At 41.5% G+C, this 144,179-nt stretch overlaps 2 protein-coding genes across 4 annotated transcripts in view; one reads left to right on the top strand and one right to left on the bottom strand.

Annotated features, from left to right (window-relative positions):
- Nucleotides 1-64,470, top strand: part of TRAM2 (translocation associated membrane protein 2) — a 67,912-nt gene extending 3,442 nt beyond the window's left edge. Inside the window, exons 2-11 of one of the 2 annotated variants that reach the window (XM_063097339.1) lie at nucleotides 34,618-34,681; nucleotides 51,404-51,513; nucleotides 52,021-52,137; nucleotides 58,248-58,306; nucleotides 59,172-59,256; nucleotides 59,877-59,947; nucleotides 61,351-61,455; nucleotides 61,733-61,876; nucleotides 62,787-62,883; nucleotides 64,177-64,470. In XM_063097339.1, the coding sequence (XP_062953409.1) occupies nucleotides 34,618-34,681; nucleotides 51,404-51,513; nucleotides 52,021-52,137; nucleotides 58,248-58,306; nucleotides 59,172-59,256; nucleotides 59,877-59,947; nucleotides 61,351-61,455; nucleotides 61,733-61,876; nucleotides 62,787-62,883; nucleotides 64,177-64,200 (876 nt within the window). In that variant the 3' untranslated portion in view covers nucleotides 64,201-64,470. Of the gene's footprint in view, nucleotides 1-34,617; nucleotides 34,682-51,403; nucleotides 51,514-52,020; nucleotides 52,138-58,247; nucleotides 58,307-59,171; nucleotides 59,257-59,876; nucleotides 59,948-61,350; nucleotides 61,456-61,732; nucleotides 61,877-62,719; nucleotides 62,884-64,176 lie in introns of both variants that reach the window. The other variant, XM_063097337.1, reaches the window with a different exon arrangement.
- A 9,462-nt stretch (nucleotides 64,471-73,932) lies between these two features.
- Nucleotides 73,933-137,076, bottom strand: EFHC1 (EF-hand domain containing 1). 2 transcript variants are annotated; one of them, XM_063097334.1, is made up of 12 exons: nucleotides 137,008-137,076; nucleotides 136,495-136,611; nucleotides 133,159-133,380; nucleotides 120,862-121,149; nucleotides 114,726-114,875; nucleotides 113,364-113,556; nucleotides 103,529-103,749; nucleotides 92,417-92,557; nucleotides 86,033-86,246; nucleotides 85,484-85,631; nucleotides 75,553-75,763; nucleotides 73,933-74,091 (listed from the first exon to the last, which is right to left on the bottom strand). In XM_063097334.1, exons 2-12 carry the CDS (start codon nucleotides 136,555-136,557, stop codon nucleotides 74,020-74,022), a joined length of 1,923 nt encoding a protein of 640 aa, XP_062953404.1. In that variant the 5' UTR covers nucleotides 136,558-136,611; nucleotides 137,008-137,076; the 3' UTR covers nucleotides 73,933-74,019. The 2 variants fall into 2 exon arrangements, with proteins under 2 accessions (XP_062953404.1, XP_062953403.1); XM_063097333.1 differs by lacking the exon at nucleotides 137,008-137,076 and having other exon boundaries at nucleotides 136,495-136,671.
- Nucleotides 137,077-144,179: the final 7,103 nt, after the last annotated feature.

Genomic DNA, 144,179 nt, shown 5'->3' with positions numbered 1-144,179 from the left:
CACTTGGCTCAAAAAATGTCAGGAATGTGGAACTTTATTTTTCCCCCTCCTTCCTTTCCAGCTTTCTTAACTCCGCTTTCGGGAGAGGTGGCTTAAGGGGGAGTTTTCTACTGGACAGTTTGGTCCTTCAGTCCTTTCTAAGGTGGAGTGTGGCCTGACTGTCTTCAGGGTGTAGACCAGTTGGGGTGTGTGTCAGATTTGAAAGTAACCTTCCCCCTCCCCTTTCCCTTCGCCTTCCAGTGTCCCATTCTGTGCCACGTTTCAAACCGAAACAGGCAGGGAAGAGGAAAACTCTTTCATTAGCGAATGGAGAATGAGAAGAAGGGGGCACATGGAAGAGTGGAAGCAATTTATATACTACCTTCAAAATGTCATTTCGAGACAGAAACTTTTTTTTTAAGCTTGTTTGCAGGCTCTGCAGCTGTAAAGAAATGTTGCTAAAATTCTGGGCCTGTCATTTGTAGGTTTGGTTTCTTTTTGGTCTGTGATGACTTAAGGGTTTAGGACCCAGAGGAATTTTAGGGTAGTGGCTGGTTTTTGCTTTTTAGTTGTTTTGGAGGGAGATGTGGCAGATCTATTTTCTTCCCTGTGCCTGCCCCCATGATTGGCTTGTCAGGAGGAAATGTTTGCAGCATACACAGCAGGAGCCCGTTGTGTCACAGCCTGTTAGTAGGTGGGTTCTTCTGTAGCAGTTCAAATCCTCCCAGACACACCTGTAGGCATCATGACCTGAAATGAGGCTGCTGGTTGTGTCTCTTAATATTAGCATTGTAAAACAATTCTGTTTATTGTATTAATAAAAAGAGGTATGTAAATGGCACAGACATATGTCTGTGGATATGTCATCTTTTTTTGAGTAACTACTTTTTTTTTGGTGGCTGGCTGGTAACGGGATCTGAACCCTTTGACCTTGGTGTTATAATCCCGTGCTGTAACCAACTGAGCCAACCAGCCAGCCGTGTTAAGTAACTTCTAATGCACTTTTGAAGAAGTTCCTTTGCCAGCTTTTATGGTTCCTGACTTTTATGCATCTGACTCTTAGGCTCTGACGCAGTACTTCAGTGAATGGTGTTCTAGAGAAATTAGAGGAAACAGAGAGGTCACTTATTCTCTTGGGTGCCCTTGTTCTGTGGTTGGATTTCTACATGCATGGTTTAGTGACTTAAGCAACAGAGCAGAAATTTGGGGCTAGATTTTCTCCAGTCAAGCCTCCAGTGTATCCCTATCCTATGGGATGTAGGGGCACACTGGTTATTCCTATTTCTTCCCTTGGCAAAACGTGATATCCAGAAAGGTGGCATTGATCAGTTAGTGAGTTTTTAACCCAAACTGCAGGGTGAAGACTAATATTTATACCCAGCACTGTGCCTAGTACATGGGTAATCGATGGTCTGAACAGCCACGCTGATGACTGTTCTTATTGGCTTAATTGTTGAGTCTTTGAGTCCACCTTCTACCCTCACCCAGCTCAGTGGGCACCCTGGCTATATCTCATTTTAGAGATGACACGTTTGGAGATGGAGATCTTTCCCCCACTAGTTCTGCAGTGCTAGTTATCTATTCTTTAGACAGGCTGATAGCTCTACCCTCAGTCCCTCTTTTCCCTCGGGAGCCCTGTGGTATGGTGCTCCACAGAGAACATCTGTTTTCTCTTCAACATCCATCTTATTAGAGCATGGACCATGGGTACTGGAGGGTCTTAGGGCTACCACTGTCCACTTTGTGGAGAAGTAAAAGCTAGGAGGAGACTGCCCTGCAAGTTAAATAGGTGTCACTTTTCTCTTGCTTGTTCTGTTGTCTGAATCCTCAGTCACTCATTTCTTGGGGGCACTGTCCGGACCGGTCACAACAGAGCCTTAGTACTGACTGTTTGTAGAATAACATGTGTTGCTATGGTGAAAGCTTCACTCTGGCAGGCATGAGCTCCTTTTTGATCTGCTTTGCTGTGGCAGGGGCCCCAGAAATCACTGTGTGGCATAGCCAGTGTACCTCTCATTCCCACCCTGATAAATGACAAAGCCAGAGGGTTGATAAGAGCGGATTAGAGTTCCCAAACTACAGAAGTGCTTTCTAATCAGTGAGAGTGCTATTAGTAGGCTTCGGTGGGAAACTTTACTGATAGTATCTCTTAACCTTTTTTATCCAGCTCTCTGTATCTGGTATCCATTGGTACCTAATGGTTAAAGAAAGGGGAGGGGAAAAAAAAAAGGAAAAGAAAACAGTAAAACTACTAACACAGTTCCTGAACAGCCCTTCTTGTTTCATGAGCAGACCTTATCTTTTACACATTCTATTACTTTGCCTTGATTTATCTCCACTGTCTCAAATGTCCCACAGTAGAGGAGGACCAAACCTTACTTAGTCATAGCTGGTTAACGTTTTCAGTTAACTGTGTGGTTTAAAGAGCTTTGCAAGTGACGCTTCTAGACAGTGTAGGTTCACACGGCTTTCCTTGCTTTTCAGTAGAGGAAAGGAAGTTGGATTGTGAGTGAGGGGCTCTGAGGCCCCTGGAGCCCTCTGGTGAGTTTGTGGGAGCCCACGGTTAGGAGAGGGGCTGCTCTGTGGCTTTCCACCTAAGCCACGTTGCCTCTTGATGAGTTCCCTCATTTGTCTGGAGGGGTTGGCAGCACTTCACATCCGTGAAATGCTTTACTAGCCTCACCCTGTAATCGGGATGGTTTATGGGGGTTGTCATACCCATCCAGAGCTGGGCTTCTAGAGGAAAGACTTGGCCAAGGACCATGCACTCTGAGTTAGAGTTGGAGCCAAAATAAGAATTCAGCAATGTCTGGCTCACATTTAGAGCTCAGCCCTGATGCTTCCACCAATGGGGCGTCCATAGAATGTACCCACAGGCTGCTTTATTTTTGTCTGAGTGGAATCTGTTTATTACCTGGAAATAATGTCTATGGGTTGTTGTTCCACTTGGAGGCTTTTCTGCCTAGAACAGTCATTGAAATTTGCATCTCACCGAAAGAGACTACAGAGAATGACCTGAATATGTGTGACATGACATGTGAACATAGGCAAATGGGCAGATGCTTTACCTACTGTTAAAGTTATTGCCTGCTACTTACCTACCTTCTGTGTAAGAAAAAGTGCCTGGCTATTATATTTTCACTGTCTTTATCAAGTTAATTTAGTGGCCATAGCTCAAGGGCACATATTTTCTTTGTATTTTAAAAGTTTAAGACCTTAAAGGGAGGGGCTGGCTGGTTAGCTCAGTTGGTTAGAGTGCAGTGTTGTAACATCAGGGTCAAGGGTTTGGATCCCCATACTGGCCAGCCGCCAAAAAAAAAGACTTTAGAGGGAAACCTAAGAAGTTGTCTGCTGTGTTTACAGAAGAGGAAAATAAGGCCCCTAGAGGTTGGGAGATGTACCCAGGACAGTAGAGTGAATTTTTGGCAAAACTGGGGTTTGAACCCATGTCTTCTGACTCATCTCTGGTGCGTCTTCTATACTTCTGCCCCCTGGAATTCTAGACTCTACTTTGAATGCCAATGTATGTGTAGAAGTCTTGAAATTGATAAATCTTTCTTAAGAGTGCTATGTTCATTTATTTGGCAGCTGTTTATTGAGTGCCTGAGTACCTGCTGTGTGCCTGTGTTGAGTTCTGAGAATGCAAGATGAATAAGGTGGGGTCCCTGTCCTCACAGAGGTATAATGTGTAGCTTAAAGCTGATACACTGTGGATAGGAGTCAGGTCTAGAACTTGATGTGAGTTGCAGGTGCAATCCCAGATTGTTGGGCCTCAACCTCAAGCCATTTCTATTGGTGGAAGGGGTGGTTTATTAAATTAAGATCTAACACCATAGGTGTAAGGTTGTCAGTATTCAGAAGAGAAGAGTGGTGGTCGCTCCAAGATATCCTGTGAGGCACAGCTGGTACTCTGATACGGACGTTACTGCTTAACGGCAGTATGTGCATGCTGCTATAACAAAAATACTGTAGATTTGGTAGCTTAAACAACCAGCGCTTATTCTCACAGTTCTGAAGGCTGGACGATTCCAAGATCAAGGTGCTGTCAGATTCGGTGTCTGGTTAGGGTCTACTTCCTGGCTCATAAATTGCCGTTTCTTCTTCACACGGCAGAAAGGAGAGAGAGACATATCTCTGGGGTCTGTTTTATCAGGGCACTAATCCCATTCATGAGGGCCTTACCCCTATGATCACTTCCCAAAGGCCCCACCTTCTAATATCATCACATTAGGGGTTAGGATTTTAACATAGGAATTTGTGGAGAGGGGGACACAAACATTCAGTCCATAACAGGCGTGTGTGTGTGTGCGCGCGCGCGCGCACGTGCATGCACATACAAATGCAATTTCTAGTACTGAGAGGCTTTTATTGATTGAAACCATGGCTGGGGCTAGGAGAACTCTCATATGGTTTCTTAAGACTCTGAACAGCAAACCCCAGCATGATCTGTAATGTTCCTTTTGGGTTGGTGGAGGTGATGATCATACCAGGGGTGGGAAGAACATAATCGTCTGAGCCTCAGTTACCCTGCCTTTGAAATAGGAAGAAGACCTCTTAATAAAGCTTCTGAATTTTGCAAGGACAGAGTATTGCTAGTTTAATGAGTGTGTTCCTTCATCTCTATTATAAAGGTGTAAATACTCCCTTGGGGGAGTATTTAATTTTTTTTTTTTAAACAGAATTTTTAAAAGAGGCTGTTGTGTGACCCACCAGCATTATGAAGACTTCTGTGGGTACTGGGGAGGGAGAAGGTTATACCTGCCTCAGGACAAAGGGGAGAGATGGAATTTATATAGTTATGTCCCTGCTTCCTCTTTTGACCTCCACCCTTTGCTTTGAGGAATGGCCAGGACCATGCTAGTTAGTCAACAAGTGTTGATGGCCCGGTCAGTATGCCTGGGGCAGTGCTGGAATCTGCGAAAAGATAGCTTCAAGATTCAGTGAGAACATGGGTTAGGGTTAGAAGTGCTAGGGACGTATCATCAGCTCCTTTTCCTGAAGGTTAAGAGCAGTCTGGGGCAATCCTAGGATAAACAAACCTTCCCTTCAGCAATTCCTGGAGTCCTGCAGGAAATCGCAAGGCCTGCTTCACAATGCCTGGTTTCCGGCTTAGAAGAATTCCTCAGAACTTGGAGCAGAATTGAAGTTTTTGGGCCCAGTGCTTCTGGAGTTTAGAGTGTGTTTTTAGTTTGTAGTCTGACTTTGTACTCGACCAACTTTTGGCCTCACTGGGCAAGGAATAACTTGTTTGTATGGATTTTGTGACTATGTCTGGAAGAGGGATGTTGAAGTAGAAAGGAATGGGTGATAGTTGATTTTTTAAAAAATAGCAGCTTGGTCTCTTGTGTGACCTTGAAAGCTTGAACATGTACTCTTCTTCCAGAGTCCTCGGGGCATGAGGTGTGGCGGTGCCCTGGCGTGGCAGGCCTGCCGCAGTGGGGCATGTGATGGAAGGGAAGAGGACTGGGGCCTGGATTCTTCTGTCCAATAGCTGGGTGGCCCGTGCTTTGTGGGAGAGTTGACTGCCCTGTGGTTCAGTCATGCCTTCTTAACATGGGCATGTAAAACAACATGGGCTGGGAAGTGTGTAGAAGACCTGCGTTACCGTCAGAAACAGGGAGGAGAGAGAGGGAGGCACCTTCTCCCAACTACACAGATTTAGGAGTAGAAACTAGAGAAAAGTTGTGCCTCCATTAGGTTAGTGGGCTCAACTTCTAGTCTTGGTTTCATTTCTTATTTGAGAAATCAGGTTCTAGCTTAAATTTGGATTTGACATGTAATACAACTTAACTGAGCCCGTGGTGGGGAGGTAGAGAATCCATATAATAGACAGGAATTGTTGGCTGGGCTGGGCTGGGGGAGGAATGGACTTGGCTTTGTGACTTTGATGCCAGAGGCCTTGTGGCCTCTCCACAGCTGACCAGGGGACTTGGGAAGAGCAAGAGGTGGTCCCTGACCTGGGCAGAGTGGCTTATGCTCTCTGCTCTGTCAAGTGAGGTTTTGTTGGTTTTTATTACACCAGTCCTCTGAAGGCAGTCTGGGACCCTAGGCTTGAGAGAGAATTTTCATATGGATAATATGCTCATCCCACATACACATCCGTGGCTTGTTTGCTTTCAGATCAATAGGGTGAACCTAGTCTCTGAACCTGACCTATGATCTGCCATCTCTCCAACCCCACACCTGAAAGAGTGCCCTAAAGGCTTTACTCAGCCAATTAATACTATTGTGTCTACAAGTCCCACTTCATCTCCTTGGCCTTTTCATTTCCTCTGACCAAAAGTGGCATGCTTTCTTCCTTACAATGATGGGGAGTGAATTAACAACAATACAGGAGCAGAGAAGATGTTGTGTGGAGATACATCAGCACGTGATTACGTACTTCAGAGGCCTACTTTTAAGTAGGATTTATCCATTATAGTTAATACTTGAAATATCAAAATTTTTGCTCACCACAAGTAGCGCACACCTGTGCTGTCCAATATGGTAGCCACTGGCCACATTTAGCTATTTCAATGTAAATTCATGAAAATAAAATGAAATTAAAAATTTAGTTTCTCAGTTACACTAGCCACTTTTCAAGTGCTCAGTAGCATGGATATAGAACATTTTGATTATCACAGAAATTTCTACTGGACAGTGCTGGTCTATACATTGCTTTATGGGTTTGTTTTTTGATTTTGTTTTTGTAGTAACAAATACTAAGGGATCCTATGGTGTAGTTCTGTTAGGAAACCATTAGAGGCCAGGATCACAGTGGTTAAGGTAATGGCCATAGAGTCAGACCGTCTGAGGTTGAATTCTGTTTTGCATTAGGATCCTAGCAGTGCCATCCAGCTGAATTATTTAACCTCTCTGTGCCTCAGTTTTCTCATCAGTAAAACGGGGATAATAAAATTTCATAGAGTTGTTGGGAGGATTGGAAACATTAATGCAAAAACAGCACTTAGGAGAGGGCTTGGTACAGAATAATAGCCCAATACATGGTACTTATTGTTATTGTTACATTCAGAAAGTGTTGGAGTGATACCTCTACTGTGTGGAACCTCTCTTTGTGGCTGCCTCATTCTTTTGTTACATAGCCCAGAAACAGGATGCAGGTTGGAATAGCTGATGATGGCCCTAAACCTGTTCCCTGATGCCATGTACTCTACACCCAGGCTAGTGCTTCAGGCCCTTGTTTGAAGCCCACCTACACTTACTTTACATACAGTTATATAAAGCTTGGTTATCTGTTTCCCAGACTCATAGGAGAAGAAAGAAAATGGGAGAGGTGGCTGGGGTAGGTAGACGGGGTAGCTAGCAACTGTGAGAGTTATCTGTTATTAAATAGTTAGAGGTCATAAGAAATTTAAAAAAAAGAAACACCATGAATACCTGGTATTATTTAGTATATGAGCAAACAGCTTCAGTAGACTTTGAGGTTATTATGATAGAATAGTACAGTATAATACTTGATCATAATGATTATCCTGTAGTTCCATGAAAAAGTAAAGGGTATCCAGTATACTCATATAGATTTTCAGAAAGATATCTATCAATGATGATTAATGTTAAATCTTCAAATCTAAATCCATGGTAATATGGAAAATTTATTCAGAATGATTCCTCCCCAGAAATTTCTGAGGAGCCACAGTTTTATAGTCCTGAAATAAAAAGCAAAGTCGATCTGCTGTATAGTACACTTTATTACCCATAAAATGTGAAAGAAACATTTTTGGCATTCTTATCACGCAGCCTGGGAAATATCCTCATTCAACACTATTCAGCCACCCAGCCATTTGATTGTTGTTGTTGTTTTCAGTCATTCAGCAAATACACCTACTCTGCAAGACACTGAAACCTGAAATGGAAGCCAGCTAACATATTTGTCGACACAGCTTGCTCTATGGTGTTCATTTTGGGGCCTTCAGAAAGAAGAGAGTGTGATGCTTTTTGGCCACTCTTCTCTGACTTTCTTGGGTCTATATAACTCCAGGCCTGACAGTTTTGGCCCTGCCAGATTGTCACTGACCACTTACCACACGTTTAGCCTGTAGCTACAGTGTAGCCAAGAGTAACCTGACCAATGTTGCTGGCATCTTAGTCTCACTGGTCTGGTCAGTCGTTGTTCACATGGCCCAAGGGATGTGAGTCAGGACTGAGCTAGTTCTAACCTCCTGCCCCCTCATTCTGCAGATGTTGATTAAACATTGCTTTTGTATAAGCCATCGTTCTAGATGCTGGGAACACAGAGGAAAAGGATACATTGCCTAATCACAAGGAACTTACCCTCTGTCTATAAGGGTGATAGACGGAAGAGGATAAGTGCAGTGACTTGATGGTGGGAGCTACAGTTGGGCTGCCATATTGGTCTTCTGTGGCTAGCACACAGTGGTGTTCAGTATGCAGTGCTCTACTAGAGGGGGTGCTTGGGGAACATAGAGGAGGGGCTCATAGCTCAGAATAGGGGTAGGTGGATGCTAAGTAAGGCCAGGGACAGAAGATGTGAGAGGGCGCGAGGCAGAGCGATGAAGAGAGGGTGGGGCTGATGCTGTATCATAGGATGCTGTGGAGGTGGGGCATAGGGTGGGAGGGAGGGACAAGTGGTGAAGTGAGGCCAGATCACGGAGGGCCTTGAAGGCCATGCCACAGAGTTCAGACTTTATCCTGGAGGTAATGGGGAGCCTTTGAAGAGTTTTAGAGAGGATAAGTTTAGGGAGGATGAGTTTAGGGATGTGATGAGATTTTTCTGGAGACTTCACGGAGAGGGGCTTAAAGGGTCAGATTAGAGACAGGGCATCTGGTCAAGAGACTGTGGCACTGGTCCATGTGAAAACTTCCACCCAGGGATATTTCAATGTGGAGCCCCTGTCAGGAAGTAACCCGCAAGAAGCAGGAGGGACCCACACAAACTGAACTCTGTCTGGTGTTGATTCAGAGACTTTAGACACCGTAGGGTCTCTCCCAGCTCTTCTTCCCATACCTTCTGTGTGACACAGGCAGGCAGGAAGCCAGCTATGTGGGATGGGCAAGGACAGCTGAAGCTGGGAGAGAGAAATAGCTTTTCCCTAGACTTTATCATCACCCCTACGCGTGCATTGATGCTAGTGCTGTCCTTGAACATGAATATCGTCCTGTTTTACTGTCTTATGTTGCCTTTACATGACTTTATGTCCTTTGGACTTATTAAAAAGGTATTTGCTTGTATCTAATGTGATTTCTAATTTTTTAAAAGGTAGGGCCTCAGCAAGGTAGAACATCTTTTCCCTCCACGTTTTTTGATTTTTTTATTTTTAGCTAAATAAGCCATGAAGAGTTTTGCATACAAGTGCCATGGAAAACCTAAGGAAGCTGGTTTAGTTCCAGTGTTCAGTGGGCGTAGAGTGAGTGGGAACTTGCTTTGTGGAGGCTTTTCTAGGGAATGTTGGGGGTGGGGAGGACATGGTGTGTTTGGTGGACAGAGGAGTGTAGGCGTGGCCTGTAGGTAGCATTCATTCAAAAAAGTTATTGAGTACTCACTGTATGCGGGAGTTTACCTGTATTTTGCACCTGGGAGTAACAGGTGGGGCTGTCAGTGAATCATTTTTTGAAGTGTGTTTGACAGTAGGAGAACTAGCTGATCCGTCATGTGCCATCTATTTCTTTTTTTTTTTTTTTTTTTTTAAAAGATGACCGGTAAGGGGATCTTAACCCTTGACTTGGTGTGGTCAGCACCACGCTCACCCAGTGAGCGAACCGGCCATCCGTATATGGGATCCGAACCCGGGGCCTTGGTGTTATCAGCACCGCACTCTTTGTGTTATCAGCACCGCACTCTCCCGAGTGAGCCACGGCCGGCCCATGTGCCATCTATTTCTAAACTTTTGCCAGACCCTTAGAAACAGATGCAGTAAGATTTTGCCCTTGTCCGATTTCCAGCACCATGGTTAAATCTGGGAAGCCTTCTTACCAAGTCCTTTTGGTGATACCCACAATTTTATTAGCTGCCCCACCTGATCTTCGTGCATGGCTGTAGTTGACAAAGTCTCCAGAAGTGGGAAATGAAACGAGTGGATATACGGGAACAGAAACCCACAGCCATTGTCTGTTCACTGAGTCCATGGGTTTTACCTCCTGAATTGCTCCCAAGTCTCCTCTCATGCTTCATGCTCTTTGGCCTTAGCTCAGAGGCCTGGCATCCCTCATCTCTCAGCTGCTGTGGGCCCGAATGTGGCCCCAGCCTCTCGGCTCCTCTGGTGCCTCCTTCACACAGCTGGACTGGATTATCCTCAGACTCAGAGCTGAGCATGGGACTCCCTTCTGAACACCTGCCGGGCACCCACCTGAGGCTGGGTGCGAGCTTGGCTTCCAGTCTTTTGCCTGGAGTTCTTGTGCCTCCTGCAGGCCTCCCCCTGCCCCTCATCACAGGGCTGTCTACCTGCACTTCCTGATATGCTCTCCTCCTCATGCTTCTCTGCTTTTTTTCATGCACCTTCTCCCCCAAGTCTTCCTGTTTCCCTTTTCGTTCTGCTAACTCCCATTTCTCCTCGAATGCCTACCACAGGTATGCAGAAGCAGCCCCTGCTCTGGACACTTTCCTGGCCCATCTTCCCTAGTAGAGCTAATTCCTCCTTTCTGCCCTCCTTGGTATTTTTCTTGTTTATTCAATCAGCCAGACCTGGGCTGAGCATTTGCTGTCTGCCAAGCACTGTTCTTGGGGCTAGGGATGCAAAGATAGAAAGGCGAAGGTTCTGTTGCCACAGAGCCGAGAGTCCTCAGGGAGGCAGGCATGTTATCGCTGCTCTTGTGTGTACAAGGCACAGTGTGCACATCAGGGAGGGGAGCATTAACGCCCCTAGGAGGGTTAGGGACAGTTTAGTTTGAAAAGGAGAAGTTTGGGCTGGGCCTTGAGGTCAGAGGGGCTTTGGCCATGAAGATGTGCTGGGGATAGGCTGTTCCAGGCAGAGACAGGGCATGGGGGGTGTGGTGAGGGGCTCTATATTGCCTAAGTTGGGGGGGGGTTGGTAAGGGAGGAAGCGGCAGAAGATGAACCTGGACTGGCAGGCAGAGTTCATTAAGGCCATGGAGGTCTTTGTTCAGAAGTTTGGATTTGGTCCTCAGCTTAGGTAATAGGGAGCCACTGAAGATTTCTGAGGATGGGAGTGACTTGATCAGACTTGTACTAGGAAGCTCATGGGTAGTAGGGCCAGCCATGGCCTCTTATACTTGCTCTGAGGAAGGAAGGAGTTGTTTCACATTTTCTCAGCATCCCTAGCACCTCTGTACCTAATGTGTATTTGGTGTGAATTATCAGGGGTGATCCTGTGTACATACAGAATAGTGTGTGTCTTGAATTGCCTTTCTACTGCTGGTGCCCTTTTGAAACTTTTCTATCCACACCATCTCTTCTGGGTTCTCAGGTAACCAGTAAGAGATGCTTGCAAGTGCATTAGGAGTGCTGGCTGCTTTAGCATGTGCATACAGATAGAGAACCTACAATCTTAGCCTTTTAAAGTTAAAAAAAATTTGGGGGGGAATAGGTATTATTTGATGATGAATTCCCATGGCTGAGAAATAAAAAACGTATAAAAAGGAATACGTGGAGAAATGTCCCTTTCCACTCATATGTTCTCATCCAGCTCCTCCTCCTTTGCTCCCACGTAACCACTTTTATTCATTTTTGTGTGTCTGTCTTGTCAGGTTTATTTATGCAAATACAAGCAGCTATAAATATGTAAGATATCTATATCTATACATATACATATACATGTCTGTCCCCTTTCTTACACAAAATGAAGCATATTATCTACACTGTTTTGCACTTTGCCTTTTCAATTAACAAAACATCTGGGAGATCTTTCCATGTCAGTGCACAGAAAATTTCCTCATTCAATGTATAAGGTTGCATAGTCTTCCATTGTGCAGGTTCACCGTAATACATTTAATCAGTTCCCTTGTGATGGACACTTGGGTTATTTCCTGTCTTTTGTTCTTATAAACAATGCTGCAGTGATTATCTAGGTACATATGTCATTTTGTAACTATACAGGCATATCTTGTAGGATATTTTCCCAGAAGTGGGATGATTGGGTCAAAGTGTAATTGCGTTTGTATTTTTGATAGATATCGACAAATTGTCATTATCCTTTAAAATGCAGTGTTCAAATCAATGAATCAGTTAGCCATAGGCTATTTACTATGTATCCATGAAAATGTACAGTTATGTACTAAAAGCTCTACCAGTGCCTGCAGTGATCTTTTCTACTGTTGTATTCTCAGCATCTGGCACAGTGTGTGGTATGTAACAGGAATCAAATACTTGCTGGAGTCTTAAAATTACACTGTTTGGCACGTTTGGATAATGGGGCTCTTTCCTGTTGATTATCTTTCAGCCTCTCCATGATGTTTCTCTTGTCTCATGCCATTCATACTGGTTCTTCCCTCAGGACACTTTCCCTCTTTTCGTGCGGCCAACTTTTCGTAGTTCCTCAGACCACAGCGCTTGTTTTCTAGAAAGCCCTCTTTTACCCCTGGACGGTGCATTCACTCCTGCCTCAGCTTGCTGAGCCCCCTGTGCTTCCCGTGTCATAGTTCTGAGGGCCCCCACCTCTGTCAGCTTGGCTGTGAGCTCCTTGAGGGCAGGAGGGCTTATTTACCATAGGATATCTAGTATTCAGTGTAGCACTTGGCATTCTGCTGGTTCTCATGAGATATCTTTTCAGTAAATAAGTGGTAAAGTAGACTTACCAATTGATAACACCTTTACAGAGAACTTTTCTGCATTTTTAATTGAGATATAATTTATATATTATAATATTTGCCATTTTAAAGCGGTTTTTAGTATATTCACCATGTTTTGCAAAATCATCATTATCTAATTTCTGAACATTTCCATCATCCCCAAAGAAACTTGGTAGCATTCATTTCCCATCACTTCTCCCCACCCTGGCAACCACTAATCTACTTTCTCTGGATTTGCCTATTCCGGACACTTATGTAAATGGAATCATACAATATGCGGCCTTTTGTGACTGGCTCCTTTCGCTTAGCATAATGTTTTCAAGGTTCATCCACCCATGTTGTAGCATGAATCAGTACTTCATTCCTCTTTATGACTGAATTATATTCCATTGCATGAAGATACCATGTTTGCTTATCCATTCATCAGCTGATGGACATTTGGGTTGTTTTCACCTTTTGGCAATTATGAGTAATGCTGCTGTGAACATTCATGTACAAATTTTTGTATAGATATCATGTTTTCAGTTCTTTTGGGTATATACCTAGGAGTGGAATTGCTGGATTATTAAATAATTTTAATTCAGGCAAGGAGCTGGCATTGGAACTATATTGATCAGTTTATCTTTTTGATCTGAGAGTTACATATCAGGGCGAATGTTACCAATATTGCTCATTACTCTGGCTTCACACAGCAGTGCTGCTTATCAAGAGGTATATTTGATAGACTGTAGGCCAATAATTGTGGCTCAGAGGCAAATGTTGTCAGAGTTCATATGGCAGAGTTTAGTGAATGCTTATCATATGCACTGTGCTAACTCTATGGAGATGCCAAAACACACGGATATACAGTTCATGTCCTAATGTCAGATTCATTTGAAACAGCTACATATCCATCTATACTGAACCAATTAGGGAAATTATGGTATAGCCATACCATGGAATACTAGAGGATGAGGTCATGTATTGACATGGACTGATGTCAGAAAAAAATAAGTTACAGATCATTATGTGTAAGATGAGCCCATTTTAATAAAAACCTTATGTTTATATATGCACAGGCAAAACCTGGCATGATCATGGCAGACTGTCAACATTGACTATATCTCTAGGAGGTAGGTTATAGAAGACTTTAGCTTTCAACTTTATATGTTGCTCTTTTTAAAAATTTCTCACAGTAGGTGTATATAGATTTTAAATTCATTTAACTTCCCACAGTTCTATTTTGGGAAAAAAGGAACTTGAGATAACAGTTATATCTGTAACACTAGATATTGATGTAGGATATAATATTACATATTGGCATATGACTAAATGCCAGTACATTCATGGCAAACATAGTAATCTTAGAAACTGTGTAAGCCCAGAGGTGAGAGAGCTTTTAGCAAATCTTCATGAAAGAAGAACGGTACTTGGCTTGGGTGTTAATGGATGGGTCATATTTATGTGGCACCTCACAGTTTATAGAGTTGAAGGTAACAAATGTGCACTGTGTATTGAGTGCTTACTTTGTGCCGAGCACTTTACCTGTATTCTCTCATTCAGATCTCACCATTACCCCATGAGGTAGATGCTATGATTGCTCCCATTTTATAGGTGAGTGGACTGAGGTTTAGAAAGCCTAAATAACCTGACCAGAGACTCCCATTGCTTATAAATGCCAGAGCCAGAACTCAAAGCCTGTGTGTCAGACTTCACAGCCTGAGCGCTGTGCTCCATTTTATTTATTTATTTATAAAACATGACTGGTAAGGGGATCTTAACCCTTGACTTGGTGTTGTCAGCACCACGCTCTCCCAAGTTAGCTAACCAGCCACCCCTATATAGGGATCCGAACCCGTGGCCTTGGTGTTATCAGCACCACACTCTCCCAAGTGAGCTACGGGCAGGCACCCTGTGCTCCATTTTAAAGAGAAGAATACTGAGGCCTAGAGAACTCAAGTCACTTGCCTGAGATCACACAGCTAGTAAGTTGGGGAACCAGGATCTGAACTCAGGGTAATCCCAGTAATCCATCATGCCTGTTACACTGTTGCTTCCTGATATGGGTTCCAGGCTGTTGAAATCCCTGCAGTGTTAGTGGGAGGCTGGGATGTTCTGGTCAGAAAGGTGTGCGAAGCTCCTCCTGCCGTGCCCCCTTTCTTGGAGACTCGCATGGCATATGTACTTATTAAAAAGTACCGTCCAACATTTCTTGGACCTGCATGACCATCTCTTTTCAACTAGTATGTAGTAACATCCCACAGATCTCACTTAATGAAATGCCACCTTCCCATCCTATAAGGAAGGATGTGTGAAGAGGGCACAGGATCATGAACAGCTTTCTGTCTCTTTCACTTTCCCTCTTTTAATAAATAAGAGTGCAGCTCTGAGATCTGTTGTTGGAAGCATGTGAGGAGTGTATTTGTTGGAATTAGTGGAGTGTAATTTCTTAGGTGGGTTTGGGGCCACATCTCTAGCTGCTAACACATTTTATTGAATCTTCCTGCTTTAGGACAAATGGAAGAACCTAATGGGAGGGTCATATTTGCCCCCTCTTTGCAACTTTCTGTTTCAGTACCTCATGATTCACTGTTGGTAACAGTTAATTAATCCTCCCATACTTAAGCTCAAATTATTCAACCCACACTCAACCAAATTTTATACAGTGTGTATTAGAAGCATCTGGTGCCATACCTTTTTTTTCTTTTGGTTGTAATATATGCCGTTATTGTGTTTTTAAAAGATTGTGATAAAATACACATAACATTAAGTCTACCACCTTAACCATTTTTAAGTGTAGTTAAGTCGTGTTAAGCACATTCCCATTGTGCAGCAAATCTCCAGAACTCTTTTCAATTCATTCCACCAACATTTTTTGAACACCTACTTGGAGATGACTAAGATATAGTCCCTGCTCTGTCTGGTGGGGAAGATGAATAGGAAAACCAGTGGTTACAGTTCAGTATGACCAGAGTGGTGAGGTGCTCCTTACAGGATTGGGTCCCCGTACCTCAGGATGGGACCACGTTACCACCCAGTGCTTCAGGACTCCTCTTCTGGCTTCCTGTTTGGCTACTTGCTGATTGTGTTTATCGCCCCACTATGCCCCAGAGGAATTGTGCCACCTCTGCTCTCCAGAGTGCTGGGGAGACGAAGTTGGCAGATTTTGCCTGTGCAATAGCCATACTCTGTAGCTGGGCCCATGTGGCCTTGGGCAGGGGCAGGGCACTACTGCCAAAACCAGAACTTCACCAAACCCCAAATCAATGGTTTGCCCAAATACAGTGTCCTAGACCTTCCACGCATCATGTTTAAGCTAAATACACTGTCCTTCAGCTTGCAAGCTCAGCTTCCTCCAGGAATGACTTCTGTGATTATTCCTAAGTGCCTTTTCTCCATTCATGTCAAAAAAATGACCATGGTGATGTGGCTGAAGTTCCAGACTGGGGGCATGTGTAAAACTAAACAGACTGGAGAGGACTGGCTCCGGGCTGCATTTGGTTTTTGTGCATTTCCATGGAGACCTCTTGAAAGTGAAAGAGAGTCGTGGCATTCTTGTACAGTACGTAGAGCTCCTTATAGAGAAGCAGCTTTATTATGATTATTGACTCACAGGCAAGAAAATACACTGCAGGCTTGAGGCTCAATTGCCTTCGCCATCTGGATGTGCACCGTGATTCTCCATTTCACATCGCCACATTGTGTAGCACTTATATATGTAGTGACATGTATACAGTGTGAGTGCAGGCTTTGAATTCAAATGGTCTGATTCATTACCAGCTCTTTCACTTACCTAGATAACTTTGACTAAGTTAGTTAACTATGCCCTAGTTTTCAGTAAAGTGGGAGTGAAAATATTTGTACCTACCTCAATGAGCTTTTGGAAGAATCAAATGAGCTAAATAATGGATATATAGCATTTTCGCAGAGCCTGATATACAGGAAGGATTCACTTGATGTTAGTTGTACATAGTACCTGAATATTAATGAATGAATTCCGTGGATATTGCTACAGTCATTAAGCAACCGTTTTCTGTGCCTCTGATTTTTGTATTATAGGGTACATGCAGTCTATACATCATGGTGCATCCATTTCTCACCAGACCCACCTTTACAATCAAACATTGCTGCCTGGGCCGTCAAGACTGTTAGGAAATGTACAGGTGGAGCCAGTGTGCTGAGGGCTTCTTTTTGGTGGCCTCTGAGCCCTCTCTTCTCTCGAGCCCATGTGCCTGAACACACAGCCCATGGCTCTGCCCATGAATGCCCTCCCACAGATTCTGCAAGCTCCAGAATTACCCCCTCACCTTTTCCTTTCCTCAAAGACCATATGGCTTTAGTACTGCTGTCTGTCTTTCCCACTGGGAAGAAAATCGTGAGGTTAAATTCAATGGTTATCAGCTGCTTGAAATATTTTACACTGAGGCGTGACCTAACTATCATGACATTTTCCAACATAATGGGGATTTTGCATTTTACAGGTTATTTTTGTTGAAGGAATTTATTTGCTGTTTAAATATCACTTTTATAAACAGATTTCCTGAAGCTCTTTCACTTAACATGATTTTATTTCTGCTGTGTTTTTATGCCTGGATACTATGGCTTTTCATGGTTTTCATGGTTGTAATAAAAATGCAGACTGAAATCTGATTTTTTTTCCCACTCAATAGTATATCCAAATATTTTGAGATGTTAGCATTTTTAAAAATGAGGTTGGTCCTAAATGCCTACCAGTAATTAGGGTTAGATCAATTTAAAATGGTGACATAACTGTACACAATGTCATAGAATGATTTCCAAAACGTATGGTTTTGTGTGTGTGTGTGTGCTTTTAAAGCAGATTATAGAATGCCGTATTGGTGTTGGCCTTTTTTCTGTAAAAATTTGGATTTGTCTTATTTTTTAGAAAGATATCTATAAGGATGATCACCAAAATAGTATCAGTGGTTTTCTCTGGTGTTAGAATTTCCAGTAATTTTAATTGTTTTCTCCATGCTTGTATCTGTCTACTCATATGGATGTATTTGTTCCAACAAAATGTGTATTATTTTGACAATCAGAAGAAGACACATTAAAGCTGCTTCATTTTGGAAATGGTAAGGTGGAATGTTTGGATTGCTTGGAGTCTGAGAAAGGTGTGTGGAGAGAGGCAGGAGAGAAGCTGGAGTGGGGTGGAGGTGGGAGAGTGGGGAAAGGGCAGGAGGAGGGGGCTAATCTGCAGAGCAGCGAGGGGTGTTGGAAAGAGAAGCCCCTGCCCTCAGTCTTAGAGATGGCATTCCCACCTGCTGTAAAGAAAAGCTTCTCAGAAGGCTTCTGAAGAGTGGCTCAGAGGGTAAAAACAGAGGTATTTAAAACCATTCAGAGAAGCCTGCATAAAAGCATCGAGACAAACTCAAATCAAGATCGACTAGAAGCGGAAATGAAACTTCACAGTTCCAGACACTAACTGCACATCTCACATAAATGAAGTGGCCTGTGGAGAACATTTAGCTTTTAAAAACAGCAATTGGACATTTAAAGTTTGAACCCTAACACAGCAGCTTGTTGCTGCCTGATTGTGGGGCCATGGAAATGGGCCACACAGTCTGCTTTTGGGTAAGATCTGTTCACTTTGATTTCCAGTGGGCTTCTGCACCCCTTCCCTTTCTAGGGGTGTAGTAAGCAAACAGGTTGGAGGGGCAGAGCAGGTGGTAAAGTACAGGGGGTTCTGCGAGGCTATAGGACTTGATTGCCTTGAAGAATCTTTGGACAGAGATAGCCTTTTGCTCAGGTCTGCTAGACTAGGGCTGATGGTACTACTTCCTGCCCTAGGTGTGCATATACCTGCTGTCCAGTGGAAGATGGAGCTATTGGTGGTGGTTACCTTATCGATACATATTTGTTAAATCCGGTTTATGTAGGGGGGGCAGGAGAATGGAGAGCACTTAGCCCTGGGGCTTCCCATCTAGAAGATACTCAGAAAATGGTAAATGACCAAGCAATAATTAAAAAAAAAAAAGAAAAACGACTAGTTGTTATTTATTGAATACCTGTGATGTGCTAGGCCTCGTGCTAGATTTGACCTTCTCATTCCACTAATCCCCTCACCAATCTTCTTCAATAGATTCTATCTCTGTCTACACTGAGCAAGCTGAACACCTCTGTTTCAGAGTTAGTGAGGGCATAATTGGGATTTTAACACAGGTCTTCCTGAATTCAAAATCCAGGCCATTGTACTCTGCTACGCCTCAACTAGGAGGTACAGACAGATGTGAGGGAAGGAAGCAGCCATGGGGGCTGATGGTTGAATGGGGGAGAAGGCTTCCAGAGGAGGTGAGGCCAGAGCTGGCCCTCAAAGGAAAGTCAAGGCAGAGGAGCAAATGGAAGGCAGAACAGCAGGCTGGCTTTCCAGGCAAGAAAAGGCATTCAGAGAGTCAAAGAAAGCAGTTCACAGGTATAACTCTACAAAAGGGTTCCTGGGCCCGATAGGCTTAGGAAATGCTAGGCTAAACATGTTTCTTTACTGCAGGACTTGTCAGAGCCTTTACTATAGTGCTAATGAGTATTGTATATCTGTGCCAAACATTTATGACCTTGGCGAGTATTTCATGGAATAATATTTTCAGAACATCCTTTAGGACACCCAGGGCTGTCGTACTGAGTTTGTTTGGGGAGTTGTGATAATTAAGGGTGGAGAGGTAAGGAGGTTCAGGAATGCTAGATTAAGGAGTTAGACATTATCCTTTAAGCAGTGAGGGAGCCATGGAAGGGGCTGTCTCGAGCGTGTGTGTGTGTGTGTGTGTGTGTGTGTGTGTGTGTGTGTGTGTGTTTATATATATATGTGTGTGTATACATGTCTGGCTGTTGTAGCTAGGATGGTGGGAGGGGAGGAAGAGTAGTTGAGTCCTGAGGCAGAGAATCCAGTTAGAAGCTTCTTCTACAGGCTTCCCAGAGATGAGAGTGTGAAGCTCTTTAGTAGCACTGGGAGTGGAAATAATGGATTTAATAAATAGTAAAGGAAGAAGCCAACAGGGGCTATAAGGGAAGGAGGGGAGTCCTTGACTATAACCTGAAGAAGGACAAGTATAGAGATGTCTCCTAGGCAGCAGCTTTGGCATGTCGGTTGGGAGTTAATGATTTAGGTAAAGACTCAGGACTGTCCCCCAGGAGAAAGATCTGAGCAGGAAGAGTAGATTTAAGTGTCACTGGAATAGAGGTAGCCCCTGTGGCAGGGATTTCCCTCTTGGCAAGAAGAGCCAAGGCTTGAACCCCCAGCCTGGAGATGAATCCATGTCCCAGAAGTGTATGGAAGAGTCTGTGGAAGCAAAGGGACTTCAGAGAACATCCTTTAAAGGATGAGAACAGAGGCCTGGTGAGTGAGAGGGGAGTACCCTGAGGCTGCCCATCTACTGGGAGGCTGAGCTGCTGGAGAACAGGTCTCCTGCTTCCTTGCTGGGCCCTTTCCCTCTGCTGTGCCGTGCTGCCTGCTTCCTCTTCTCGGTAAATATATATAGCCATTTGTGGTTTCGATATCTGCAGGTGCTTCAGTAGGGCTGCAGGTGGCCTTACCGCAGGTGTGGCCACCAAATACCCACCAGGACTTATGATTTCACTCTGTTCTTGTCCAGTGGTCTGTGACCTCTGAATCCTTGATCTCTGGGCTTTGCATTGGGGGACGCTGAAGTCTGTCTCTTTAAGGCTGAAAGCCAGGGTGGCTGCCTCGGACTGCTGGCTATCTGTGCCCTCCCCTCGATCCTGGCTTCAGTCTGGAGCCAAATGTGGCCCAGGGCCTGCTTGTCAGCACGTGGCTTGGGTTTCCGTGTTAACGTTCCCAAATTGGGATCGCAGAGGATCAAGTGTCCCTGTTGTCTGATCATGCTGAGCCTTCTCAGCAGCCAGCTGCGAACCTTTCAAAGGACTGTGTGTGATTGGTTTGGGAGATGATGCGGGGGACTGAGACAGGGACAAAGAAGTCAGTTTTTAAAAGGAAAAAAATAAATGAACATAACAGCCTTGGAACATTGGACGGGGCGTGGTGGTTGGACATATTGAAACTCCTTCCTCTTTGGTTCATATTTTTCCACTTTCAGAGCCCCCTTTGGCCAATGCCTTACTGACCCCTGCAGACCCTCTCTAAGTACAGCCTCTGTCTTATATCCCCTCCCTCGTTTGCATTCCTTTAATCTGACCCATCTCCAGGTCACCAGCTGGAAGAGACTCAGCAGATTCCAAACCCCAGCTGGTGCCAGAGTGTTTACATGGGCGGGCGGGGAAGTTTGGCAGACAACTTGCCCCCAAGCTACTCAGCTGTAGGAAAAGGTAGAAAGACATCCCAGAGATAAGTGGCCTGTTTGTTTGCAGACTTTCCCTCCTCCCTCAGTCACCCTATCCCTCATGCCCACCCTCGCTCCAATTGCTGCTCTATACTGAAAAAATAAAAGAGAAAAGAATCCCTTTGTGAAACAGAGGTAAATGGCTAGGGACTCCCTGCGTAATCCCTTCCATCCAAGCAACCCTTTATGTAGCACTCAGAGCACATAAAGTAAAGATCCTTTGACTTCCAGAGGGGAGCAGATCAGATATTATTTAAAAGACATTATTCGTCAGTATAAAGCCAGTCCCTATTTATAATGGGTGTCATTTTCCAAAATAATAATAAAAGCTATGTGGTTGAGTGTTCCCAAAGCCAGAACTAGGATTTGTCACTGCATCCTGAGGTCAGTGGTGTCCTCCATGTCCTGCATTCACCCCTTCCTTCCTCAGTCAAGGCCTCCCTGAAATGCTTAGATGGGAGGTTGCTGATCCACAGTGGTGGTTGTCTTGATCATTTCGTGAGAAGCCAGTCCCAACATGTCCTGCAAAGAATACTGTTTCTGATGCTGGTTATCAACACCGTTGGTTATTTGGAACTTGGTTGAACCTTAAAGAGTGGCTGTTTGTCTGCCTCCCACTGATTTCATGAGGGATAGTACCAGCATGTGTGCATGGAAGAGAATTTTGCTGATTTAAAATGGTCCTGTTGCCGGTGGTTTTCGTTGACAAGGCTAATTATTATCATGTGGTGTTAGTATTAAGCCTTTTATTTGAGGAAAGTAGCTACATAAGTCAGGGTCCCAACAGGAAACAGATGGGCTAATTAAGGAATGGTTACTGAAGGCACCATTAAGGGCTTGGACTGGATCAGGGGAAACAGATAAGGGAGTAAAGCACTCACTCCAGGGGTTTCAAAAGTGGAGAGATACTGCTAAACCTGAGGGATTGGGATGGAGTGGATGTAGAACTAAGATGGAAGGGAGAGAAAGAGGGAATACCGGTGAGAGCTATGGTTGGAGGAGAGGGGCTGGACCTTTGGTAGAGGATTGCAGTCACTACCAGAGTTACCCAGCAGGGAGGGAGCCAGGTGATGAATACCCTCCTTATGCCCTCTGATCTCCTGCAGATTCAACCTGAAGCGCATTGATGTACTCCATGAAGGCCAAGCTCTCTGCTATGGGACACAGAGCAGGGTGGAGAATTATCCAGCCCCACAGCACTTGTAGATTCTGTTCTACCTCCTATTTGAATGCTACCTCATATATTGATGACAGGCAATCAAATTGGAAAGGATGGCAAAGCTAAACTGATGTTCCTGAAATACTACAATCTCTGACGTGATTTTTGGACATACATTTCCGGATTGTAATAAGCCAAATAGTGTAACACATCTGCTTTAAACTACTTATTACCTTGATTTCTGTTGAGACCAGAATTGCCCTTGCTTCTTAACGTGGCAGCACATTAAATGCCTCCACTTCCATCTTTTGCGGCTGGTTCAGATAATACTTAAGTACCACTTAAACCCACTTCCTTCTCTTACTCCAGTGCTTTGCATACTCAGCCCTCAGGGACTAAGAGGAGTTTCCAGTGTAGCATAAATCAGATTCTAAAATCGACTAGCCTTTGAATATCTTTAGCCAACAGGAAATTGCTTCCTAGACAATTTCACGTGGAGGAGCTGGGAGTCACTTGTCTATTAGAGAACTGATAAAAATTAGGAAATTATGAAATACGGGACAGTTTTCAGAGTTTTGTGACTGGAAAGAAAGTTCAAAATTTTATGTTACAATGTTTCCTCCTTTACTTTGAGGGAATCAATTGTTTATCTTGGCTTGAATCATTTTGGGAAGCAAGGTTTTCACATGCACACAGTGCTGGAATAAATGATGTCTGTATGGTTAGGGCAATTGTCGGAATCCTGCCGACATAGCCAATTGTATTGCTAAGGGCTAAGGCCGACAGACCCTTCACACCTGTTGTACAGACTGGGTCAACAGACCCCTCACACACAGGTCCATGAGCTAGATAGTTGGGAAAGATTGCAGGAGCCATTGGCAGAGGACATGAGCTCAGTCCTCAGCTTCCTCAGCAGCAGCAGCAGGGTCTCCCAGAGTGTCCCGGCAGCCCTGGCAGCAACAGCTTCCAGCAGCAGTAGTAGCCTCCCCATGGGGGTACCCTGGAAGGGGGTGCACTGTGGCTCAGAGCCAATTGTCCTTTATACTTAAGCCAATAACCCAGGACACGTGGGTGCGAGTCAGACAACCTAGGGACACCTGGGTGCGCATACACAATTACATTAGACAATAACCAAGAAACACCTGGGCACAGGTTCATATTTACATCAGATGCTCAGCAAGATTCTGAACCCCCAAGGGACCCTGACCATTTATCTTTACTTTGCCTACAGATGTCCCATTGATGAACTCTGGAGTAAAAAGACAGTCAACTTTTGGGCCTAGCAGCTTTTGGAAGAAAGGAAGGGAGGAAGGGAGGAAGGAAGGAAGGGAGGAAAGCTTTAAGGGATCTGAGGCTTGGATTTCCTTTCCTCTTCCCACTTTAGATTAGCTTGTTTGGATCATATGGGACACTGAGATCTGAAGTTGGACCACACAGTGGACAGTCCCCCAAAGCTGCCATGGGTACATTAAGCTAAACTGTTCTATGTCCAGGCCTCTTCTTGTACTTTCTCAGCACTGCGATGATTCTGTTCTAACCCTCACCTCTCTCCTCTACTTACTACTCTCTGTACAACTTTCTGGCTCAGCTCACCCCTCCCGGAAGTCTTCCCAGAGCAGATCCATAAATCTCCTCCAAACCCAGAGCACTAATAGATATTTATTGAGTACCTCCTTTGTGCCAAGGACACTGGGGGTGCAAAGAGAAATGAAGACGTGGTCTCTGCCTTAGGGAAAAGAGCCTTTGCTTGTCCTTTGTCTAACCCATCCTGATCTGTGACATCTTTTCCTAAAACTAACTCTTTATGCATCAAAGCCTCATTTGAGCCCTAGATTTTAGGCACATTTAGGTAGTAGGGCATTAAGAATCCAGACATCACAGTTAGGTGGACCTTGGGTTTCAATCCCACTTCTGGGGCTTATTAGCTGTATGCCCTCGGGCAAGTTTCTTAAGCTTTCTGATCCTCACTTTCTTTGTATGTTGGGGAGAGAGTGAAAAATTCTTAAGCCTCTGGAGCATTAAAAGAAATCATTTCTGCATGTATTCAGAGCAGTTCCTAGCACGTGGTAGGAGATCAGTAAATAGTAGTAACGTAGTTTCTTCTAGAGTTGGAGGTTAAATTAGTTGATCTCTGTTTGGTGGTCAGCACAGTGCATGACATTTCATCAGATCTCGCACGTTACACGTGATAGTTGCTCCTCACAGGGTTGTAGAGGATTACTTCAGGTAATCATTTTGGTCTCTGAGCCTTTGAGGGAAGGAAGGGGGTCTTGTAATTTTTTGCATCTCATGTAGCGTTGTGCCTTGCCCAGATCTTGTGTTCAAGAAATATTTTGCAATTGAAGACTGAAAGCTTGATTTAAATTATTTTAAATTCAAGTTTTCTAGAGACGGTGCTAAACAAAGATGTTTCTGGGGTGTGAAAGTGTCTTACCAGCCAGCTCTGTGAGCATGCACATGCGTGCGCATAAACACTTTTAATGATTTCCTGACACATTTGTTTAGAAAACCCTGTGTGGCCATTGTGAGCCCTAGGAGGAAGCTCTGGAATCGCCCCGAGGCTGTGGTGGCAATCACTGCTGGTCTTAGAGCGAGAATCTGGCCCAGGGCCAGGCACTTATCTGCTTGTCTGTGGGTTCTGTTTCCAGACCCTATCAGTCCAGCCAGAGGCAGTAAAGGCTGATAGACTGATAGGAAGCTGGAGGCCCCCCGATGGCACCCTAACAGTTCTCCAGGAACCTGCAGAGCAGTTGACCCTTGTCAATCCATCCAGGTGGCCCTGTCTCCTTCTTGAGAAATGAATGAAAGTAAAGTCATGGCTGCTGAGAGTGGCAGTATAGCATTGGTTCAAAATGATTGATTCAATAGGTAGCAGGAAACTCTCCTAGCCCCTTTGTTAATATCATGGGGGGAGGTGTTTTGTTTTTGCCTCTCTCCCCCCAGGTCCTCCTATTCCTCTTCAACTTCCTGTTTTCCTCCACCTCCGTCTGAATTACATAAATTCAAGGGTTGGTTATTGAGTATCTTCTTCATATCTAGTGTATGTGTTGAGACAAGTGTCAGAACTGCAGAGGGAGCAGGGGTCTTGGGGAACTAAGGGGAGAGGGTTCTAGCAGAGAGCTGCCCAGGGCTGGTGCTCTCCCTTGGCCATCCCTCTCCTGCACTTCTGGATCTCATTTCCTGAAGAAACACCCCTTGGATTGATGGAATTCAGAGGATTTTCCTCTCCAGTCTCCCCTTGCTTTTCTGCATATCCAACCACTTTTCTCTGCCTGGTCTTTCTCCTCATCACAGCCAGGTTCAAGCTCCTCCCTTTCCTCCCTGACCTTCCAGTCCCCTCTATCCCCTGTCTCTTTGGCTTTCCTTCAGAGTTGGGTTGCGGAACAAACAGTCCACACTCGTCTCCACTCTCCGCCTCCATGCTCACCACTTACACCAGCTTCTGCCTCTCCTTTCCTCCAACATTTGCTCGGCAAAATTTACCAGTGACCCCGCGATCCCAAATCTGATGGACACTTTCTGCATTTGTTCATTCCACAGATATTTATTGAGGCCCCACTACACACTGAGCACTGTCCCAGGCACATGCGACCCATCAGAAAACAAAATAAAGGCCCTGACCTCATACAGACCACGTTTCAGTCCTAGGTTGGCTGGCACCCCCCACCCCCCCAAGCATCCGGCGATGCTGAGCTGACACCACTTGTGCCTCCTGGGACCCCTTCTGGCCTTCCTCTGTCTCCTCTGACTGTGCCTTCTCAGTTTCCTCCCCTCTACTGTCCATCCCTAGCTGTCCACAGTGCCCTGTGAATAACTATCATCACACCTAGCATGATATTTAATTTACACATTTGTGTGTCCATTTCCTGAACAAGACCTGAGCACCACTCTTGACCACTCCGTCACCCTAACTTCTTATGCCACAAAGTCTTTTGAAAATTGCCTAACACTATCCTATGTCTTTTGCCATTACCATAGTCCAGGCCTGTGCTGTCCCTTCTTGCAGTAACCTCCGGCCTGGCTATAGGGAAAATATAGGGAAAAGGTCAGGGTCCCTCAGATATTCAGAATCTTGCTGAGCATTTGACGTAAATATACATGTGTGCCCAGGTGTTCCTTGGCTATTGTCTGGTGTAGATGAGCATGAGCACTCAGGTGTCCTGGGTTATGGACTTAAGTATAAAGGACGAGTGGCGCTGACCCACAGGGCCCTCCACCCCCAGCGGGTGTGGCATGGAGGGGCTACCACTGCTGCTGCTGGAGGGGGTTGCTGCCACTGCCTCTGGGATGCCCCAAAGGGCCACTGCTGCTTCTGCTGCTGTTGCTACTGCTGAGGACTGAGCTCATGTCATCTGCCAGTGGCTCCCAGGATCTTTCCCACTTACCTAGTATGGACCTGCGTGTTAGGGGTCTGGTGACCCAGCCTGGCATGTGAGGGGTCTGGTGACCTGGTCTGTGTAATGGGTTTGAAGGGTCTGAGCTCTAGCCCTAACAATACAAATGGAAGTGTAGTATAACTAAAATAATGAAATGTTTTGGCTTTAGTTATGAAATGTCTAGCCATACAATTAGCATAGCTATTGCCTCAGCCCGACAGCAGGCATAGTCGTGTAGCTTTGCCCTGGCTTACCTCCTCTTCTGCAGCCCTGTTTCTACATGGGAAGATGAACTCCCTGCAGTGCAAACCGCATCATGTTATCCCCTGCCTAAAAATCATAAGTGGCTACCTCCCATATCTAGGATAAAGTCCAATTTCTGTACCTGCCATAAGGGGCCCTTCATAGGACCCGGTTCTTGCTAGCCTTCCAGCCTTATCACCTTCCACACACAGACCATTTATTTTCCTTGCAAATTCTATTTCTCCTACTTCTCTACCTTTGTGCATGCAGTTCCTTCTGCCTGCAGTGCCCTTCCTGCCTCCTTTTTGCCTGTTCATCCCTTCAGGAGACGTGTAAAGCAGAACCTTGCTGGTGAAGTTTTCCATGGGGGGATGGGGAGGCCTCAGTCCTTGTCACAGTCAGGGGCCCCTCCTGTGTTCTCCCGAACCACCTGCACATGCCCTATGATAATGATGGTTTTGTTGTGTTGTAACTGATCTTTTGCATACTGATTTGTCTGACTGAAAATTAGGATGATGCCTTTCCTGCCTGGGATGGTATTTGGGGCCGGGGGTGGGGAGGCTGTGTTCCTGTGTCTGGGAGTTGAGGTGTCAAAGCTTGAAAGGTGAGGTGGAGGCTCCTGTGGAGTTATGGAATACCTGGCAGGGGTCCTGATTCTCTTCCAGGCAGTAGGGAGCCATGGAGGACTATAGAACATGGCCTGTGTGTTGTAGGAAGATGAGTCTGTTGTCTTCCCCGGAAACAGAAGTGGGGGATGGCAGAAACAGTTCCTGAGGGTAGTTCTTTAACTTGCCCTGTGCATGGCCATGGCCTTGTTTCCTGCCTCAGGGTGTGTGTGCAGTGGGGGGACATAGACGTGGCTGGAAGAGCAAAAAGGTAGAGATCCACACTCTCCTCCCTCCCCCGCTCCTACAAGGCCTTGGCAGGGGAGATTCTTTCCACTTTTCCTCCCCCTTTGTGTGTGTCTAAGTCCTCCCCTTAGGCTCTCCCATTGTGTGATTGTCTTGCAGAAAGATTATCTGTGCTTCTCGGTGAAAACTTAAGGTCATCGGTGTCCCTTCTCGTATCTCCCTGAAATAGACTTGCTGAACAGGACTGGGGTGGGGACACTTGGTCTTCTGGACCTTGCTCTGAGGCCTGGATTCATCAGCAGGGGGGTTGTATATTGAGCCTTGGGTGAGGGTGCTTCATGCCTCCTGTCAACCTCCGAGAACTGGCTGTAAGTTCTGACTTGGTCCCACCCTCTCCCCCTGAGGTTTGGTTTTCTTCCTGAGCTACCCTCACCCTGTGTGAAGTCACAGCAGACTCCCGGGGTGCTGAGAGGCTGTGATGGAGGTTGGCCTAGCCTGGCTGAGAAAAAGTACCAAGTCCTTTTAAATGTCATTTGAAATACCACTTTCAAGTTAGTATAATGAGATTTTATAGTAATGTAATGTATATAACTGTTCCTGTGTGTGTGTGTGTGTGTGTGTGTGTGTGTGTGTGTGTGTGTGTGAGAGAGAGAGAGAGAGAGAGAGAGAGAGAGAGAGAGAGAAGAGAAAAATCTTATAATATGGCATTTAATCTAAATATTTAAATTTGCCTACCCTTTGTTTATTTGGTTTAGGGGTATGTGGGGACTTGTTTGTGGCAAAGTGTGGATAGTGTTAACCTGAGGCCATGGCTTTGCTGTTGGATTTGTGTTTTCTGCTCATCTGTAGCACATTTTTCCTGGGAACTCTTGCCTTTTGTTATTTTCCTCCTCCACTTCGAAGACAATCCTGAATATCCCCTTGTGAATATTATCTGCTGATAAATAGGGATGGAGAGTGCTAGATGCTTTTCATTAACCTTGTTGGCCTTGGTTTAAGTCACCTGAGTCAAATCATCATCATTAAGTTCTGCTTATCAGGTGCCCTCATGCAGGTTGGTCCTTGGCAGGTCTTTGTAGGCTGAAGTAAAGTGGACTTAGGCCAGCCCAAAATGTGTCATGATGCATTTCCCATAGGAGGGGGGTGCACAGTGGTGACACAGAGAACAGAGGAAATACAGGAGATTCTGAACCAAATTGCACATATAGAGCGTCTGGCCTGACCACCACTGCTAAAGCTGCTGGAATGGTACCATGGCCAACTCCAGGAGGCCCATCATTTAGTCTCTTTCACCGACACACCCCTCAGTGAAGTTTGGGAGTGTGGAAACTGGGAGAGCAGAGATCACACATCTGACATTTTAAAAAACTGGCACATTTGTTGTCCAGCCCCAGTTCATTCGGTTTAAGCATGAGTGGAGATGGACACCCTGGGGAGGTACTGTGCCCCAACACAGGTACTGGAGGAATGTGAAGGCTTCCTGTGATAATCTGTGACAGGCCTGCCTGGTTTACAGACCTCTGGAGATGGCTTCACTTTGCCTGTGAACTTGGGGTTTATTTTCGTAGCAAGCTCTAGTCCACATGCCTGGCTCTTCAGTCAGAATGCAGGGTTGACCTGCTGATGTTTTGATCAGGGAACTTTCCAGGTGGTAGAAAATAATTGAAAATGGTCACAGTAGGTCACCGTCTGCAGACTCCCTAAGCATAAACAGGCAAATAAAGGCAAATGCACCTGGTTCCCGCCTGGTCCGGCTACCCTGAGTCTCTGGAGTGCTTGAGTAATTCTTTTATTTCCCTGCATACCAGGAAATGCCAGAAGTTCCTTGGGGATGATTCTCCCTGGCACCCACTTTGATGCTTGCTGAGGATTAGTGATTGGCTGGCTGTCGTAGACACATCTGTAATAATTAAAATTACCCTCTCTCTGTGCTTCCTGCCTAAAGTATCTTTAAAAACCACACTTAGAAGGACACTGTGATATATTGGTGCAGTGGTTCCTTTTCTGCCATCAAGTCTGAACTGTTACCTAATCTTAACTCTCCAAAAAAATCACTCACAGCCTGAAATTCTATACTTCGCAACCCTTCCTTTTTTCTGTGTTGATTTTTATTTTAAAGACGATATTACGTCTGAATAGTTGGCTTTTGGCCAAAAGTAAACATATTTTGTCCTGAATCGTGTGTGTGTTTTCCTAACATCCACACCCAACCAGTCATCTAAACTGCTATGCGATGCAGGAGAAATATGTTTTAAAATTGCTGATATTTTTTTATTTGGTTTTTAGCTTCCATGAGGAATGGTTTATGAATATGCTGTGCTATCCAAAAAAGGGAACAGACTATTTGGGCAGTGGGGGGTGTGTGAAGGAGAATGAAGTATATAATCTAGTAATGAGGATTAGAAATATCTCCAGGCTCTTTTGGGGGGAGGGTAAGGGTATGTATATTTAAGGCTTTCAGACAAGGAATGTATTTATTTCATACAAATGCACGTGTTTTATGTAAGGCTGTCTGTAGGGCACGTAGTGGGTCAAGTTCAATCTATGCAGCTTCTTAAAGTTAATAATTAAGTTGTGGATATAAAGGAAGGGCTGTCCCTACGTGACCTTCTCTTTTTCAGTACTTGATTATCTTCCCAAATTGGGGGTGTATAGCATGGCAAGTTTGAGCTTCATATGTACTTTTTTTAGAGAGCCCAGTTTCCAAGATTTTAAAAACTTTTTATGTGACCCTTTCTAAATTCGTCTTTATCCCAATATGAAGTTTAGACTTTTGAACCGATGAGTATAATAAAGCAAGAAATAAAATGTCATGGCTGCTCCGATTGCAAGTTTTGCTCATACATATACAATGTCATCTTTTAATCTCATGTAGAACTGCAATCGTGACTGCTAATAGTGAGTTTATTCAGCATTGTGATCACAGGCCTGTAGAGAATCTGTTATGTGCATGTTTGTTTAGCTTTGCCTGATTCTCATATCAAGGCAGTTTTTCAGGTGAGAAAACCAGAATCTCTAGGCTTTGCTGAAAGCCACACAGAAAGGTACTGTCAGAACTCTGTCCCCTATGTTTCAGGCGCTGGTCATCCAAAATGGAAATTTTTCAGAAGGCTAGAGTGAAAAGCGTCTTTGTTTCAGTTGTATCTGCCTTTTATTAGTGATGGAAGAGCTACAAACCCGCATACATCGTGTCTCGGTCATGTGCATTGTGCATGCAGGTGACCAGAAGACTTGGGGGCGCTCATGAACCAGAACCTCGGGGTGCAAACCTCCAGGAAAAGAAAGGCTAAAAGACTCTTATTTTTAAAAAAAAAAAAAAAAAAACCCTTCCCAACAGTTGGGTGTAACTTTCCAATGTTTTCCTGTCTGACTGAAATTTTCCTATTCACTGCCTCAGCAGAAAGATGCAAAATCAATTTGGGGAGAGACTGAGTAGAGACCATTTGGCTCCCTGAGAATAGGCTCAGCTGGGGAAAGAGGGAAGTTTTAAGGGCCTCATTTCCCAACCTCAGCAGGACACCTCATTTGGCTTTCACCTGTGCTTCTAAGGAAACGAAAATGAGTGTTCTCGCTGTCAGTCGTGGAACATGTGCTACTCTGTGTTTCGGTTCCTTAAGCGGGAGTGGTGGTCTTCATGGGACAGTAGCAGTTTGGGGCAGAGCTGCTTCTGTGCCTGCTGGCTGGTCTGCCTACACTGCCCCTTCCAAGTACCAGTGCATCCATGTGTCTGCCAAGAAAACTGAAGGATTTAATACCTAAAGGGAAGCGACAAGACTGCTTTCATGGCAGTTCTCTTTTATCTTTGGTGCCCAGTTATCAGCTTGCAGTGAAAGGAGAACAAATCAGGGCCTTTGGAGGTCTAGGTGTACCCAGGAGGCCTTACTTTTCTCTTTTTGTTAGACGTAGATGATACCCAGACCTGATCTTGGTTAAGGTGGAGAAACAGCAATATATTTTAAACTTTTGAAAAGACCTCTCAGCAAGTTTGTCATTGTAAAGCTGTGTTTTTGGCATTGAAAACTAAGTGGAATCAGGATATGATAGCCTTTTGGAGCTGAGGTTGGGGAGGACCTTTAAGGACATCCATTCTAACCACCTCCTTTGCCCTTATCCATTCTATGCTTACCTGTAAAATGGGGCCATTATTAGTACCTGCTTTGTAGGGTTGCTATGAGAATTACGTGGAGTAATTTATGTAAAACCCTTGAAACTATGCCTGACACTGAGCGAGCACTTGATAACAGTAACTGTCATTATTGTTTTTGTTGTTAATGGATGCGGAAACTGGAGTGCAGAGAGGTGAAATACCTTGCCCAAAGCCACCCAGCTGGTCCGCAGCAAACCTGAGACTGGAATCCATATCTACTACGCTTAGCTGGAAGCAGCTATTTCACTGGCATTCTTAGTCTCATTGCAACCAAGAAGTCAGGTTTGGGTGCCCCTAATAGAACATGGCATGTGGAATAGTTTTGGTTTTGTTATGGCTATGTGAGCTTACTCAATGTCCCTGCCTTTGTGTTTGCCTTGTTTTAGCTAAACATTTAACGAAGCTTTCTGTGTGTATAGGTATGTGATGTGGTCCCTCCTACATAATTTAATGTTCTCCCTTTGCATTAGCGTATTAGCACGTTGTCACTTTTAACCTTTCACCCACTGAACTTGGCATTTAAAATGCTATTAAACTCAATAATGTTTCCCATAAACAGCCTTAGAAGGATGAGGAGTAATTGGAATGACATTTTTAATAGGCTCCTGTTTCTCAGCCCTCTGTGCTATACAAACCCAGCCAGTGCTTGCAGAGAGGGGCTTGTTAATTGTTTTTGTCCCTGGTCTGAGGTTGGGAGAGGGTTATGGGGTAAGATTTGGCATGCCAAAGGACCTTTTAAGGCACAGAGAGGGGTTTTTATGCCGGAGAAGTAGGGTTGCTCTTTTTGGCTAGTGCTTTTCGTTTTTTTAATTAATGGATATGTTGAATCCAGGAACTGATCACTCCTTCCTCAGATGACTGCAAAAAAAGCTTATGGCCAAATTTCTGGCCATCTGTAGCCACTCAGTAGGACTTCCTGGAGTGCAGTTTTGTGGGTCAATCAGCCCTATTCCTTGCTCCTGTTTGCCTTCGATATATGTTTTTGTGTGTGTGTGTTTTATTCTCTCCCCTTTTACATTATTCTGTTTTATGTGCCATATTGTGTGTATCCTAAATTTGTTCTTGGAGTAAGTTTTTTAAAAATCAACTTGAATGTTGCCTTTTCTACTTGTGTAGTTGTGATGTCTCAGGAGACTACTTTACCTTTCCATGCCCCAAGTTTAGCTTCATCTGTAAAATGAGGAAACCAACACCCCCTTGCTGAGATATGGTAAAGTGGGAGCAAGCCTGGCTGCTTATAAAGAAAGATGTACATTTTAGAATGGTTTCTGCTGTTGCTACCAGGGGGTAGGGCTGAAAAAATACTGGAATCTAGTATTTTTGCCTTAATCAGGGTCCTAGATACCTGGGAGGGTATAGGAGAAGAAGGATACAAAATGGGAAGTTCTATGGTGGGGATTAGGGAAGAGCTGTACATTTGGATAGAGCTTTGTGTTTTCCAGAGCTCCTTCTCATGCCTAATCTCATTTGGGTTTTTCCCTGTGAGCTTGATAGAACATGTCTAAGGCAACAGCACAAGTATAAGAGAAGGCTGGTTGTGCATCATGACGTACAGACTGAGTGACACCCTTTGACAGAGTAACAGGTCTTGTTGACCAGTAGAGTTTTGCTCTTTAAAGGAGAGGGTTGTCTCTGCAGAGTAGGCCAAGGATAGTAGCTTCTTACTGGTGTTTCAGGAGTCCACATGACTCGGGGGGGGGGGGGCTGTAAAGCATCACTCACTCGCGTGCATGCCAGTTTTGCCACGGCCCAATGTCTTTGCCCCCTCTGCACTCCCCCCAACGCATATATTCTTCAAACCTCTGTGCTTGGAGGAGAACCGTAACCCTTTGGGGTGAGGTGTGTGCAGAGGCGGCCTCCTCACCTGGCCTTGTTGCATGTCTCACAGCAGTGTGGATGGCAGCTTCAGCTGCCCATCAGAAACATCTGGGGAGCTTTAAACAGCACTAACATCTGGGCCAGCACCACCCCACCTGTAGTACCTAGACCAGTTGCAGTACTACAAATATCCCTGATTTTATGGACAAGGAACCTGAGGCTTGGGTGTCAGAATGCTTGTTCATGGTTACATGGCTAGCAAATGGCAGAGCCAGCATGTGAACCCAGGCAGTCGAGTCTTGAGTCCAGGCTTCAAATACCCACATTCCTATCTCCCTCGCTGGCTAAACTGTCACAGTATATTGATTTGGCCATTAATAACCAGGTGACAACCAGTTTTTTTCCGCAGCACAACTAAGATTTTAAAGGCAGCTTTTGAAATAAACTGACAGTGTGGGGTATTGTGTCTTGCCCCATGCCCAACAGTAGGGTAGATGAGATGTGAAATTAGCAGCTGGAATTCTCTGTTTCTGAAGCGCAGGTTTAGACTTTCAGGGCTGCTGGCCAATGTGCAGGCAACCGAAGTGCTGGGGAAACCCCAGCTATATCCTAAGCTTCTTGAAGCCTGTGACCTCATCTTCTGTTAGTTTCCGTCTTCCACAATGCTGGGCATGCAGAACTAACTTGATAAATTCTTCAATGAATGAATCAGTGAATGAATGAGTGGCAGACAGATTTGTACCCTTCTTGCAAGCTCTCAGCCTGCCAAGCTCAGCTTGTTTCATTCCATCTGCAGTGAATATAAGTCTAGATACCATCAGGGACCCAGGGTGGTTTTGTTTGTTTTTAGTGCAGGTATTTGGAGGAATGTTGTTAAAGAAAAATGGAACAAAACTGTTGCTAACTCTGCATTAGGTAAAACTGTTCATCTGATAGGTCTGTGGGTTTGAGATGTAAAAAGGGTGGGCCCTGGGGGCTGGTAGCAGGCTCCACTTACTTCTTTTTATGAGGCCAAGAAGTTAAACTGGAACTTTTTCCCTTTGTTTTACAGGTAACAGCCAAGACTGCCTTCCTATTTATTTTACCTCAATATAACGTTAGTGTGCCTACAGCAGGTAAGGAAAGCCACTGGTCTTGATCTTCCCTTGGCCCTGATAACCCTGGAGGACTTGTAAAACTTTCCTTTCCCTGCACGTGTGATCTTTTTAGATATTTAAACTCAACATCCAGCATCCTTCTACTGTTGCAATGGCAGTAAGCAGCGTTAATAGCTAGGTGCTTCCCTGTTCTTCAGCTGTGGTAATCGGAGCAGAACCACTGCACCATGGGGCGCTACGTGTCTTTGACTCCTTTCCCTAAAGCATTGAAAGTTGACTTCTGCTGGAGTCAGGGCGTGAGGCATCATGACCATTGATCCATTCTCAAGAGCATGGCTTCCTTTTTAAAATTTTCAATGAAGAGAGCAGGCAGGATATTGCATCTTGATGGGTCATGGAAATGTGGTGGGGAGACATAGTGCTGCATTCTGGCTGGGTTGGGGCTCAGGAGTAAACCCCCAGCCCAGACATGTCTTGACTGTCATTAAGGTGCACTGTCTGGAGCTGCTGCATTATAAACTGGCCCATAGTCACGGAGTATCCGAGCCCTTACAGGGAGTTCAGATAGTGTCATGGCAGGTACTGCATGGTCCTTACAAGCACTTCCCAGTCCAGTTGAGTGGCTACAGGCCAGGGAACAGCAAGGCCAGGCAGGTAAATGGCTGAGGTGGACTGGGTTAGGGGCAGGGCTCATCTATGGGAGTAGCCACTGCTCACTTCCAGCCAGTTGTCACATAGAGTGGAAACCCAGTGTGGCTAAGAGCTTCCATTTTTTTCCCCCAAGACAACTGGAAGAAATCTCTTTATAAGTAGAAATACCTTGATTTTTAAATGTTGGCAACTAGCTTCTTTTTGGTTTTTTGTTTTGTTTTTCTTTTTTTGTTTTTTTAAAATGTTGGCAACTAATTTAGAAAATTTGCAAACACTGTGCAGGCCAACATTGTGTGAGCCAATCCAAGACATCTTCAGACCAAGTCCAGCTCTTGGGCCACAGGTCTGCAGCCTTGGGGCTCTCAGGTCCACCACCAGGAACCAGGCATCACCCCTTTCTCAGTTGCAGAGTGCTGGGTGCTTGTTGAACACGGGGGACTTTTATTTGCTGAATCTAGTTCTCTCCTCTAGAGAAGTGAATTGTCTTGACTTTAAGGTGGGTTTCCTTTCTTTGACTCCATCTCCTAGTAGCTGAAGGACTTTGGGGGCAAATCCCTGAAACTGTGACCCATGGAAAATGTAGCCACAAATCTTTTTTGGGCTCACCTGTCCCCTGCAGTCTTTGCCCAGGCTCTAGGAGAAGCTGTGCTTCTGGGATAGCCAACTCAGTTGCTTCATCTGAGAGTCAAGCTGAGGGACAATGGCAAGAGAGGAGGAAAACTCCAGGCCATGCAAGAAGGTCCAGACTGGTGAGCGTCTGTCTGCCTTCGGTGGGCCGGGAAGCACCATGGCCAGCCCCCAGAGCCAGGAAGCAGGACGAATGCCTGCTCATCCCAATGCGCTTTCCAGTGCTGGTGGGCCGGTGCCATGTGGTCCACAGTCAAATGCAGGCTGTGTGCTCCTGTGTCTTGAAAATCCTGATAACTGAGACTCCTGTAGACCCAGCTGTTCTTACTATTGACTGAATTAAATTTTTTAAAGTTTTTTTTAACCTTTTTTTTTTTTTTTTTTTTCTGACCGGTAAGGGGGTCATAACCCTTGGCACGGTGTCGTCCGCACCACGCTCAGCCAGTGAGTGCACCCCCCCTCCCTATATAGGATACGAACCCATGGCCTCGGCGCTACCAGCGCTGCACTCTCCCGAGAGAGCCACGGGGCTGGCCCTTTTTTAGTTTTTTTTTTTAAAAATTGTGAAATATACACAACAAGATTTACCATCTTAATCATTTTTAAGTGTACAGTTCAGTGGCATTAAGTACATTCACATTGTTGCACTCCTATCTCCACCTTCCATCTCCGGAACTCTCTTCATCTTGCAAAACTGAAACTCTGTACCCATAAACAACCCTCCATTCACCTCTCCCTCCAGCCCCTGGCAACCACCATTGTGTTCTGTGTCTCTATGAATTTGACTACTTCAGGTACCCCAGGAAGTGGAATTGTGTAGTATTTGTACGTTTTAACTGGTTAAAATTTATTTTTAGATAAATGTTTTTTCAAAATACATGTACATGAGTGATACATAATATAATCCTTAGTTTTTTCCGTATTTTATATATTTTCTCTAAGAAGATAAAAATCATCATGACCCCACCACCCAGCAAAAACTGTAGGTAAAATGTTTTGGAGTATTGATTCACAACACAGTTTTTTCGCTTTCAGAATATGACGAACATTTCTCCATGTTGTCAATTAGTCCACTCAGCAAGACATTTTGGAAAGCTGCAGAGAATTTAATAGGAATTACCACAAATTATCTAATCAGTCCTACAATATTGGATATTTAAGTTTTCAGTTTTTACTGTAAACAGAACTACAGTGAACATTCTTGTGGCTACATTTTTGCATTAATTTATGATTATTAGGATAAATTTCTCTTACTGGGAATTTCTGGGTTAAGTAGTACGTACATTTTACAGGTTTTATATATATATTGCCCAAATACGCTCTGTCATCTAACACTTATGACTCATAAATCTTAAGTCTTTTTAGTTTTTTTATAAATATGAAATGCACAGGCTTTTACTTTTTTTTAATGTCAAAATGCCAATTTTTTAATTGATAAAGCAGTAGCCAGTTATCAAATATTGTGCTGCTGTTTTCCTCATATTTCTCGCTGAAGATAGCTTATATGGGATGCCAAATCATAACACAATGCTGATTTATTAATTTACTGTGAGAAAATACTACCCTGGGGGCTACAATAGTTAATGTGCATGTGACTGGGGCATCCCTTTATTATAGGAAAGGTCTGTTTGTGAAATGGGGTCACGATCAAGGGTTGAACTTTTTCAGAGAAATGAGCAGACAAGTGACATCCTCACGCAGCTTGTCTCACAGCCAGGATGAGAGGCATAGACTGTGCTCCATGGCCAGACTCAGAACCTCTGGGCAGAAAGAGCTTCCCACAGTGTTTTGGGAGTGTGCCACCAGTGATCATATCATGTTTTCATTTGCTTAATTAATTAATCAGTCAGACAAACTAGGCAAATATTTGTGTGCCTGTTCTGGGGCAGGCCCTGGGTATAAAGTATTTTACAAAACTCATCTGATCTCTGACTTTATGAAGCTTACCGTTTATTAGGGAGGGATAGATAATAAACAAGTAAACAATAAATGATTCTGCTTGTGCTAGGGCGGAGGAGGAAATATGCAATGTTATGTGATAAGGAAAAGTGAAAGGGTGATGACCTGAATATGTTTCTGAGAATCTGAGTTTTGAATTGAGTGTGGGGAGAGGGTTGTGTTGAGGGCATAGAGAGGGGTCTGGGCAGAAGAAAGAACATTCCAGGCGTAGGGATCGGCACGTGCAGAGACCTTCATGTGAGAAACAGACACCTTGGGGTGTTTGAGTAACTGAATGTAGCCAGTGTGACTGGAGCCAGGTAGGCTTGGCATTTTTTCAGGGTGGGACTATTGAATTCTGCTTCTGGAATCCTCCTCCAGACTCAAAACAGGCCTGGATAAAGGTAAAGGTACGTTAAAAACCATGCTATATTGAAGGGGTTTCAGGTACTTTAGAAAGAGGATAAGGTGTTGTTAAATAGTCCATCTTTTGTTTAAATCTTGCCATTTGAGGCTATTCAAAATATGACAAGCAAATAAGAGAGACAATTAAATCAGAATAGCCTGCCTAATTTATTTTGTGCTCCTTAATCACCAACCCAATATGGTAATGTTTGGTTTGTAAGAACTGGAGGAAAGCAAACTTCTCATGGGAAAAAAACACTTTACAATGATGGTCTGTTAAAGTTGTGATTTTTAAAACCCTCCCCCCAAATTTGGTTAGATGGTACTTTTGGAAAATGTATCCTTTTTGTATAATCAGGGTAAATTCTGACTTGTAAGTTTTCTTCTTTAAATAGTGTGTAACTTGCTCAATGTTCACAGGTCAGTGTTTAAAACTGAATTTTAGTAGAACAGTGACTGTTTTTATAGAAAGTGGTCTATCCTTTCTAAATCCGTGACTTCCCTCAGCAGAGGTTTTCAAGTTCTAAGGAAAATACCTAATAAGTAATGAAGAACTCTTCTTGATAGTTTTTTTCTTCTTTCTTTCTTTTTTTATTTTTCTTTAACTCCCTCTTTTTCTCTACTCCCTTCTTCCCAGCTTCTAGTATTACTTTCCAAGGGCTGTTGTAACAAAAGTACCACAAACCAAGTGGCTTAAACAACAGAAACCTATTGTCTCTCAGTTCTGGAGGCCTCAAGTCTGAGTCAAGGTATCAGCAAGGCCATTCTCCCTCTGAAGGCTCCAGGGTAGGATCCATTCCAGGCCTTTCTCCTAGCTTCTGGTAGTTCCTCGGCTTGTGGCAGCTCAGTGCCAATCTTCACATGGCATTCACCTGTGCCTGTCAGTCTCTGTGTCCAAATTTCCCTTTTTTATAAGGACAGCAGTCATTTTGGATTAGGGGCCCTTCCTACTGCACTGTGACCTCATCTTAACTGATTACATCTGCAAAGACCCTGCTTCCAAATAAGGTCACATTCTGAGGTGCTAGGAGTTAGGATGTCAACATAAGAATTTGGGAGGGGGACATAATTCAATCTATAACACCAGCTATAAATTCATGATTTTGTTGCATTATAGTCAGCTAGTTAAGAAAATTAACATCCTTTCAGAGAGATGGATACAGTAGTCACTGCATCCTGTTGGAGCACCTGCCATGCTGGTACCCTTGGGGTTTTCTTTAAGGCTAACAGTGACAAAGCAGGAAACGTTGCTTTTTACCAACTCCCTGCTCTGCTTTTTTTTTTTTTTTTTTTTTTTTAAAAAGAGACGGGGTCTCGCTATATTGCCCATGCTGGAGTGCAGTGGTATTCACAGTTATGATCCTACTATTGATAAGGTGTGGGAGTTTTGACCTGGGCTGGTTCACCCCTTAGGCAGCCTGGTGGTCTCCTGCTCCCAGGAGGTCACCATATTGATGCTGATCTTAGTGCAGACCCCCAATCGCATAGCTCACAACAGCCCAGAACTCCTGGGCAAGGGGGTGATCCTCCAGCCTCAGCCTCCTGAGTAGCAGGGACTAGAGGTGCATGCCACCGTGCCCAGCTGCTTTCCTTGTTCCTACTTGCCAACCTGTTGGGGTTGCCAGGCTTAGCAAATAAAAACCTAGGATGCCAGTTAAATTTGAATTTCAGATAAACAGCAGGTTTTTTTCAGTATAAGTATATCTCAAATTATGCATGGAACATAATTATACTAGAAAACGATTCATAGTTTATCTGAAATTCAAATTTAACTGGCCTCCCTGTATTTTATCTGTCAGACATACACCCTACCCAGCTCTGGCAAGGAATAAAATATCAGGTTTCTGGTCTTACCATTAGTACTTTTGAATCTTTTTCTGATTAAAATACCACAAAGTATCTAGTGTTATGGTCAGAAATATATACACTGTAAAAGGGCAGAAAGTAATAGAAGTTTGATTCTTCCCACAGGCAGACTCAAGGCCTGCTGGTTTCCCTTCTGATCTAGAACAGGTGAGCCTAAACGGGCTAAGCGCTTATGTACAAGATTGTTTTGGGTTGTGCCACTAATTTTCTAAATTGTCTTGGGCAAACCACTTAACTTCTGGGTCTCCATCTTCCATCTGCAATATTGAGAGGTACAACCCCAGTGGTTCCTGAAGACAGGAAGCCCCAGGAGTCCTCTTAGGGCTCACTACTCAGTTTTTTGTAGGCTAGCACCAGCGGCATTACATGGGAACTTGTTAGAAATGCAGACCCTCAGGCCCCACCACACACCTCCTGCATCAGAACCTAGGTGATTCCTGTGCCCATTAAAACTTGAGAATCACAGGTCTAGGTTAGGTGGATGAAAAGCTTCAGTTAGGCTTTGAAATAATCCTGCACTTCTAACGACAAATGTAAGAAAGAAACCTATTAATTCTAGTGACTCATTTGCATCTTTCTGTCCTCTTCCAGTTTTGGTTTTTCTACAAATACTTGGTCTAGGGAGGGGTGGGGAGTATCACTGGGTGGATTTGGTATCCAGCTGGGACTGCAGGTCCCTAAGAAGTCATGGACATGTTTGTGAGACAATGTGGGTAGGGGTCATCGTAGCTTTGATATTCCTGAGCCTGCCTGTTGCTGCACACCTAAAACAAAAAGGCTGAGGATGAGGGACCTCTTCAAGAAAAGGGTTTGTTTTGCAGTGATCAAAGGTGACAAGGATCCAGGCCCTGGCTTTCTTGATCCCATTTGGTTTTATCACTACTGTGTGCTGTGTTGCATTTTGCAGCTAGGGTTGAAAAGCCTGGGAACTCCCTACACCACAGTTTGGCCATTGTTCTCCCAGCCCCTTTTAGGATGAGACACACTGTCCATAAAAACAACCTCAGACAGATAGTTTTAAAGCCTCATTCAGCCAAAGGCCTTTGTACAGGGCTCATAGTGGTTCTTGTTTCCTTTGCTGGCTGGCAGGAATTAGTGTTGTCTCCTGTTTGTATCATATACTAGAAAGATTGGCATCACATATCAAACTGAGCCCCTCTTTGTAAGATAAGTTCATGGGGAATGAGAAAGGGAAGAGATAGGTGGACATCCATGGCTCTGGAGATGCAAAGCCATTCTTGGTTACAGATGAAAGCTACCAACCTGGGCCTGTGGCCCATATCACTGGAGGAGACTTGAGGTTCATCTAGCCTAGCCAAGGGAATGGAGGCTCAGAGAGCTGATTGGCAATCCCAAGGATACATAGTAAGGACAGAGTAGGGCTGGGCTGCTCACACCCCATGCAGCACCAGGGCCCAGGAAAGCTTAGAAAGGCTGGGTTTGCCCCATGGGGCATTCAGCATAAGGGGACCCAAGCAGGGAGGCAGAGACCTGGCTCTGTCCTGGCCTTGTTGGGCCAAATAGCCACCAAGATCCCCTCTGGCCCTAAGGTCCTGCCTGTATGAATAGAAGAAAAATAAGCCACAGCCCTCAGTGTCCCTGACCATATTAGTTGCCCATCCAAAAAAGAGAGGGGAGCCTCTGACCCATGACTTATGGCCAGCCCTGGACTTTTTTTTTCTTCGATAACTAAAACTTATTATTAAACATATTAAGTGGAACAGTTGTGGAAAAAGGTGGACACATCATAAGTCTTCTGAATGAATTTTCACAATAAACAAATCCATGCAACCTACAAGTGTCTGCTTCCAGCCTCGACTTGATTTTATCAGATTCCCAGTCACAGCCCAGAGAATTTATCCCATTCAGTATGGAGTTTCTAGAGGTTTAAATAAGCAGAGCCACTGAGTAGCTGTGGCTAATTGTTAGCCAGCCTGAAGTCTGTGTCTGGTGGGAACAGCGGCATCTTCAAACTGCTGCTCTGAGCTCCCTTTTCTTCTGCGTCTCTTCTGCTGGTGAATCATCTAGCTCTTCCCCCTCCCTCCCACATACCCTCTGATCCAGACCCCACCCCACATTTTTCTTGATCTTCACCTTTGCATTTCTCCTGATCAAAAATCTTTTCTTCTATCTAGCTAGGATAATGTTTTCTAATCAGTGGTTCTTACTGAAATAATTTTTGTCCTTAATTTAACAATGGGTTTGTTGAAATTGTTATTTTTATTCAAGTTTTTAAAAAGCCCTAATTTTAGATTTGTTTTTTGTATGTGATCTTTAGGGGATTATTTTTTATTATGGCTCTCAATGAATTAAAGAACAAAGTTCACGCCTTCCTCCAGCTGCAAGCATTCTTCCCCTGCGGCAGGCTGCTGAAATGCATGTGTCACGCCAGGGGCATGTTGTATGTAGAAGCCACAGGTTTGTCAGCTGAAGCGGGGTCCATAGTATGTGCCAGGCACCTAGGAATTCTTGTTATATTTCTTGCTTGAAGGCCACAGGGAGGGTTACAGCCCTATAGAAAGGAACGGTGCCTCAGGAAAACAATTTGGAAGCCAGGGGCTTTTCTTACCAAATTCTCTTCAACCCTTCTCTTCTCTTTACTACATCTTTCTCCATCATAAAAGTATCCTTTCTTTATCTTCCTACCTTACTATAAAACTAAAGAAAATATATTCCAGAGCACGCAGTATGGTGTTAAAATGGTAACTTTTGAGGATCCATCAGTTAGATCTTTAACTCTCTGATGTGTGTGTGTGTGTGTGTGTGCGTGTGCGTGCGCGTGTGTGTGTGCTAGTTTCCTAGGTCTGCCATAGCACAGTACCACAAACTGGATGGCCTAAAAAATTGTCTCACGGTTCTGGAGGCTAGCAGTCTGAAATGAAGGCGTTGGCATGGTCAGGGTTGTTTCCTTTTGGGGCCATGAAGGATCTATTCCAGGCCTCTCTCTCTGGCTTGTAGATGGCCGCCTTCTCTCTGTGTCTCTTCACATCGTCCTCTCTCTGTATGTGTGTCTATGTCCAAATTTCCCCCTTTTTATAAGGACACCAGTCATATTGGAACTGGTCCCACCTTAATGACCTCATTTTAACTTATCTTTGTAAAGACTTTAACTCTGAATAAGGTCACATTCCATGGTACTTGGGGTTTGGACTGTAACATATCTTTGGGGGAGGGTGGAGGAGCTCAATTCAACACACAACAGTGTGCGTGTGTGTGTGTGTGTGTGTGTGTGTGTGCACAGTCGAGTACCTAAGAACCGTGATGGTGCTTGTAGCTAAAATGCCACTCGCCACATCTTCCAGGTTGGGAGGCCAGAGAGGGAGTGGCCTGGCTGCCTGGAAGACAAGGCAGGGTAGGAAGTCAGCAGGCTGTCCTCTGAGGCTGTGTGCCCCAGGCTTGTCCTAAGCCCTTCTCTTTTCCCTGCCACCTCAGGAGCAGGATAGGCCTTCAGGGTTTAGCCCCTGCAGTCTCTGTGTGAGTTGAAGGGGAGTGAGGGAGCAGAGAGGCCTGGCGCAGAGACAATGGGCTTGGCCCCTGGCAGGGGCAGTGCGGTTAAGTCCTGGCCCCACGCCTGTTTGGCTACAGGTACGGGGGACACAGTTCCTGCTTGCCTCTATGCCTCAGCTGCTGTGTCAGTAAGTAGAGATAATACTCAGGATTACTGTAAGGAGTCAATGATGTCACGAGACGTGCTTAGTACAGGGCATGGCACAGAGCAAGTGCACAGTAAATGGCTTATAACTGTCATGTGTGTTATTTATCCTAAATAAGTGCCCTAGTGGGAATTTTTGTGTGTGTTGTACAGTGACTGTTTTGACTCTTCTGATTCTTTCTATTGGAAATAGTCATAATTATTTCATCTATTTGCATAGCACTTTACAGTTTATAAGTCAGTTTTCTATTTTATTCTTATAGCTTTGTGAGAAAAGGTAGCTGGTTTTATCCCCATTGTCCAGAAGGGGCAACTGAGGCAGAGATGCCCTGGACCACATGGTAGACAAGTGACAGCCCCAGAAATGAACTTCAGGTCTCTTCATACCTGGTCTGGGCCATTATGGGAAAAAAAAAAATAGCTACAAGATAGAAATGATACTGCTTTTTAATTTTATTTGTACAAAACAGGAAGAATTAAGATTTGTTTATTTAAAAAATTTTGAGTAGAAAACATACTTATGTGGTTCAAATATAAATCTGTACAGAAAGTCACAGAGTAAAAGTCTGGCTCCCACCCTGTCCTCCCTTCCTTTCAAACCCCCATCCCCTTGGACAGTCACCGTTGTTTCCTGTGTACCCTTCCCGAATGTCTTATCTGGCTTTCCAGGGTTGCTTTATGCAAACACAAGTACATACTTTTCTTTTCCCTTCTTTCTTACGTAAAAGATGGAATATTATATGTTGTCTTTACCTTTTTTCCCACTAGTGTATCCTGGATGTCATTTCATATCAATATGTGAGAACATCATATTTTTTTGCATGAATTCTTAAGAGTACAGCATGATGAATTTTTACATATGTACACAACTGTGTAACCGTAACCTAGATCAAGTACAGCATTCCCGTCCTTCCTTGTGCCTCTTCTAGTCAATACCCTCTCCCAAAGTAACCACAGTTCAGATTTCTGTGTCCTGATTAGTTTTATCTGTTCTTGATTTCATTTATTGCTGATTTTTTTTAAACAGCTCCATTGTTTACATCAATGCTTTTAAAATGTTATCTGAGTCAGAGTCACCTGGAAATGTTGTTAAACACAGATACCTGGGCCCTTTACTCCAGGTTTCTGATCCAGTAGGCCTGGACAAGGGCCCAAGAATGTGCATTGCTAAGCTCACAGGTGATGCTGATGCTGGTGGTCCATGGCCACATTGTGAGTAGCCCTGGTGTCTTAGAACGACAGTTTATTTAGTCAGTTCCCCATAGATGAAAGCAACTTGTGCTGTTTTCATTAGTTTAAAAACAATCCTGTAGTGCACCTTGTACACATGTCATTTTGATTGTGGCAGGTACTAGCTATAGGATAAATTCTTGGAAATGGAATTGCTGCATCAAAGGGTTGATGCATTTGTAATCTCGTTAGGAATTGCCAAATTGCCCTCCAAAGAGGCGGTACCATTTTGCATTTTCACCAGCCATGTGTAAGAGAGAGTCTGTCTCCCACAGCCTCAACAAGAGCACATCACCAAGCTTTGGCTTTGTGCCAATCTGATAGGTATGAAATGGTATCTCAGTGTAGTTTTAATGAGCATTTCTCTTCTGTATAAGGTTGATCATCTTTTTTATTTAAGGACCACGTGTTTTTCTTTTTTCTGTGATTTTCTGTTCATATCCTTTTCCCATTTTTCTGCTGGGTTTTTGATCTTTTTATCCTTAAGTTCTGGGATCTTTTTACATATTAGCAAGATTAGTCCTTTGTCTGTGATCTGAATTGTAAATGTTTTCTCCAGGTGATCATTTGCCTCTTGATTTTGTTTGCGATTTTTTTTCATATCTATGTTTTGGGTTTTTATATAGTATGAAAGATTTGAAATAATGTGAAAACAGAATTAGATATAATTACAGAAAATAATAGAAAGTAAATTTTACAAATCCACATTTTCCAGAATTAGGAAAGAAGCTAAGAGAGAAAAAAGGGTCCAAGGAGTACAGTGATGCTCTTTAAACAGCCAGGTTTCTAGACAAAGGAAGAATCTTCATTGACAGAGGCCCAGACTCTAATGAGTTCTGAAAGGCACATGGGATAGCAGCAACATGTGGACACCAGGTCAGATTACGAGGAGGAGGGCAGAGACTGCAGAGTAGTATCCAGAGAAGATTGGAAACTGTAAAGGCAGGCAGGAGAAGCTGCTCACAGGTGACATCAGGAGGAAACAGGAAAATACCTATTAGTCATAGGAAACAAAACAGGAGGTCAAGCAGAATGTTACTGCCAAAAAGGGACAGCTGCTAACAGAAGTTGTCAAAACAGCCGGGGCTCTTATTGATTCTTTCAGCTCTTGTTTTAAACTGATCAGCGATAAGCAAGGTGAGCAAAGCACCTTGATGGCAGGTGGGATAACCCATCTGCAGTGGAAGATCATTATTGAAGGTACTTTCTTTAAAGGCTAGATTAATTCCTACCCTGGAGCACATTGACATACTCCATGGGGGTGCATAGGAAGAAGATTCATAGAGTATTGGTGTTGGAAAATTGTCAGGGATCATCTAGGTCAGAGGTTGCAAATTGGTGGCCTGTGTTCAGAGTTGGCCTGAAGATGTGCTTTCTTTGGCCAGTTTGGTATAGGCCTGTACAGTGTTTCTAAAAATTTTGAATTAGTCACCAACATTTTAAAATCAGATGATTTCATATAAAGGTCTCCTTTGCTTTTGAAATATCAGGAATCTGGCTGCACCTCTCCTATAGCTAAAGTGTCTGAGAAGCAGCTTCCCCACTGCCACTGTCACCTCCATGGGACCCACTGGAGTTGTCTGTAGTTGCCACTCCTCTCTAGTGTGTCCCTGACACTGCGGCTGCCTGTCAATTGCCATATCCCAGTTTTAACAGTTGCACTTCTTTTAGTAAGGTGAAAAGGAAAGTGGATACTTCTTAAACTTGTTTCTCTCTCAAAGTGGATGTGTGAAAGATAGATCAAGAGGGCAATATGTTTGGAGAAAAATAGTGGAAACTGTATTTCTTTGTGGAAGTTGTGCTTAGTTCAGTGGGGCCTGTGTTGAAAGGTTGTGTGTTAAGATACCTAGGCCACTTTGCTCATTTGTGTTAACCACCTGGTCCCTGCAGGCATTCTGTTGTGACTCTTGACCAGAGTCACTCTCTGGTCTCATGGCCCAGAGAAGTGCTGAAACTTCCTCTTCTAAAAAGTTGTAATAGGTTACTGCCAAACTGTTGCCATTCTTTTGAGAGCCATGCAGGACAGGGGCAATCTGTAGGAAGTAGGAGCTCTAACTTGGATAGCAAGGAGATATTTATAAGAATTAGTAAGCAACCAAAAATTTAAAAAGAAAAAAAGAATTAAAAAGCACCTAGAAGAACACAAAGTTCCAAACTCCATGGCTCTATGGAAAGCAGGAAGGGCCAAGCCAATTTACTTCCTACTCTGATCAAAAGTAGGAAGATAACAGATAAGGGGGAAAGCCGTAGGGATAATTCGTGTGAATCAGGGTACAGCTTTTGAGTATTTGCGTGTGATGCTATTCATTATAATTGTGGGAGAAAGAGATTAAAGGAGTGGCATATTACCACTAATGGGGTGAGGGTTGTGTTGAACCAGAGGTGGCATTTGGTAGGTGGACCGGGGCACTGGAAACAGGAAGACCTGAGAAACGGGTTGTGTTGACCCAGAGGTGGCATTTGGTAGGTGGACCGGGGCACTGGAAACAGGAAGACCTGAGAAACGGACCATGTCCCTTAAGTCTGTGAACTCTGTGTCCTCATCCACTTTCCTTGACCATCTCATGAGATGGTTGTGAGAATCACACAAGATAATGCACGTCAGAGAATTCTAAAACCTTGACGGAGGGCTACAGATTACAGATAAGATTCCAGAAGGAACTTGAGAATCGTCCTCCACGGCCAGTTCCTCCAGTAGCTTTCTGTTGCCTTTAGGGTACAATCCACATTCCTTGCCATGACCCGAGAGGGTCCGTTCGTGATCTCCCAGTTCTGCACAACCCGCCCTCCCCCACTAGCCACTTTAGAGCACTTATCACATCTGGCTGCTGGTTTTTTTGTAGGATTTTTAAATTGTGGTTAAATACACATAACATAAAATTTACTATCTTAACCGTTTTATGTGTACGGTGTGGTAGTGTTAAGTACATTCACATTGTTGTGCAACCAGCCTCCAGAACGCTTTTCATCTTGTAAAACTGAAACCCTGTACCCATTAAATAGCAGCTCCCTATTCTTCCTGCCTGCAGCCCCTGGAAACCACCATTCTACTTTCTTTTTGTATGAATTTAACTACATAGGTACCTCATATAAGTGGAATCAAACAGTAGTTCTCTTTTTGTGACTGTCTTATTTCACTTAGCATAATGTACTCAAGGTTCATTCATTTTGTAGCATATGTCAGAATTTCCTTTCTTTTTAAGGCCCAGTAATATTCTGTTGTATTTATGCACCACATTTTGTTTATTCACTCATCAATCAATGGACATTTGTGTTGCTTCCACCTTTTGGGTATTTTAAATAGTGCTGCTATACAAATATGTTATTGAGATCTTGCTTTTTAAGTATATACTCAGAAGTGGAATTCCTGGATTATATGGCAATCGTATTTTTAATTTTTTTGAAGAACCACCATACTGTTTTCTATAGTGGCTGCACCATTTCACTTTCCCACCAGCAATGTACAAGGGCTCCAATTTCTCCACCTCCTTGTCAAACCTTGTTATTTCCTGTTTTTCGATTGCAGTCATCCTGGGAGGTGTGAGGATGTATCTCATTGTGATTTTGATTTGCATTTAGTGATGTTGAGCATCTTTTCATGTGCTTACTGAACATTTGTGTATCTTCTCTGAAGAAATGTCTATTCAAGTCCTTGGCCCATTTTTTAATTGGGCTGTTTGTTTTTTTCTTGTTCAGCTGTAGTTCTTTGGCCAATGGTTTTCAGGTACATAAGGATTTGATGGGTACCTGCTAAGCACCAGGAGGGCGGGGCCAGGCCCACCTTGCTCCCTGCTGGCTCCCCAGCACCCAGCATGGATATCTGTGGGCTGACAAACAAACGTGCATGCAGCTCTCGACAGCACAGGAGCACAGAATGTATTTATTCCTACATTCATTCTTGTTTCAAGAAGGATTTAAGGCTATGGTCATATCTCTTTGGAAACTTAGTATTTGGGGTAAAGAATGGCAGGTGACCCTCTGAAGGCTTTAGAATGGATAATCTAACGTCTTGATGGATGTTATCACTAATTTTAGACTGGGCTTGTTTGGGTATAAATCCCATTTTGCCTAATAATGATGTTCTTGATGATGAAACTTTGCATGTGTTTAGTTATTTCATAGTTTCAAAAAATGCTGCCATCAAGGCTGGCCCGTGGCTCACTTGGGAGAGTGTGGTACTGATAACACCAAGGCCATGGGTCGAATCCCTATATAGGGATGGCCGGTTGCTCACCTGGGAGGGTGTGGTGCTGACAACACCAAGTCAAGGGTTAACATCCCCTTACCAGTCATCTTTAAAAAAAAAAAAATGCTGCCATCTAATTAGTCTCCTTTGATCCTCCCTTCTGAAGGAAGCAGGGAAAATGTAATCCTGGCTCCTCAGATGAGTCTCAGGCTCATCTCTTCTTTCTCACCCTCTGTGTCTTCTCTGGTCCTCGGGGCCTGACCCCCCTCCTGGACCTCAGCCCCGTCGGCTGGGCCAGTCCCCAAGTCTCCCCAGTTCTTTGGCTGACAGCCTCCTCCCTCCCTTCCTCTCTTCTCTCCTGCCTTGATTCAGGCCCTTGTGTTTCCCTACCTGGATCACAGCGGCAGTTTCCTAACTAGTGTCCTTACCTCCAGACGTGCTGCCGATCACTGCTTCTAGAATAAACTTTCCAACACACAGATTTCATCATTTTCCTGTTTAATTTGAATTCTTGGATGTTTCCACGTTGCCTTCAGGATAAAGTCCACACTATTTCACGTGGCACACAAGGCTGATCACAGCTACCTCCTTGCTTGCCGAAACTACCTCTGCTGTGGCCCCTGGCACTGGGCTTCATTGCCTGCGTCCTTTGCAGCAGCTGCCTCCTCCTCCTGGGATGCCCCCTCCACCTGACTGCCCCACCCATTCCTGAGTGCCCACGTCACCCTGTTCACCCTGACCTGCTGGGGCTTGCTGTGTTTACCTCTCAGTAGCACGTGCCTGTCTGCAGCAGCAGAATTGTACATTCATGTGTCAGTCTTCCCGTTGTCCTGTGTGCTTTGACACCAGGGGCAGTGTCTTTTATCTCCATATTTCAGCAGTTAGCCCAGTGCCTCTCGTGGAGGTCTTTGTGAAAAGGGGGAAGGCAGGGCAAAAAAGAAAGTTTGTCTGATTTCGAAGTTCACGTTCTTTGTGTCCTTGCCACTTCCTCCCACTCCTCACACCACCCACCGCCACATTTCCCTAGTCCAGGGTGGCTGAGGTTAGGTTGACTCCCAGAGTGACCCAATCAGCTTTAAACATTCCCTGGCCATCCAGAAACAAACTGACCCTGGTCTACCTTCTGGTAAATGCATCCCAGCAAGGAGATGACTCATGTGTGTGACTCAGGGCGAATGCAGCACAGCTGGCAAGGCAGCGGGGTGTCTGCATGGGGGGCGGCAGGTTTACAGAGCAGCCAAGGTCCCAGCGAGTGTTCACCAGGCTCTCGCAGCCCTGTAGCCTGCTAACTGGAACGAGGCTGTTGATGCTCCTCTGTCTGTAGAGAAAGGGGCTGCAGCAGCAGAGTTTCACAGGATTTCTGTATCTGCGATTCTGTCTGATTTATTACTATTAAACGGTATTTTAATAAACTACCATTTATTGCATGCTTACTGTGAGTTATAGGCACTGTAATAAACATCTTGCATACAAATTATCTCATTTAATCCTCACAATAGCCCAACAACAACAGAAATAATAGCAAATAAATATATAACACTTACTATGTGCCAGGCACTGTTTTAAGAACTTTACATTTATTAATTCATCTAATTCACATAATAACCCAATGATGCAGAAATTATCTTCATTTTACAGATGAGGAAACTGAGGCACAGAAGGGTCACACGTAGAGGTGCCCCAAGGTCACACAGGAAGTAAAGGACAGAGCTGTGACACAAATTCAAGCCGTCTAGCATCTGAGTCCACACTTCACCCCCATGCTATGCTTCCTTGATGAAGTGTAATTGTAGTCCCATTTTACAGGAGAGGAAATTGAGGCTCAGAGAGGCTGTTCACTTATCCACAGTCACATAGCTAAAGAGTGATAGAGCAAGTGAGGGCCATTGGTTGTCTCCAATCCCTGACTCCTAACCACTGTGCTCCCCTGCCCAGACTCAAGAGACGTACAGTCATCATGGTATGGTGGTGTGCTTGGTTCTCTTTAGCTCTCCCCACTGGCTTTTTCCAAAGGCCAACACCAGAAGTTGGATAGGATTCTGGGGCTTAAGCTTTCTTCTAAGTCTAGGGCTATAGCAAATGGGTAGCATTTGATAGCACATTCTGTGTTCTGTCTCTTAAGTGTTGAGTCCCAGAGCATTTCCTCACTCCAGGGATGCTGACAGGACTCTAATTACCTCCACAGACAACGAGACCGTGCACTACCACTATGGGCCCAAGGACCTGGTCACAATCTTGTTCTACATCTTTGTCACCATCATCTTGCATGCTGTGGTTCAGGAGTACATTTTAGATGTAAGTGACATGTCTGGATTCTGGGAGATATATTGGGGTGGGGGACTTTGCCCCACAGGAAACTGCACCTCTCAATCCATCAGTCCCCTAATTTGCATCCCCTGGTTGGTCCCATTGACTGGACTTCCCTCACCACGCTTTGGTCTCTGTCCCCTCTCACAGCCTTCTTTAATGAGCATATGGGACAACAGTATTTATTACACAAGGAAATATGTCTGAAATATGACAAGACAGTGTCCTTACAAGTCTGTCATTCTTAGCATGATCCGGTGATGTTTTCTTTATGTGTACACTAAAGAAGTTAATCTTGCCACTTTCTCAAAATGCTTGCCTTAAACTAAGCATTGTATGTACACAATGGCCTTACAGTAAATAACTTGGATTATAGCTGGCTTCAAAATTCTAATGATGTTTAAATCTTTTCATGGGGAGAAAAAAGGAGTTTGAAACCTGCCCACTATGGATACACATATATTAATTAATATGTGGGGTTTTCATTATTTTTAGAAAATCAGCAAAAGGCTTCATCTCTCCAAGGTCAAACACAGCAAGTTCAATGAATCTGGACAGCTGGTTGTCTTTCATCTCAGCTCAGTGATATGGTGCTTCTACGTGGTGGTGACGGTGAGTGGCACTCGGGACTGCTGGACAGCTCTGCCCTTTGTGTTTCTAATAAAATAAATGCAAAGGGCTCATTAGGGAAGAAGAACAAAAAGGAGCAAGTGTCTTAGAACTGAGACTATTTCTGCATCCTCATGGTATTGCAACACCAGGTCAAATGGCATATTTGCCATTTTATAGCTGGGGAGAGTCTTGTCAAAAGTAAACCCTTGTTATAATTGCGTGATATTACAACAATGATACCATGTATCTACATTGAATTATATTGTTTTACAAGGCCGTCCTACAAATGCTATTTCATAAGATAAATTTTATGTTCATTCTGGTATCTACTTTATAGATTGAAGAGTTTTTTAAGTTCAAATTTCACGTGCCAATGGTCATATGGTTTTGAAGTGGCAAGGACAGCTTGGATTTGGAGGTCTGGTTCCAAGCCCTGCCCATTTTCTGTTTTACTGCGTTGGCTTCCTACAAGCAAGGCCAGCACTGCCCTGTCCACACACCAAATCCTATGAGAGTCAATGCCGTTCTCACAAATGCCTGCAGGACCAGACAGTTTATCTACCTCCCCTTTCTACACAATAGGACTCTTATTTCATGCAGCTTTTGATACAGCAGAATTCCTTCATACAAAGGAATGCGGACAGTCCTTTGGGGTTCACTGTAACAAGACCCTGCCTGTTGTGCTAGGAAGTGTTTAATTAGCACCCACCCCCCACCTGGAGCACCACAGTCTGTAACCTGGTCCCGTCAGAAGTCCAGGCCCCAGGCTTGGAAAATTCATCAACTCTGTGACCTTGTTGAGATTTCCTTTCCTGTCTTCCACAGATCCCTCCTCCTTACTCTTCCTTCAGTGGCAGTGATGGGCTCTCAGGTCATAAGGAACACTCCTTCATCAGAGCTGAATGTTGAATTCATACTCTCAAAGCAGGAGTCAACATGTCCTTTTGTATATTGCTTTTAATACCTATTATCATGTCATCACAGAACAGTTTTCCTAAGCAGAACACTAAAAATTTGAACTGAGGGACCTAAGACTTCTGTCCCCTCAAGCAGGGCTACCCTGTTATACTGTCCCAGGGGATGGACTTACATTGCATGTACCCTCCCTTGTGCAATGCACAGAAGTCTCTGTACATGTGCATTTCAGACCTCTCCCAACCCGTTGATGGTGAGTTCATGCCACCTCTGGAGCCCTAAGCTGCTTTGAGGCAGAATGGCCTTGGGATACCAAAGACATTTAACTGCTCTTTCAGGGGAAGCATTGCCTCATCTCTGAATCATTTTTACCCTTTCACACTCTGCCCAGCTGTGACACATGGAGACTAGATTTGGAGGCCAGAGCCAAGTTACTTAATGCTCCTTCTAGAGTGTAAAATGCTCAATTGCTCTGTCTTTGCTCCTCTCAATTCTTCAAGGACTTGAAAATGATGATGCTAATTAGTTTAGCATATAGCACTTTTCCTGGGGAAGTGCATAACAGTCTTTTATTACAGGGACAGTCAGTTCCCCACTCAGCATATTCAGCAGGAAATGGGGACCAGGGGACCATGGAAAGCTCCAGTGACTCCAGCTCCTGGTAACACCATTTAAGTCCTTGCCCTCATCTCCTCCATCTGAACCATTCTGCATGGAAGGAAAGTGAAAAAGAAGAAGAGAGGTAGTTTTGTGAAAGGAGTAAAAACAGCTAGTTTAAAAAAAAAAAACATTTTTCTATTATGGTACAAAATTTTTATGATTCTTCTCTTTCTTTCACTGTCCACAATCAATTCTTCAGCAGGTCCTGCCAACTCTGTCTCCAAAATATTGAGATTCTGTCCTCTGCTTTCTACCTGCACCACTAACCCCAGTCCAGGGGTCCCCAACTGGGGGAGACCCTGCCCCCCAAGGGACATTTAGTAATATGCTACTGGCATCTAGTGGGTAGAAGCCAGGAATGCTGCTAAATATCCTGCAGTGCACAGGACAGCCCCACAACAAAGAATGATCTGGCCCCAGATGTCAGTGGTGCCAGGTTGAGAAGCCCTGGTCTGTAGTCCAAGCCACTGGTCTCTCTTGCCTGGACCACAGAATGTCTTCCTACCAGAAGGAGACTGTTCCCACTCTTGCACCCACCCAGCCCACTCCATTTTCTGCTCAGTCCAACGGAGCTTTTAAAAACATAAATCAAATTATGCATTCCCCTGCTTAAGAGCCCCCATCATACTTGCAGTGAAATTGTTTTTCCTCCTCACCCATGTGATCTGCACCCCGTGGGCTTTGCAGTTCTCATAGCACTTGCTACAGCCCCACAATTCTGAACTCTGCGCCTCTAACTCTCCTGGCATTCTGCCTCCTGGGCTTTGCACCGGTGGTTCCTCTGCTCGAGTGCTCCATCCTCTGACCTCCCATGTCTGGCTCCTCTTGCCATTGAAGTCCCCACCTACATGTCACCTCCTCAGAGAACTCCCTCCATTTGCATTTTCTGCCCTGCACTCATTTCATTACTGGTGACTTTCTTGTTCATGAGTGTGTTCTCTGTGTCCATCTCTCTCACTAGACCCTGAACTGCTTGCTGGCAGGCACCATGCTCACTGCTGTATCCCTAGCCCAATGCCTGGTGTGTGCTAAGTGCTCACTAAATACAGGCTGTGAGAATGAATGAAGATGCCGCAAGTGCATCTTCTTTCTCCAGCCTTCAACAGTTTTTTTAAGTAATGAATTGATTGTTTTTACAGACATCACAGATGGTTATTTTTTAAAATGAGAAATATAGAAAAGTTCAAAAAAGAAACCAAGAATGTACCCCAAGTCCCTTCCACCAGAAATACCAGGTTTTTCTTGGTGTTTGGTTCAGACGTTTCTCTCTGCCTGTATACAGGCAGAATGCCGGGAGTGTGGCTGGACCAACCAGTAATTTTGTATGAATGTCAACCTCCAACTTTTAATTTACCTTTGATCTACTATTCATTGTTCAGGGGAAAAAAGAACTAAACTACTCTTCTGGAGAAAGTAGGGTGGGTGGGCTTTGGTCTTTGCTGTCTGACTTTCTTGGGATGTCTGACTTCATATTTTAAAACCTAAAATCCACTGCTCAGTGAGAACCCAGTAGAGGGAAAACTTTGAATAGTGTTGCTTGTACCGGGACTGATTTCTTATAACAAGCTAGTGGCTTTAGAGCAGATTTTTAGTGTATGGTTGTTCCTGATGAACAAATGATATAAGGTATGTCAGAATCTAGCTAGCAACTGGCTGTGTTATGTCTGGATTCTGCTGTTTTGGTGGTTCTTTTTGTTCATACACTAAGAACGAAGGCTGCTAGAGAAACAGGAGGGATCGCTCCAGCTTGCTGAGAGGCCTTGCTTAGCTCATGGGTTGATTTGTAGAATCAGAAGAGAACAGAGGATTCCAAAAGCTCCTCCAAACCATCCGTTGAGGCTTGTCGGTGGATGGGCTCTGGGGTTGGTTGCAGGTGCTCACTGTACCACACTTGGCCCCCTGTGAGCTCAGGTGCTTTGGCATGCCTGAGCTTGGGGGCGGGGGGTGCCCAGCCCTCCCTCAGACAGCTGCCTGGACTGAGGTCTGGAAAAGGCTGTTCTCAGAGAAGTGAGTCATTTTTCCTCTGGCTCTCCCTGCTCTCCTGCCTCCACTCTTCCCTTTTCCAGTCCCAGTGGACTGGACGTTCGCAAGCAGGCAGCATTTTTCTGGGGAGTTTTCTTTGCTTGTTGGCTTCAAAGTTCTGACCTCTTAGTCTCCTAAGAAGCCACACCAAGGAGGGCTCTGTTTAAAATCACAAGGTCATCTGGGCTTTAGATTTCTCTCTGTACTGCTTCTCTTGGCCAGTCTTCTTTTTTTTTTTCTTTTTGGCAGAAATTCCTTCCCCACCTCAGTCCCAGAAATGCCGTTTTTATGGTTAAATGTCTTGCTGCTTCCTCTAGGAAGAGAAATCCTTACCTCTCTGATTTCCCTGGAACGAGGTAGAGTTCGGAAGACCTTGTATTGCTGTGCCCAGGGTCAGAGATCTGATGAAGGTGAGATGAATGGCAGAGAGGGAAGGCAGAGACAGGCAGGTGGACTGACCAGTAATTGTGTGTGTGTGAAAGAGCTCACCACCGCTACCACTGCTTGCCACCCTAAATGCCCAGAGCCTTCCACCTCAGTGAGAAGAGATTAGAAGTGAGGCCATATGGGTTTGAGGTGAGACCTTTTTCTTCCAATTTAAGTTACCATGACTACACTGGTACCTGTGTCAGACTGGACCTGTTGGGTCAATATGATAATGGAGGCCCAAGGTTGAGGGATTAGCATTGTGGATTATACCCGAAGTGCATGATTGATACATCAAAGGGTATTTAGTGACTTGAGGGTGGATGGATCAGCTCTCCCTTGGAAATAAAACTGAAGATCCAACAGACCATAACCTAGAGTGCTTCTTGCAAAGAAGGTCACCAAGTTGACCTTCTCTGCAAAATCCCTACCCCTAATGCCAGCATGAACGTTTGAGGTTCTCAGCCTTCTCACCAGCTCAGTCGATTTTCTAACTTACTGAAGCAACCTGGCCTGAAGCTATTGGACCAGGAGGTTGGTGGACCTGCTCAGATTTCAGGAGACACTTCTGTCTGTTTCTTCATTTCCCTGTTTCTAAAATGAGGTCATACTAATCTAATATTCTCTGCCTTCTCTGAGTGACAAATAAGAGCTCTTTTTTTCATCAGAAGAGAGATTGCCTAAATCATTTATCATTTATTCTTTCATTCTTTCAACCAACAAGTTTTTATTGGACCCTTATAGTGTCAGCTGACTCTTGCTCTTGGTGGGTTGTTTCCTCCTGTGTTTTGTAATCTTGGGTTGTGAACTCATCTTTAGAGGGTTTTATCTGTGGGAATCCTGTACATCTTTGGATGAAGGTATGTCCGCAGGGAATCACTGGCCCACAACACTGTTAATACTGATTTCTTAGATTGGTCGACTCTCGACCACACAGGTGATGTATACTTGAACCCCAAACCCATGCGAAGTGAACCTGAAGTTGCAGATTTTTAGGTTAAATGTTTTTGTTTTCATTCTGTGCCCAGGCTGAGCAGACATCCCCATTTCCTTGTGTTGGTCAGCAAACACTTTCTACTAGTATATCCTTTCTCTGAGATTGTAGCCCTTTGAGGGTCCTGATTTTATGCAAGGGTCTCAGGTTCTACCTCCCAAGGTACCATCTTCTGTTCCCACAGGCACGAAAACCCTGGCCCCAAGACTAGTGCCTTCTAGGCTGCTAAAGTGGCACCTTACTGCCTGGGCCTTTAGCTCCCTATCCCTTTGGGTTCCATGGGGTCTACCTTTCTTATTGTGAGCTCAGCTTCGCATTTAAAAGATTTATTAGTTTTTATCCTGCATTCGTAGATGTTTTGATGTTTTGTGATGGGAGTAATTTTGGGTTGCCTCCCCCACTCCTTAGGAGGTGCTGGGCTAGATGCTGGAGAAAGGCAGGAAAAGACCTGGGCATGAAGGAGCGTGCAGAGTAGTGCAGACAACTGGCAGTGATGCTGAGTGATAGGGGTCAGAATCCAGACGCACAGTGAGACCTACGGTATGCTGCGTTCTTTCCATTCATGGTGATGTGAAAAGCTAGGCTCTCCATTTTTCCTGTGGGTGGTGATTCTGCAGTCCATTTGCCTTTTCATTCTCTCAGCATTTCCTGAGTTGCCATATGCCAGGCACAGGACTAGACACTGTCACACTGTCACATTTATTTCCAACAACAACTCTGAGGGATAAGTATTTTTATTCTTGCATTACAGATGAGCCCACTGAAGCTCAGGAAGACTAATTAACTTGCTTAGAGAGATTAACTTGCTCACTCACAGGTTGCAGCTAGTGAGGGCCGGTCCCGTATTCAGACACAGGTCTTCTGACTCCAGAGCTTGGCTCTTTCTACTATATGCTATATCATGACCCCTTCACAATAAAGAGCATGACCAAGTACCAGCAGGTCCCACAGAGAGGTCCTTTGCCTTCACGTTTCCTGCTCTTTTCCTCTTTGTGGCAGGTGGGGGCTGAGTATGTCCCTGACCCTTGGACCTTTCCCAGGGCCCAGCAGGTCTCATGTCCACATCTCTAACGCTCTCCCTCACCCTCTACAGGAAGGATACTTAACAAACCCTAGAAGTCTCTGGGAAGACTACCCGCACGTGTACCTCCCGTGAGTATTCTCATGACTCAGTCCCCAGGGAAGAGTGAGCCGATGCATTGGTTTCTCATCCCAGAATATGGCCAGATCACTATGGGGCTGGCTGGCACGAGGGCTGGGTCATACCCTGAGCTGATTGGGGCACGGTATTGTGGACAGTAGACTTGGCTGGGAGCTGCTTACTCTCAGTAGGCTTCACCGGAGAATCCCTGCGTGCAATGTCATCTGCACTAGTGCTAGCAGAGGCACCTGATCTGCATGAGATGCACAGAAGCACATCTCTGTAAAGTTCTTTGGGCTTCATACCTTCTTGGCGACCCACTCACATTCGTAGCGCGTCTCCCCTTCCAGCCTCTGGTGACTGACACCCTGGCAGAGGCAGATCCCATGCCTCTCTCGGTGATGCCAGGAGGGCAGTGCCTGGGTCGTCTCCCTTAGGAGGCCACCGTGTGCCTCTCCTAAGACCTTTAAGAGCAGCAGCAGCAAAGGACATAGAGCCGAGTCACTTGGAGCCACCCATCGTTCAGTCTTTGGAAGTCACTAGCTCCATCACCAGTGCTGCGTAATCAACTTCATCCTCAAGGCTGAAGGACCAACCCCTCCTCCTCCTCTGCACTCTTTTAATCATTTTTGTGTCTTTCTGTGGACTTTCTGTGTCCCTTTAAGTGATCATGTATGTGGAACAAGGACATGGGCCACCGGGAAGCCAGGGTCCCTGGGCCCAGGGGTGCCATAGTCACTAGCTTCACTCCCTTGCTCCTGGGCCAGCTGCTCACACACAGAGCCTTGGCCCGTGCTTTTCCTTCTGATGCTTGGCAAGCACCTGTGGGGACACTTTTCTCTGTCCTGCCTGTGTGACTCGCTCCCTTGTCTCCAGCTTCCAGGTGAAGTTTTTCTACCTGTGCCAGCTGGCCTACTGGCTACATGCACTTCCTGAGCTGTACTTCCAGAAGGTACGGAAGGTGAGTACTCGCTTCTCCTCCTCCTGCTCTTGGAGGCTGTTCCTCTCCACTGCCATCCTCCTGTTCCCAGCAGTCCCTCCCTGGCTTCCTCTGGGAGCACAGGAAGTGTTGGGTGGCGACCGGGACATGTTGAGTAAAACGCTGAGTCAGCCCCTGCAGAAGCACCATGTGGCCCCTGAGAGCAGCTGCCAGCGTGAGGCTCTAGCCTGCCTCCTCCGTCAGATGTGTGGCTTTGGGGGAAATCTAACTCTGAACTTCTGGATATTGAATGGAAAGGCTTTTGCCATTCCCACGCTTTTTTTTTTTTTTTTTTTTAATTTTTTTATTTTCGTAGTTTCCCTCTGAAAGATTTCCAAAAGCCCTCTTCCCCAGTCCCTGTCTCTTCTTTCTCAACCCACACCTCGCCCTCTGACACTAGACCCAAAACTGCTGCCTTGCCCGTGGACTTTCAGCAGCCCCGTGCATGGGACTCTGGTGTAGCATGGGACTGTGTGTCACAGTAGCCCAGCCTGGAGGGGTAGGGTGGCCTGGCACTCCCTCAGCTCTCTGCACTCCCCTCCATTCCCTGAACCTTCAGTTAGGGAATGAGCCAGTTCACTGTCTCCTTCTTTTGTTTTCAGGAGGAAATTCCCCGCCAGCTCCAGTACATCTGCCTGTACCTAGTCCACATAGCTGGAGCATACCTCTTAAAGTGAGTGAGACCCTGCAGCCAGCCAGGTTTCCCTTGCCCTTTTATGTCCGTGCATCTATCCACACAGTCACTCAATTAGCATTCATTAGACACCCCTTCTGTGCCAAGGACCATGCTAAGGCTTGGGAATACAGATGGATAATGGAAGATTACTTTATCTGCAGTGGTTCATTCTCAGTCTGGTGGGAGACAGTTACATACATAGGTAAGGCAGTTTAGTGTGGTAAGCGCTGTGTTACGGTACGTATCATCTGCTATGGGAACCCGGAAGAGTGACTACCTCAGCCCATGAGAGAGCAGGGGAGACTTCCCATGAATGTTGGCCTTTGAACTATGACTTTGAAGGTCAAAGGTGGCCCGAAGCTGGGCTTCTGCCTCACCGTGTCCAGTTGCAGATGGCGCTAGTGCTTGTAGCCCTGGAATTCCCTACCCTTTGGTTTGTAATGAAGTGGAGAGTAGATGATTGGTTGTTTGGTTGTTCTGGAAGTTGAAAGACTTGCTATTGTGTTTGGCTTTGAGAGTCTTTTTTATGAAAAAAATCATATTGATGAATAAGCTATGTCATTGAAAATTAAGACTTTTCTTGAGCTTTTATCCATGCAGTGTAGGAGAATACCCTGTACTTTCTCTAGGCTGGCATTTTGAGATCTTGCTTCATATAACTTTTTGCTAAGGTGCCTGGAGATCTTAGGGCCTATTGTCTCCTAGGTTCTCACAGCAGGCATTGGAAAATGGCTGACTTGGATTTACAGTCAGGAAGGGAGGCAGCTCTCTAGCACCCTGTCTTTGGAGGCCTGTAGCAACATCAGTTCCTGGGTGGTCTTTGAGGGTGGGGGCTTGTGGTGGGCTCGTGCAGCTCTGCCCTAGTGTTGGATTCTCATGTGTCACATGCAGAATAGGTCTGAGGAAGCCAGTCTGCACTGTCACCTAGCAGTGTGGTGCGGATCAGGGGCAATATACAGGCAGGACCCCCTGCTTCTCCATGTACCTCTTAGCTGTGAAGGCTTAGGTAAAGAAAAGTCAGACAGTGGGAACACCTCATGTTTGTGCAGTCAAAGCTCAGCACGCCTGTCCTGATCACCTTTTTTCTGCGTGGCCCCGGCCTCAGTGGTAAGTGTGAGGTGCTAAGTGCTGTGCAGAGCCTAAGCTAGCTTTGCTGTGAGCAGGGACAGAGCCTGACCCAGCCAAGCCAGGTAGAAGGCCAGGGGGTCAGTATCAGGACAGATTCTTAAAGGTGTGACAGTTAAACTGCATGTTAAAGATGAGGCAGGGCCAGCTAGGGAAAGTGGGAGTGGCAGGCAGAGCCCAGGCATGGGGGGCAGCCTGAGCCCAAATGGGGCAATGGCCTCTGCTTTATGCAGCATCCAGGGGGGAGAGATATAAAGCTCGTCTTTTTCCCCCAGCCTGAGCCGCCTGGGCCTGATCTTGCTGCTGCTGCAGTACTCGACTGAGTTCCTATTCCACATGGCTCGGCTCTTCTACTTTGCAGACGAAAACAACGAGAAGCTGTAAGTGGGGCTGCTGGAGGCCAGCTGGCTCAGAGGCCTCCCCTGAGGCCTGGATGATTGGAGGGTCCCAACTTGGGTGTAAACTGCCCATTTACCTGTAGGTGACACCCTGAGGTTATTTTTTCCCTGGAGCATCTTTTTCCAGATATTTTATTTCTCAAGCACCTTTCTAGGCCAGCCTTGCATCCTTTTCTCCCTTGGGTCACTTCTGGAGAAGTGGGTGATGGTTCCTTCAAGGGCCCTAAAGGCTGACATCCCTTTTCTGCTCTGCGAGCAGGTTTAGTGCCTGGGCTGCTGTATTTGGGGTTACCCGCCTCTTCATCCTCACCCTCGCCGTGCTGGCCATCGGCTTTGGACTGGCTCGCATGGAAAACCAGGCGTTTGACCCCGAGAAGGGGAACTTCAACACCTTGCTCTGCAGGTGAGTGGGGCAGAAGCCCAAGGTGACGAGTCAGGGCTCCCTGAGCACTGGCAGGAGCCTCGTGGACTCGGCACAACTTCTGCAGAAGGTCAGGAGGCAGCAGACCCTTGAGTCTCCCACACATTCACATTTAGCTAGAAATCTTTGGACATCAGGTCGGAGGGAAGAAGAGATCACCAGCCTTCTGCTTCCATCAAAACCATCTTTACTTCTGGCCCTGGTTTGCACAGACTGCAGCCGGGGTCTTGTCTCAGTCCCAATGTGGGTCCCCTCATGTTTGCCCTGCGCTTCATGGTGCACAAGAGGTTTCACACCCCACCTCTCAGTCGATCATGACAACCACACGTGGACTCTTTAAAACCTCTGTCTCAATGGCTTGGCCAACGGCCCCCCTACCAGTGAGGGAACTATTGTGTTTCCATGAACCCAGAGGTCCAGGCTCCACTTTTAAGTGACATGCTAAATGAGAGGTCACTCTTTCAGAGTTATTTCAGCTACATTGTAATTTCAATTCATTTGAATTCTACCAGTGTGTGTAGAGCTTACATTAGCTTTGTTCTGTGCTGTGGATACAAAAGAGACATGCCACAGATCCCCCCAGGCATGGAAAGAGGTGTGATTGTGGAGCTAGATGCGTGTCTGTCGCTTCCTCCTTCCCCGTCTCCCTGGCTCCCATCACTTCACCACCCCTGAAGTGTGCTAGAGCAGAGACTGACTGAAGTACATGCTCTGCCTGGTGATGGTGGCGGTATGGGGGGTGCCTGTGGTGAGGCCTTGTCACCTGCATACCCCCGAGGCTGTGGGCCAGAGACCCACCCCAGAGCCACTCCTGTGCCCCTGCAGGCTCTGCGTGCTGCTGCTGGTGTGTGCCGCCCAGGCCTGGCTCATGTGGCGCTTCATCCACTCGCAGCTGCGGCACTGGCGGGAATACTGGAATGAGCAGAGCGCCAAGCGCAGAGTGCCAGCTGCCCCCAGACTACCAGTCAGGCTTATCAAGAGGGAATCTGGTGAGTGCCAGGGCCCTTGGCAGAGGGCAGAGTGGGCGAAGTCTGTATGGAGTGGGTGGGGATGAGCCAGGGTCTGGCTCCTTGGTCACTCCCAGGCCAGGCCACTCCCACCGGCTCCTCCTTCCTGACTCCCTCCCTGGGCCTGGGGCTCCTGGGCTCCCTGACTGGCATGTGGCTGGGCATGGGCCAGGGACAGATTGTGGGCGGGGTTGGCCCTAACTAGGCTGGGAGCCCTAGCCGCTGGGGGACAGGGCAGTGTCTGGGTGGGGGACATTGGGAAGCATGTCCTTGGTGACTTCTGGACCCCAGCCAAGTAGTGCCGCTGCTTCCCATCCTCTGTGCTGTGGCTCTGTCGGTGGCACTGTCCTCACCTGCCCTTTTGCTCTACATCTCCACCTGCCCCTGCCCCCCAGGTTGCTGGCTGCTCCTCTGCCTTCAGGAGTGACTCACAGTGACACAGTGCTAGGTGGGCAGCAGGGATGGAACACCCTCTTTTCCTTTGGCCCCTGCACACACACTAGTAATCACTCACCCCGCCAGGTACCCAGGCACTGCCAGCCCTGCACTTACAGTCCAGCCTGGGGGCTTGTCTGCACCAGGATCTGTTTTCTGACTCACCTGCCTCTCTCCAGGTGGCTGCCTGCCTGGCAAAGGCTTGTGTGTATTTGAACCAGACACGTGCGCAGCTGGGTGTGACGAGGAGTCAGGCCTGTCTGGCGGGGAGGTGCGGGCGGGAGGCTGCAGCAGGCCGTCTTCTTTGACTTGGCACAAGCACATGGAGGTCGTTTTTAACAACAATAGAAAGATAGCACAGTTTTTCTGCCAGCCAAGTGTCAGGCATCTGAGGAAGGCCTTGTCCCTGCAGCTTCTTGTTCCCTGTCCCTTCTGTTGCTGCTATTCCTGGGAGTTATTGCTGAAATGGGCTGGCGCCCTGCAGGGGCCTGTGGGGAACTAAGAATATTGGCAACAGCTGACTGATTTCAGCTCGTATCTCGCCCGAGCCTCAGGCCTAATTGGGCGGATTTCTGCCCGTTCCTGGGTTACTGTGTGTCATCCCAGGCCCTCCACTAAAGGACAGTTGGAGACCAAGCGTCTCAAATGGGTGACTTGTCCAAGATACTGGGGAAAGCAGAACCTGCCGGGAGCTGTCTGCTGGCTTCCACTCGCTGTGGAGAGCGGCAACCCACTGTCCCTTTGGCGTGTCCGTGTGCAGTAGTGGGGCCCTGCCACTGGGCCTGCTCCCGCTTCATTCCCAGCGGAAACACCATGTATGTTTGTCTCTCCACTTACCAGGTTACCATGAAAATGGAGTGGTGAAAACAGAGAACGGAACCTCCCCACGGACTAAGAAACTCAAGTCTCCTTAAGGCCAAAGTGCTGAGAACAGGAATCCTCTTGGCGGGGGCCAGCTGGGGTGGGGAGCCCAGGCCCCCCACTGCCTCCTCCTTCCTGCTTGTGATGCTCCGTCTGCAGCAGCAGAAACCTGTCCTTAAACGGGATTTTCTCTTTCTTACTTTCTGGCTTTCTCTTTTTCTTCCATAAACCATTCTCAATAAAGCCAAAAATCTTCCTCTTTCTCTCCCTCAAGCCATCTCATGTCCTCAGCTGTCCTGTGTTGGGTTTTAAAAGCCCAGGTTCTCATGGTTACTGTCTGCTTGCCTCTTCTTTCTCTTCCTTCATGGCTGCTGCTTTCTCTTTTCACTTCTTAATTTTACCTGATCGTGCAATTTTTCTGTGTCTGATTTTTACAATGGGAGGGAGCTAAGATTGCAGTCCTGTCCATCAGTCCCCAGGACTTGTTGGTCTGGAAACCTCGTGCCAAGGAGCCTATGCCTGGGGCTGGCAGCAGGCCCCTTGGTGATCCTCATGTGGATGGGCAAGAAGAGGAGAGACCAGCCCTCCTGGATCATAATCTCCTTGGTGCTGATTAAATGACGAGATGTATGATTCTACTTCTGCACGTACCGTCTTGAGGCACAACAGCCACTGCTAGCTGTAAAATGCCAAGGCATTTGGCTTTGGGATGTGATGATTCAATCCAGAAGGATGGTGTTAACTCTGTTGGGTCCCGTGACTCAAGAGCTTACCAGCGGCGGGTCTTGGATTGGATGCCGGCCTGCCATCGCCCTGTGGGGGAAGTGCTGAAGGAGGACGAGTCTTCCCACTAGTTAGAGCAAGAGGAAAGTGTACTGAGCAGCAGGCTCTTCTGGAAAGGCGATGTTGGCAGCAATGGAGGAGGAGCTGACCTAAACCTGCCTTCAGCAGCCCCAGCTGCAGTTGCTTTTTCAGCCGTTCACCAGCATTCGAAACCAAACCAGATGGCAGTTAACAAACCTGCCTGAGATACACTGGCTCTAAACTGTGACACGCCAGTGTCAGCCCTGTCGGGAGCCAAACTTGCTACCTTGACTTCATCTCTAGCTGCAGAAACACTAATCCTCATGGGCTTCAGCCTCACGCCGGTCCTCTGGTGTCCCGGGGAGGGTCACCTGGGCCACTCTCACTGTGGCCTCACTTGTCAAGTATTTGGAATTATTGTTGTCATTTGCTGATGTTCGTGGAGCACACCTAAAGCATTTAGGCTGTGCGAAGCCAGGACTGACTCAGAATCACTCTTCTGGTTAGGTGATGGGAGCCCCCTCCATGACATAGTCTTTTCCCTACCCTCCACCTGAAGACAAGGCTTCCAAGTCCTGTGGTGCCTTGTGAGGACTTCCAGAGGGGGAGACAGGCTTTGAAAGGTCCTAATTATGAAAACCCCTGAACTCTGTGCTGAGGCTTAGGGGAGCAATTCTTGGTGGGCACAGGAACGTTAGTGTCATTTGGTATGCTGGTCCTGACATCACAGTAAAAACCAAACCTTGGACTTTTATCCCTAAAAGGGGGAGATGGGTCTTCTTATCAAGGCAACTCTCCTTCTCTAAGGCACTTGCGTCTTCGATAAATTTCATTACTAGTGACTGAGGGATTGTTTCTCAACACCATTGTAGGCCTTCATCTTTCTGTCCAGGGTAGGGTGGTAGAAATGGGAAGAACTGACCTTGGCTGCTTCTGATTACCTGTAGGAAGTGGAACAGCATTTTTGAAAATCTGCATTTCTCCCATGCCTCCTGCTCCTTCCCTGACACTTCTCTGGGCTGCAGAGCAGCATGTTGGTAAAAGGGTAGTTTGTCATCAACCCAGCAGACCTCTTCCGGAACCCCTTAGCATTTCAGTCCACCTGCCCTGACACAGGCTGTAACTGAGTTCACACTCCCTACCTTGTCTGGGAACTGCTAATGGATGGAGTGTGCAGCCAGTGGCCTTGTAAGCCCACCTTCCTTCCATTAGCCTAGACGCCCATCCTCGGTTGTCTCTAGACCCTGTCATTGCAGGGCTTCACCAGCTTCCTGCAGGAGGCTTCTTGCCCTCAGGTGAGCTTAGGGTAAAGCACCACGTTGGGCCTTCAGCATACATGTGTGGTGTGCTGTGTGCTGGGGATGGTGGTCAGCAGAGCAGCTGAAGTCTTGCCGCCCGACAGCCTGCCTTCGCATGTATGTAGAATTCCATTGCTTCATGTCTCCCAAGTCTGCAAGTTTCTGGTGTAGCCAATATATTGTGCCTTGGATGTGGTCCCCCCAACCCAGTGGCCAGAGCCAACTTAGGCTTTGTTTCCCAAAGGACAAGGGTTTGTTGAGTGATGAGAGTTAGTAGAATATTTTTTATGTTTAAAAAAAATCCCGAGACCATGAGTAAGGCTGGCCTCTCACCAGCCTGGGCTTCTGGGATGTTTTGGGGTGGGAGCTAGAGGGTAATCGTAGGGTACTTTGTCACTCCCACCAGCCTCCGCAGCACATTTATTTCATAGCAGAGCCAAGTCTTTGGCAGGTTGACACAAACCACGTTGCCAGAGCTGAAATAACTCAGTTCCACTTCATCCTGTGAGTTTGTTGGGCTAGCTTGTCCTAATTTGGCCACTTTAGCTACTTTTTCAGTTTTATGCCCTTTCCTGTCCCCAAACAAAGTGCCAAGCCACTTGTGAAGACCCTGCCAGACACCTCCAAGTTTGAGAGGCCGGCTCAGCACCATCCGCCAAGAGCAGGAGAATAGATGTTGATCTACCTCAGCTCTGCTGGCTCTCGACATCCCTGGCTGGCATAGGCACGTGGGGAAGCTGACAGATGGCAGTGGTAGAAGAGGTGGCTGGGTTGGTGGATGGAGGGTCCCATGCTGCTGATTCTCCTCCTTGGAAGTTCAGTGATGGGAAAGCTATTTTTATCATCCAGGCTCTGATAGCTGCACTATTAATAAGTAACGTATGTTCCTTTTGAAGGTAGGGATGGTTCTGGGGGAAAGGGGAGCGGGCGGAGCCAGGCAGAGAGAGAGCTGCTGCTCTTCCATTCTAGTCGATTCGAACCCTATGTGTATGTGGACACCAGACCTAGATTGTTGCTGGGAACCTTGTCTATTCCTGTCCCAAGGCAGAACTTAACAATGTGTAAGGAACCAAAATAGACATCTGTGCTCTGGCCACTTTTACAGAAGCTTCTCTTAGAATCCCTGGGATCCTGAAACCCTTGAAGCCTGGGGTGGGATGTGCTTCTGGGTTTTCTGGGATTTCTCAGTACCCCTTGACCTTTTTTCTAAGTATCGGACAAGAAAGTTTGGGGCAAAGAGTTCATCACCTCTCAAGATTCTACAACACAATTGTACTCCATGGACGCTTTAGTTAGAAGTGGCTTGCCAACCCGTCGTGGCTGGGGAAGGCCTGGGGCTGGGTTTCCTTTATGTGCTTCAGCCTTCCCAGCTGGTTTTTCCTCGGCCTGGGGTGAGAGAAGGTAGGGAAGTCTGGATATAACTAACACCCCTGCTAGGGGCCTCAGTGTCACAAGTGCACAGACTTTGATTCTTGATCTTGAAGGTCTCTGTTCTCTATTACTGGAGACAGTGCTAAAGGCCTGTGAGTCAGGACAACTGAATGGTCTTTATTCCCTCTCTCTGCCTTCTCAGCTCATGGCCTTTTTCCTTAGAAGAGGACTTTGAGGAATTAGGTCAGTGTCAGATCACTTGAAAACCTAAATAGGATCCCTCTCCAGCCCATGTATGGCCCAGTGAGGAAGGCTTTACCGTCTTCTCACTCTTCACCCTATTTCTCACAGGGGTATTAACTCCACCTCCCAAAAGGCTGGAAAAGACCACTCCTCCCCGGCTGCCTCATCTCCCACCCACTCACTCTTTTATGGAGGCCCCTCGGATCAGCAGAGCTGTGAAGAAGAAAAGCATTTGGACTTGCAGGCTCGGGATCAGCAACCCCTGCAGAGTTTTTGTCCTAAGCAGATCCTTTCTGTGTGCATGTGTAATAAGTGCCTTATTTTGCCGTGTGGCCTTTGTACTGTATGGCCAGCCCCCAGCTGCCAGGGCTCTAGAGCTGCCTGTCATATGCAGCCAAGGACATCATACCTCAGTACAGTTACATATAAAAGGGACACGGATTGTGACAGTTTTGCCTCATTCCTTTCACTCCACTCTCCCCTTCTGTTGCATTAAGGTCTGGTGTGGTCTGTTGTTTCTGGTTTCTTCCTTGTGTCAGTTCCCTTCTGGCCAGGCTGGGTGGCTGTAGAAGCCTGTGAGGTGGCCCAAACACAGGTACCTGCGCATTGTACCCTATTAAGAGAAGCTCATGGGCTTCCAGGCCTGTCCCTCAGAAGCCCCCTGTGCCTCTGGCCCCACAGTGAGCCCTGCTCTTCCAGTCCCCCCGCCCCAATTAAAACAAAAGGCACCCTCGCTGTAACCGCTTCTGATCTATTTCACTTCCCATTCAACCCAAAGTCAATGTGATAAGGATGTTTACTTCCCAGTCTCAAGTGTTAACCAGATAATCCATTTGATGGTGGGTCTAGTCCGGCTGTTGCAGAACTGTTCGTGCTCCTGATTCAGTGTTACCTAGTGTTAGCAGCACCCTGTCCCCTGCTCTGCTTGTCTGCCTTTTCCTCACTCTTCCGGGTTGTGCAATAACTCTCCAAGCCAGTGGGCTTTTCCACAGGCCTTTCTGTCCCTTACATGCCCTGCAATTGGTGGGGAGAGAGGACCTATGGGAGAGATGGTCATCATCCCTTACAGAAGAAATGTTGGTTACTTTCCCGTTGTTGCTGTCGTTCTCGTGATCCTGCGTGGGTGTCTGTGGCACTCTTGTAGAACATGTAGCATCATCTTAGAAGTCCATATTTAAAAAAAAAAAAATCTGTTGAAAAGGAAAGAAACCCATCCTCATGAGTCATGTCAGCGTCTGGGAGTAAGATCTGTTGTGATGCCTGTGGCGTCACCATCACTCTGCCTGAAAGCATTCCAGTTTCTTGTTCATGTGGACAGGAAGGAGGTCTTCCCGGGAATCAGCCTCCGGCGGACAGCCCTGTTCACCTGATAGGATCTGGCTGTGATAGTAAGTACTGCCATTTCCTTGGGTACAGATTTGAGTGCTTATGTGATGAGACTACAAACCTCATTTTTCAGTTCCTCTGTTTAATAAACATCTGAAGGATGAGCTGAGGCTGCTGGTGCGCTGAGCAACTCACAATGCAAACGTGGGCAAATTGTCTCTTTGTTTTTTTACTTTAGCCAGTTCATGTTATGGACCAAATTTCAACAAGGAACTCAAGGAAAATTTGTACCTATCGTATTTATGCTTTCATGTAAAAGGGTTGGGGGGAGGGGTGTCTTTTTACTTTTGGTAAACTTTTTTCAAAATCCTTTTTCCACTGTTTCTTTCTGGTTTTGAAACAAATTAGTTTTGTATGGACTTTTTAAAATGTACATTTTGAAACAAATGATCAAATATTTTCCATAATAAATAAAAGGCATAGAATTATCAGTCTAATTGTTCCTGGTATAATTCCTTGACATGCTTTTATAAAGTAATGCTTTTTAATCTGGATGCTTACATTTGCTTTTACTTGAAAAATTAGTTTGCATCACTTTTAGCTCTCATGTATAATATTTTTCACTTTATCAGTCATTTCTTATATATCTTGAGATATATTTGCCCATTGTGGTGATGTGAAGTACGGAACTAGAATTAAGGATGGAGAGAGAGTCAGTTATATGGAGCGCTGGCTAGTGCTAGGCATCATTTTAATTTGTTCTTTAGAAATCTTTATTTTTTAACCGATAATAGTAAACTGGACAAAGGGGTTTTCTTAACAGGGAGTTTGTGGGTAGGAAGCTCCAGAAGGAAGCACACCAGGCTTGATGCCTTCTATACTATGAAGACATTTGGCTTGGAGGAGATGGGGTTTGTGGAGTTTGTGTATAAAAGCCACCAAATACGTTGGTGCTGACTAGAGGATGTCCAAGTATTAGTTATAATGATGGGCTGTGGGGATTGCTGGTATCGCTTAGATGGCCTGCTATTGTGCACAGCTGTCTGCTGTGTTTTCCAGAACCATCCTGTGAGCTCAGGAGGTGAGTGCAGTGACAGGTGGCAGGTAGCCAAGGACACCCACAGGGTGTGAGAATTAAACAGGAAATGCTTACCTGAGGTGACAGTGAGTGGTTTCAATGGAGAGCAAGCTTTGGTGCAGGCTTGGGCTTTAGTCCTGCTCTGCTGTGAGGAGCTAGTTGCTTGGAGCAGTTAACCTTTCCGAGCCTGTTTATCTGAGCGCTAGGGGCTGTGTTTTTGTTTTGCGGGGAATGGTGGTGGTGAGATTAAGAGAGAGTTAATGCTAAATTCATGGTACAAGTAAGGTGCTCAATAAGTTGATTTTTTTTTTTTTTCAAAGGAACATGTTCATACTCGTGTCAGCAGGAAATTAGGAGCCACTGACCTAAGTGACTTTTGATTCTCTGGAAACAGCATTTAGAGAAGTCTTCTCTACCTGTTGGTCCCAAATATCCTCAACGCCTGTGGATATGGGTTTGATACACCTTAATTAGATGGTATTTTCAAGGCCCCTTGGTGGTGCAGACAGGGTGCAGGCCCAGGACTCTAAGTAGAGGTGAACTCAGAGCCAATCTTCACTCACAAGGCAGATTTTATAAGCCCTGACACTGTAAGACACCCTAAACAGTCTTAGACATATCTTCAGTTAGATCTGATAGCAGTAGCTACCAGTGTGTCTCCACTGCAAAGGCTAATAAGGTAATGCTAATTCTGTCTCAACTCCCTGGTGGCCAATTTGAAGCGGTGGTTGTTTCTTCTTCCCACAATATCATTTGCTGCAGGCTAATGCTCAGCTTCCTTCCATCACCTGAGCCCAGGAGTCCAGATGCACGCCAACTAGGACTATAGCATAAGGTAAATAGTGACATCTCATGGCTGCACACCCATTCAGGATTACAGTAAGAAAAGTGATTAGCTCTGACTTTTGTGGTTCCTACGCTTGCTGCCTGTATAAACTAACAGAGGTGAGTAGTGAGTGTGCAGACACCACAGAAGTGTGTGTGCTGGCTTTGGTCTTTCGTGTAGTAGCTTTTAAACCTTATGGTGGTGCTGTCAGATCTCAGCTTCTCAGTCTTGGGTAAACTTGGAAGTGGATGCAAGGTGAGAAGTGTATAGCAAGCATAAGGAGTATATGTGAATGCCGCCAACCTTATTCAGGACAGCTCTCACAGAGACACTTCTCACAATTACAGTGCAGATGACATTTTAATACTGGTCTCCATTACTTTCAATAGAAAGAGATCCATATTTTATCTAGTGGAAAAGATAAGAAAATAAAAAGATAAGAGATGAGTGGTCAGAACTGAAGGTAGAAGGGCTGTGAGCACGTGGGTTTCAAAGGGTGGGTAAGAAGATGTTAAATGAGACTTTCCTAAATCTCCATTTTGGCTGAGGCCCAAAGCTAAAGACAAATTGGCAAGTATACCCATATGCTGCAGATTGGTGCAGATCCATGAAAGATTTGCTGAGGAGGGGCCCAAAACTGTTGTGAACTTCTTTCACCCCAGCAAGGGTGACAGAGAAAATATTGGAGAATGCAGATTTCTTGAAAGGGGCTTTCAGAGTGCTGTGGATTTGCAAGCTAAGTGAGGGGGGTGCTTTAACAGACTCAGGCTTGACATGTATCCCCTGGAGTTTAAGAGCTCAAGATTTGGGGTACCTGATTCTGACCTAAAACAAGTCTCAAGGAAAGGGACTGACCTGCCTAACTGTCCAGCCAAGAGAGCCAACTGGGTGAGAACACTGGGCAAGAGTGGACACCCTAGAAGGGTGTGTCAGCCTGAAAGGGCCCCCCCACCCAAGAGGACTTCCAGAGAGGATAAGGAGGAGCCTGGGCGAGTGTACTGTTAGAGCTGGGGCAGTCGGTTGGAGTCGGGACTATCTGTATCTGAGAATGGTGCACTAGGAGATTTCCTGTGGGAAAGTGGCCTAAGAACTCACATACACAAAAAGGTGCCCAGGGAGAGAGTGAGCCAGCCTTCAGGTACATGTCACTCATAGAGCCCCAACCCCAGATTCTGACATTACCAGCCACAGAAATAAGACTTTGCCCTTTTACTCTGGTTTCCACCCTTGAACCCTTCCCAGACACAGCAGCATGGCCAAATAGGGACAAAAGGAGCAGAATCCAGAGGAAGGAAGAAGAAACCCACTATATCTGCCCCAACACACACACACTTTCTTGTAGGCTTCCAAGCCTGGGCAGTACTGAGCTGAGGCACGCAGGATAGGGCTTAGTATGTTTTAAACTGAAATGGACTTTTAAAATATTTGAAAATAGATTTTTTAAATAGTTACAAGTGACTGGGGGTAAAAAACAAAACAGGTTCTTCTTAAGATAATCTGGAACACAAAAGGAGGAGTCAATATAACACATTTACAGCCTTTTAATCAACTGGTAAGAGGTGGCTTAGCACATTAGGAAAGGAAAAAACCAAGGGAAGTTTCCCAGCCGTTCTGAGAGGGCCCAAGCATATGGAATCCTATATAACTCCACCTTCACTCATCACATTTTGGGTGGCAGGAAGAAGTTTGAGACAGCATTTTTAAAGATGAAGTTGGTGGCTGACTTAACTGAAGTCAGAGCTCATTAGAGAGCCAGCAACTGCTCCTAGTCTTCACCTCCTATCTCAAGGTCAGGCTCTCTAAAAGCAGTGTTTTTCTTTTCTTTCTTTCTTTTTTTTTTTTTTGCTACAACCCACATCAAGAAGTACATTTTACATCATGACCCATCATGACCCAGTAAATACACACACAGCTAAAGCAGAAGGTTCATGAAAAAGTACATACCCTACTGATACACAGATATTTTCTATTATATTTTTGAAAAATGCAGTTCTACTAATGGGCCTAGAACCCGCAGTTTGAAAAAAAGTGGTAGATTTCCTTACAATATGGGGACAGGCAGGGAGGCAGTGGTGGGGCTTTGGCTAGCAGCAACAGTGATACCGTGTGCTTATTTCCAACACTCTAAATGATGCATCTAGCAAATTTTATCATTCTTCCTGCTCTTAATCAGTATACATCTGTATTGGTCAGTGTTCTCCAGAGAAACAGAACCAATGGAATGTGTATGTGTGTACACATACATACAGAGAAAGATTAATTTATTACAAGGAATTGGCTCACATTATGGCGGCTGACAAGTCTTAAGATCTGCATGGTGAATTGGCAAGCCAGAGACTCAGGAGTGCTGAGGGTGTAATTCCAGTGTTAGTCCAAAGGCCTGAGAACCAGGAGAGCTGAGGTTTCAGTTTGAGTCTGAAGGCAGGAAAATGCCTGTGTTGCAGTTTGAAGGCAGTCAGGAAGGAGGAATTCTCTCTTGTGGGAAGGTTCAGGCCTTCAAATGATTGGATGAGGCCCACCCACACTGGGGGGCGGGCAATTTGCTTTACTTTGTCTACTGATTCGAAGGTTAATCTCATCCAAAAACATCCTTACTGAAACACCCAGAGTAATTTTGACCAAGTATCTGGACATCTCATGGGCCAGTCAAGTAGATAAAGTTAACCATCACAATACCGCTACCACCCCAAATAAGGCGCCAGTCTTAGATCCTATAAGATCCCAATTAATTTTGACTTCAGTAGTAGTGCAATGTGAGAACCAAAAAAGAAATACAACTTCAAGAACTGTGTAAATGCCTCTATGAAGAGTACAAGGTATATTTCAAAGTGTAGGACCAACATCAAAAAGTTGTATGCATTCTCTCATCAGCCAGGTCAGTTTGAAAAAGCACGAACAAAGTTATAGTAGTTAATCTTGCCTTCTCCCTGAGAGCACAATCGGATTAGCTGCAGAAGAAAGCAAAGAGAACAGGTGAGACAGATCTGCAGGGCTTCCTTCATCTTAACTGCAGAGCATGCTTATGCATAATGATCCCCAGCCTTTGTAAACCAGTTCAGAGTTTTCACATCCACAGTTTATTCTGAAATGATCCTGTGAACCTGGTAGGTAGCTCTGACATTATCTCCATCTTACATTTAATGAAACTGAAGCTGGATGGAGTAAATGACCTGCTGAAGATTTCAGGACTAACATCCACATTTATAAGAGCATTGTCATTTTCAAAGCACTTTTGTTTTTATATTCAAATTACAAGACTTTGTCCACCCAGCCCACAAGGAGTAAGACTCATAAAATAGCAATCTCCTGTTATCACAGCCTAATAGAAGAATCTAGTTATGTCACTGCCCAAACTGTGTCTCCTGAAACTCAACTGTGACTGATAACAGACTGATTTGCAGTGGTTACCTTTAAAAGACGGGTGCAAATCTGCCTCACCCATCCCTTTCCTGTCCCACTTCCCACTGACTGCCATTCCTGTCCGCCATGTCAGAGAGTGTGAATGACCTGAAAATCAAAAGCTGGGAAAGCTGTCAATCTAAGGTTTGGGGAGCCAAATGGGTGTTCGGCCCACATGAACTAATAGCCCTCTATCTGCCATCCCCCACTCTCTGCTATGTTTCTGTCTATAAAACATCTTCATCTCCAACCTAGTCCCTTTTTAGCCCTAAACAAAATCTTTTCCTGAGTCTTAATTTTTGAAAATCTTTTGCTAAAAGATCTTTTAAAAGGTCTACAGACCCTTAATGTTATTAATCAGTGAGAATGTCTCAATGATAAGCCAGAGTCTTTGACAGTTGTGGAGGAGATTTTGTTCTGATTTCCAGGGGAACCCTAGCTAAAAGAGTTTATCATGAAGAAAGGGCACAAAACTCCCTCTTCAACTCACTCATGAAAATTCTAGGAGAAAAGTTTCCACACACTTTCTCAGTTTGCAGCTGGCCGTGCTGTCCCTACTGGCAGATGCCACTGCTCTTGGGCAGTGGTCTCACTCTCTTCCATGCTAGCTCTACTGATGGGCTAATGTAGGTATCGGCTGTGAAGGGTTTCAAAGGCTGCCAACCACCCTGCTTGATCAACTTGTCTTTGACTCGCCCCCAAGTTGGCTACCCCTCCAGGATCATCTCTGCTGCCTTTATTCAGCCCTGACATGACACGCTGGTCTACCAACCACTCTGGCTGTCTAGTTCCATGCCCCTTTAAAGAGATGCCCTGCAACAGCGATTAGAAAAGAATGCCAATGCTAGAATCGGGGGGAAATACCATAATCAGGACAGAATAGGAAATCTGATTTGAACGTCCTAAATCTTCCCTAGTTAAAATGAAACACACATGCCTTTAGGAAAGAAAGATTGGTGCTCGATCAACCCAGACTCTGCAATCAACCAAGAAAAATAATTCATACTGACCTCCTTAACTAAGGAGTCATCAACTGGGACATTGAGAGATTCACAGATTTTAAAAAATCTCTCTCTGTCCACGTATCCTGTATGTTCCGTGTCATAAATTTGAAATGCCTCATTAATGTTGTCTTTGCATGAATAATCTTTCAGTTGCTTCTGGATTGTGTCTATTAATGCTTCCAGTTCCTGCATGCCTGGATCCTCTTCATTTTGCTTGCTGTGGAGAAAGGAAGGAAATAACAACATGGTATTTATTCTTGACTAATCTTATCTCGGTGACCAAAGTTCTCACTTGAACTTGGTGAAGCTTCTAATGACAAACAACTTTGTGACGCTGAGCTGACCAATAACTGAACACTTGCCCCCAGGGGCTGGCTGATGGCTGACCTCCACATCAGGAAGGCCTGATTAGGGACAGTTTTTAAACTGCCTCCCTTCCGGCCATCTGTTAAGTCACTGTACCACAAGAAGCAAAATCTAATAAAACCACCAACCCCAAATTTGGTATTTGTGGGAATCACATCATTGTCTCCTACCGCTGTTGCAGATTAATATTACCTCATCTAAAAATGAATGACTGCGTGTTTAAAAAAAATTTTGTATATATACGTGTGTGTGTGTGTGTGTGTGTGTGTGTGTGTGTGTGTAAAAACTATGCAGCCAGGAATGTCTTGCAGTTAAATTCCCTCTCCAATTCATGCTGAATTTTGTGAAAGGTTATCTATGGAAGTTAAGAGACTGCTCTGTGTGGTGGAGTGAACAGTTTAGGCTTAGCATTTACTGAAATGAAGAGAAATCATAACACAGAGCATTAAGAAGAGGAATGTCTATTCCTTCAAAACACAACCACAATAAGTAGAAGCCCAGTTTTTATTTTCTCTGAACATGAAGGTGCACTGTAAAAAAATTTTTTTTAAATTATTTATTATTAGCATATTCGTTAACACAAATCGTGATGTTTCTTTATGCCCTTTACCTGACCTATCACTCCCCAAACCCCCTCACCATCTCTAGTATCCTTAGGTTTGTTCTCTCCTTCTGAAAGTTCAAAGTATTATCCTGGTCTTTTCTTTCCTCCCTCCCTCCCTTCCTCCCACCCAGTTATGAGTGAGAACATGCAGTATTTCTCTTTCCTTGTCTGGCTTATTTCATATAACATAATTTTCTCCAGACTCATCCATGTTGCTCCAAATGGCAGAATTTCATTCTTTTTTATGGCTGAGTAGTATTCCACTGTGTATATATACCACATTTTCTTTATCCAGTCATCCATCAATGGGCACTTACGTTGGTTCCATACTTTGGCTACTGGAAATAGAGTTGCAATGAACATGGGAGTGCAGGTATCCCTTCGAGATGATTTCCATTCCTTTGGGTATATACCCAGCAGTGGGATTGCTGGATTTATGGTAGTTCTATCTGTAGTTGTCTGAAAAACCTCCATACTGTTTTCCATAATGGCTGTGCTAATTTACAGTCCCACCAACAGTGCAGAAGAGTTCCCCTCTCCCTGCATCCTCACCAGCATTTGTTATTCTCAGTCTTTTTTATAATAGCCAGTCTAACTGGGTGAGATGATATCTCAATGCGGTTTTGACTTGTATTTCTCTAATGACTAGTGATGCTGAGCATTTTTTCATGTACCTGTTGGCCATTTGTATGTCTTCATTTGAAAAATGTCTATTCATCTCCTTTGCCCATTTTTAAATTGGATTATTTGGGTTTTTTTACTGTATAGTTATTTGAGTTCTTTTTATATTCTGGATATTAATCTCTTGTCAGATGTATAGTTTGCAAATATTTTCTCCCATTCTGTGGGTTATCTTTCTGCTATGTTGATTGTTTCCTTTTCTGTGAAGAAGCTTTTTAGTTTGATATTATGCCATTTGTTTATGTTTTCTTTTGTTGCTTGTGCTATTGGAGTCTTATTCATAAAGTCTTTGCCCAGTCCTACTTTCCTAGAGTGTTTCCACTGTGTTTTCCTTAAGTAATTTTATGGTTTCAGGTTTTATATTTAAGTCTTTAATCCATCTTGAGTTGATTTTGGTATATGGTGAGAGGTACAGGTCCAGTTTCATTCTTCTACATTTGGATGTCCAGTTTTCCCAGAACCATTTATTGAAGAGGCAGTCTTTTCCCCAGCGTGTGTTCTTGTTGCCTTTGTCAAAGATCAGTTGCCTGTAAGTATGTGGGTTGATTCCTGGGTTTTCTATTCTGTTCCATTCAGCCATGTGTCTGTTTTTATGTTAGTACCATGCTATTTTAGTTATAATAGCTTTGTAATGTAATTTGAAGTTGGGTAACATTATTAATTTTTTTTTTGCTCAGGATTGCTTTGGCTATTTGGGGTCTTTTGTTGTTCCATATGAATGTTAGGATTGCTTTTTCTATTTCTGTGAAGAATGTCATTGGTGTTTTGATGAGGATTGCACTGAATCTGTAGATTGTTTTGGGTAGTATGGACATTTTCACAATGTCAATTCTTCAGGAACAAGACGGATGCCCATTCTCACTACTCCTATTTAACACAGTATTGGAAGTACTAGCCAGAGCAATCAGGCAAGAGAAAGAAATAAAGGGATCCAGACTGGAAAGGATGAAGTCAAACTGTCTTTGTTTGCAGATGACATGATTTTATATAGAGAAAAACCTATAGACTCTACAAAAAAACTCTTAGAGCTGATTAACAATTTCAGCAAAGTTGCAGGATATAAAATCAACACCCAAAAAGCAGTAGCGTTTTTATACTCCAGTAATGAACTTGCAGAAAATGAAGGTGCAGTTTTAAAATTTAAAAGAAAAAATCAGAGCTGGAAAACTCCCCCTCATATTTCATCTTCATAAATCCTTTTTGAACAAAACAGGACCAAATAAACTCAGTAAACACTTTTTCCTTTTTCAGTGGTGAGAAAACAGACTTGCTGACCCTAGTGACTTACTGCAGATCTCATGTCAGAGGTAAGACAAGAACTTGCATCTCACTCCCATCCCAACATGTTCTTTCAAGGATACCCAACCACTTCTCACTGATTCCCACTCATTCTGTGACTTCGAAACTATCAATCCACCATTGCTTTTCTGGATATAATATTCAAAAAGTTCACTGTTGCAAATAGCCTCTCTTTAAATTATTTCCAATTTTTACTGCTAGTGGCCCCTGCTAACCTTTCAAGAACAATTTGGAAACACGGAGCGAAAGCCCAGCAAATAATTTCATATAATTTGTCCTAAGGAAACAATCATATGTTATATGCAAAGATACATCTATAAGACTGTTTTGAGACAACCTAAATATCCAAAAAATAGAGAATTAGATAAATAATTTAAACTACAATCAAGCAATGGAATAATAATGCAGCCATTGATAATGCTGTAGAAAGATACATTGTTAGTGAGATACTCAAGGCACAAAAATATGTATAGAGTGCTACCTTTGTGTAGAAATTGTGGGGGAATAAAAGTATAGTAAATTATAATTTGCTTATATTGTGTAAAGAAACTCCGAGAAGATACTCGAAAAACCAAGGAAGGAGGTAGTTACCTATGGGGAGTAGAGGGTAAGAAGTAGGTAGGCGGAAGATGGGGAAGGAGCAAAACTTTTCATTAGTCCCTTCATACATACACGAACGCACACACACACACTTCAAAAAGTTCATGAAAAAATGGAATTAAAAGGTAATATGAATCTTTCCATGAACTTTTGAAGACCCTTTGTATGTGTTTGTTTGTGAATGTAACACCTACTCAAAAAATTAAACTATCAATGCTCTATAAAATATTTCATAATATCAGAAATGTTCATGATAGACTATCAAGTGAAAAAAGCCAATAAAATAGTATCACAGAATTATTCCATTTTATATGCATATTAAAAAACAAAATATTAGGAGTAGTCATCTCTGGGTTATGAGAATTTCAAAATATTTTTGTTTATTTCTAGTTGTATCACCTAAATTTTTACTCCCTAAACATTGTTATTCTAGACATGTGTTACTTTTATAGTAAGACAAAAACAAAAATTATTATAAAAATCCCCAATATCTAAATGCTCTGTAGCATTATTTATTATAGAAGAATATGAATAGAATATGTTTCTCTGATGGGTATAACTTAATCATACGTACTAAATCATGAATGACTTCCAGGGAGTTATTTAGTGGCAGAAAGCAGTCAAACCTCACTCTTCCACATGTTCCCAGCAGTTAGAGCCATAGAGCATATAAAGTTAAAATGTGATCATCCAGTCATTTTAGGAAAGAGACAATAACACTCCCTTCCCTAAGGCCAGCTACCCATTCCCCTTCACCCAGCAGGGAAAATACCCATCGCATCTGCTGCCTTTGAGCAAGATGGAGTAGGTTCACAGACAGATGGCAACATGTGGTACTTTTTAAGGTAGAGCTAGTTAAAATTACAGCCCCTGCTTTATTGCCAGAGTCCAAACCAGGGTCTGTTCAAAAGCTGCAAGTCCCAGGGCAAAGTTTTGTTCCCGTGGGTTAACAAGGCAACACAGGGGCCGGCTGGTTGTTCTTAATATAGGGACTGCCAGCTGAGAGGCGGCTGGAGGTCCCAACATGCTAGGTGAAGATTCTGTGCCAAGTTCTCCAATGTCCTACCTTTACTTTTCATAAAAGTAAATGTGAGTTTTATAGAGTGACTAATCTCCCATAGATAAAAGGGATGTCAGAATTTCAGTCTGCTCTTAGAATATTTTCCTAGAAGCAACCTGGCAAAGTCCTCCACTTAGCAGGAATGGATTGGAATTCATGTATTTTTTAAAAAAGCAAACAGTCTGCAATCCTATTCTTCCTTTCCTACAGTATTTCTTTTTGATGGCAGGCAACTCTGATACCAGCAATGTGTTTGAGCTGGCCATTTCAACTGCAAAGATTCAGCATGAACCCCTTGCCCTGAACTTAGCTCTTGATCTGTGACCCAGGGCGCCCTTTGCCTTAATGAAGGTAAACCCACTCCCAGCATGGGCAGTCACTTTCCCAGAGAGTTTCAGGTAGTCAAGAGTCTTTGCTGAAACCTCCCTGATTCCTTGGTACTTTTCTCTTACAAAGCAGAAAAAATCGTAGTAAACAGCATGGGCTCTGGAATTTGACCACCTGGTTCAAAATCAGTTTTGCCACTTAAAGGCTGCATGATCTTGACTAAATTACGTAAAGGCTCTGTGGCTCAGTTTCCTCATCTGTAATAATGAAAGTCTTTAAGGGAAGCAACGTCATAAAGGTTGTTGTGAGAACTAAATGAGTTGTTACATACAAAGCACTTAGTGCCTGGCATAGAAGACACACAACAAATATTCATTTTTAACAAAGTTCCTTTGACAGTTCTGGCAGAAATATTCATTGATACATTTAACAACTACTTTTTAGACCTGGAAGACTCAATGCTAGCTTTGGCAGAGGAGAGGAATAAACTGTTGAGTATGATAGAGATTCTCTGTCTTTAGTAAAAGTCCTTGCTCTCTAGGAGGGGGATTAAGACGGAGACTTTAAAATCACTAACAAAAGGGAGAAATATACCATTACAATTTAAGAGGGGTACAGAGAGTGGGAGAGCCAGGAAAGGCCAACAAATTAAGGAGGTGGCATTTGACCTAGGCCTTGAAGAATGTGAGAGGTTGGACATGCAGAATGAAATAAAGTGACTGCAGACGAAAGGAACAGCCTGAGAAAAGAAAAGTCACTTTTTAAAAAAAAAAGCTTGCCCCTGCTCTAAGATTATGAGCTCCCTATTCTGTCACATATTTGCGTAAGCATTTATTTTAAGGTCTGGTACATGGTATAAACTCAAATGTCTGTTGAATGAATAAGTAGGAAGAAACCATTATACTTGGAAACAATCAATGACCTTCAAGAAAGCAATTTATGAAGAGTGTTTGGATTCTGGAGCAGTCAGGAGGGAAGTGTTTACAGACACAAAATAGAAGAATTAAATTTTGAGAAAAAGGAGGAGCTACTTATCACTGAAAAAAGAAGGTGAAGAGAAGATTAGAGATAGTATAGAAACATTCTAAGGTGAAGGCTAGGAAAACTGAAGAAGCTCACATTGGATCATTTGATCTCATGTTTGCAACTAACGGAAACTAACTGCAAAGTAAATATGTAAGAGCTTGGGGCTTAAAGAAAATGGGGGAAAAAATAAGAATATCTGGAAACTTCTACATGGGTAAGTGGCTGGAAGTGGAAAAGGAAGGATTAAAAGGTTCACTGAGCAGGAGAGGAGGGTCCCCAAGGTGAAGAACACAAATGGACATGCTAATGGAATAAAAGTAATACATATGAACGTGTGTGTGTTTATGCTATTCACACATGTAGATTTTCTATAAAGGGTGAGTTTGAGCAAATATATTTGTTGTTCTTAAGTCTGAGTTCAAAATATTGCAGTGAGGACTTCAAACCCAAAAAGAACTTAAGAACTTCAAGTTGAAGTCAATACTCAGTTTACCTGTGCACTATTCTAATTTTCTGGTTCAGAGAAAGCAAATGGCTAACTCCAAATTTCATCATCCTCTAATTGACACTTGACATAAAAAGTACTCAGGCCTGACAAGTACTCAGGATCCCCTTTCATTATTCTTTTCTTTTTTTGTCTTTTTGTGAATGGTAAGAGGATCGCAACCCTTGGTGTGGTGTCGCCCCCACCGGCTGTTCCTATATAGGATCCGAACCCGCGGCGGCAGCGCCGCTGCACTCCCAAGCGCTGCACTCTCCAGAGTGCGCCACGGGCCGGCCCCCTTTCATTATTCTTAATTAGTCAAATAATCATTTCCTTAGAGCATGATTCATTATCAGGTGAAAGGAGTTAGAAGCCAAAGACAGAATGGGTAGATGACACTTGGACTCATATCCTCTTCAAGCATTTTTGTCACAACATTAAAAACTCTGATGGTTATAAAGGTATAGGGAAGTGAAAAAATATTTAAACTAATTTTTGCTTAGCACTCTGAATTTAAAGCTTTGGAACCCTGAGAATTAAATTGTTTTATTTCCTTGTAAAAAAATTATCAAGAGTAGTTTAAACAGCATTTGCATTCTTCTCATTGTACAATTTATGATACAGGGTCTTTTCTATGCCTTGGAGAATTGTCATATTCAAGTCTGCATCAGCTTCCAGCATTTTTTAATTTTTGCTTTTGATCTTATGAAATATCTTCTAGAGTTTCTTTAATGAGTGTGAAATATCTCTAAGAGTTCTTTTAATCTTAAGTTTTTTTCAGGCATCTGGGATGTCTTCAACCTTTTCATTACAACAGCTCTCCTCATTTAGGGTTTACCTTCACCAGGCTCCTCCAGCTGCACACCTAGTGTCTTGAAAGGTGGCAGTGTCAACGTTCCCACACTCAGCTCTTTCTTCCATAAGTTCATTTATGTTTGACATGAATTTCACTTCTAGCATCATCACTTTTTGTTTCTTTGATGCAATTTTATCTTTGTTGTTTAATTCTCTCTTGATAACACATTTTTGTGAAGTATCATGTGGGTGTGTCACTCTGAGACAAGGAGGCAACACAGCTTCACACTTTTCTATGAGTGAACTAAAAAACAGGTGCACAGTGACCAACCACCAACAGACTTTGAAACATGTGACGTGTCATTGATCATGATGCACATCTGTTATTTATGTCATTATTAGTGAACTAAAGACCTCACAGAGAAGTTTGTGGTTTATGCAATTACTCACAGTTAACAAACTGTGGTAACTGGAATTTGAACCATGCTGTTGAGGAACTGGGTTACTTTACTAAATGGTGGTAACTGAAATTCATGCATCTCAGAACAGTGCAAATGGAGAACTGCCTGTATATCAAGGAAGACAGAATGATTCATTGTGTCAAATGGGGATTTGATAATATGCCAGGAAACCTCCTTAATGAGGAGTTTCAGTGGAATGGGAGAGGTAGAAAAACCTGATGGGAGTGGATTTAAGAGAGAATGGGAAGAAAGGAATTCTAGACTGGAATTACAGACAACTCTTTTGAGGAGATTTGGTGCAAAGGGGAACAGAGAAATGGGGCCCTAGCTAGCAGAGGAAGTGGAGTCAGGAGAAGGTTTTGTTTTGATTCGTTTTTGCTTTTGCTTTTGTTTTATTATAGAAAAATAACAGTATGTGTGTTTGTTAACAGGAATGATTGTAAAGAGAAAAAAAACAATAAATGTGTGAGAGGGGGGTAATTACTGGAGTATATGAGAGAGGATGGGGTTTAATACACAAGTGGAGGAACTAACTTTCGATAGAAGCACCAACCATTCATTTAGGGCAGTATTTCTCCACCTTTTGGTCTCAGGACACCTTTCTACACTTAAAAATTATTGAGGACCCTAAAGAATTTTTATGTCTTAGCTATTCCATTTAGTATATTAGAAATTATATTTGAAAATTTTGAAAATATTAATTTAAGAATCAATAATAAACCCATTTCATGTTAACAAAAATAACATAATTTTTATGAAAAATAACTATATTTTCTATTTTCCCAAATAAAAAAAATTTAGTGAGAAGACTGGCATTTTTTACATTTTTGCAAATCTCTTTAATGTCCGATTTTATTAATAGAAGGCATCTGAATTTTCATCTGCTTCTGTATTCAGCCTGCTGTGATATCATTCACTGTGTAATCTTTGGAAATCTTGTGTGAAAACAAGAGTAAAAAGACAAATAATGACTCAGTATTACTATGAGAATAGTTTTGACCTCACAGACCCCCAAAAGCATGTTGGGAACCTCCAGGGGTCCTGGGAATACTCTTTGAAACCTTGATCTATGGTAGCAAGTAGGAAGGCAGCGTATGTGGGTACAGGTGCTGGTACATGGGTACATATGGCTGGGGGGCCCTTCTACTTGTTTCATTGTGTTCAGTATAGTAGTATAAGAAGAAGAATGAGGATGGGGAGATGCTGGAGGTTTCAGGGAGAGAAGTTGTGAAAAGCTCTATTTTATTGAATATATAAATAAAACAAATATTAAAATAAAATGAATACAAAAATAAAATGAAAATAAAGACACAGCATTATTTTATCTACTACTAAGCAAGAAAAAATTACCAATTATAATCCATATTTACCATAAATTAAAAAATGCATCCTAATTCCAGAAACGTTAAAATGTGAAAAAAAAATTGCCTTCTGACCAAAGAAATATGGTAACCATCTAGCAGAGTGGAAAGCTGAATGGACTAGAGAAGTATAGTTTTGTGGCTGGAAAGCATTAAGTGCCCACTTGATATTCATGGTATACATTTAATTCAAGTATTTCTCAAAATATTTTTTTTTCTGTAATTGTCCCATATCTATGCAAATACCAGCAGACACTGGAAAGCTTCTTGCTTCAGCTTACCACCAGCAAAATTGTCTTTTTTTTTTTTTTTCCCCAAGGAAGAAAAATAGACTTTTTTTTACAACTAATGATATTTAGAACAGATTCATCTCTGGCCCTTAAAAACCTTCCCATCACTTCAAATCTCACCCCCATGCAAGTCTGGGGAAGGTGGGGTGTGTGCTGCTGCTGAAGGCTGCTCCCCCCACCCCACCCCCGAGATACAGGGCCCATCTGTCCTGGAAAAAAACATCCTCTGGGCAACTATACCCTTGGGAGGATGGAGCTCCTGAGGTGGGTGTTCCCACCTCATCATGCCCAGTCCTGGGCTTCAAGAGTAAAGGTCCATGAGGTCTCTGCTAGGCCCAGCCACCAGGAACGGTAGGGCCTGTTCCTCCAATGGTCCCTTCTAGATCCAGAGGTTGCTTGTTTTTATTTAATTTAGCAATGAGAAAAAGATACCCAGGGAACCTTCTGTTTATGTCTAATAACTCCCATCTGATGAGAGAAATCTGAATTTAAAATGTGATTACTTGTTCATTTTGTCAAGAACTACTTCCTGAATATCATGCATGTGCCAAAGCCAAACTGAACTCTAGGCAGTCAAACCTACTTTTCCAATTTTGGTGCAGGAGCTTCTTGCTTTCGGATGTGGTTCTGAATTGATGAGAGTGCTTCTGGTGAATACTGGGTAGGATTGCTTTCCATGTATTTCAAAACATATTCATCTGTATCGAGGATGACGAACCGGTGGCCAAACACTGGGGAGAAGGTAGCAATACACTTAAATTGGTTATGTTTCTCTCATGAAATAATATTTTAAGGATAGAATAATATTAACCTCAAATGATAAATTCACAGATATTCATTTGTGACCCAGAGTAATGAACTTTCAATAGCTCTATAAACTAATATGTGGTAGTTTGCTCAGTGTGTAGGAAGCACAGTGTCAACATCTAGAGCTAACAAATGCAACCAATTTAGAGTTTAATTAAAAAGGAAGGAGAATAAGACATTATATCATATATAAAAAAATATTAAGCATTATCTCAAATGGAATACAGCCTAATTGCCTCTTACAAGGTTTTATTGAATTAAATTCCAACTAAGAAGAACCCATTCACCCAGCTAGTAGGAAATTCTGTATTGTGTTTAAACCTACCCTCAATCAGAGCACCAATGAAGAAGTCACCAGGGCCATAGTAGATGGGGTTATCCACCGTGGAGTGTGGTTTAACAACTTTAGTCCTGCCAAGGTACTTGCCCCCAATGATACCAGAATTGCGAACAGGAGGTTCAAAGATACTGATCATGTCAGTAGCTAGAAAATAAGAGAAGACAAATCGGCGGCCTTTGTCTTCTGGGATAGGGGATTCCTAGAAAGGTGAAGAAAAGAGTGTATTATGAAGGATCATGATCTATCCAGATGCCCCAAACTTAAATGCCTACAGGGGCCAGGTATATGATATAAATAAAACAGGTCGGGTTTGTATACTATAAACAAACCATGTGTGTGGGGACTCTGGTGGCCTGGGAAAGACATGCCTCGTCTAAGGGAGGTCTCCTAAGGGAGGCTGCTCCAGCTTAACTACAGTTGATTATTGCCTTGTGGGATTGTAGGCCCAATGTTGCTTAGATCCTCCAGTTTTTCAAGAGAAGACAGAAATCTAGATTACTATTTAAACCTCAGATCTTAATATGTTGACTCCAACTCTTTGAAAATACCATGTAATTCAACAAAACACACATGTGGACTACATCCCGCCCACAGGCTGCCAGTGTGAGACCTCTTGGCTGACATTATGTTCAACTTGGTGGATACTAAGATGATTATGCAAGATTTTGTTTTTTAAGTGAATCCATTTATGTATATAACTTTAAAAATAAAATTTAAGGAGAGAGGAAATAGAGAGTAATATAAAATCACAGAATTTAAAGTGATTCTGAGAACTTATTTTGTAGATAAGACTTTTCCTATATTAAATCACTGAGAGTGATCACATAACCCTTAAGGAATAAACTCCAGTTCGAACAAGACTTAATACAGACATACTTATTCTTGATTAAAATCCTCCGATATTTCAAATTCAGCACAGATATTGTCATTCAGACCATGAAATTATTTGTATAATAATTTCTCATCTATTGAAGAAAGTCAGTAGGTTTCTTCTTAGTAAAACAATTTTCTCATACCATTCCCTAATCTGAGTCTCCAAAACTTTTTGATTGGATACCCATATAATAAAAAAATAAATTTTAACAAAATGTCCACAATATCATTAATAAAAATCAAATCACATCATTCCTTTGTTCTCACACCTCCAAAGGATTCTCATCACACTTAGAATAAAACACAAAGTTCTCAGCAGGGACATACCGAGGAAGTTGGAGAGACAGTGGGAACAATTCACCATAGTGGGAAAGATTATTTTAAAACTTAACAAAAATGTTTTCTAAGTTTTCATTTTCAAGTAAGTTGAAATTTACAGAAAAGTTGCATAAACAGTGCAGAAAATTCTCATATATCCCTCACCAACCTTCTCCTAATGTTAACATCCTATGTAATCATAGACGATTATCAAAACCAAGAAAATAACAATGGTCGGGCCGGCCCGTGGCTCAGTCTGGAGAGTGCGGTGCTGATAACACCAAGGCCACGGGTTCGGATCCCATATAGGGGTGGCCCGTTAGCTCACTGGGTGACTGTGGTGCTGACAACACCAAGTCAAGGGTTAAGATCCCCTTACCGGTCATCTTTAAAAAAAAAAAAAGAAAATAACAATGGTATAATACTGTTAAATAAACAAACTACTGACTTATTCAAATTTCACTTGTTGTTTACAAATGTTCTTTTTCTATTCTAGGATCCTGCATTATATTTAGTTGTTATTCATCCTTAGTCTCTTCTAATCTGACAGTTCCTCAGACTACCCTTGTTTTTCATTACCTTGACATTTTTGAAGAGTATTGATCAATTATTTTGTTGAATGTTCCTTATGTATCTTATTTTTTGCATTTTTTGCAAAAACACCCCAGGAATTATATCATGTTCTTAGTGTGTATCGAGGAGTTCATAATATCAATAAGTCCTATTACTGATGATGTTGACCTTGATCACTTCATTAAAAAGGTTTCTTCTGGGTTTCTCCCCTTAAAGATACCATCTTTCCCTTTGCAGTTAATAAATATCTTAGGAGAGACACTTTGAGACTATGAAGATCCTGTTTCTCCTTAAGGTTTTATCACAAATTTCAGAATCCATTGATGGATCTTATCTGCAATGATCATTTTACTGACTTAAGGTTTATCCTTGCACCAATACCATATTGTTTTAATTACTGTGACTTTATAGTATATTGTAATATTTTGTTAAGCAAATCCACCAATCTTGTTCTTCTCCAAGAGTGTCGGCGACTCTCGGTGCTTTGCATCACCACATAAATTATAGAATCAATTTGTCAAGCTCCGTAAAAATAAAAACACTTTGGGATTTTGACTGCAATTGCTTTGAAACTACAGATCAATTTGGGGAAATATTTTTATAATATAGAATTTTCTAATCAATGAATATGAAATGTCTCTTCATTTATTCAGGTCCTTAATTTTTTCTCAATAATGTTTTAGGCATGACATACATTTTAATTCCTATGAATTTAATTTTTTGATGCTATGGTAAATGGTTTTTTAACTTTATTTTTTATTTGTTGCCATTTGTATATTGACTTTACTAATGTAGAATGTATATTCTTTTTTATTTTCTACATAGGCAATTATTCATTTTAGATAATGACAGTTTTATTTCTTCCTCTTCAATCCTTATACTTTTCTATGTCCCTCTCCATTTCACTGCTGTAGCTAGGACCTCCAGAACAATGCTGAACAGCAGGGGTGACAATGGTCTTGCCCTGTTCCTAGTCTCCAGAAGTACACTTTTGACATTTCATCACTAACTATACTATTTGCAGTAGATTTTTGGTAGATAACCTTTATCAGATTGAGGAAATTCCTTTTTTTTTTTTTTTTTTTTTTTTTTTTTTTTTTTAAGGGATCCGAACCCGGGGCCTTGGCGCTATCAGCACCGCACTCTACCGAGTGAGCCACGGGCCGGCCCGGAAATTCCTTTTTATTCTCTATTAAGAGTTTTATTTTTAAATCATAATAGATTAATTTATCAAATGCTTTTCAGAACGTCATTTTTCTCTTTTATTCTGCTAATGTGATTTTTCAAAACTGAAGTAGACTTTTTGGTTTGTTTCTTGTTCTTTGCTAAAATTCTCAATCTTATTTTTTATCTCCTTAAACACAGTAAACATAGTTTTTTTTAAAGTTTTACTTTGATGCCACCAGTATTTGAAGATCCTATGGACCTATTCTATTGTCTATTGTGTCGGGTATTTTTCTTCATGTTATCTTGCCTTGTTTCTGGACACTATATTATTAATATTGTTTTTGTGAGGGAGTGCCATATATTATATTTTTTGAATTGTTTGTAGAAATAATTTGAAGCTTAGAATGATGCTAACTTCAGAGAATTTATATTTGCTTCTTCCAGTCAGCACCACGCTCAGCCAGTGAGCAAACCGGCCATCCCTATATAGGATCCGAACCCATGGCCTTGGTGTTATCAGTACCGCACTCTACCGAGTGAGCCACGGGCCGGCCTATATTTGCTTCTTCCAGTCACCCGAAGGCTTTAGAATCCAAGATTGCCTTAATCTGATTTGTGAAACTGAGATAATTTAGGGACTGAAATAACTCAAAACCAGACAGTTGTTCCTTCAAGGATAAGCCACTTATGAACTAAAGCACAGAGGGCTTACCCGGTGCTTCTTCCTTTGACAGGTCATAGATTCCAATGTCTGCCCTCACAGGTGCTTCTTCTGGAGTCAGAAATGAGCCCATGCGAAAAATGGCCCCATATGTCAGGCTCATCTCTCTGGTTTCTAATGTTCTCCTGTTTCTTGCTCAGTTATTCTTCACATATTAGTAATTGTTCAGCACCTTCGAACACCAATACACACACACACACACACACACACACACACAGCTCTCGCCTAAGCAAGAGGGCTGATCCAAATTATCTAGTCTATCATTGTTAGAAATAGAAGTCTTCTGTGGACTCTTCAACCTTTTGTGATATACCACATTTGTCCAGGTTATTTGTGAGTATAGAAGACTGCAGTCAATATGAACTTATCCTTTCTCCTCATTTAGCAATATCTAACATTATTCATAGCCATTCTTGTAATCCATTATGTAATAATTTTTCCAGGATTTTCAGGTATGAAATGTAAGCTTACAATTATGTAGGTTATAAACTCATATGAGTCCTTTTCCCTTTTCTTAATTCTAAGTGTTATACTGGTTTGTGATCACACTGGGTTGAAAGTCAGAAAGCTGAGACCTGCCTCTGCCTAAGTAGTACTGGAACCTGCAACAAGCCAATTAGCCTCTCTGATTCTTAAGTTTTGAAACACAAAATGAGTAAAATATTATATTGCCTAATTCATGAATAGTGCATGTGTAAATAAATTCATTCATGCATTCAACAAGCTATTGTTGAATTTCTACAAAGTCTAGAAAAACATAATTCCCACCCTTAAGGAGTTTATAGTTACCATATCATAATTCAGCAAGCCTCTTGATTTTAACAGTAACTGAAATAACTTAGTACTAAAAAGCCTTCATTAATCAGAATTCTTATATGGAATGTTTCAGTTGGCCTAGAGTTTGCTGGAGCTCCCTTTTTATTTAAAGCTTTGTTCAACATTTTTCTAAAATATATTAGTCAATTGTGTTTTAACTTAATTTTTATCCTTTCAAATACAGGTATACAATTTGAAAAGTCACCTGACCCATCCCTCCCCATTTCCAGTTTCTATCCCCAGAAAGGACTAATTTCAACTTTTATTTATGTCCATATTTATAAATAAAATGCTTATATTCCCATTTTTCCATTTTTTCACATTTTAAGACATTCTTTGAATTCTTATCAGTAATTTGCCTTAGGTAATTAAGTCAATTAGTAGAATATGCAGGATTTGAATTTGTGTCTGTTTCCAAACTCCATGCTCTTAATGACTAGTCATACAAATGTACTTCAAAAAGTTCGTGCAAAAGGGCTGGCCTGTGGCTCACTTGGGAGAGTGTGGTGCTGATGACACCAAGGCCACGGGTTCAGATCCCTATATAGGGATGGCCGGTTAGCTCACTTGGAGAGCGTGGTGCTGATAACACCAAGTCAAGGGTTAAGATCCCCTTACCAGTCATCTTTTTTTTAAAAAAAAGTTCATACAAAAATAGAATTAACAAATAATATGAATATTTTCACAAACTTTTTGAAGTACCTTCAGAAGCTCTCAAAGGCAGTATGTATTAAATAGGGATAATCACATTTATTATATTTAAAGAATACAAAATGTATCCAACTAGATATTGTTACACTTCTCTCTGTGTAACAGAGATGAAAAAAGGATTACTCAAAGCAACATGAATGCACTGAGAAGCCTGAAGGGACTGCACCTCAGCAACTGCTCTGTTAGGGGAAAACTGGGTACAGCCCCGATTCAAAGTCAGCTTCTGCTTTATATTGTAAAGACAAGGAAGTTTCACAAGAAAAATCAGTTGATTCAATCATTTCAAAAGGACACAAAGACACATGGGCAATGTGACAAAAGTTATCTATAGCTAAGTATAGCTTAAACAATGGAAACTAGTAACATCATTTTAATTAACAAGATGACATTCCAAAGTACAATTTGTGAAAAGCTAAATTGATAAGAATGTGATCATTATCTAACCCCAAATATAACCTCTCCCTGAATGATTTAAGCAAAAGTTACATTCTTATGATAATTGTCTTTAAAGTGTCCACCAACAAACAGCTTGCCCTTAGCAAACATTTTTTTCACATTTTCTCCTACAGCAATTCCTTCAACATACTTATTTTAACAACAATCAGTATGTTAAATAGTCAAAGTACATAATCTCATCCCTAAACAGTTATTAGAATTGATGAGGTGGGTTTTTGCCACACTACCTGTGGACTTTTGTCCCTTAATCAAGGGCTTTTGCCCCATACATGCATTACCTAAAAACACTATTCTAAAAATCAAATGAGAATCAAGATTTCTAACCCTCTACAAGATATTACAGGTAATACTAAAATTTAGTAAGACATGATCCCTACACCAAGGAAATCACAGTACACTGGAAAGGCACACAGATACATAAATAATTTGAGTATAACTCAGAATTTCATAATTGCTTAATAAAAAAGGCAAAATGGTCTGTCAAAATTTGAGGAGTAAAAGGGAGAGATTAATGATCTAAGAAAAATTCTTGGGGGAGATAAGACTTGAGCTAGGTCTTGGTTCAGGACCACCATACTTACTATTATCCAACCTGCCTGAAGGCTGGGTACCAGATGCAATGGTTGTTTAAATAAACACATAACTCTGACAGCTGTTACACTTACAGACAAAATGGACAATTGTACACAGTACTGAGATAGAAGAAAACCTTAGTATATAAAAATTAGCCTCACCAGTGCAGCCAAATAACGAAGCACCTTGTTATCATTCACCAGCATTTTAATAACATCTTTTTTTGGAGCTTTTGGAATGAGAGCAAAGCAATTCTGAGCTGAATCTTCAACGAATCCATAACCATTATATGGAGGCAATTCCTAGAGACATACAGGAAGCAAGAAGTAAAGTAGATGCTATTTGTGTTAAAATTACATTAAAAGTAACTAAGTTTCTTTTTTAAAAAACAACTCTGGAAAACATTTATTCAAAAATAATTTCTAGGCCGGCCCGTGGCTCACTCGGGAGAGTGTGGTGCTGACAACACCAAGTCAAGGGTTAAGATCCCCTTACCAGTCATCTTTTAAAAAAAAAAAAAAATAATAATAATAATAATAATAATTTCTATATATACAAATGTAGTCAGAAAAAATAACATATCACTTATTCCCCTCCTCTTTATCGATTTTATATCATATTTACTGATCACAGAAGTGACTGATGATACTACAGAGCAACTCCCAGGGCTAGATAGACACTATTGCTGATGTCCCCTTATTGACTCCTCAGTTACAATGCAGATGACTTTGTGATTATCCTAGGATGATGAGGCCCATAGGTTTGTCTGCGACCTCTTTGTTCCAGGGTATAGGCCTCATCCTGGTTGATCTGGAAATCGTTTCCTCAGTTCACCAAAAGAGTGTGTGTGTGTGTGTGTGTGTTTGTTGAGGGACGGGGTGGTCAGGACTTAATTCATGCTACTTTTTCTCCTCTTTACCTCCATATTCCCAATATTTTTATTTCTTGATTCTGTCTTACAGAAGAGGATGACAGCTATACTTTTCTGATAACTCAGATCCCTTTTCCACACAAGACCCTTCCTTCCAGTGAAGAAGCTAACTTAGGAAACCAAACTTCAGACGCAAATGTTATTTGATGAGTTAGCGTAAAGCTATAAGTTGAGCTTATCTGTTTCATTTGGTTCTAAGAACAGCCGGAAGCATCACTGTAGGATGCTAAGATTGATTTACCTAAAAACTTTAGGTCAGAGACTAAGTATTCCTCTTCCTCATCAATGCTAGGTAAACATAAGCAGGGTTCATTTTCCCTGACTCCTTTTTGCTATACTTTCAGAAAACTCAACTTGTATCATACTTTTTCACCTCTAGATATCTTCCCCAAATCTTTTTATATATATTGTATTCAGTCACTTTAACAAATTAGTCTATATAGTCCCTAGCACCACCTATAACAGAGTATTATGTCAACGATGAACGGCTCTACTACATTCATCCAGGGTTTACTACTTGGAACAATGACTCCTCAACCATTTGCTGGGACTGTAGTTGGTCTGATTATCATAGCTAGAAAATGACTAGTGGATTCAGCAGACGGACAATGACATAGTTTGCTTCAATTGCAAAAACACTACTCAATGAACACACAGGTTACCATGGACAGAAGGACCTTAGGCTGAGATACTACATGCTAAGTATTTCAGTGGAACCTGAACTTGCTTTGAATCTATACCAACACACAATGAGAGCATCCTTGTTGGGGGTTGGGGATAGGGGTTGAGGGATTTGGAAATAGGGAGGTAGATGTAAGCCTCTGAGCCTTCTCAAATTCCTATAGTGTATGCACAGGCTTTTACCTATTTTTCCTGAAACACACCTCATTTCCACTCCTTGGAATAAAGACCTTCCCTAAATCAGCCCATATGTCTGGGGTCTTGGCACCTTGTGTCTCACACTCCAAGCTACTTCCTGGGTCCTATTCTAAACTAGATGAACCACTCATCTGACTATGAATGTCATCACTCTTAGACACTCCTGTTCATATGACCCACCTACCAGAGTTTCTGCCTGGGCTTTCTTAACTAAGCTAGTACACATAGAGCCTAAGAGTCCCATAATCCTTCAGGTACTGCTTTTATGGGCCACCCCCATAGCAGATTAGCTCTCCCAGTTCTGGCTTCTTCCTCTTCCCTACCAGCATGCCTCTAGAAGTAGCCACCCTGAGATAAAACACATCTGGCCATTGGATCCATGCTTACTCATTCCTGATCTAGTAGATCAGCTTAACCTATGAGTGCCATCATTCTCAAATTGAATATATCCGCTTCTGTCCCTGACCATTGGCTTGGCTTTAGCTTTATCACTCTAGACCCTACAACAGCTTCCTAACCCTAGTATCCAGTTATGTTATTTAGGGTTTTAAAAGGACTGAGGTGTAATGACTAAGGATCATTCATATAATGACTAAAAGCCATTTACTGCTTGGTAACTGGAGCTCTCCTACTAATTTCTGACAAAGACTTTTATGGAGAGGCAGGGAAAATTTATTTATAATGGAATTATTTATTTTAGAGAATTTACTGGAAATAAACTGACCAAACTATGATTAATGTGCCATCTGTATGGATGTTTTATTATATAGAATTAGTTTTATTATACAGAGGGGCTGGGATAGGGCAAAACAAACAAACCAAAACCTACAGTGGTTCTTTAGTTCCCTGTGCTCTTTATCCTCACCTTTCCTTAGAAAGCAGGTTAGGAGAAAAAAGATGATAGTAATGAGGATGGGGAACCGAGATATTATAAGTCTCAAAAGCTTTCATTGGCTCAGAAGATGGATCAAAGAAAGCTCTTTCACTAAGAAAAGGGCGTCAGTACGTTGTAGTCTCTCTCCACCCTACCTCCTGGTGAGATAAGACACCTTCTAGTACGAATGTTTGGTGTATAATAGAAATGCCCTTGTACCTTACAACATAACCTTGGGCAAGTCCTTTGAACTGCTATGTCACACTATCCTTATCTATAAACTAAAGTGGTGGGATAGTTTGCTTGATCAAAATCTAGATTTGTTCCTATGGTGTTTTCCCCTGTATACTGCATTAAATGCTGCCAAAAAATTGGGGGACAAAGGGCTTTTTACAATTCTTAATCGATGAACACATTAATCGCTATAGAGTTCTATCCAAGAAAAAACTGACAGCAAGAGGTATCTTCATCACCCACACTTCCTTCCATAAACTTTACTGCCCCTGGGAACTCAATAGCATACCAAAATCCAAATCCTTCTTTCTAATTGTTCTTATGAAACACTATTTCTAAAAGGCTTGCCTAAGACATTACTGCCTTTTGGGGGGACACATACATGCTTCATAGGCAATCTTCAGTCCAGTTCAAGAAACATGTTATATCCTATTTCTTAGGCAATGTATTATGTGTTAGGAGCAGAAAGCTGAATAGGACATAGTCCCTGGCCTCAAGGAAGTTATATTAAGAAGACTAACAAACAGACATTTTAATATAATAGATAAGTGCTGGTGGAAGGAGGCAGGCAGTACCCCAGGAACAGAGACGAAAGGCTTTTGGCCCTGCCTGGAGCTTTAGAGATGCCTTCTTGGAGGAGAGGAGGCCTATGCTGAGTACTGAAAGATTAAAACGAGCCATGTGAAGGAATGATGAGGAAGTGGTTCAGGCAGGTGAAAGAGCACCAGCAAAAGTCCAAGGGAGTAAAACTGGGTGCTGTAATGGCAAAGCCACATATAACTCAGTATGACTGTAGGCTAAGTACACACGAGAGAGGCAGCAGACAGGGGAAAGGCAGAGCCTGAGAGGGAGGAATTCAATAATTTCATCCTTTTATTCATGACTTTCTCTTGAGGAGAACTGTGGATTGAATGTCCCCCCAGAACTTAAAACCCACTGTAATAGTTGAGGGTGGGAAATCCTATTATAATAATTGAAAGGTGGGGCCTTGAGGAGGTGATTAGATTTGAGGACCATACCTAAGTAAACGGATTAATTCATTGATGGCTTATTGGTCGTTGTGGGGTGGTTCTGAGGGCTTTAAAAGGAGGACTGAGGAGTTAGCTCTCTCTCTTGCCTCCTCTCATCATGTGATCTCCTTGTACCTGCTGCTAATACACCAGTTCTGCCATGAGTAGAAGTAGCCTGAGGCACACACCAGACATAGCTGTCCCAGAATTGTGAGCCAAATAAACTTTTTTCCTTACAAATTACCCAATGCATTAGTCCATTTCTGTTGTTCATAACAAAATACCTGGAAATGGATAATTTATAAAGAAAATGAAATTTATTGCTTACAGTTTTGGAGGCTAGGAAATCCAAAGTCCAGGGAACACATCTAGTGAGGGCTTCTTTGGTGGTGACTTTATAGCAGTGCAAGGGTCTCCCCAGGCAGAAAATAGTAGAGCAAAGAGAGAGTGACTTTCATGTGCTCTCCTTTTGAAAGCCCTCAGAACCATGCCCCTAACCATCATTATTAACCCATTCACTACAGCATGTTCCTATAATCTAATCACCTCTTCAAGGCCCCACCTTTCAATTACCATAATAGGATCTCCCAATCTCATTATACTGTCACAGTGGGGGCCAAGTTTTGGGGGAACATAAATCCACAGCACCCAGTCTCAGGTATTCTATTACAGCAACACAAAAGCATACTAATACAGAAAATTGGTACCAGAGAAGCAGGGCGTTACTTATAACACATACTTGAAAATGTGAAAGTGGCTTTGGAACTGGGTGTGGAGCAAAGGTTGGAGGAGTCTGGAGGACTCAGAAGAAGACAAAAAGAGGAGGGAAAGTTTGGAACTTCTCAGAGACCAGTTAAATGGTGGTGAGCAGAATGCTGATAGAAATTTGGAATGTAAAGGTTATTTGAGAAGATCTCAGATGTAAAACGAGAAGAGACTTATTGGAAACTGGGGCAAAGATCACCCTTGCTATGAACTGGCAAGGAACTTGGCTGCATTCTGTTCATGCCCCAAAGTTCTCTGGGATGTGGAACTTAAGGATGCTGAACCAGGGTATTTGGCAGAAGCAATTTTTAAGCAGCCAAGTATTCAGGAAGCCACATAGTTGCTTGCAACAGCCTATGCTGAGTTATGGCAGAAAAGGCATGATGTAAAGCTGGAATATATAATTAAAAGGGAAGCAGAGCATAAAAATTTGGAAAATTTGCAGCCTGGTCATGTGGTAGACAATGTCAGATCACTTTCGGGAGAAAAATTCAAGGGTGCAGCCCAGTGACCATTTGCTAAGGAGATGTTTTAGTCCATTTTGTGTTGCTATAACAGAATACCTGAAACTGGGTAATTTATAAAGAAGAGAGGTTTATTTGGCTTACAATTCTGGGACAGCTGCATCTGGCACAGGCCTCAGGCTGTTTCTACTCATGGCAGAAAAGTGGCAGGTGAAAGCCCCAGCCTGAGTGCGAAAATAAAACACACCAGGAGACAGGGACTCAACCAAAGTGTATTAGGCAGGCAAAATGAATAAGCAGGCTGCCCTCTCTAAAGTGGGAGCAGCAGCAGGGAGAGTCAGGGTGGGCCTTTTATATCCAGTTAGGCTGAGCTGGACTGTTCCTATTGGCTAAGAAGGAAGGGGAGGGAAGTGAGCGGGGTTTAAGCTGAGTTGGGATTTTTCTATAGGTGGAGAAATTCGTGCATGTGGGAAGGGGATGTGGTGGTGAGGAAGAAGGGGGAGGGTTTTTTTTTTATGTTTCTCAGAAAACGTGCTGTTCTAGGGACCTAAAACTCTCCACAGCCATTTTGGGTGTTCCTCCCATCTGCCCACTACCATCTTAGACATCAGCTAAAACATAATTGCCTAACAGCAGGCAGCTGGTGGTACAAGCAGATTACATGGCAAGAGGAAGCAAGAGAGGAAGCAAGAGAGGGAGAGAAGGTGCCAGGGTCTTTTTAAGCAACGAGCTCTCACAGGAACTAATAGAGCGAGAACTCACTCATTAATCCCCCCTCCCCCAGGGAGAGCATTAATCCATTCATGAGGGATCTGCCTCCATGACTCAATCAGTTTCCAACACTGCCACATTGGGGATCAAATTTCCACATGAGTTTTGGAGGGGACAACACATCCAAACTCCATCATTCCGCCCCTGGCCCCCCAAAACTCATGTCATTTTCTCATACAAACTACAATCATTCTATCCCAAGAGTCCCAAAAGTCTTAACTTGCTTCAGCACCAACTTAAAAGTCCAAAGTCCAAAGTCTCATCTGAGACCAAAAGCAAAAGTCCTTCCAACTGTGAACATGAAAGACAAAACCAAATTTATCTACTGCCAAGACACAATGGTGGAACAGACATTGGGTATACATCTCCATTCCAAAAGGGAGGAATAGGCCAAAAGAAAGGAAAAATAGGCCCCAAACAAGTCCGAAACCCAGCAGGACAAACATTATGTCTTAAAGCTCCAAAATAATGTTCTTTGACTCCAAATCCTACATCCTGGGCACAATTGGGCATCTGGGCCCCCAAAGCAGGAGATTAGTACAGAAGAAAGGGATTATGAAGAGAAGGGGGAAAAAGGTTCTAAAGGCATTGCAAAGTCTCTGGGGCCACCCCTCCCATCACAGGCCCAGAGGCCTATGAAGACTAAATTATTCTAGGGGGAAGACCCAGGATGCTGCTGCTCTGAACTGCTTCGGAATGCTGCTCCCTGCATCTCGGCCACTCCAGCTGGAGCAGCCTTGCCTCAAGTGGCCCCAAATGTGGTTCATGTCACAGCTCTGGGGAGTGCAAGGCGGAGACCTTAGTGGCATCCAAGAGATGTTAAGTCTGCAAGCTGGCAGAATGCAACAGCAATGGAGGTATGGCAGACTCTACCCCATTTTCAAAGGATGTATGGAAAAGCCTGGGAATCCACGAACAGATGTGTCGCAGGAGTGGAGTCACCATATAGAACCTTCACTAGAGCAATGCCAAGCAGGAATGTGGGGTCAGAGTGGCAGCAGGAAAACCCCACCAAGGCCATGTCTAGTGGAGCCATGAGAGCAGAACCACCATGGAGACCCCAGACTTGTAGAGCTACCAGTGTACAACACCAGCCTGCAAGAGCTAAAGCATCACCTGAGACCAGGAAAGCCATTGGAGCTAAGCTGCTTAAGGAGTTGGAGGTCCAAACCCCACACAAGTGTGTGGAGAATGGAGTCAAGGTACATGATTTGCCAGCTTTAAGATTTGATGCCTGCCCTGCTAGGTTTTGGACTGGCTTAGGACCTGTTACCCCTTTCTTTTGGCCTATTTCCCCTTTTTGAATGGGAATATGTACCCTATGTTTTTCCCAACTTGGAAGTAGATAACTTGTTTTGACTTCACAGATGGGACTTTGGACTTTGGAGCTGGGACAAGTTAAGACTTGAGGCTATAGGGATGAAATGAAGTATCTGCATGTGAAAAGGACAAGAGTTTTGGGGGGCTGGGAGTGGAATGCTGTGGCTTGAATGTCCCCTCAAAATATAATCCCCACTGTAACTGTTGAGGGTGGAAAATCCTATTATGATAATTGAAAGGTGGGGACTTGAAGAGGTGATTAGATTTGAGGACCATGCCCAAGTAAACGTATTAACCCATTGATAGTTTAATGGTGGTCATGGGCATGGTTTTGAGGGCTTTAAAAGGGGAATAGTGAGTAAATAATTCTCTCTCTGCTCTGAAACTCTTGCCATGTGACACCCTGTGTTGCAGTGAAGAGTCAGTACCCACCAGCAAGGCTCTCACCAGATGTGTTCACTGGACTTTGGACTTACCAGCCTCTGAAATTGTAAGCAATAAATATTGTTTCTTTACAAATTACCCAGTTTCAGGTATTTCTGTCATAAGCAACAGAAACAGACCAGTAAGGAAAAAGAGGCCAACATTAAGATGGGCCACAAGTATTAATACCCTATTTTATACACAGGAAACAGAGAGAGATATAACTCCTGTCCCCAAAGGTATAACAAGCATCAGTGCTTTTGGTCCATAATACATGTCTTAATAACTTAATACCTTGAATTTGCTGTATATTATATAATTTTTAAAACATGGAATTTTTACTTGGAATTCTATAAAATATGTGGGTGCCTTGGCTAGGATTCTGAAGGCTCAAGTTTACCAGATTACTACTTTGGTGCATTAAAAATGCCATGAATTTACTCTCAGATCACAGTGGACTTCTGTTGTCCACAGAACTAAATTATGTGGTTCAGTGTGGTTCTGAAGCAAGCTATGTTGCAATGAAAGAAAGCCATCTTCCAACATTTTTAATTATTCAGTCTTCGTTTTGCTCCCAATCACTTTTTAAGTGAAAGGATTTGATAAATAAGCAAAAAATAATGAATGCCCCAGGGGTCTGGAATTTTAAAAGTTGTCTCATTGTTTTTAACCAGAATGAACAAAACTGTTGTAACAGTAAAACAATGGAGGATTCTGGGAAGATGGCAGGGTAGGAAGCACCAGGAATGTGTCTCCCCACCTAGACAACAGTTGCACTGGCAGAATCAGTCTGAAGAAACCATTTTGGAACTCTAGTGTCTATTGAAGGCTTGTAACTTCCAGGGGAAGGCCTGGACAGTAAATTGTTGTTAACTTCCATAAATTTCAACCTTAAGCATAGTAGCAGGTAACTGTAATCTTATACCCCAGACTTGTGGCAGGCAGCCCAAGCAAACTTCACAAAGCTTGTGGGAGCCAGAATAGGCAAAAAAAAGGACTCTTTCTTTTAAATATCAGGGATCTGTGCTCTGATAACTGATTACTGCTTCTGATCACAGAGGTGCAGACAAAGAGGCCACTGGTCATTGTTGTTCCACCTCCCCAAAGGTGCAAGCCCCTCCCCCTCTAGCTGAAGTGATTCCAGAGGATCTAAAGAGCTAGTGCCCCATTATTCCCTCTTTCATTTTTCTCTTTTTCCTCTTTTGGGAGCCAGACATTAAAGACTAGGACATTCAAAAACAACTACATATAAGATAAAATTAGAAAGTGACTGTGTATGTCCAGGAAAAGGCACTGAAGAAGAAGAAAAGACCTGAGAAGACCTTAAGTTTATACCTCTAGTTGATCCTAGGCAGAGACAGCCTACAACAATTAAAAATTAAAAATATATGTATAAACAAAAACAATTACAAAAAACAGCAAATCCTGGGGAAGGGGACAATCTGATTTCCAGAATTACCACATTATTAGGTTCAAATGTCCAGTTTTCAACAAAAACAAACAAACAAAAGTCACAAAGCATACAAAGAACTAGGAAAGTATGGCCCATTTAAGGGGGAAAAAATAAATCAACAGAGACTGCTGCTGAAAAAAGACCTGATGTAAGATATACTAGACAAAGACTTTAAAATAACTGTCTTAAAAATAAAAGCCCAAAGAACAAAATGGAAATATCAATCAAGAGACAGAAAACCTAAAAAGAAACCAAAAAGAAATTCTGGAGGTGAAAACTGCAATTAACTGAAATGAAAAATTCACTAGACTGATTCAAAGGCAGATTTGAGCAGGCGGAAGAAAGAATCAGCAAGCTTGAAGCTAGGATAATGGAAATTATTGAGTCTAAAGAACAGAAAGACAAATGATTAGAGAAAAGTGAATGAAGTTTAAGGCACTTTGTGGGACACCACCAATCAGACCAACATATGCATTGTGAGAGTCTCAGAAGAAAAGAGAAGAGAAAGGGAAAGAGAATATTTGAAAAAATAAATGGCTGAAGACTTCCCAAATCTGATGAAAGACATGAATTTAAATATCCAAGGAACTCAGTGAACTTCGAGTAAGATGAACTCAGAGAAACCCACACTGAGTCACATTCTAATCAAACTTTCAAAAGACAAAGAGAGAATCTTAACAGCAAGAAAGAAATATCTTGTCACATACAAAGGTCCTCAATAGATTATCAGCAGATTTCTCACTGGAAATTTGGAGGACAGAAGGCAGTGGGCTGATGTATTCAGAGTGCTAAAAAAAAAAAAAACAACTGTCAACCAAGAATACTATATCCAGCAAAACTGTCCTTCTAAAATGAGGGAGAAATTAAGACATTCCCAGAAAAACAGAAGATTAGAAAGTTAGTTACTACTAGGACTGTTCTGCCAGAAATGCTCCAGGGAGTCCTGCAGGATGGAATGAAAGAACACTAGACAGTAACGTGAAGACATATAAAGAAATAAAGATCTTGATAAAGGCAAACTCATGGGCAATTATAAAAATTAGTATTATTGTAACAACAGTTTGTAACTTTTGTTTTCTACGTGATTTAAGACACTAATAGATTTAAAAAATTAGTCTAAAAGCTAGAATTATCACAACTTTGGTTTTTAACTCCACATTTTCTTTTCTACACAATTTGAGACTAATGCATTAAAGAATTGTTTGATAGCACTGAACTGTACACTTAAAAATGGTTAAGATAGTATTATGTTATGTGTATTTGACCACAATTAAAGAATTGATAAAAATTAAAAAATAAAAATAAAAAAAATTTAAAAAGTAATATAAGGCTTGGTGTAAAAAGAAAAATTAAATCCATACAGCGGAGTATAAAAATAAAGGTCTCTTGTCATCTCCTTTTTCCATTTCTACTTCCCCTTTCCCATGTGTTAAACTAACCAGTGTTAATAATATGATTGATATCCTTCTGGGTTTTTTCCTCAGTATATATAAGCAGATATTACATATAGAAATTTACAAACATAGGACTATATTATAGATACATATTCACTTAAGAATGTGTTATGGACATTTTCCCATGTTAATATGCATAAACTTACTTCCTCTTTTTTTGCAGGCCTTATAGTCTTTTAATTGTATGAATGAATGTATTATAATTTATTTTGTTAATCTCTTTACAATTTGTTTTATTGTAAATAATGCTACAATATACATCCTTCCACATATCTTTTTATAGTCTCTGAAGCATATTTTCTAGATAAAAAATATACAATATTTTATTTTGAAAAAAATTTAAATGATGACAAACTGTCCTTCAGAAAGGTTATTCTGATTGGCTTTCTTATTAACGGTATATGAAAATTCCCATTTTTTTCACACAGGGCAAACACTGGATATTGTGAATCTTTTAAAACTCAACAGATCCAAAAACTTCAGTATTTTCATCCTATGTCTTTGATTATCAGTTAGAAGGAGGATCTTTTCATATGTTTTTGGCTATTTATATTTCTTCTTTTGTGAATTACTCTATCACATATAGTTTGTCCATTTTTGTTGGTATTCATTTAAGAGTACTTTTTTTCTTCTTCTTAAATCTCTACATCAAAAAACTAATTTTCTCACCACACTCAGAACTACTATTCCATTACCTGTTTCACAGGAGGTGGTTCTGGCTTGCTCACATCAATACGTGGTAAATCTGGCATTCCAAACTTCTCTTTGTAATACTGTCGAGTAAATGGATCACAATCATAAATGAAGAAAGTTCTCCCAAAGATAGTGAGTGGTTTCCCAACAATGAAGTCTTTGGCAGTATACCATTCCAGCACCTCTTGATCAGAGATTTCCAGCACACACTGAGGAAAGTTCTCTAACATAACATAGGGTTAGAGGGAAAAGAGGAAGGAATGAGTGTGGAAAGAAAGAAAGACACACAACAGCCAGGCATTCTTGAGAAACTAAGGGAGTACAGTCTTTTGGTCTGGTCAAGGGTCAGGGACTCCCCTATATTCCCAGCAGAACATAAGGCTGTGTATTTCCATCTGTTGACAGACACATAAATAATATTCCAAATGGTTTTTGTAAAGTCTGTCTCCCATTAGCTTGAACTATGACTAACAAGTCACTAATCTTAGCAGAATTAATACTCAGAAGAAATCATTACAGGAAGAAAGAACAAATGACCTTCTATGGATAGCGTATTAGGTCTAGGAGGGATCTAAATCATTTAGTTCAGCTTCTCATCCATTTATCCATTATTCAACAAATTATTAGTGACCACCTATACTATTTATTAGTTGCACTGCTGAATACTGGTATTACAACAGTTAACAATATAGATACAATTTCTGCCTTCATGGAAAAAATACTCCCTTTGGGGAGAGAGATACTAAATACTTACACAAATAGTTTCATTTCAATTGTAATAACTGTTATTAGGACAGTGTGACCTAGTCCTGGAGGCAGGGGGCAGGACAGTCAATGAGATGATTACAGTAATCCATTCATGAGGAATCAGTAGATTTTTCAAATGTAAAATCAGTCTTGTATTTTTGGAATAAATCCAATTTTGCTATATTGTTCTATAAGAACTAAGGGTTAACTTGTCTCAAATTGATTCCTTGAAGTCTGGCCTCTATGGAAATCATAACAGTGAGTCAGTTTTGGTACAGTGCCACATCTTATAGCTGTAACCACAAAGTGTGGATGCAGAACCCTGATCACGTGGGATGAGAAGAAAGCTGGCATTCTCCTAATTGCTGAGAAGGAAAAATAGGAAGAAGGCTAAGTTTCTGCTATATCAGACATAAAGGCTTGAACCCCAGCGCATGATCATGACAAAGGAGGGGCTGGTACTTCCCCAATCACGTATTTTAAAAGCTCTGCAGTCTAAGTGCCTAATACTACTTGATTCCTTTGAGCTGCCCCAGGAGGTGGTGGGTAATGGGGGACATAGGTCTTGACTACATGAGTTTCCCTCAGTATACAATGTTCCAGGAAATCTGGTATATATGTGTGTGTGCTGTCCAGCCATTTGCCTTTGTTTGCTCAACAAATTATTTTTTTCATATACTGCTAGATTTGATTTACTGATATTTTGTTTGGGATTTTTGCATATATGTTTGAGTGAGACTGACTGTAGTTTTTCTTCTCATGATGTCTCTGGTTTCACTGTCTTTTTTTTTTTTTTTTTTGGTGGCTGGCCAGTATAGGGATTAAACCCTGGACCTTGGTGTTATCAGCACCATACTCTAACCAACTGAGATAATCGGCCCACCTCACTGGCCTTTTAAAATGAATAAATTAAGGAATTATTTTTCTTTTCTCTGAAAGAGTTTGTGTTAAGCTTGGAATTATCTGTTCTTTAAATGTTTGGCAAAAATCCTCTGTAGAATTATCTGGACCTAGTGTTTTCTGTGTGGGGAATTTTTTTTAACTGTATCTATTTAATGGTTAAAGACCTTTGGGTTTTCTATTTCTTCTTGAATAAGTTATATTTTTCTAAAGATTTGCCCATTTTAATTGTTTTCAAATTTATTGCCAGCAACTTATTGGTATTCTTTTCTCATTTTATGTTTTATCCCTATTGCATTTTTAAGTATGCCTCCTTTTTCATTTTTAATATTATGTATATGTGTCTTTTTTCTCTTGCTAAATCTGGTCAATAGTTTTTCATTTTATTAGTTCTTTCAAGGAAACAACTTTTGGCTTGACAAATCTTCTCTGTTAACTTTGTTTTCAATTTTGTTATCTTCAGGGTATTATTCCCTTCCTTTTAATTTCTTTACATTTACTTTGTCATTACTTTTCTAACTTTTTAAGAAGAATGCCTTGCTTATTTATTTTCATCTTTCTTCATTCTTAAATAAGCATGTAATCCAGTGTGTCTATGTCTGGACAAAAATTTTTTAAAAAGCATGTAAGGCTATAAATTTTCCTCCAAGTACAACTTTAAATGTATCTAAAAGTTTTTAGAGTTTTGCTATCATTCATTTCTAAGTATTTTCTGATAATATATTTTTATTCATAGGTTATTTGGAAATGTGTTTTTCAATTTGCAAATACATGAGATTTTTAGTTATATTTCCAAAATTGACTTTGAATTTAATTTTGTTGCCATCAGAAAATATGGTATTTGATGTCAATCTTTAAAATCTGTTAAGACTGATCAGTTTTCATAAATGTTCTATTTGTGCTTGAAAAAAATGGGACTTCTCTAGGTGTTGGATGTATATACATATCCATTAAATCAATCATGATAAATATATTGTTCAACTCATATATGTGTTTATTGCTTTGTCTTTTTGATCTAACAGTTATTGAAAGAAATGTTTTAATGACTCCAATTATTATGATGGATTTGCCCACTATCTTTGCATAATAGTACTACAAGTTTTTCCTTTATGTATTTTGAATCAAACTTCATATAAGTTTTAGAATTATCACATTTTCCTAGTAAATACAATATTCTTGCAATAGGTAATGATCCTATCTCTATCAACGATTTCTTCCCTAATGTCTACTTGTATTATACTAACATAGCTTCATGATTTTATATTATGCCTCATCAATTTCATTTGCTATTTGCTTGTACATGTTTTTTTATCCTTTCTATGTCCCTATATCTTAAGTATTTTTTAAAATAACTTTTCAAAAAACTTGTTGTATATTTAATCCTATCACCCCTTCCTGTGCTATTACTGTAATATATCATAGTTCGACCTTATTTTTTTAACCCCCACAAATTGTTTTTAATTCTTATAGTCAATGTTTATTTAGATTTATACACACTTTGCCATTTTCTTTATTTATCACTTCTTGTATCGTAAACCTTACTTCTAGAATCACTTTCTTTCTACTTGAAGTGCACTCTAGAATTTTCCCAGTAAGGGTCTGTTGTTAGCAAAATCTATTTTGTTTTCCTGGAAATGTATTTCATCTTCTTCTTGAAATATAGTTTCTCCGTGTATTAAATTCTCAGCACTTTGAAGATACTATTTCACTGTCTCTGGTAATCACTGTTGCTACTTGAGAAGTCAGCTGCAATTCTAACTGCCATCCTGTATGAGTTACCTTTTTCTTTGGGGCTGATTTTATGATTTCTTTAAATCTAGTGTTCTTAAGTTTGACTATGACATAATCTAGGTACAGATTTAAATTTCTGCAACTTTATTGAGATATAATTGAATACAATAAGCTGCAATGTTTGGAGTGTACAATTTGATGTTGCTTGACATATATATTTATTACCCATGAAACCATGGCTACAATCAAAATAATGAATATAACCGTCACACCCAAAAGTTTCCTCTTGCCGTTTTATAATTCTTCTACCCACCACACTAACGCAACCACTGATCTATTTTTGTTATTTATATTGTATTTCCAATTATTTTTTATAAATGAAATCATATGGTATGTATTCTTTTTTGACTGACTTCTGTCACTTAGTATAATTACTTTGAGATTCATCCATGTTATTTCATGCATCAATAATTGTTCTTTTTTATTTTTGTAGTATTCCAAAGTATTGATACACAATAATTATTTATCCATTCATTTGTTGATAGACATTTACATTGTTTTCAGGTTTTGGCTATTACAATTAAGCTGCTAAAACACTTAGGTAAGTTTCTATGTAGACATATGCTTTCCTTTCTCTTGGTAAATATCTAAGAAGGAAATGGCTGGGTTGTATGATAGGTATATGTGCAATTTTTAAAAAAGAAACTGTCAAACTGTTTTCCAAAGTGGTTGTTCCATGTTACATTGCCGCCAGCAGTCTATAGGAGTTTCAGCTGCTTCACATCCATGTCAACACTTGGTATAGTTAAGTCTTTTTAATTTTAGGCATTCTAGTGCATGTGCAGGAGTATCTCATTTGGTTTTAATTTGCATTTCTCTAATGAATAATGTTGGTAAACATCTTTTTGTGAGCTAATTTGACATCCATATATTCTTTGGTAAGGTATCTATCAAATCCTTTACCCGTTTTTGAATTGGGCTGTCTTACTGTAATTGAGTTTTAAGATCCACTTTGTCCTACAACAAGTACTTTGTCAAATACATTTCATAAATATTTTCTCCCAATCCTTAGCTTCTCTTTTCATTTTCAAGCAGTGCTTTTTGCACCTTTTGTGTCCCATTTAAGAAATACTTTCCAAACCCAAGGTCACTAAAATATCCTGTTTTCTCTTAGAATTTTAATGGCTTTTAGCCCTTACCTTTAGGTCTATGATCCATTTGGGGTTAATTTTTGTATATTATGAGGAAACGGTTGAGGTTTTTAAAATTTTTTTTGGCACATATGGCTATCCAATTGTTCCAGCACTATTTGATAAAGACTATCCTTTCTCCATCAAATTGATTTTTCACCTTTGCCAAAAATCAACTGACTATATATATGTGGTTCTATTTCTGGACAATTTGTTCAGTTACACTGACCTACATGTCTGTCATTATGCCTCTATCATATAGTCCTAATTACTGTAGCTTTGTAATAACTCTTGAAATCAGTAACTCTTAAGTCCTCTTAACTTAGTTTTTCTTTTGCAAAATTGTTTTGAGTCCTTATAGGTTCCTTTTTATTTCCATATAAATTTTAGCATCTGCTTGTCAATTTCTTCAAAAAGTGCCTCCTGAGATTTTCATTGGGATTTGATTGGGATTGAACCTATAAATCAGTTTAGGGAGAAGTGACATCTTAATATTGATTCTATCATTTCATGAACACATTATATCACTACATTTATTTAGATTTTCTTTAATTTCACTAAGCAGTGTTTTGCAGTATTAAGTGTGCAGGTATTGCACATCTTTTGTCAAATTTCTCCCTAAGTACTTTAATATTTTGATGGTATTGTAAATAGTATTTTTTAAAAATTTCAATCTCCAATTATTCAACACTAGTATGTAGATATACAATTTGGTTTTGTATGTTAATCTTACATCCTGCAACCTTACTAAACTCAGGTATGAATTCTAGTAACATTTTTGTAAATTCTTGAGGATTTACCACATGGAAGATCATTCATCTGCAAATAAAGACAGTTTTACTTCATACTTTCCACATTGTAAATGTTTTTTCTTTCTTTTCTTGTCTTACTGCATTGGCTACAACCTCCAAAACAATGTTGAATAGAAATAGTATGAATGGATAGCCTTACCTTATTCCCAATCTAAGGAGGAAATCAATCTTTTACCATTAAGTATGATGATAGTTGTAGGTTTTTCATAGATGTCCTTTATTAGACTGAGAAAGTTTCCTTCTATTCCTAGTTTGCTACAAGCCTTTATCAGAAATGGATGTTGAATTTTGTCAGATGAATTTTCTGCATCTACTGATATGATCATATGTGGGTATTTTTTAGTCCATTGTTACAATGAATTACAGTGAATGATTTTCAACATTAAACCAACTTTGCATTCTTGGGATTAATCTACTTGGTCAGGCTATATTGTTCTTTTTACCCATTGTAGAATTCAATTTGGTAAAATTTTTAAAGGATTTTAAAAATCTATATTCATGAAGGGTAATGGTTGGAAGTTTTGCTTTGTAATATATTTTTCTGGGTTTGGTATCAAGATAGTGCTAGCCCCATGAATTGAGAAATGTTTTTTCTCTTCAGTTATCTGGAATATGTTGTATAGCATTCATTAGTGAAGCCATCCAGGACTAGAGTTTTCCTTGCAGAAGGCTTTAAATTATAGATTTCATCTTATTTTTCTAGTTTGATGAAATTTTGGGTCATTGATTTGATACTTTTGGTCTTTCTTTTTTTTTTTTTTTAAAGATGACCAGTAAGGGAATCTTAACCCTTGGCTTGGTGTTGTCAGCACCACGCTCAGCCAGTGAGTGAATGGACCATCCGTATATAGGATCCGAACCCATGGCATCAGTGTTATTAGCATCACACTCTCTCGAGTGAGCCACGGGCCAGCCCTTTTGGTCTTTCCTAATATACTTGTTGCTATAAATTTTCCAGTAAGCAATCCTTTAGCTACATTCCCCAAATTGTGATATATTATGTTTTCATTTTCATTCAGTTAAAAATACTTTCTCCTGACAAATTAGCTATAATTCTAACTAAAATTTTATGTGGGAAACTTTTCTTGCTGGTTGCTTTTAAGAGCTTTTAGTCTCTGGTATTCTAAATTTTGACCATAATACATCTAGGTATAGTTTTTTTAAAAAAAATGTATCCTGCTTGGGGGATCATGGAGGATCTAAAGCTGAGTTTAGTGTCTTCTATAAATTCTGGAAAATTATTAACCACATATTGTTTCTCTTTTATTTAACATTAGTTTCTTTAGTTCTTTACCAAATCTGCTTGGTCAATTTTGATAATCTCTTATTCTTTTGTAACATTTTCATTTTGTAAAACATATTAAATATATGTATTTTATATTCTCCATAACTCAAATATTTGCACGCTTTTCAAGTCTGTATATAGTTGTTTCTTCTTACTTGCTCCCAAGAACGTTTACTATTATAATTACTTTTATTATATAGTGATTTTGTGTGTGTGTGTGCTCATGCTTCTAGTCATGTGGAAATTCTTTATGTTCATGTTGTGTTTAGTGATTTTTATTTGTGGGAATTCTTTGAGACCTGGATTAAAAAGCAGTCCTTTCAGAATGTATTTGTACTTATTTTTAATGGGTAACTGTGGGCATTACTAATCCAGGACAATATTAACTTAAACTTTCAGTTTTGGATCCTGGGAACACACATGAATTTTGGTCCCAAACATGTGAGAGTACAGGCTTGTGGTAATTTCTTGAAAATTTTCTTTTTTTCCTATTCTGCTCAGTGTCAAGACCCAAAGAGGAAAGCAACTTTTCTGTTTACCTCTGCAGGACAGACTTTTTCTTAGTTTATTCACTGTTGGTTACCTTTGGGAGATCCCAGCTTTATGGGCAATCCTGACCTCTCACCCTGTTTATACCCCCTGGATTTTTCTCCTGTCCTTCCTATATGGTCTTGTACAGATCCACCTATAGTATTTACTTATTTTTGTGAATTGGTAATTTCTTATCACTTGTAGTCTTTAAGGAATTTACTTACTTTGTCACCAACTCCAACATATGAAGTTAAAAAAAAAAGAAGATACATATGAAAGTTTCAGGATCTGCATTATTACAGGTAATTCTGATGTACAGAACTACTAATATCCTTTCCAATTGTAGCACTGTCACATTATATTGTAGTTATATGCTTACTGATGTACATTTTTCACCAAATTGTAAAACCTTTGAGATATGGTCTTATACTAGTTGTAGATTTTCACTGTCTATCATGGTGCTTCCTTCATCCATACGGATGTCCAATTAATATGATTTGAATGATTGAATGAGCCAATAAAGACGCTCAGAAAGTGAGGAAAAACATTCAACTGAAGCACTAAAGGTCTACCTAAGAGGTGTTCTGAATTTATTTCAAAGGCAAGATCAAAGTATACATGTCAATCTAAAGGACAACAAACATACTTAGACTTTAGAACCCCATGCCTTGGGTTCAACAGCTGAGTAGAAGGCTTTTGGCAAGCCAAATACCCATTTTTTTTTATCACTTGCCACACACTGATAATCTACAATTACCCTCAACAAAGAACTTTCAGAATTTCTGATATTTTTACTCCATCCATCATAAATATATACATTTGATTAATCTTAACTACATAAAAGAAGGCCCTGGCAGGGAGAACTTTTGAAAACTACTTCCATAATTTCCTATTATTGTTCAACACAGACTCTCTGCCTAGCCACCATCTCTTGGATGCCCCCCAACATACCATACTTGTTCCTGATTCCCAGCCCTTGCTCCTATTCTCTCCAGTGGGCTCTTTGTCTTTGTTTTCTGCCATTCTAAGTCTGTGTCCAATCCCAGCTCTTCCAGAAAGATTCATTTAGTCTTTTTGGCTCACATCTCTCTTCTTCTGAGCTGTCTATATGATATAACTACATAATAAGATAATCTGGTATTACTTTTGTTATTATTTAACAGTTTTGTGTATTTATATGATTTGTCTGCCTAGTGTTACTAGAAGTACCTGAAGGACAGGCATTCTAGGTCCGGGAGCTGAATTTTCATTTTATCTTCCACAGCAGTTAGCACATAAAATGGTTCCCATAACAGATATTTAACTCTTGTTTAACTGAATTTAATAAAATTACCCATTGGATAAATGCCTTTGAGAATTTATTAGACTAAGGCACAGATCTAGTTGTTGCTACTTGAGAATGCAAGATGTGTTAGCAGTTATTCTCATTTTTCAAAAAAAGAGATATTTAATGTGGACTCTCCTAATTTTAAAATGATGACAGTTTTTACTCCCTTCAATCTCTTCCAAATCTCAATCTTTCCCTCAAATGCAACCATTTTAATGTGCACTTTTTTGATTGAGTATGTACTATGTGTACTATGTTTTGTGTGTATGTCACATTACACAAATGTTACTGCATTGCATATCTCATTTTACTTCCTTTTTTAATATACAGCACTTTTTAAAAGATCTATCCATTTGCTTTCTGTGTACATCTTGTTTATTGCTTCTAACTACTGCATATTAATCAGGATGGACCTTTACCACACTTTTTTTCTCCGCACTCTCAATGATGGAGACCTCCAACTCCATGCCCACAAATAACACTGCACTTTTTAAAAAACACTGTGCAGGCCAAGCAATACAATGTCTAATCTAGACAAACCTCTTGCTCAATACCTGGAATTTCTTATCTCCTAGTTCCCAACGTATAGTAAAAAGAAAAAAAATTCAATGAAAATATTCACAGAATTTACCCAAACATAAGAGTTGTCTTTACATGTGACCAAGATAACATTTTGTAAGAGAAAATTCTTTTAACTAATAAGTCAGTAATTAAAGCAAGCCTGTTCATCCCAGGAAATAGTGAAGAGCAGGTACCCGATGCCATTTTGTTGCATTCTCACTCTCTAACATGCTAGGTTATTTTAAATCAGCAAAGAAAGAGCCGGGGTCGACACAATGGTGCTCCACCTGTGTGAGTCACAGACATGCCTTTTCCAATCTCAAGTTGAACCAAATAGAAACTTTCTGTTTAGGAAGTAGTTGATATGAAAAGCAAAGTCAGGAAAGCATATAAGGAAATGCTAAGCTATATCCTTGAATGAAAACATGCCTGTTTGAAAATGCATTTAAAATCAAATATTAAATTGCTTCAGTTCAGAAGCCTTGCTCACAGCACTTTACATGAACCTCCATGGCTGTTTTGGTTTTGTTTCCTTGAGCTGGGTATCTGTCATCTCTACCAGATGGTCACAGAGGCATGCCTGGACCAAGGAACAAGTAAAGGAGGGAAGCTGTGGAAAAGCCATTTTCTGAGCACCTAGGAAAACATAGCCAGAGCTTCCCAAGTGAAACGTAATAATCACAATGATTAAGTATCTCCATTGAGATCCAAAAAAAGTCCCAAGTAACAGACGATAAACTGAATCAAACATACTTGCATTCTCCACCAAAACCTTGGGCATGCGCTGACGATTCATTAAGAGTGGGAAAGGATCTCGCCCATCATTCCGTTCATGAACCTCTCGGATTTCCACTGTATCATCCATAAGATAGTAATGAATGATATACTTTCGACATTCACCAAACATGCTGTCCGTATCATCCCAGATTGCGTAGAACCGAAGAACCTTTGAGGAATACAAAGTACTGACTTAAATAAGAATTCTAAAAGTGAGAGTTTAACTTAGCTACTTTGGCATTTATATATCAGGCTGGAAAGACTATGAAGTAATCTCAGATGGTAAACTGAAAAAAAAATTCATCAAATATTAGTACTAAAATATCTGAAATTATGTATAAATGTCAACAGCTGGAAAGAATTAAACAATAGGTTTTTAAGTTTGTGCCAAGAAAGAAGAGCTCACTTTGATCCAAAATATTAGTTAGTGAAGAAGCTGAATTAAAAGAGCAATAAGGTCCTTCATACAGTTAATATATTAATATGTATATTAATAAAGGTACACGTGAATAGTTTATATATAACTATTATGAAAATAATTTTCATTTATTAACCAGCATTTTTTTGGTCCCATCAATACACATCTAGTAACAGTATCAACACAATCTTTAAATACAAAATAATAATAGAGGTATGATTGATATAAATAAAATCCTTAAAAGGCCACACTAGTGCTAGGTAAATTCTGAACTAAAAGTGGTAAAATTTCTGAAAGGAAAAGAACAGAAAAGAAGCATTGAGTGCAATTTATCCCTTTTCTTTTTCCCTTTATTTCAGAAAGGAGAAGACTCAAATCTGCTTATCACATCAGCTCACAAGGAGCAGGATTAGGAAGCCTGGAACAGAGTTGGAAAGTGCTTAGAACGTTCTGTACTCCAACATTAACATAACATTTAACAGGGAAGCATCTGTAATGGGGTTTCTGTGAAATTAACTATTTTAATATTATAAACCTACGACAGCTTTGAAATTTCTCAATAATTCATTTAAGGTTTCCCAAAGGATTCTATGAAACTAACTCATGTTTGGGGGAAGAAACAGTCATCTGGAAATGTAGAGTGAGAAGCAGAGGCAGCTCAGGAATTGCTATAAGATTTAAGTGTTTGGTGGGATTCACAAGACTTAACTAAACAATCTTCTTTGGACTTCTCATATGAAACCTAGGCATTACCATACCTTTAACCATAGATGAAACCAGAATAACACCGTATCCAAATGGTTAAATTATAAATGTATTGTTTCAAAATAGTTACCAATACAGCTACCAAAACAACTTGCCAACAAACACATGCCAAATTTGAAAACGAATAAACCTACTGAGGTATCTAGGTCACTTACTTGTTTGTCAAAGGTGAGAAACTGTTTGAGTTGATCAAAGTCCGACGGGGTGACATACTTACGAAGAGGCTGTTTCCGGAGTTCAGTGTAAGGATCGAGAACCATTTTCTCTGGTGGATTTAATTCAATTCCTTGACTTTCCAAAAATACCTAAATAATTCAAAATTAATAATGTTTATCTTTCTTAAAGCTTCTTAGATTAAGTAATAAACTGATGGTGTAAAAACAAGTATAATAACAATTTCTATGCCATTGCTCAAGTTAACCATTAGTTTGCAGGTTGAGCATGTCTTAGAAGTACCAAGTCCCCAATTGACCCAACTCTATAATACAGATAGAATTGATAATTACCTTAAGTATTCTATATTACAAAATTGCTAGGTAATATGCTAAGCTAGTTGGAAGACATGATGTTAAGGTAACTGGATTCAAATATAAATTTAGATCAATCAAATTAGTGAGATATCCAAGAACATGGTAAGTCTTAAGATTGCTTACATAAACACACCTGGAACCTAACCAGTTTTTCAAACAACATGTAATTCATATTAAGTACAGAGGCAAGCTGCACAATAGCCAAGTTAAGCTGAAATCATATTCTCAACTTTCCAACTAACTTAAAACAAGTATATGATTAAGTCCCTTCCCCTTACCAAAAAGAAATGAAAGTAGTTATTTTAGACCAGAAAATGTTTTAGTAAAATAGGATAGACAAACCAAGTGCTCAAATCTCACCAGAAAAAGTTAAGGAAGGCATCTGAATTTGACATAATCTTGAATTTTATTTGCCAATTATGAACAAATATGGTGCTATTTTCAGTCACTATATCTTTTATTTACTTATTAATTTTTTGTCTTTTTCTTGACCGGTACTCAGCCAGTGAGTGCACCGGCCATTCCTATATAGGATCCAAACCCGGGGCGGGAGCGTCGCTGCGCTCCCAAGCGCTGCACTCTCCCGAGTGCGCCACGGGGTCGGCCCAGTCACTATATCTTTTATTTTTTTATTTATTTTTTTTTTTAATTTTATTTTGTCGATATACATTGTAGCTGATTAATGCTCCCCATCACCAAAACCTCCCTCCCTTCTCCCTCCCCCCTCCCCCCCAACAATGTCCTTTCTGTTTGCTTGTTGTATCAACTTCAAATAATTGTTGTTGTTATATCTTCTTCCCCCCCCCCCCCCGGTTTGTGTGTGTGTGTGTGTGTGAATTTATATATTAATTTTTAGCTCCCTCCAATAAGTGAGAACATGTGGTATTTCTCTTTCTGTGCCTGACTTGTTTCACTTAATATAATTCTCTCAAGGTCCATCCATGTTGTTGCAAATGGCAGTATTTCATTCGTTTTTATAGCTGAGTAGTATTCCATTGTGTAGATGTACCACATTTTCCGTATCCACTCATCTGATGATGGGCATTTGGGCTGGTTCCAACTCTTGGCTATTGTAAAGAGTGCTGCGATGAACATTGGGGAACAGGTATACCTTCGACTTAATGATTTCCATTCCTCTGGGTATATTCCCAGCAGTGGGATGGCTGGGTCGTATGGTAGATCTATTTGCAATTGTTTAAGGAACCTCCATACCATTTTCCATAGAGGCTGCACCATTTTGCAGTCCCACCAACAATGTATGAGAGTTCCTTTTTCTCCGCAGCCTCGCCAGCATTTATCGTTCATAGTCTTTTGGATTTTAGCCATCCTAACTGGGGTTAGATGGTATCTCAATGTGGTTTTGATTTGCATTTCCCGGATGCTGAGTGATGTTGAGCATCTTTTCATATGTCTGTTGGCCATTTGGATATCTTCCTTAGAGAAATGCCTACTTAGCTCTTTTGCCCATTTTTTAATTGGGTTGCTCTATATCTTTTAATACAACTTGTATTTCATCTTCGTAAAAGCACCACAATAAACTGTACCTTTTTGATAATCAGAATAGAACAATTTCATGATATCTGTTTACATTCTGAACTGGAAATTAACCTAAAATTTGGGTTTCTTTAGGGAACTGTGTAGCTTGCTTTTGGACAATTCAACAGAAAATACACAGAACTCAGGGCCAAAATATGTGAATTCTAGTATTAGCAACACTGCTTACTAACTTGTGATCTTAGTGTTTAAAGTTTTCTTAGGCAGTCTCAATATCTTCTCAACACAAAAATATTATGATCTTTTATTAAAACTACTGAGCTGGACATAATGACTAACAATAAAATTTTCCCTTAAGATAGTGGATTAGAATAGCAGGATTATTGATTGAGATATTTAATGGGTGTTTTACTCCCTTCTGTTGCTCCCAACAGACCAGGCCCTTTTTAACCTTATCTTAGGGATTCTGACAGGAATGTAGAAGCTTCCTGAAGCTGACTGTTTTTCCTGTCTTTTAGAAAAACCTAAACTCTTTGGAGATATCATTCAAACATGTTCCAGAAAAAGAGGAGAAAAAAAGAGAATGCCTTTGAGGGCAAGAAGAGAGAAAGGGGAAATTCCCCCAGACTGGAAAAGACACAGTTGGTGGGTCTCAGAAGAGCAAGATCCTACACGTGCTCTGTGGCAGTGCTCTGAGCATACATGCAGCCACAGTCAGGACCATCCAGCATCTGGTATTCTGAATCCCAGGATCTTACTTAGCAACAAAGCATCAGGGAGGTGCCCTTGGTTATTAGACTATCTATGGACCCTGCCTGCATGATACCTTTAGGTATGAGAGTGAGGCTGCTTTCTTGTTATTCTTAGGGCTTGGACTATTTGGCCAAAGCTGAGAGTAAATAGAAACATCAGCTGTTATGAAGTGAATGTGTGTCAAATTCATATGTTGAAGCCTTAACTCCCAATGTGACTATTTGGAGATAGAGCCTTTAGGAAAGCGATTAAGTTTAAATGAGGTCATAAGGGTAGGGCCCTGATCAAATAGGTAGAATTAATGTCTTTAGAAGAAGAGACAACAGAGACCTTGCTCTCCTTCTCTCTCTATGTGCATGCACTGGGAAAAAAGCCATGTGAGCACACAGAGAAAGGTCGGCTGTCTGCAATACAGCAGGAGGACCTTCACTAGAACACAACCATTGTTGGTACCCTAATCTCAGACTTCCAGCTTTCAGAACTGTGAGAAAATAAATTTCTGCTGTTTAAGCCAGCAAGTCTATGTTTTTTTGTTATGGCAGTCCCAACTAGCTAAGATACCAGCCCAGCTGGATTAACACTCAAGTTGGTTTTATGTTATTTTTTAAAAACAAAGCAATACTTGTATTTCCTGCACACCAGCCTGTGAAGCAGGATTCACATCTGCTATACTAGCAATCATATTAGTGTATTAACAAAAAAATTACATTCTAGAGCTATGATTTCTGGAGATTGATTTTTTAATATGTTCAGTCAATTATGTCTATAGAACCAAACATTTATCTGGAACAATGAGGAGGGAGTGAGAAAGGGTGGTAGTGGTGATATATTTAAATAGAGGTGCTTTTCGGTTCAAATCACACCATAAAGACAGCTATCTTCCTGACCCACTCATAGGTCCAGCCTTAATGAAGAACATCGAATTAAATGTGTATAAATTTTAAATCATCATAGGAGCCAACTTCCATCTTAACAGATCAACTGTTGAAAACAATTCAATCTAGTCATCAGTGCCTGAAATACACAGCTCTAGTCAAATGCCAGTCATCATTAAAATGCATTGATCCTCATTATTCATGTGTTACATATTTGTGTTTGCCTACTTGCTAAAATTAATTTTTAACCCTAAAACAAATACTTGTCACATTTTGCAATTGTTCACAGACATGCACAGAGTGGCAGAGAATTTAAGTTTCCTAAATGCACACACTCTCAGCTGAGGTGAAGTGCTGCTTTCTTGTTCCAGCTCTCATTCTGTAAATGAGTGTTGTGTCCTTTTTGTGGTCTATTTAGTGCCATGTGTTCACACTTTTTTTTTTTTTTTTTTTGCATTTTGTTGGTGATTTTGATGTTTAAAATGGTCCTGAAGCATAGTGCTGAAGTCCTGTCTAGTGTTCCTAAGGATGAGAAAACTGAGGTGCCTTATGGAGAAAATACGTGTGTTAGATAGGCTCCTTTCAGGTGCAAGTTATAGCACTGTTGGGCATGAGTTCAATGTTAATGAATCAACAACACATATTGCATAAGGTGTCTTTAAACAGAAACACACATAAAAAAAGGTTATATATTGATCAGTTAACAAAAATGTTGTGACCTGAAATTTGTAGGAACCTAACTCTGTATGTCCCTGAGGAGCAATAGTTTAGTATTTGCTAATTCAGTATTTGTGGTGATTTTCTAGGCCATAACTACTGAGAATAATGAGAATCGACTGTAGCTGGTTTAGATTAACTTTAGATTTAACTTTTAGATTAACTTACTGCTCAATGATGAACTTGCAAATGTTCAAATTGTCCACAAAGACACAACTGTAAAAATAAGTGTAATACTTTCAAGTTTACATAACATTTTATAATTTCTCACTGTGGGTACAATTCTGAAACTGCCCATGATAAACAAAATCTCAGAAACCTAAAAAGCCAGAGATCACAATCCGTTTGAAGATAACAATATCTCAAAGATGGTCTAGTACCTCTACCTTCTATACTGTTTTTCCCCATTGCTTTGGAATTGCACTGATCCCATGGTTCCTTTCTTCACCACTTTCAGGTCTCTGTTCACATGTCATCTTACAATTGAGGCCTTCTCTGATCAGACTTTATAACTTCCATCCTTTTTACTGTTTTAGTTTCTGTCATAGCTCTTATCTACATTTTATATACATATTTTATATACATTATAGACATATTATATACATTTTTATTTGCTTATTGTTTGTCTCCTCCAACCAGAACGTAACCTTCATATAGGCAAGTCTTTACATCTAGCACCTAGAAAAGTGCCTGGCACATACAGGTACTCAATAAAGATTCTTTAAATAAATAAATAAATAAATAAATAAATAAATAAATTCATAGGAGCTCAGTGCATGGTAAAAATTAATCACATTTGGCACTAGGAAAGATGTGATAAAGGGTATAAAATATTTCAGAAACTATATCTTTGCTGCTAGAAATATTTTTTAAAACTAAGACAAATTTAGGTTTGATTTCCTAATGCTTACACTTTGTAGTAAAGAAAGGTTTTCATATCCTCTATGTATGTAACTTTTAAAAAAAGTTGTCTCTATAAAAAAAAATCCAAATTTATGAAACAGAGAATATGGAGATCTTTTCTCAATACAGTCATGTGTCACTGGATATGTTCTGAGAAATGTATCATTAGGCGATTTCTTTGTTGTGCAAACATCATAGAGTATTTACACAAACCTAGATGGTACAGACCACTACATAGCTCCAGCTCAGTTATAATCCTATGGGACCCCCATCATATATGCAATTCATCACTGACCAAACATTTGATTAAAAAGTTTTTTCTTTAAAAAATTGTTTTTTTGTTTTTTTTTTTAAAGATGACCGGTAAGAGGATCTCAACCCTTGGCTTGGTGTTGTCAGCACCACACTCAGCCAGTGAGCAAACCGGCCATCCCTATATAGGATCCGAACCCGTTGCCTTGGTGTTATCAGCACCGCACTCTACTGAGTGAGCCACGGGCCGGCCCTTAAAAATTGTTTTATTTAAGGACTCCTTTAGATAGCAAGTTTTCCTGGGATATAGCAAGTATCATTTACAAAAAAAATATGAATTGCACAAAAAAATGTTAGGATTATATCTGTTGAAAGAGGTACGTATTATTTTTATAAATTCAAACTTAAGATTAAAATGTTCAGTGACTCTTCTGTCCCTCCACACTTCCATCCCTCAGGGGTCCTACCTCCCTACTCTCTATTTGAACTGCCATGTGAACTGGTTTCTTACCAAATGATTCAGCTATGATGGGAGTTTGACTTTGAGTGAAAATGTATCAATATCATTCTGAAAAAATGGCGTTACTACATAGTGTTGGCATGTATCAGCACATATACACACATAAATACCTGGTTAACCTGAATAATAATTCACACAAGAAAGATTACCTGTGTCTTCCTCCCCTTACTCTAATAAATGACATGTATCCTTCCATAAATTAGAAGAATGCCTCAAACCCCACAACTTCCAAAAATATATACAATACCTGTGTGAATTGGTCGCAGTCAACGATGCGGAAAGTTCTGCCATAAATTGTGATATTTATTCCTCGATTTAGGTCCTTCCAATGGTAATGGTCTCCCTGGTCATTCTTGGCTAGCCGCTGGCGTTTGATGAACTTGCCTTGAGGAATCCCAGAGTTTTCCACAACAGGCTCTATGACAGACATGCTGTCGTCTTCTAGGTAGTAGTAAATATTCACTCGACGGATTCGATAATGTTCTTCAGTTGATATAGGAACATCTTCTTGAAAGTAGGCATCAAATTTCAGCACCTATATCATATAATGGAAAGAGAAATGGTATAGAATTAGTCTATTATTGTCACCTAAAAAATATCAAGTATCCTCCTGAAAAGAGAACTACACAGGGAGCTTTGAACACTCATTTCTCCTATCCTCTAAATCAAGAGTTGGCAAACTGCAATCAGTGGAAAAAATCTACCCTACCACCTATTTTTTGCATGACCTGCAAGCTAAGAATGTTTGTTGCATATTGAGATAGTTGAAAAAAATCAAAAGAAGAAGAATATTTCACAACACATAGAAATTATACAAGGGTACTTCAAAAAGTTCATGGAAAGATTTGTATTATCTTTTAATTCTATTTTTCCACAAACTGTTTGAAGCAACCTCATATAAAATTCAAATTCTAGTATCCACAAATAATTATGTAAATAATTAACACTTATTTGTTATTGGCTGCTGTTCTAGATTGGATGCCCCCCAACTTCACTGAAGCTTAAATCCCCACTGTAACTGTTGAGGGTGGGAAATCCTATTATGGTAATTGAAGGTGAGGCCTTGAAGAGGTGATTAGATTGTAGGACCATGCCACAGTGAATGGATAAATAATGGTGGTCAGGGGCATGGTTCTGAGGGTTTAAAAGAAGAGCACACAAGTGGCTAGATTCTCTCTGCTCCACTATTTTCTGCCATGTGAGACCCCTGACATCTGTCACTGTTGCCACCACCAAGACCCTCACCAGATAGGCTCCCTGGACTTTGGACTTCCCACCCTCAGAAAGTGTAAGCAATAAATTTCCTTTTCTTTATAAATCACCCAGTTCCACGTATTTCTGCTATAAGCAACAGAAACTGAGTAATACAGCTGCTCTCCCATTGCAAGGACAGAGTTCAACAGTTATGATAAAGATATATGGAAAGCTACTATAACCTGAATTGTGTTTCAAAATTCATATGTTCAAGTTGTGACCCCCAATGTGAATGTATTTGGAGAACAGGATTTTTTGGAGGTAATTAAGGTCAGATGAGATTTTAAGGGTAGGACCCCAATCTAATAGGACTGGTGGCCCAAGAAGAGAAAGAGAGAGATCCCCCTCCCCAACCCTCTACATGCATGCTCTGAGGAAAGACCATGTGAGGATATAACAAGAAGGCAGCTGTCTGCTAGCCAGGAAGAGAGCCCTCACCAGAAACCAAACTGGTTGCAATCTTGGTCTTGGACTACAGAATTGAGAAAATAAATTTCTATTGTTTAAGCCACCCAGTCTGTGGTATTTTGTTATGGCATCTCAAGCAAACTAAAACCACTGTGACAACCAAAATATTTACTGTCTGGCCCTTTACAGAAAAAATTTGCTGACATGTGATCTAAATACTCACAGTGTGTGTAGACTATGAATATTTATTGTGCTTGTTCCTGGGTGAGATGGCTTAAAGACCTTAACTCTACTAGCTTCACCTCCATGTCAAAAGTCTCTTTTAGAAATTCTGAAAAGAGTAAAAAATTTTGAACACTAGGACTTTCAGTTTCAAAAAGAAAGCGAAGGCTCAAGTCTACTTTTTTAGAAGTGGAGTCCCTTGCAAATGCATATTAATGACACATTTACTCTTTCACGTCATCAATCGACCATAAAATCTCTAGAGGGCATGTAAATACTGTCACTGTGCTCAGAAACATATGTATTACACAGAACAAACCGTTGGTCCCCTGGGGAGCACCAGTGTCAATGCGAAGTCAAGATGGCACATCTGTCGCACATTTAAAAAAAATAAAAAACAGTATTATAAAAATCATATGGTGACATGCTTTGGGATTAATTTTGAAATTTCTGTTATTTTGTTTCTATTTTTAATATTTTTTTTCAGGGAGAGAATGTATTAAAATGATGCTCTAGGTAGACAGATATTTTTCCCAGACTTCTACTAGAATAAGAGGAACAAATCTATAAAACCCTTAAATGCAGACACAAATATGGAATGATGAATGGGAATAGGAAATAACTGTACACATGAGCACTGTGGCTAAAAAAGGAATAGTGTCTACTGTGGAAGAACAAAATAAAAACCAAAAGAGAACTGGCAATTGCATAGGAGAAAGAAATATGAATATAATAGAATGAGGTCCTTAAAACTCATAATAAAAAGAGGAAATGGATAAGTGTAGTGGAATGTCTCAAGGAGAAAAACAGCAGGATAAAAGCAAAAGACATTTTAGCTCAACTGCAAAGAACTGAAAGTGGGGACATGATCACAGTAATTCATGTATGAAATGTCCTAAATTTAAGCCACAGATTTATAAATACACAAAATGTTAAGGCCAAAGTTGACTAGCTAGTCCAACCCCACTCATTTTACAAAGAAAGAGACTGAGACTGAGGTGGTAAACTGCCTTGCCCAAGGCCATACAAGGAGGTAGGGCCAGAGCTGGGGCTGATATTCAGTCTCTCAACTCACAGTCTAATGTTCTTTCCACACATCTCATTACTTCTTAGATAACAGGTGCTATGATGGTTCAGAAAAGGAATCTGTGTGGGCCAAAGTGATCAGAGAAAGCTAAACCAGGAGGAAACAGAAGATATATTAGACTTGAAATGTGAGAAAATTTTAGATAAGCAGAGGGGACAAAAGGGGGTTCTAGGCAATGGTGACAACATGATCAGCAAGGGAAGGACACCCAGTAGCAGTATGCAGTGGAGGAGGGAGTGGTAGGCCTGGAGATCCGACTGAAGTCCCCTTCAATAGTCCAGGTATGCAGTGATAAATTACCAGCAATGGAAAGCAGAGGAAGGCTGACGAGACTGATAGTGAGAAAGGGGGAGGACAGAAGCCAGTTGAGGTATTGAGGAAAATACAATATTGGTGATACAGTGGTGATCCCACAAAGTGGAAATGTTCAGAAGATAATTTTGGTAGAGCTGACGGTGATCTTGATTTTAGATTTACTGAATTTAAGTGACAGCACAAATCGATATTGCAGGAGGTAATTTGAGATGCAGGACTAGATTTTGGGAAATAAGTTAATATTAGAAGATAGTCAAGGATGACAAACATTTTTGGCCCAAGCAACTGGAATGATGGAATTACTATTATATTGATATGGGGAAGATTGTAATGGTACAGATTTGAGGGGTGAGGAATCAAAATTAGGAGTTCGTTTTAGACAGGTTTAGTCTGATATCTATTAGACATTCAAGATGAGATGTGACCAAAACCAAGATCTGAAGAGAGGGATCCTGTCATGGACCAAGTGGAAGATGCTGGTCCTCATTCAGCAGACTGCAGACTTTCTGCTTATAGAGTCTGTGTCTGTCTTTCCTCACTGTGATTATCATCCAGAGCCAATATGGCAACTGCCACCAATAAGTGCTTTCTTAATTTCTTTTTCTGCTAGTTCATTGTTGGTGTATATAAATGCTACTGATTTTTGTATATTTTCGTAAATTTAACCAAGGATGTGAATCATCTCTACAATGAAAACTGCAAAACACTGACGAAAGAAATTAAAGACAATACAAAAATAAAAATGGAAAGACATTCCATGTTCATGGATTGGAAGAATTAATGTTGTGAAAATGTCCATATTACCTAAAGCAATCTGCAGATTCAATGCAATCCCTATCAAAATACCAAGACACTCTTGACAGAAATAGAAAAAATCAATCCTAACATTAAAATGGAACAAAGTACCTCAAATAGCCAAAGCAACCCTGAGCAAAAAGAACAAAGCTTGAGGCATTACACTACCTGACATCCAAAATATACTACAAAGCCCAGTCCTACTTCCAAAGGGGTTTTCCCCTGTTCTTTTTTTTTAAGAGTTTTATAGTTTTAGGACATATATTTAAGTCTTTAATACGACTTCCAAAACACAGGCAAGAAAAGGAAAAATAAACAAATGGGACTATATCAAAATAAAAAGTTTCTTTTTTTTTTTTTAAAATTTTATTTTGTCGATATACATTGTGGCTGATTATTGCTCCCCATCACCAAAACCTCCCTCCCTTCTCCCTCCCCCCCTCCCCCCCAACAATGTCCTTTCTGTTTGCTTGTCGTATCAACTTCAAGTAATTGTGGTTGTTATATCTTCTTCCCCCCACCCCCGGTTTTTTTTTTTGTGTGTGTGTGTGTGTGTGTGTGAATTTATATATTAATTTTTAGCTCCCACCAATAAGTGAGAACATGTGGTATTTCTCTTTCTGTGCCTGACTTGTTTCACTTAATATAATTCTCTCAAGGTCCATCCATGTTGTTGCAAATGGCAGTATTTCATTCGTTTTTATAGCTGAGTAGTATTCCATTGTGTAGATGTACCACATTTTCCGTATCCACTCATCTGATGATGGGCATTTTGGCTGGTTCCAACTCTTGGCTATTGTAAAGAGTGCTGCGATGAACATTGGGGAACAGGTATACCTTCGACTTGATGATTTCCATTCCTCTGGGTATATTCCCAACAGTGGGATAGCTGGCAAAATAAAAAGGTTCTATACAGCAAAAGAAATAATTAACAGAGTGAAAGATAACCTCCAGAGTGGGAGAAAATATTTACAAACTATGCATCCAACAAAGGATTAACATCTAGAACATAAAAGAAACTCAAACAACTTAACAGTTAAAAAAAAAGATTAATGAGCAAAAAATAGGCATTTCTCAAAGGAAGATATACAAATGGCCAACAGACACATGAAAAAATGCTCAACATCACTCAGCATCTGAGAAATGCAAATCAAAAAACATCTCATCCCAGTTAGACTGGCCATTATCAAAAAGAATAATAAATGCTGGTGAGTATATGCAGAGAAAGGGAAACCCTTATACACTGTTGGTGGGACTGTAAATTGGTACAGCCATTATGGAAAATGGTATGGAGGTTCTTCAAACTACAGATAGAACTGCCATATCATCCAGCAATCCCACACACTAGGTATATACTCATAGGAATGGAAATCATCATGTCAAAGGGATATCTGTACTCCCATATTTATTGCAGCTCTATTTACGATACCCAAGAGGTAGAACCAACCTAAATGTCTATCATCAGATGACTGGATAAGGAAAATGTAGAATTTTTACATAATGGAATACTACTCTGCCGTAAAAAAAAAGGATGAAACACTGCCATTTGCAGCAACATGGATGAACTTAGAGAAAATTATGTTAAGTGAAATAAGCCAGGCACAGGACGTGAAATAATCATGTCTTCACTTATAAGTGGGAGCTAAAAAAATAAAAAATAAACGAATAAAGAAAGAAAGATATAACAATCACAATAATATGCTGAACTTTCAAAAGAAGAGAACAGAACTGAGGTTACCAGAGGTGGGAAAGAGGGAGAGAAAGGGGTGGTAAGAGAGGAAATGGTAAAGGGCCATGAAAATCAATTACATGTATGATGTTGAATATACTAATTATCCTGATTTGAACATCATATTTTGAACAGTTATTGATATTCAATGCTGTACCCCACAGATATGCACAATCAACTATGTTCCAATAAAAAGATGCAAAAATAAATAATAAAATGTACTTTAATTGTGGTTAAAATATATATTATATATTATAAATCAATTTATCTATCTGTCTATCTACTATCTTTCTATCTATCTACCTATCAAAGCTATAGTAACCAAAACAGCATGGTACTGGCATAAAAAATGTTGAGAACTCAGAAATTAATCCATGTATTTACAGCCAACTGATCTTCAAAAAAGGTACCAAGAACCTACATTGAGGATAGGACAACCTCTTCAATAAATGGTGCTGGGGAAACTGGATATCCATGTGTAGAAAAATGAAACCAGACCCCTATGTCTCATCATATACCAAAATCAACTCAAAATGGATGAAAGACTGAAATCTAAGACCCGAAACTATAAAACTCCCTGAAGAAAACACAGGAGAAACACTTCCAAATGTAGGACTGGGTAAAGACTTTATAAATAAGACCTCAAAAACACAGTCAACAAAAGAAAAAATAAACAATTGGGACTATATCAAACTAAAAAGCTTCTGCACAGCAAAGGAAACAATGAACAAAATGAAAAGACAACCTGAAGAATAGGAAATACATCTGCAAACTATGCATCGGATAAAGGATTGATATCCAGAATATACAAGGAACTCAGATAACTCAGTAGTAAAAAAACCAAATAATTCGATTAAAAAATGGGCAAAGGAGCTGAATAAACATTTCCCAAAAGATATACAAATGGCCAAAAGGTACATGAAAAATGCCCAACATCACTAATCATCAGAGAAATGCAAACCAAATCCACACTGAGATATCATCTCATCTCAGTTAGATCAGCTATTATCAAAAAAACCAGAAAATAACAAATGCTAGCAATAATGCAGAGAAAGGGGAATCCTTATGAACTGTTGGTGGGACTGTAAATTATGGAAAACAGTATGGAGTTTTCTCAAACAACTACAGATAGAACTACCATATGACCCAGCAGTCCAACTACTGGGTATATACCCAAAGGAATGGAAATCATCATGTCACAGGGATACCAGTACTCCCATGTTTACTGCAGCTCTATTCACAATAGCCAGGAGTTGGAACCAACCTAAATGTCCATCAACAGATGACTGGATAGGAAAATGCAGTATATGTACACAATGGAATACTACTCAGCCATAAAAAAGAATGAAATTCTGCCATTTGCAGCAGCATGTATAAACTTGGAGAAAATTATGTTAACTAAAATAGCCCACCACAGAGAGAGAAATACCAAATGTCTTCAACCATAAGTGGGAACTAAAAATAAATAAAAGTATATATAAACAAACAAAAACAGTAATAAGTTGATCTTTCAGAAAGAGAAAACAGAACTGTGGTTACCAAAGTCAGGAAAGGGGAAGGGAAGATATTGAGAGGTTAGTTAATGGACACAAAATAGCTAGATAGGAAAAATACATACTATGGGAATACAGTTCAGCTAGGCATCTATAATTAACAATAATTTACTGCATGTTATCAAATGGCTAGAAAAGAGGAGATTGAATGACCTCATCACAAAGAAATGATTAAATTTTATAATGACACATATTCTAATTACCCTGATTGATCATCACACATTGTATACATGTACTGAAATATAATTCTGTACCCCACAAATATGTATAATTAACACATTTCAGTAAAAAATAAAAATAAAAACATTTTAAAATCCAAATGATAATGAGTTATTTAAAAGCAAACCTTCTAAACTATGCCATATGATCAGTACGGATTAATCCTCATCTTTCCTTGTGCATCTACAGAGCTGAATGGTGACATGTCACTTTGTAAAATTAAAAAATTCCTTTGAAGCAAAGAAAGACCAAATAACGTACATTTCGGCTTTGCTTTATATTCATTTTAATACATTCAGATTCTGTAGGGAAAAGAAGTAACTGATTATGTATATACAGTATTTGGTACTCATCTAAGAAACTGATTATTCAATTAACTAGGGAACCAAATCCTCAAGTTCTCTGGTTATTTGGGAGTTCACTGTCTGACATAAACTGTAAGTGATAAAAAGATTAGCTACTAAAACACCCCTTAGAAGTTCTTCTGTCTGTACATTCATTTCTGATCATCCAATATGTATCAGTTTGTCCAGTAAAGTACTTGGTTTTCCTCTGGCACATGATCTACACATATGACTAAAACAACATATTTTCAACATGTAATTCATGTTTACAGAGAGCCAAGCTAATATGTGAGGTATCAGGTAAAGAATAATCTAACCCAAATAGGACTTATTTGATTGTTAATCAAAAAAGCACTTATTTACTTATTAAAAATGAATTAAGAGTTCTGTGCTCCTCCCATAAAGAAATGACTGGGAAAGAATTTAATACAGAAAACCTCTTTAGCAAGTAGTTGGGATAACATAAACTTTCCCAGGTAGAAAAAGAATTTGATATATTATATAGAAAGGAAGAAAAAATAGCATTTTTATACTGTGTTTAAAAATGTATTTTTCAGGGAATTTTAAAACTGGCTGGCCTCCTAGATATCATATATTCTAACCTTCTGTGTTTATAGTTGGGGAAATTAGAGATTATGACTTTCCAAGGTTACAATGCTTGTTGGTAGAAGACTCAGAATTAGAACCCAGGTCTCCTAACTCCCAGGAAGTGCTTAGAATGGCACAATAAACATGTAAATATTTGTATTTACTTCAAGATGAGGGGGGAGAAATGCCAAATAAATATTGCCATATCATACACAATTATAAAAAGCCTAGTCACATTTTTTATTTCAGTATATGCATGTGTGTTGCATGTTCAGTTTTCAACAGTGACACAAACAAGAAATTAATTCTGTTAAATAATTATTCATCTTATTTTAAAACTAATATATATTGAGCACCGATTATAGAATAAACCAAAGAAGTCCTTGCCCTCATGAAGTGTACACTCAGGTGGGGCAGATGAACATGAAACAAATCAGCAATACAAAGTGTAATATAGTACTGTGAAGAAAGCAAAGAAAGGGAAGTGACAGAGAAAAACAGAAAGGGACCGCCTTAGTAGAGAGGACAGGAAAAGCCACATTGAAAGATGAGAGGAAGTCAGCCACTTAAGGATGGAGGGAAAGCTATTCCAGATAGAGGGAACAGCATGTGCAAAGGCCCTGAGGTGGAAAAGTGCTGCAATTTCAAGAATATAAGAAAAATAAATCCAGTGTGATTCAATCACAGTGAGGAAAAGAGGGGCTTAAGACGAGGTTGGGGAAACAGTAGGGGGGCCAACTCCAGTAGAGCTATAAAAAACCTATAGAGTTGGACCTTATTCTATATACAATGGGGAAGCAGTGGAAGTGATTTATATCTGTATGTGACATAATCTGATTTTTAAAGAATAAGCCTGGCTACTCTACAGAAAATGAATTTATAATAAGAGTAGAGATGGAAATAAGTGGATGGATTATATAGGTAGAAATGACAGAGCTTGTTAATAGATTAGATGTGGGTTGCAAAGGAAAAGAAGAACCAAAGATGACTTTAACTTGGGGGCTAGTACAGCTAGATGGATAGTGGTAACATTTTCTATATTGGTTAAGAAAGCCTGAAGGCATTTTCCCAGAGAAATGACATAATCAGAGCTATGCTCTGGGGAATAAACCAGGCAGTAAGTAGACCTGTTACGAGCATAAGTACTAAGTATGAGCCTAATACAACAGTTAAATGGTCATATTGCTTGTTTGAAATATAATAGTGGTAGAGGAAATGAAAGTGAAAAATGCTTGACTTGGCAACTCATTGAATGTGGGAAGTAACAGGAAAAAAGCCAAAGATGGCTCATGTTTCAAGCTTGAATAACCAGGTGGAACCAAACAGGAACAGCATAGCTATGGAGAAAATTGATGAGTTGAGTTAGAGACATATAGAACTTGAGGTGTCAAAAGCTCATCCAGATGAAGATATCCCATGGGCAGGGGGACATAGGTCTGGAGTTGACAGTTGTCTACACTGAGGTGATAGTTGAAACCACAAAAGTGGGTAAGATTTCTGAAGAAGATGGTATAAAGAATGAGAACAGTAACTAGAAAACGTTTACAGTTAAGAAGTAAAAGGAGGGGGCTGGCCCGTGGCTCACTTGGGCTAGTGTGGTGCTGACAACACTAAGGCCACAGGTTCGGATTCCTATACAGGGATGGCTGGTTAGCTCACTTGGGAGAACATGGTGCTGACAACACCAAGTCAGGGGGTAAGATCCTCTTACCAGTCATCTTTTAAAAAAAAAAAAAAGAAGAAGTAAAAAGGAGGAAGGGAGGTCAGAGAAAGAGCAACCAGATAGAGAGGAGGAGGAAAACCAGGAGAGTGAAGAGTCATGAGAGCAAACGAACAGAGTTTAGAGAAGGAGGTTGACAGTGTTAGATGTTGCGAACAGGTCAAAGAGAATGCTGGCAAAGTAAACCTCTCTAGATGTGGCAAAAAGGACAACACTTGGCTACCTAGGAAAAAGTAGTTTGTGGCTTGAGGGTGGGGAGAAGTCATATTGCAAGTGATCTGACAGTCAAGTGAGGAATAAAGTTCTCTTGCTTAAAGGAGTCACAAGGTAGAAACAGGGTTTTTTAGAACAGGATAATAGAACCCTAGCTAGAGAAGCAGTCACTAGAGTGTTTGAAATACAAATACTACAAATATGGAAGATGAAAAAGATGAAAGAAGAATAACATCAGGAACACAGAGTGGGAAGTTAGTCCGGGAAAGAGAATATAGTGGGTGATGGTAGAGAGAATTATATAGGAGCAAGGAGAAAAGATGAGGGCACTCATAGTAGATGTCCTGGTCTCTATCACCCAAGTAAGAAATGATGTTATATTCTGACTATGAGAAACAGTCCCAGGAATGCCCAAAATACAGACGAATATGTTGGCTACTAAGTGGACCTCTGGGTATTCCTAAAAAATTTTGAACTGATTTAATTTTAAAAAACCATCATTCCTTATTGCAAACAAACAAAACAACTTAGTTTCAAAACCATGCATTTGACTACTCTCTATCTCATTATCTATGCTAATGATCATTTATCTAGAAATTGTGATAATCCAAGTAAAAGAAATTGGAAAATAAAAATTTAAATAATATTTTTCATGTACACTATTCTTAAACAAATAAATTATGAACAATATTAAATAAGCATAAATTATGTAATGACAATTAGGGTAAAATAACATAGAAAAACAAAAATAGCCTATTTCCTCTCAGGCACAATTTCTTCCTTTTTGAATTTTATTAATACTTTCTTATGACATATATCACTTTATCACTTTCTACTCTGTAACAGTTATTTGCTCATCTTGTAAGTAAAAATTGAATATACCTGGATTTAGATCTTGATAAATTGTTAAATGTCTATCCCACTTCTCTTTTATATTTTCACCCCCTCCCTTCTCTACTGATTTTGCAGTGCCTGTTACAGCTATGTATAAACAACAATAAAAAAACAAGCAAAAGGAAAAGATACACCCACTATATAATTTATACTGTTTAGTGGATATTTAGGTTCAGCCTATAAATGAATATGTGAATGTGTTCCTATAAATAAATAACTGAGATGGGAAAGAGGAGATGATATGGATTCTGGTTGATGTTAAATATTTTTAAAAAGTGAGTATTAATATAAATGACATAGTTTCTCCTCAGCCTCTAGCTTACAATAGGTATTCAATAAAAGTTGGCTGGATGGATGAAAATATTATAGACATTTAATAGAAATAATAAAATGAAAATTAAGATCCAAAAAAGGAGAAAGAAAACAGGCTAGGAATAAATTAAGAATGCTAATTTATAAAACCTTATCAGTAGTCCTCAGACCCAGATATAGATAAAAATAATCTGGAAATTAGAATCGATGAGGGTTGGAATGACGTCTGAGTTTCTTAAAAGTCTCACCACTGATTCTGCTGCATAGCTAGCACTAGGATTATCTCGTTTTGGAAAAAAGAGGAGGCTCATTTGATGAGGAAAAGCAAGGTAATGTCAACAGATGAAAACAAGACAACTTATATTGCAAAAGCATGGGTAAATAAGAAACAAACAAAAATGTTATACCATCCTTTGGTTATGTAATATCAAACCTTAAATGTTCGCTGAAAAACAAAAACTTATGGAGACAGCTTGGAGAAAACTGACAATAGATGGAGTCATTGTTTCCATGATGATATTCTGCATTTAATAGACGTTAAGGATTTGTGATAATTACAAAATATAGTACTTTAAAACAGCAGAAAACATAGTGCAGGTAAACAGAGCAATATAAGCTCAAGAATTCAGAACTCATCCAATTTTTCTTTAACTGTATTTAGAAAATATTCCAATGAAGTCTACAGGGAATTACTTTCTGTAATCGGCTTCCTGACTAAAGAAAGCCTCTTCCAAGCCTGAGTTCAGCTGTCTATGACTAAGGGTTGAGGCATTTGAACAATTTTCTCCTCAGAGCACTCTGGGAATCCTGTGGTTTACTGTTAACTTTTCTACAAGCAGTTGGCTCTAAAACATTTTAATTCAAGGAGTACTTTAAAATCCCAGATGATACCTTTTTGTCAAAAGCTACATGCGCAGGAATAAAATCCGCAGGTGGGGCCTGCTTAGGTTGGCCATAAGTTAGAATCGGTGCCTTACTGGCCAACTCATCCAGTTCAGCCTGGGACAGCTGGTTGAACTGGAGCCGTTCCCCACCTATCCCAACTGTTGGACGCCGAGCAATTGCATAGCCATTCCTGTAGCCCAGCGTCTGGCTTCTATGGAAGGCTGTTTTCTGAAAAAGAAAAGAAATGTATCATTAATAACATTATACAAATATTTGTTAGATAAAGCAGCTAACTTAAAAAAATCATAACAAATCTTTGCTAATAAAAATCACAAAATTTACCTCAAAAAGTTTACTTACAATAAAAGTTTCTGTATTTTAACCTAAAGCACTTGGGCAGGGACAAGGAGGAAGTAGCCACATAAGCTTTAAATAAAATTTAAAGCCCTGCTCCGTAATACCCAATTTAACTACCAGTTCACCTTACATGAGAGACTAAAATAATGTTTCATCTATATCCTTAATTTTTCACTAGTCTTCCCATGTTTTTCATCTTATCTGATGATCATGAACCATGGAACCCAGAAGATCTGGTTCTGTTTTTTCATTTTCACCTGCAGTGAAAAGCCCTTCTTGTTACAGGGACACTACTATGTTCATACAACTCTTTGGAAAGCAACTGGATAGTATATATTTAAAGCTTTGAATATAATAACTCCACTCCTGATCATTTATTTTAAGGATATAATCCAAAATTACAGGAAAAAAACTATATGCCTGAAGCTATCCATTACAATGTTAATTACAATAGTTAAATGTTGGAAACTATCTAAAAGACAAACCTGTAAGTTAATGATGGAAAACTCACTCAATAGACTATTGTGCAGTTATTAAAATATTGGTTTTAAAGACCAAGTGGCAACCTGGGGAAAATGTTTAAGATTTAATAAACCCAAAAAAGCAACAAAAAATTATACATATACTATAATTACAAGCATGCAAACATGTGCATAAAAAGAGACTTAGCTTGGCAAACAACATCCTCTGTCTGTATTATATGTTCCTAAATTACACTGATTTTTTACAATGAACACATTTATATTGGCAGTTGAAAAAAAATAAAAGGTTAAATTAGAAAAGAATAGATTAGAAAGACAAATTAGAGGTTATGTTAATTTGACAGTTTTCCTTTTTCTGTTCTTTGTAATGTGAGGTTATTTGCAAAATTTTATATATACAATATTTAATCATATATAATCATATATATAATTTAGGATTAATTATAAATATATTTTTATTAAAAAAAGACTACTTGCCTACATTCTAATTTTTTTGGAGCCCAGCCTACCATCTTTCAAGATCTGTGCACTGACATGAAAGGTGTGATAGATTAAACTTCTTTTGCTAAAAGAGTTACAAACTGTGGACTTTTTTTAAAGGATCATGTGCTCAGGGTCACAAGTCAGTTGGCAAGAACTACTCCAGGTGTATAATACACATGACAGAACAAAATGAGCTGAGTAGACTTCCTCACTGGTAACCTGTGTAACTTCAAGCTCCTCTTCTTTCACCTCTAAAGAAAGAAGCAACATCAGCGACTTCAGTTTGCTTTCCCTGTTTTGGACAGACGCCTCTACCATCACTCAGCTCTGACTCATGGGCACTCCAAGCAAGGCAACCTCAGGCCTCCGCACCCCTCTTATTCATTATGGTTCACCTTCGGAGTGCCTTTAGAGTTACACATACCTAGTCCTTCACTGCTGAAGACATAGTGACCATGTTTTTCAAATTTCAAATAAGGCAAATTAGTTGACCAGTTTATTTGGCCGGTAAATTTAAAAGACGAAACATGTCCAATGCACAGTTCATCTTACTTGTAGTATCACAATATATGTCTTTAGAGCTTGGCACTTCCATCCACATCTCTGTAATACCCTAAATCAACTCACACCTGCCTCATGAGTAACTCACATTCACCAACACCAAAAGCATAAGCTAATCCTGTACAGGTCTGGAAAGTACTTATAACATTTTCTAAATAACATAAAACTAAAAAGTCCACTGAAACTAAAAATCTATGATTCCATGTCTTAATGCAGAAATAATTAGGAAGAGATTCAGAATTCATATTCTTTTCACCGAACTCTCAATTTCAACTTAAATTCATTCTCCCCCCTCAAAATAAATTGACTAAATATTTTATTTTAACTTTATGAACATGGATGGAAACTTGGAGTTTATATTACTAAGCTATACAAATATAAATTATTGTTGGCTCATCTATATAATCACTCTACTGAATCGCAATATCTGATTTCCAGAACATATATTTCAGTAACTCTGTTAGAATTAAAACAAATACTAAATAATTGTAAGAATTAAGCTATGTCAGGAGGGAGAAAAAGAACCCAAGTTGCTGCTGCTGCAATTTTATCTAGAGAATGTGATTAAAACCACTGAAGGTTGAGGCAAGGGGCAAAATAATATCTAAACAGTAACCTTTTACAAAAATGTTAGTGTGAAAAAGATGGGGCTAGGGGAAGAGAAAACAGCAACTAATCAATTGTGGTTAAGGGAAATGGAATGGGATATCTCCTACAAAGCAGGGAAGGATGGTTTGGGAGAAAGATGGGCAAGTTTTGAAGACAAACCACAATGGAGAAAGAAAACAGGAACGGGGAGAGAGAGGGACTAGATTGTACAAAAGACAGAAGCTAGAGAGAAAAGGGTTGGGATTAGATAGAAGCATAAACAAGAAGGGTGGAGACTGCGGAAAAGGACCCGGCAGAAAGAAGAGAATAAGTGGAAGCGACACACATACAAGACAGGAAATAGAGCTGGAAGTAGGAGAAATCACTGGATCGAGGATTCAGAAGAGGAAGGAGGTGGGGCGAGAATGATGGGCCTGGGGAGAGTGGGTAGGATGGGGCTATGGGAACGAAGATGAAGTGGAGACAGTCTATGGGGGGTAGGGCAGGGATCTGGGCAGGACAGGCTATGTTATAAGAGAATGAACTAGAGAGAGGGCAGGGGGTTGGAGGAGCAGACCAGCAAGTAAGAACCCGGCTGGGGGGTGAGAACAAAGAAGGAGCCAACAGACTGCTAAGATGGAGTGGAAAAACCAAAGACAGGACAGAGCGGAGGGCAAAGGATGGGGGAGAGAGGGTGAGGCTGGGTGGGAGAGGACGACAGAGCTTCGGCGGAGAAGAAACTGGGTCGGGGCAGAGGACAGGTTTGAAGGGAGAACAGACTTGGGTGGAGAATAGAGGTGCACGAAGCGGCGAGCCCTAAGGGGCGGCCGGGAGGTGGGGACAGATGGGGGTTGGGCACATAAGTCCTCACCGTGGAGTCCTTAAAGGACGTGCCCGGGAGAAAGGGCAGGCCGTGCACGGGGTTGGACACCATCGCAGTCGGTATCGCCGCCGCCACCCAGGTCCGGCTTGGTCCTCTGCGGTTGCCCTGGAGACGAGTCGCATTTGTTGGCCCCGCCAGGCTCCATGGTAACGCTAAACAACCCAAGAGCCCGCTAGTGGAGGGCGGGGCCTGAAGCGCACGCTTGATAGGTCTGCGCTTGCGCCGGCCGCGGGACTCCGCGTTCTCGCGGTAAGGGGCCTGCGGCGGCGGGGCGCGGCTAGTGGGCGTTCCGGAGCTGGCTCCGCCCCTCCTGCTTCGCCCCCGTCCCCTCCACCCCCAGAAGATGAGACCTGAGACCTGTGGGGTGGGGTCGGGGGACGTATTGGGAGGCTGAAGTTCTCGCAGTGGCCGTGAGGTCCGGGGTCAGAGCAGGTCCTTCGATGGGTTGCAGAGGCAGGGAATTTCTTTTCTCTCCTCCACCCCAGTCCTCTCCAGTCTTACCTCACGCCGCCGGCGCTGTCAGTTCAGGCATTCTTTTACCCCTACTCTGGGAAAAGGGCTCCAGTCCCAGTTCACACAGAAGTGTAAATGGCTGATCCTGATGAAAGTGTTATTTACCCCAGACCCATGCTTCTTGGGGGCAGGGGCTGGGTATTATTCATGATTGTATTTCTGTTGTTAGGGGATGGTCAGTGAACCAATTGCAGCCATCTCTTCCCTAATCCACCCACTGGCACATTATCTCTCCCCCCACGCCTTCAACTTTATTTAGTCTACTGTCAATCCCTGCAGCTCAGCACCCTCCCTGTTCTAGCAGGCCTGGCCTTTAGTATTTGCTGCAGGACGGGGTGCTCAATATTTGTTGACTGAAGATCTGGAGGTTGCTCATCTCAATCTCGGATTTATAGCTGCAGCTGCAATGAAAAGATCAGAACCACAAGGGGAAACGCAGCTCCTTCAAAGAGAAAGGCTAAATCATGAGAAAGAAGTGAATAAGCTAAGTGAGATAAAATATTATCAACATCCTAGGTGCTTTTTACATAACTTGCTTAAATTATTTTCCTTAAAAGATAATATAATCCTATTCCTGAAACATTTTCAGGGAAAAAAGAAAGAAAGAAAGCTATCTATCAGTGCTGAGGAGCTTCAAAATAAAAAAAGCAAACAACCCCCAGTTGCCCAGAGATTTGGATTCATTAGGTCTGAAGCGGGGCCCAGGAATCTGATTTTTAGAACAAGTATTTCTCATGAGCCAGTTTAGGAACATAGTAGGTGTATCTCTGTGTTGTGGGTAGTTTCCTGCCAACACAGACAGCAGCTTTATTTCATTGCTGTTTGTCAGAGCAAATCCTGCTGCTGGGTTTCACTAATTGGTGTGAAGTTCAGGGGCCCGGGAAAGGAATGAACTAAGTGGCACCTGAAGCAGTTATTGATGCCTGTCTACCACACCCTGACCAAAGAGTTTCTTTTCTACCAACTCTTCCTCTCCCCTTACTACTTCTGTTTCCTGTTTTGGTCCTTTTTTAAAGTTTTTTTTCTTTTCATTTTCTGCTGGTACATTAAAAAAAACAAACAAAAAAAACCCTTCAAATAATTAATAAGCATCGTTGAAGTTACTGTAAAAGTACCTGTCCATTGCATTAAGTTTTAGCCACTGAACTTGGATGGAAGCCAGCCACTGGGAGAATATATCAAGTTGGCAGTTTCAACCTTTCAAAGGTGCCTTTCCCACTTCTCTACACCTCACTGACGATGATTTCTCAGAATCACGGATAACTATAATTCTTGGTGAGTCTTCATGATAACCTTAAACTCCTACAAGTTATATGATCCCTCCCTCCCCACTCTCTTAATAAAAGTAAATCCCATGGCATTAGGACACACTTCGAAGAGCCCTTCTTGACCAACTACGTGGTTGCACTTATATCTATAATCCCTGTATTGGGTAGGGAAGGAGCTTGTGGGGCTGAAAAGGTTGATTCATGACTGAGTCTGTTGTCTGTTGCGGCATCTGTTTCTATGTGAGGAGTGCCCTCTACTCAGATGTCTTTCTTTCCCAGAAGAGCATGCCAGTTAAATGGTTAATGGAGTGTGTTTTAACTACTTTCGGACCCAGAAACACATGGTGAAGAAAACTTCTGTTGTCTATGGCCTTGTAAAAGTGCCATCACCTCTGAGGATGGGAAACAGTGTTGCATGAATGCTGAGAAGCACAGGGACAGGTCAGTGAAAAAAAGGCAAAAAAAAAAAAAAAAAAAAAAAAAGGCAGGGCTTCAGAAAACTGCCTGGACCCTGAGAAGGTTTGGTATGATTAAGTGTTTATCTCTCATTTCTCCGAAACACAACCACTCAGCTCATATTGCACTTCAGTTTGTAGCCACCATTTCCCACCTCGTGGAATATATAGGAGGGGGCAGGAACCTGACCAACCCTGACAGCTGAAGTAAAAAGTGCCATGATTGAAAGGTTGTTGCATAAAGCCTAGACTCAGAACACCACATAGATGTTGCATGATTATAGCAGGTGTTACAAAGTTTGAGGAATGGAAAAAAAGGAAAGGTTAGGCTGCCAGCAGCCAAGCCTGAGAGAGAGCTAGCTGACATCTTGCAGGGGGTCCTGATGGGAGATGTCCTGATGGGACAGGCCACAGGCAGTTGCCTAAAATAAATGTCTCCTCTTTTAGCATTTTGCCCAGAGCTAGCTTTCCCCAAAATTTGTTTTCAATACTGTAATATTTTTATTCTTCGGTAGCTAAATTCACAGGGCAGATCACAAAAAGCTGTGTGAGCTTGTGTCCAGGATTATTTCTGCTGTGATTTTGGTGTTCTACCTCTCTCTGCTGGATGAAAATGGTACCGCATGATTTCTGTAAAACAGAAACCAAAACACCCAATTACACACCTGCAGGTGTGCAAGTACTGGGGGTGTGGTGAGTGTGTAAATATGGAGATAACATGGCCGCCAGAGGAGTGTACCTCAGTCACAGTACTGTCTAGCACTCATTTCCATCACTCCGTGGTCTCTGGAATCTCTTCTAAAAAGAGGGCCCCATCAACCACTTTGATCTTTGTAAAGTATGGGAAAAGGAGAAAGAAATATCCAGTGATTGTCAAGCAGACTCTGGAATCTTCATTTGACACAAAAATTATGCAATTTGGATATAGACTATTTCAGTCTTGCTGTGGGCTCCTACCTAGGGTTTGGAAAAACCTGTATTTCTGCTGCTTTGCCGTCCTTAAGTCAAACCCATTCAGTTGTAATTCCCTTACCTTGTCAAAGCTTATCCCAGGATATAAGCCTCATAAGAATAGGTTTTGTGTTTTTTCATTGCCATTTTCCTACTTCCCATCACAGTGCCTGGCACCTCATAGGTACTCATTAAACAGCTGTAAAATGACTGACCAAGTAAATGAATGAATGGGAACTCAGAGATCACTTGGTAAAGTATTTTTTAAACTGACGATCCCTGTTAATAGTTCTTAAAATCAACTTAATGGATTGTGACCACAACCAGAATTTTTAAAAAAGGGGAATAGAATAGATGTTGTCAGGACGCATCCCATGTTGTATGGGTAAGAATAATTCAGTGAAAATGTTTTCAAGATATACAGGTATACATACACATTCATGTTGTTAGTAATTATCACAGTCACAGTCAAAAAGCTTGGAAAGTGATTGACACAATCCATCCCATTCATTTTGTTAATGAGAAATTCCAAGACCAAAAAAGATTAAGGAACCCATTGTTTAATAACTTGTTCCCAATTGAGTACTTCTTACACTCTACCTCAGTCCTCTCACAGCTAGGAAAGATATTCCTCATTTAGCACAGGAGAGATCCTTGATCTCTGATCATTGATCAGAGATGCCTGTGAGACATCTCTGGGGTAATAAAGCTCTCAACAGTATAGAGAAAGAAGTGTGAGAATGATGTGGTAGTGATATTGATTACAGTTTTAGATTCCAAATGTGGACAGGGAGTGAATCCATTAATTCAGGTAAATGGCAACTTTGAAACAACAGGGAAATGACTTTGATACCTCCTTTCCCATTGCACATCTCAAACTATTCTTCCTTTTTCCCTTTCATGCAGCCTGGAATAGAAAATGAAATACAAGATTGGGTCCTGAGAGACATATTGTTGTCCTTACTTTGTTATGAATATTTGTGTGAACATGGACAATTTATCTACCAGAATCTCCTGTTTTTCGTCTCTGAAATGAGACGCCTAGACCAGAGTTAATGATCATTAACCACTTTGGGGTCATGGGATCAGTTTGAAAATCCTGTAAAAGCTGTGGACTCTGGCTCCTCAAAACACAAATATCCACATGTACAGATTTTACTCACAATTCCATGGAGTTAATGAGTGAGCTCCAGTACATCTGGGAATGACTTTATTAAGCACTCCTCTCTCTGAAATCTATGGAAAAATAAGTCCATTATATAGACTCCAAAGGCAGAAAGATGTAGTGCTTAAGAGTATGGACTATAGGAAGCTCTCAGGACAAATTACTCTGTTTTGCCAACAAATTAATTGTTAAAGGGAAAAAAGGACTGAGATGGAAGGGGAACCTATGGATTAAAAAGGATTCAAGTAACAAGTCAAGTAATATAATGTGTAGGCTTCATTGGGACCCTGATTCAAACAAATATACTTTAAAATAATTATAACATTTATAAGACCATTGGAATTTAAACACTGGATATTTGATGATGGTAAGGAATTGTTCTTCAGTTTTTTTAGGCATGATGAAGGTTTTGTGGTTTTGCTTAAAAAGTCTCACCTTTTAAAGGTACATAAATAAGCATGTTTTATGGAGAAAATGATATGATGTCTAGGATTTATTTCAAAATAACATGGAAAGGAGCAAGGGGGTAGGAATATAAATGAAACTAGATTGCCCACAAGTTGATAATTGCTAACATTACATGGGAATTCATTATACAATTCTGTCTACTTTTGTATATCTTTGAGGTTTTCCATAATAAAATGGTAAAATTAAAAAAAAAAAAGAAAGTATGGACTCTGGAGCCAGACTGTGGAGGTACAAATCCTGATTCTATCACTTACAGCTCTGTGACTCTGTAAGTTTCTTAACCTTTCCTTATACATAAACAAGGATAATAATAATTATTCCCAATTTATAAGGTTGTTGTGAATATTAAATGAGTTAATATACCAGCACTTAAAATAGCACCTGGCACATAGTAAGCACTTAATGCCTGTTTGCTACTACCATTGTTTGGGGAAGCATTCTGAATAGACAGTTTGGAGAGTGGCTGGAGACTGGAAAAACTGTGGATTATTAATTAAAGACAGATTGAGATAAAAAGCAGGGAGGGAAAGGGGAAAAGTGTGCCTGGCATTTTAAAGACTGTGCAGCATTTAGAAGGGTTTGACATGTGTGACTTGTCTTTCTTTCGTTTTACCCCAACTCTACCCCCAATGCTACGTAAACATTTCTGTCACACACACACCCCAGATCCTTTTAGAAGGTAGGAGTGACTCCAATCTCTCTTTGAGGTGGAGTTTAAAAAAGAGCACAAGGGTTTTCCTGTGTGAAATGGAAGAGGCTGGAGGGCTAAAGCTTCCCATGGAGCCATGGGCCTTTCCCTTATTCTTTTGGTTCATCATCTAATTTTCATTATGACTGGAATGTGAGAGCAGGCAATGATTTGCACCCAAGGATGAAGATGCTTGCAGAGAGATGAGTCAGTTGTGAGAGCCAAGGAGTAGAGGCAAAGGCCCAGGTGGGACACAGCCAAGGTACAACCCAGGAGCCCCTTCTCCAACAGGGTGGACGCAGTTGGGAAATGCATTTAGACACACTGAAACTAACAATTATGAATTTTTTCTTCATGTTTAGCTCTCTACCACAGAGGTTCTATTGTATTCACATGTGTGATAAGCTTTCCATCAGTATCTCACCTGAGTTCACATGTGAGGCCTGGAATCCCATTTCTGTTTAATAGGGTGTAGGTGGGGAGAGGATGGGGTCTTCATGTTCCATTCCCTGCCTGTGCTTGCTGAGGTAAGAGACTTGTTAGGGCAAGTTGAGGCAATTTAATAGCGTAGTAAAAACCGATATTGACCCTAGAATGATGCAGTAGTTCCCTAGAGCTGCCATCACCAAATACCACAAACTGGGTGGCTTAAAACAACAGAAATTTTTTCTCTCACAGTCTGAAGGCTATAAGTCTAAAATCAAGGTGTTGGCAGGGCCATTCTGTGTCTCCTGGCTTCTGGTTGTAGCAGCAATTCCTGGCACTCCATTGCATGAAGCTGTGTAACTCCAGTCTCTGCCTCCATCATCATGTGCTGTCTTTCCCTGCATGTGTCTGCGTCTCCACATGGCTGTCTTCCCACTGTGTCTTCTCCTCTTGTAAGGACACCAGTCATATTGGGCTGAGGGCCCACCCTACTCCAGAATGACCTCGTCTTAACTACTGACACCTGCAACTACTCTTATTTCCAAATAAGGTAACTAACTGAGGTACTGGGGGTTAGGACTTCAACATATCTTTTTTTGGGAAAAAATTCAACACATAACAGATGGGAATCAGAGGTAAAAAATGAGTGGACCAGCGGGGTTTCTTCTGTTTCACTTGGGGACTATAGTGAAAAAGAATTGTGCTGCCAGCCTGTCTGGGTGGTCTGAATTCTGGTGGAAGGCTCTTCTCTGATGCCTGTGAGAATCTGCAATCATGGAAACTTGACTGTAGGGGAAGGAATGTGAAGGAAAGCAACAAATTCCCCACAATTTCCCTGGGAGTGTAAAACACATCTTACAGTGTTTTGAGTGGAGAGAAGTCCCTCCCCAGGGCACAGAGCTCCTGCTGCGGTGAAAGGCCTCTGGGAGTCCATGGAGAAGGTGAGTTTGTATAGAACCCACAGCACCCTGCTTGACAAAAAGTGATAGAAATAATGACAATGAGTGCCACTAGCACGTACGGAACACAAACTTTGACTAGGTGCTGTGCTAAGGTAATTTTCCCAATGTAAAATTAGTCAGATTCCAAGGTGGTTTGTTCTTGTTTAAAAACAAAACAAAACAAAACAACAACAAAACCCACACTGAATGAAGGTGTTTTACATGTTGCTACAGCTGTCTTTAAGAAAAAGAAATTGGTTTAGTCTGAAATCGTGCTCAAATTCATTTTAACGAGCAATAGATATATTTAATAGTTCCTGAAAGTGAGGAAGTATTCATTAGAGTCATTTTATATACATTTAAGAAGTGTAGGAAAATAATTTGGAGACAGTCAGTGGCTCTTAAAACGGGTTTGAGTCTTTGAAGTTCTTTCAGGTAATCACAGATGGCCTCTGAGACTCATGTTTGTAATGTGACTAGGTCCATGTTGGATTCTAGCACAAAATACATTTAGAAATCTCATCATTGGTACCACTTCAACAGTAACAGTGTAAGGATTTTTGCTCGGCTACAGTGTCCAGAAATAAGATGAGAACTGCATCTTTAGGTTTCCTTGATTTATCGGGGGGAAAATCTACATTACATTTTTCTCGCAGTTTTAAACTTAGTCCACACAATTGGCAATGGGGAAGTTACACCAAAGAATTTTCTACATTCACTTAATTTTGGTGGTTGAGAATATCAACTGGACTCAAAGGTCTGAGGTCCTGTGAGATTCCATTACTTAGTAGCCAGGTA

This window comes from Cynocephalus volans, chromosome 5, assembly GCF_027409185.1.
Source record: "Cynocephalus volans isolate mCynVol1 chromosome 5, mCynVol1.pri, whole genome shotgun sequence".
Taxonomy (NCBI): domain Eukaryota; kingdom Metazoa; phylum Chordata; class Mammalia; order Dermoptera; family Cynocephalidae; genus Cynocephalus; species Cynocephalus volans.
This window is presented reverse-complemented; position numbering and strand designations above follow the sequence as displayed.

Coding starts and splice junctions, on each gene's coding strand:
- EFHC1 (XM_063097334.1), bottom strand. CDS start 136,557: ATGGTGTCCAACCCCGTGCACGGCCTGCCCTTTCTCCCGGGCACGTCC. Junction 114,876..120,861: donor ACTGCGACCAATTCACACAG/GTATTGTATATA, acceptor TGAATTATTTAG/GTATTTTTGGAAAGTCAAGG. Junction 113,557..114,725: donor TTCTCACCTTTGACAAACAA/GTAAGTGACCTA, acceptor TATTCCTCAAAG/GTTCTTCGGTTCTACGCAAT.